Source organism: Pan paniscus, chromosome 2, assembly GCF_029289425.2.
Source record: "Pan paniscus chromosome 2, NHGRI_mPanPan1-v2.0_pri, whole genome shotgun sequence".
Taxonomy (NCBI): Eukaryota; Metazoa; Chordata; class Mammalia; order Primates; family Hominidae; genus Pan; species Pan paniscus.
In genome coordinates, this window is record NC_085926.1 from 184,578,457 (window position 1) to 184,714,655 (window position 136,199).

Here is a 136,199-nt window from a genome sequence, read left to right on the forward strand (position 1 = left end):
CCCAGTGGTGTGGCTGGAATTAGACAGTTCCCTGCTCACTCTACAGGGACTCAATTGCTCCCACCCAGAACTGTTTTCAGAGCAGCTGGTTGATGTTTGTCATGCATTCAGAAAATGCAACAGTAAATCAATTGTGATGCATATAAGAAATGAGGACAGTAAAGTTGCTCAAAGAATATTTGAACTCATGTGCATTTGAAAGAGTTTCAAGACATATTGTTATGGGAAAAGCTTACAGAACAATATTTAGAAAATTAACCCATTTATATTAATTACTTAGGTCTACCTGTATATGTGCTACATATCTAGGAAAAGTCTAGAAGGAAAAACACATTAACTGAATGAGTGAAATCTCTGAAAAGTAGAAGTTGGGGTGCAGGAAGGTTTTTTTTTCACACCCTGCTTCATTGTGTTCGTATTATTTGAACCTTTTCAATGAAATGGTATTCACCTTATCACTTAGGTGATATATATTTTTAGAAGGCAGAATCCATAAGAAAAATGCACATATTGGTGGTTTTGAATCCTCCTAGTGCTTTACAACATGTTGGATGGTAGGTATCTGCTGCTTTATTTTTTCCTTTTCACTGAAAACTGAAAACTGTTTTGTTCCTGAAACTGTTTTGTTCCCGAAACTGTTTTGTTCCCACCTGTTCTAGAGAGGAGAGAAATGAGCCAATTACTATGTGGACTTCTCTGTGAGGAACTGCTCCAGGCACCATTTTCCCAGACACCCCAATGTGAGTGTAAAAAATGTCTCAGCCAAATAATTATCTTGAGAGCACTTATTATCTGCCAGGCATTCTTATAAGTGCTTTACATATATGGTAAATTATTAGCCCTCCCACTACCCTATAAGATAGATACTTTTTTTTTTTTTTTTGAGACGGAGTCTTGCTCTGTCACCCAGGCTGGATGCAATGGCGCGATCTCAGCTCACTGCAACCTCCGCCACTCGGGTTCAAGCAATTCTCCTGCCTCAGCCTCCTGAGTAGCTGGGATTACAGGCGTGTGCCACCACCACCATGCCCAGCTAATTTTTTTTTTTCTTAGTAGAGACGAGGTTTCACCGTGTTGGCCAGGATGGTCTTGAACTCCTGACCTTTTGATCCACCCACCTTGGCCTCCCAAAGTGCTGGGATTACAGGCATGAGCCACCGTGATCAGCCGAGATACTGAGATAGATACTATTTTTATCCCGTTTGCAGATGGGAAACCTGAGGCCACAGAAGTTGTGTGAATCATGCTTCCTCCCTTCTAAGGAAAGAATTAAAAAAAAAAAAACTCAGTTTTAAGTTTAGGTATATATCATGTATATTATAAAATCATATAATTTTCATATAATTTCATATATCATATGAATCAGATTAAAGACTTAGCTAAAAATAATAACCAGCTTTTATTATTATTTTTTTTTAATTTTAAGTTCTGGGTACATGTGCAGGATATGCAGGTTACACAGGTAAATGTGTGCCACTGTGATTTGCTTTACCTATCAACCCATCACCTAAGTATTAAGTCCAGCACGCATTAGCTATTTTTCCTGATGCTCTCCCTTCCCCCACACCCCCCTAGAGGCCCCAGTGTGTGATATTCCCCTCCCTTTGTCCATGTGTTCTCATTGTTCAGCTCCCACTTATAAGTGAGAACATGTGGCATTTGGTTTCCTGTTCCTGTGTTAGTTTGCTGAGGATAATGGCTTCCAGCTCCATCCATGTCCCTGCAAAGGACACAATCTTGTTCCTTTCTATGGCTGCATAGTATTCCATGGTATATATGTACCATATTTTCTTTATCCAGTCTATCACTGATGGGCATTTGGGTTGACTCCATGTCTCTGCTATTGTGAATAGTGCTCCAATGAATATATGTGTGCATGCATCTTTATAATAGAAGGATTTATATTCCTTTGAATATATACCCAGTAATGGGATTGCTGGGTCAAATGGTATTTCTGGTTCTAAGTCTTTGAGGAATCACCACACTGTCTTCCACAATGGTTGAACTAATTTACATTCCCACCAACAGTATAAAAGTGTTCCTATTTCTCCACAGTCTTGCCAGCATCTGTTATTTCTTGACTTTTTAATAATTGCCATTCTGACTGGCATGAGATGGTATCTCATTGTGGTTTTGATTTGCATTTCTTTAACGATTAGTGATATTGAGCTTTTTTCCTATGTTTATAACCAGCTTTTATTAAGACCCTACACAGCAAGTATTTTTATTCATTCCAACTGATTGACACCCACAAAGATCCCATTTGATAAATGAGGAGGTAACTGATGCTCAACTAATGAAGGGTCTTGCCAACATTCACAACCAAGCTGAGATTAAAATCCATTTCTTTTCATGCATAGTCCTGTGGGATTTTTCACCTGATTATTTACAAATTGATACCCATGTACCTGCAGGAAATTGTTGCTAATAATAACTGGTATTTGCATGGTGACCTACAGTTTACAAAACACTGTCACATATACTACTGCCATTTTAGAACCTCAAGATAATGCCACTGACAAGGAAAAGCAAGTGTCTGCCTCCATTTCCTTGGGAAAAGGTGGCCTAGAGTTTTAAACACTTAACAAAGGGCAATTATCTAGAAAGTTTTAGGACACAGAATTTTAATTCTGATTTCACATTGAGGATTTTTCTGAGGCTTGACAACATATTGTTCGTAGCTGGAAGGAAGGAATCATATATTAGTTACTTTTCAGGCTGTGGAAATTTTCAACCTGAACCAGTTGTAGAATTCTGCTTAGTGGCCACCAGAAAAGACACCTCCTTCCCCTATCCCCATCCCCAACTAACTCTTCCTGAGTTTGGTGTGGGTAATGTAAGCCCAGTCGTGAACCATGGAAGCCGGAGAAGAGGCTGGGGGCTAAATGTTTTACAGCACACTCTTATTTAACTGAACCCTCCAATGCCGGGCGTGACGCCTGTAATCCCGGCACTTTGGGAGACAGAGGCAGGCGGATCACTTGAGGCAGGAGTTCAAGACCAGCCTGGCCAACACGGTGAAACCCTGTCTCTACCAAAAAATACAAAAATTAGCAGGGCGTGGTGGCAGGCTCCTGTAGTCCCAGGAACTTGGGAGGCTGAGGTAGGATAATCGCTTGAACCCAGGAGGCAGAGGTTGCAGTGAACTGAGATCTCACCACTGCACTCCAGCCTCAGTGACAGAGTGAGATTCTGTCTCAATAATAATAATAATAATATTAATAATAATAATAATAACAGAACCTTCCTACACCTGTGAGTACATATTATTATCCCCATTTTACAATGGCTGGCTTTCAGAAATTTTGTGTAACTTTCCCAAACTCACAACTAGGAAATGGAGAAGCCAGGATTAACATAGGTCTCTCTGATTCCCAAACTGTACTCAGAACCTCAATGCTTAGCAGTTTCTTCTAGCAGACAGCTGTCCTCTTGTCCTAGTCGATCTTTCACAGCTGGGGTTAGGGGCCTCTGGAGCACAGGAGTGCCAGCCAGTTGTAGCCCTTGTGTTTACGGTGGAGCCAACAGACACTTGCCTTGACAGTGTCCATGAAAACCCATCTTTATGCTATATGGGTGCCCTCCTGTCCAACACTTTCCTCCAAGGGACTAGCTGAAGTTGCAAAAATCCCTCTTCAATACCATTCTTCATTGTTTCGAGGCACAGGCAACTCAGGTCTCCAGGGCAGAAGGGTTGGCCTAAATGCAAGGCAGCAATGATGTGGTTTTCCTCACCACCACCCATGGGGAAGCCCAGTGCTGGTGCCTGCTCATGACAAAACCACAGCAACTTGAGTGATACCCTTCACAACCTGCACTTTCCCCAAAGTGTTAACGAGGAAAGATTGCTGGACAGCTGATGTAGATATCTGATCATATTCCTTTTATTTTTTCTAAAGCTCTTCTTCCTTTCCTGAATGTCTGGAAGTTCACACCTCTGGCTGGGCATCTTCACTTCCCCATGTGCACACATATACACCACACATACACACACACACACTAACAGGTTTATCTCTCCTTTGAAAGTTTATGGAGTCTGCAGAGTATATTTGTCCTACGATGCAGGAGCCTTGGACTTGAAAAGCCCAAAAGATCTTGTCGTAATCTGCAAAGTCTTCAACCCTCAGGTGGGTTGTCTAAGCAACTTTGTCATGAGCAGTGCCAGACTAAGTGAATTTGCACACACATAGTGTAATTGGTTCTTATGGCTTTGTAAGAGAGATTGTGTGTGAAAGAGAGAGAAAGAGAAAGACAAGAGATACAGAGCATGCCCCATACTGGGGAAAGGAGTGCAATTGCTATTATCACACGAAAAGTACAAATACTTTTCCAAGAATTGGGGAGAAACAAGATTTGGAAGAAAAGTAAAATCATGTCCAATTCAATCAACCTTGAATGAATTTGAAAATGCTCCTTGCAGTCAGGACTCCAGCGCTGAGACTTAGTCATTCCTAGCTTTTATTATTAGGCACAGAATCTAAGGAGAATAAATTAGCCTCAAATTTATTATATAAATGTATATAAATAAGATGCAAAACTATATTTTACATCTGTCCCAGAAATCTTAGTTCTATTTTTTACATGAGTACAAAGATTTGCTTCATGGAATTTTTTATATCAGAAACAAAACTGAAAATACTCCAAACATCCACATCCCAAATTAAAAAAAGAAAGAAAGAGAAACAAAGGGCAGGGTTGTCACCATGAACATGACTCTGTAGATATTTTTAAAAATTAAACTCTAAACAAGGAAGAGGGGGAAGAGGTTAAGTGTTCAGCCTTGGGGAGTAAGGGATGTCCATACCGTCAAGCCTCAGACCTCTATCAAGAATATCAATTATAAGGCCGGGCGCAGTGGCTCACGCCTGTAATCCTAGCACTTTGGGAGGCCGAGGCGGGAGGATCACGAGGTCAGGAGATCCAGACCATCCTGGCTAACACGGTGAAACCCCATCTCTACTAAAAATACAAAAAATTAGCTGGGCATGGTGGTGGACGCCTGTAGTCCCAGCTACTCCGGAGGCTGAGAGGAGAATGGTGTGAACCCAGGAGGCGGAGCTTGCAGTGAGCCGAGATCGCGCCACTGACTCCAGCCTAGGCGACAGAGCAAGACTCCCTCTCAAAAAAAAAAAAAAAAAATCAATGATAAGGCACTAGTTCCCCAGTGTTGGTCCACACATGGGTTCCAGGCCATAATATAGTTTCACCACTGTCTGTTAAAATGAGAAAAATAAGGATAATAATGTTTCTTTTTTTTTCCATAGAGATGGGGTTTTGTCGTGTTGCCCAGGCTGGTCTCAAACTCCTGAGCTCAAGTGATCTGCCCAGCTGGGCCTCCCAAAGTGCTGGGATTACAGGCATGAGCCACCATATCCGGCTGATAACAATGTTTTTTATATCTAACATTTATCCATCTGTAGGACTATCTTTTACTCTGAAGTTGTATTTCTGACCCTTTTGTGAAATGATGATGGAAGATGACAGTTGTTTATATTTTAAATATCAACTGGGTTAGATGACAATTTCAGAACCGTTTTTTAAATTCTACTTTTCAAATTCATTTGTGGAACCCAAGATCTGGGCGCCATTGGTCTAAACCCAGTTAAATGTCTAAGTTCTCATTGCGTGTTACATGATGATATTCACTTTTCTGTGTTCCATAATCAGGAATATAGAATCATCAATGGTGTAAACCCCATTTGGGCTATCCTTTTTTCCCATTTGGGCTATCCTTTTCACTCTGGTGGACATGAGCATTTGCCTACTGCTAAGCTTCCATTTAAACCCCACGGGTCCCGAGATCACCATCATCCCCACAAGCCACAAGAACTTGGATTCCCACCTCGCCCAGATGAAAAAGATCACTCGGACAGACCTCCACTTCAGCAAAATAGCTCCTTCACAATTGCCCCCTTCTTGGTCAACAGGTTATCACACCCCTTCTGGCACAAACAGGACCCAAAATCACCCTCATGACTCTAATTCTACAGTCTCTATTACTGCTTGGGCTACATCTGGGCATACCAAGAAGGTATGGTACTTAAAGGATGGACGATGATAGTGATGATGATCATGACTATTATTATTATTATAAAAGTGATGCAAATTCTCTCCTAGTGATTATTTCTAGTTACATAAATTTCCTCTTGGAAAAATAAGTTCTAAATTCAATCATGAAGCAAACAAACCTCTGGCTATAAATTGCAAAGAAGTTTGCCGGCATAAATCATGATGGTAAATTCATGTTCACAAGAAATATCACTTTATGTTCTGAACAAATTTATTTCAATTTCATGTTGCAATCCTACTGGCCTAGTGGGAAATTTAGCCCCAGTCCTTCTTGGAGTACCCTTGCCCTGCCCTGCTATTTTCCACACCATGTTGGGCCACAGTTCTAGAATCTCACACAGTGCCAAGCTGTCTTGGTAGTGACCACCAGAAGGAGGTCTGATCTTTAATCATTAGCCCAACAGTCGCCCCTGCTAAGGGATAGTCACCACCCTGTTCACATCACTCTGAGTCTGGTTTATCTGCTACTTCTGTAGCAAAGTGTAGATGCAGGAGTGTCTGTAACTAGCAATGGACATGACTGCTAAGATAAGGCATGTGACTATTCTCTCCCTGGCTTCTTGCTGCCTTTCTGGCTACAGGCCCAGAAAGCAGGGCAGAGGTGTCCTCTGCTTCAAAGACCCCAGGCCCCGCTGCTCTTCTTATATCCTCTTCCTCAGCTAAGGGCTCTCTTTCTAGTCTCAGGCAAGTTCACTTTATTTATTTTTAGGGCCAGAAGACTATTTTTCCATGCTGAAATCGTCTTTCCTTTTCCTTCTCAAATCAGAGCTCAATCATTTGAAACAAGAAAAAAGAATTCAGATTCTCTACACCTTCCAACTACAATGGTGATACTCAAAGTATTGCATAACCAATATGAAACAAGCACTGACCAATCAGTCCAGATAAAACAATGAATCAGAACAGCCACCATCCATAAACAACCAGTGTGGCCACGCAGGCAGATGTAGCTGCATGTGGCCCTGAAGAATCACATTCCTCCTGGAGGCATGGACACCAGGTCAGCTGCTTGAATGGGGAGAAGAGAAAGATGAGAACCAGGGAGGACAAAAGATACAGAGGTTAATAACTCGGAATGTATCCTCCTGCAGAAGCACTGGAATAGGGTTCAATAATTTACAAAGTACTTTCATGAACATTGCTTGAATTAATTACAATACTACCTTGAATACAGAGGAGTTGAAGCTCTCAATTCATTTCAATTAAATGCATTCTTCACAAGCACACCTGATACTGCAGGGGAATAATGGGATAAGAAACCATTCCCGGGCCGGGTGCGGTGGCTCATGCCTGTAATCCCAGCACATTGGGAGGCTGAGGCGGGCGGATCACGAGGTCAGGAGATCGAGACCATCCTGGCTAACACAGTGAAACCCCGTCTGTACTAAAAACACCAAAAATTAGCCAGGTGTGGTAGCGGGCGCCTGTAGTCCCAGCTACTTGGGAGGCTGAGGCAGCAGAATGATGTGAACCCGGGAGGCAGAACTTCAGTGAGCCGAGATCATGCCACTGCACTCCAGCCTGGGCAACAGAGCAAGACTCCATCTCAAAAAAAAAAAAAAAGAAAGAAAGAAACCATTCCCACCCTGAGATCATACGTTCTACTAGAGGCTTTAGACGATACACCATGTGTCCTTGCCTTTCTAGACTTTTTATGTCATCATGGCTAAAAAGGCTATGAATCTTTGCAAATATTCTGTAGACTTTCACAGGTGATGTTCACAGAGGGAATATGACTGCCTCCTCAAATGTCTAAAGCCCAGTCGCCTCACTCTTCTCTGGAAAATTTCTCCCACTTCCTACCATCACCCTTGCTGTCAGTGGCACCACCACTCTTTACGTCCTACAGGAGAGAAATGCTTATCGATTCCCTCTTTTTCTTCATCCATATAACAGCACAGACGTTGTCTGGTTTGTTCACTAAAGCGCCTCCCAAACACTAGGGGTTCAAGAAATGTTTACTTAATGACCTGGTACAGTAAACATTTATTATGACTCTGAAGATTTTTCTGTTTTGTAATTTCATCTTTACCAACAAGTCCCTTATACAGAAAATATCATTGTATCAAAATAGGTCAGTTGCTGGAACAAACAAACTCAGTGGCCTAATGATGGAGAATGTGATTTCTCTGTCATGTTACAGGTCAATACGGGTTATCAGCAGGTGGCCATCTGCATGGTGATTCGGGATGCCAGGCCCCTTTTGTCTGTGGCTCTGCCTTCCCCTTGGCCTCAGAATTGTCTCTTGGATCCTCTGCATCCAGCCCACATGGGGAGAGAGTGGAGGATTATGAAGGTGGTTTCTGTGGGCCGGGCCTGGAAGGCGCATGCATGATTCGTGCTCACATTTCACTGGCTAGAACTCAGTCATATGGCCACACCTAATGCAAGGGAGATGGGGAAATGAAGTCTACCTGTACTCCAAGGAGGAAAGGGACATAGGCAAGGAAAATGGGCTGTACCATCACTATTTCTTAGGGAAGAAAGAGGAGAACCAAAAAGGTCGAATTACTTACTTAGGATCTTACAGTCAGAAAATGTGGGACTGGAATTAGAACCTTGATAGGCCTCTGCCACAGACACATGCTGTCTTCTTGATGACACTGCCGGCAGATGCTGCCCGGGCCTGTTTCTTTTGTTGTTATTGTTTTGAGATGGAGTTTCCAGCTCGTCGCCCAGCCTGGAGTGCAGTGGTACGATCTCGGCTCACTGCAACCTCCCCCTTCCTGGGTTCAAGAGATTCTCCTGCCTCAGCTTCCCAAGTAGCTGTGATTACAGGCACCTGCCACCATGCCCAGCTAATTATTGTATTTTTAGCAGACATGAGGTTTCGCCACGTTGGCCAGGCTAGTCTCATACTCCTGACCCCAAGTGATTCGCCTGTCTCTGCCTCCCAAAGTGCTGGGATTACAGGTGTGAACCACCGCGCCTGGCCTGTTTGTGAGCCTTCACTGGAAACACACATTCTGGTCAGCCTCGACCACTCCTGTCCACTTCCCCCTGGACAGTGCTCCCTCATGCATTTCGCCATCCTCCCAGTGTTCAGCTACTGCATCTCTACTTTTCCTTCCTCTCTGTCTCAGAACTTCACAAAATCTTTTCCTCTCTTCATGTTTTCCACACAATTCCCCATTACAATCTACCTTCTCCCATGACTATGAACCTGAAGCTATTTCAGTCAGGCAGGGATTCTTAGATACCTTTCCCTAGCTTTGGAGATAGTTTATAAGAACTAATCACCACGCCCTGCACATATATTAATATTACCTCATTCACTTCTCAAAAACCCCGTTAAAATATTATGATTTTCTACCATTTACAGGTGAGAAACCTAAGGCTCAGAAAGGTTATGCGACCCTGTCTTGCTTGGGATCCCATAGGTCAGTGGCAGAGCTAGATTGGAATCCAGGTTGGACTTACTGCTGAGCTCATGTTCCTGCCCCACCCCTACAAGGGCCCCATTTGCTCCCACTGACCCTTCTCCAGGGACTCCAGGGAGAATCAACTGGCAAGTTAGACATCCTAACACAACAAAACTTCAAACTTTATGTTTTCAAGACTTGAAGATACACATTTGCTAAGGACAAACCCATGTCTGTAACCTACCTTTAAAACTCCTCTCTCTGAATAGTCTAAATTTATTTAAAAGTTTGCTTAGGTTTTGTGAATGCAAACCACGATATCCACCGTAGGGGCAAAAAGGTGTGATGCCTTTCCTTACAGATGCGACCCTTATAAGGGTCTTACAACAACAAAAAGGGTTAACAAGGGAAAGCATAGCATATTCATTTAATCCAAGCTTTTATAGCATGGAAGTCTTCAGGATGAAGACCCAAACACACAAGTGACACTGTTCGTTGTTAGGCTTAAGTTGACGAAGACTGTACAACAGTATAAAATGTGATTGGATTAATAGGGAAAGATCCCATAGTAATAGACGGTCAGGGGAAACCCAGCGAGGCCTTCAGTTTGAGTTCTCCATGGCCCCTCTGTGTGGCAATTCTTGCTTCTGGGTATAGGGCCCAATCCCTCTGGAACATGGATCTGAGGACCTATTATCAGACAGGGTATATCCTGGAATTTCTTTATGGCCAGCTCCTACAAAGAAAGGCCCAGGGGGGAAGGTAGAGCTATATTTTAGGTTTTATGGCTGTTTGGGGGCAGAGGTATTTCACTTTCTGGGACCTGCCTGGGGGAAGAAGAATTCTAGTTTCTATGGTGCCTTAAGGGAGAAAGGAGAGCAGGAGAAAATAGAGTGGGAGAAGGTCAAACAGATCTCGCTTCTGAGGCCCTTTTGGTTTCCTTCAGTTCAAAGGACTCAGCATATCAAGGCACCACAGTTTGGAACATCGTATTCTGGGTCCCAACAATATTCAAGCGAACACAGGAGTGGTAAACGTACTGGGGCTACGTAATGAAGGCGGATCTATTAGGATTGCATGGGAAGAGGCTTCAGCTGTGTAGTGATGCATGGGTAGGATTTGCATAGGAAGAGGGTCTGGGTAAAGGCATTCCTGGTGAATTCCTGGCACCACTACTTCTAGGTGGGTAGGGAATCAGAAAGAAGGGTGTTGGGGAACAATTGAATATAAGCAGGGGGGTTCCAGAAGTTCTGTGTGGGCTCTGGAGCTGTCATTATTTGGGAGATGAGCCTGTGGGCTCATCTTAAGGCAAAGCAAGGCTACTGTTTTCACTTCGATTCTTTGCTTACCTGGAGTGGATTTGAGTGGCTGAAGATATTATGGAAAGACATGAAGCCTCCCTTCTCTCTCCCAAAATAAACTACTCCCTCTTTGGTGAAACAACTGAAATCAGGAGGACAGACCAGGAGTACTACAGAGTACCACAGGAGTGCTACAAAGCAATGTACCCTTCTTAATGTATCAGAGAGGGAGCACTGCAAGTTGTAGAGAACAGGAGTGCTGGAACTTAGAACTCCATTCAGTGACCTTACTCCCATTCCAGACTCTGCTCCAGGTTATAGCACAGCATGCTTCAGCACGGAGCTACCTCTGAGAGCTAGCATACAGAGTGGGTGAGTGGGAGAGGCCCCAGTATGCCTGGGGAATCTCAGGCAGGCGACAGCGACATGAACTTGGAAGTTATTTTATGTATGCGGGAATGAGGGCCAGATCCAGGCAGTGGGAATTAGGGCAATGAGAATGAGGAATAGACATGAGAGATACTGCCAGTTGGTTGATGTTTGTCATGCACTTAGAAAATGCAAAGTTAGGCCGGGCATAGTGGCTCATACCTGTAATCCCAGCACTTTGGGAGGCCGAGGTGGGTGGATCGCCTGAGGTCAGGAGTTTGAGACCATCCAGGGCAACATGGTGAAACCCTGTCTCTACTAAAAATGCAAAAAATTAACCAGGTGTGGTGGCACGCACCTGTAGTCCCAACTACTTGGGAGGCTGAGGCAGAAGAATTGCTTGAGCCCCAGAGGTGAAGGTTGCAATGAGCCGAGATCATGCCACTGCACTCCAGCTTGGGCCACAGAGTGAGATTCCATCAAAACAGAAAGAAAAGAAAAAGAAAGAAAGAAAGAAAGAAAGAAAGAAAGAAAGAAAGAAAGAAAGAAAGAAAGAAAGAAAGAAAGAAAAGAAAGAAACAAAGAAAGAAAGAAAGAAAGAAAGAAAAGAAAGAAACAAAGAAAGAAAGAAAGAAAGAAAAGAAAGAAACAAAGAAAGAAACAAAGAAAGAAAGAAAAAAAGAAAGAAAATGCAAAATTAAATAGACTGCAGTGTATACAAGCCATGAAGTGAATAGAAGGCTAGAAGGAGAAGCATATAAAACGAATGATAGTGGTACCTCTGAGAAGAAGCTGGGGTGCAGGATGGGTGATTTTTCACACTCTTCTTATATTCATATCGTTTGAACCTTTTCAGTGAAATGATATTCACCTTATCACTTAGGTGGTACATTTTGTGAAAGGTAGAATGAAGAATGGTGTTGAAGCACAGGCAACTCAGGTCTCCAGGGCAGAAGGGTTGGCCTAAGGACAAGGCAGCAATGATATGGTTTTCCTCACCACCACCCATGGGGAAGCCCAGTGCTGGTGCCTGCTCACGTCTAGCAGACAGCCATCCTCCTGTCTTAGGTCACCTTTCACAGCTGGGTTTAGGGGCCTCTAGAGCACAGGAGTGCCAGCCAGTTGTAGCCCTTGTACTTAGGGTAGAGCCAGCAGACACTTACCTTGACAGGATCTGTGAAAACCCATCTTTATGCTGTATAGTTCCCTTTTTTTCAACACTTTCCTCCATGGCAGAAAACCACAACAACTTGAAATGAGACCCTTCACCACCTGTGCTTTCTTCAAAGTGTACACGAGGACAGATTGTTGAGCCACTGGTGGGGCGATCTGATCATATTACTCTGATTTTTCTAAAGCTCTTCTTCCTTTGCTGAATGACTGGAAGCTCACAACTCTGGCTGGGCATCTTCAGTTCCCCATATGCATACACACACACACACACACACACACACACACACACACACGCTTCTCTCCTCTTTGAACATCTTTGGATTCTGCAGAGCAGATTTGTCCTATGATGTCATAAACTGTGAAGTCTTCAACCCTCAGGTTGGTTTTCTAAGTAGGCTTTGTTATGAGCAGTACCAGACTAAGTGGTATTTGCACACACATAGTGTCTTTGGTTCTTATGGCTCTGGGTGTGTGTGTGTCTGTGTGTGTGAGGGAGGAGCGGGGGAAGAGATACAACACTCCTGGGGAAGGGAGTGCAATTGCTAGTATCACACAAAAAGTATGAAAACTTTTCCAAGAATTAGGGAGGAATACGATTTGGCAGGAAAGTAAAGTCATAACCAATTCAATCAACCTTGAATGAATTTAAAGGTGCTCCTTGTAGTTAGGACGCCAGTGCTGAGGCTCAGTCATTGCTAGCTTTTAATATTAGACATAGCATCTGGGTGCGGTGGCTCACACCTGTAATTCCAGCACTTTGGGAAGCCAAGGCAGGCAGATCACTAGAGGTCAGGAGTTCGAGACCAGCCTGGCCAACATGGTGAAACCTCGTCTCTACTAAAAATACAAAAATTAGCTGGGCGTAGTGGCAGATCCCTGTAATCTCAGCTACTTGGGAGGCTGAGGCAGAAGAATTGCTTTAACCTGGGAGGTGCAATGAGCTGAGATTGCACCACTGCACCCCAGCCTAGGCCACAGAGCAAGACTCTGTCTCAAAAAAAATAAAATAAAATAAAAAATTAGGCATAGAATCTAAGAATAAATTTAACCTGAAATTTATAAGTGTATATAAAATAAGATGCAAAACCATGTTTTACATCTCTCCAAGAAATCTTTGTTATATTTTACAGGTGAGCACAAAGATTTTCTTTACATAATTTTTTATCAGAAACAAAAAGATTGAAAATAGTCCAAACATCTATGTCCTGTGTCAAAAACAAAAAAGGAAAAAAGAAAGAAAAAGAAAAATTAGGTTTGTCCTCATGAACATGGCTCTATAGGCTTTTTTAAAAAATAAAGTCTGAACAAGGAGCAGAGTGAATAGGCCGAATTTTTTTTTTTTTTTTTTTTTTGGACAGAGTTTTGCTCTTGTTGCCCAGGCTGGAGTGCAATGGCGCAATCTCAGCTCACTGCAATCTCCACCTCCCGGGTTCCAGCAATTCTCCTGCCTCAGCTTCCCGAGCAACTAGGATTACAGGCATGCGCCACTACGCCCAGCTAATTTTGTATTTTTAGTGGAGATGGGGTTTCTCCATGTTGGTCAGGCTGGTCTCGAACTCCCAACCTCAGGTGATCCACCCACCTCAGCCTCCCAAAGTGCTGGGATTACAGGCTTAAGCCACCGTGCCTGGCCAATTTTTACTGGAGTAAGGATGTTGATACCATCAAGCCTCACACTTCTGTTGAGATTATCAACTGTAGTTTTCCAATGTTGGCCTACAGGTGGGGACCATTCTGTAATATAGTTTCCCCACTCTGTGTTGATGTGAGGAAAATAAGAATAATAAAGTTTTATTGCTGGCTTTGAGGGAGAAGGGTTCTATGACCCGCCTTGGGGAAGAGAAATTCTAGCTTCTGTGGCCTGCCTTGAGAGAAGAAGTGGAGCAGGAGAAAAACGGGCAGGAGAAAGCAAGAAAGAGACTTTGCTTTTGCAGCCTTTTTAATATCCTTCAGTTCAAAGTACTCGGCATGCCAAAGAGCCATATTTGGGGCTATCTTTTTCTGTGCCAAACCAACAACACCAAACCAGAAAGAAGCAAGCATAGGGAATCCAGGGCTTCACTCAACCCATCCCTTCCTATGCTTCTCCTCTATCTCCACCCTGGGAGCAATTTTCTTTTACAGAACTAATGCAACTGAGCAGAGAAAGGCTGGCCTGTCCAGAGAGCAGATAGGACGCCCATATTTTATTTTCAGTTGTGCCAATGTCCTGCATGGGACTCCTGGAACTCACTGGATGCCCCTGTGCATGAGCTTCTTAGGCATGTAATAGAATTAATAGCAGTCTGCTTCTCTGCAGGTAGGTATCCTGCAAAGAAACTTTGTATGAAATGTGTCTGCACATTGTACTCATCTTGCATTGTTTACCCATGTAGTGACCTTCAAAAATGGCTTTGCAAAAGTCACAGGGGAATAACCGAGTTAGTAGGCACTTTTTTCCCCTCCTTCATCAGATTCTGCTCTGATTTGCTACATAAAGTTGTATAATCACCTGGAAATATGCACTGTGCTGCCACGTGATTTTCAAATGCAAATGAGCAGGTTAACAACCCCAGTGTTGCAATGTTCTAGCTGTAAATATGTTTGGATAACCCAGCAGAGCCACTTAACCTTTGGGAACAAGGCAACTAGCGCCTGGCAGCAGGAATCCAACCAGTGCCCTGAGTTCTGAGGCAGAGAGGAGGACAGAAGAAACAAGAGGCTGGAGATTGTCAAATTCAGTATCCCAGTTGGCTCTTGATTCTTGGTGAAACCATCCCTCAGCTCCTAGAGGGAGATTGTTAGATCATGAAACTAATTACCATCCTTTTCCTCTGCTCCAGGCTGCTACTAAGTTTAACCCAGGAATCACAGTCCGAGGAAATTGACTGCAATGACAAGGATTTATTTAAAGCTGTGGATGCTGCTCTGAAGAAATATAACAGTCAAAACCAAAGTAACAACCAGTTTGTATTGTACCGCATAACTGAAGCCACTAAGACGGTGAGTGAATTGTGTTTAACCTTGAAGTCACTTGGGATTTGTACTATCACTAGGAGCCCAGGCCTTACACACACACACACACACACCACCACCAGCACCCACCACCACCACCACCACCCACCACCCACCACCATCACCCACCACCACCCACCATCACCCACCACCCACCACCACTCACCACCATCACCCACCACCATCACCCACCACCATCACCCACCACCCACCACCACCACCACCCACCATCACCCACCACCATCACCCACCACCACCCACCACCACCCACCACCATCCACCATCACCCACCACCACCCACCATCACCCACCACCCACCACCACTCACCACCATCACCCACCACCATCACCCACCACCCACCACCACCCACCACCACCCACCACCCACCACCATCACCCACCACCCACCACCACCACCACCCACCACCATCCACCACCACCAACCACCACCCACCACCACTACCATCCACCACCACCCACCACCCACCACCATCCACCACCACCACCCACCACCCACCACCATCACCCACCACCACCACCGCAACCACCACCACCGCAACCACCACCACCACCACCATCCACCACCACCCACCACCCACCATCACCCACCACCATCACCCACCACCCACCACCACCACCACCCACCACCATCCACCACCACCCACCACCCACCACCACCCACCACCCCTCACCACCCACCACCATCCACCACCACCAACCACCACCCACCACCACTACCACCCCTCACCACCCACCACCACCGCAACCACCACCACCACCCACCACCACCACCATCCACCACCCACCACCACCCACCACCATCACCCACCACCCACCACCACCCACCATCATCACCCACCACCACTCACCATCATCACCCACCACCCACCACCACCACCACCCACCACCACCCACCACCACCACTACCACCCTCACCACCCATCACCACCACTACCACCCCTCACCACCCACCACCACCCACCACCCACCACCATCACCCACCACCCACCACCCACCACCACCACCATCCACCACCACCACCCAACCACCACCACCCACCACCCACCACCACCGCCACCCACCACCCGCCACCATCACCCACTACCAAATATGTGATCATCAAAGGTAGAAGCTTACAACTTGTGGACAGACAGATACCACTCTCTGGCCTGGGGTGGGAGGACAGAGTATGACTCGTCCTCAGGCAGGTTGGCTTCCTGGATGATCAGAGAAGTAGAATCTAGGGTGAAATGAAACAAAAGTAGATGGAGAAATCTCAACAGGACCAAGTAGAGAGGGAGAATTTAGGAATTTAGTTAGACTGCAGCAAAAGAATTCACTGGGTCTCTGGCCCTAGGCTAAAAACTATAGAACTCCAAACCTTAAATGGGAGGGGGTACTTCATGGGGCATGTCTAAGAGGAGTGAGGAATGAGGTTAATGTGATTCTACGGAATTAGACAGAAGTCTGTATGGCTGAATGTACCGGGTTTAACAGCAACGTTTTAGTTAGTTTTTGATATTATTGCCATGATGCACTCCAGCAGGAGACAAATCCTGGCAGGATGCATGGTTCAAAGAAATACCAATCTTTCAAGAGTATGTTTAAACAAATTTCACTATAAAAGACTATATCTCTGGGAATGTCAAGCAATTGGTTACTTTAGCAGAAAAAAAAAACTAGCCATGTGACAACATGGGGATAAAGGAAAATAAACACAGTGGACATGTTATTTTTTCTGAAAGTAAAATTGAGCCATTTTCTTTCATAATCTAGTACAGTCATGTGAGAAATTCTGCTTCATGGTGATCTCAAGCAACAGTTTATTGGTGGTGTGGTACCCAGTAGATTGTGGGTATGGTTGTAAATATACTAAAAAACATTAAATTGTATGCCTTTAGTGGGTAAATTTTATGGCATGTAAATTATATCTCAATAAAGCTGTTTAAAAAAGAAAAAGTAGGAAACAAAATAAACCAAATAAAAGTACTAAAATCACCCATAATTAATTCCACCATACAGAGATAACTGTTAACATTTGTTGAAGGTTTTCTTGTTTGCTTTTTCTAATTTGTAAAAGTCATATACGTTCATTAGGGGAAAAAGACCACTTAGAAATGTTTTCTTGGGCCGGGCGCAGTGGCTCATGCCTGTAATCCCAGCACTTTGGGAGGCCGAGGCGGGGGGATCACGAAGTCAGGAGATCGAGACCATGGTGAAACCCAGTCTCTACTAAAAAATACAAAAAAGTAGCCAGGCGTGGTGGAGGGCACCTGTAGTCCCAGCTACTCTGGAGGCTGAGGCAGGAGAATGGCGTGAACCCGGGAGGCAGAGCTTGCAGTAAGCCGAGATCACGCCACTGCACTCCAGCCTGGGCGACAGAGCGAGACTCCGTCTCAAAAAAAAAAAAAAAGAAATGTTTGCTTGAAGAAGAATGTGAAAGATAATTATAATCTCACCACTGACAGACAAACATTTTAACAGCTTGCTGTGTATCTTTCCAGACTTTTAAAAGACATAGATTTATATATAAACCAGTTTTGACAAAAATGGGCTAATACTATGCATACTGCTTTGTAACCTTTAAAAGTACATTGTGAATATATTATAAACATTCTTTCACATAAATGTTTATGATAGAAATATAAATATATTTTAAGTGAATGCTTTGCTGTCAAGTCAAAGATCAATATTCCTAACTTTACCGGAACCCACTAGAATTATTTGCTGTCGGGTCAGTTGGATGAACCCTAAGTATCTTTGGCTGCTTTTCAGGTTGGCTCTGACACGTTTTATTCCTTCAAGTACGAAATCAAGGAGGGGGATTGTCCTGTTCAAAGTGGCAAAACCTGGCAGGACTGTGAGTACAAGGATGCTGCAAAAGCAGTAAGTGTATTGGCCATTCTTGGGCCTTCTGTTTTCTCCGTTGACCCTGCCAGATTTTTTTACTGATGCAGAAATGATGGCTATTGGTGAGCCTGTTTATGAGAAATGCAAATAAACATTCCAATGTGTAGAAAAGTCAGATGCTTTATATCTGTGTTCTTGTATAGACAGAAAAATCATGGAGAAGCCAGCAGTTAAACATGGAGAAAGCCTTTCCATGAGAAGGGGGCTCTAGTGTCCAGCCAGAACATGTGGCTCAGACTCCAGAGAGATAACAAATTGACATCTGGGCCAAGCCAAAGAGCTGGCGAGGGGAGGGGGTGGGTGCTTCCATTGCACAACGTTAAGTGCAAATCTTGACTCTGCCTTCCATTAGCTGTGTGATAGCGGGGGAGCTGTGACCTCTCAGAACTGGCACTTTCTGCTGTATATGGGAGATAATATTGACCTCATCAGGTTGTTGGAGGATGAAATCAGATGAATTATGCAAATAACTTTGATAACAATGGCTATCTTAACCAAATGCCTAACATATAGGCCTGGCACACCGTAGGTGGTTGTTTTGCTTTTTTTTTTTTTTTTTTTTTTTTTTTGAGCCAGAGTCTCGCTCTGTCGCTCAGGCTGGAGTGCAGTGGCGCGATCTCGGCTCACTGCAAGCTCTGCCTTCCGGGTCCACGCCATTGTCCTGCCTCAGCCTCCTGAGTAGCTGGGACTACAGGCACCCGCCACCACGCCTGGCTAATTTTTTGTGTTTTTAGTAGAGACCGGGTTTCACCGTGTTAGCCAGGATGGTCTCAATCTCCTGACCTGGTGATCTGCCCGCCTCAGCCTCCCAAAGTGCTGGGATTACAGGCGTGAGCCACCACGCCCAGCCATGGTTGTTTTGCTTTAATTAAGAAAGATTTCAGACAGTATCTGCCTCAGAAGCAAGCCTCTCTTTTCATGGATTGATTCCCTTCCTTTATGTCAGAACATAAAAGATGACTGCCAGTCATCTGCCATTACCAAAGAGTACTGAACTCCAAGTCAGGAGTCTAGGATTTTGCAGTGCTGATTCTCCCTTCACAGTCATCTCATCTGTAAGATGGGGATAAGTAGCTGCCGTGCTCTGTACTGCCTGCTTCTAGGGGCTGTGTGGACAAAGGGAGGTGTGCTTTATCCTGATGGAACAGTATCTGTCACTTAGAACCAATGGATATGACTGAAGAATGAAAAGACAAAACAAAACAAAAACACTGTTCAACAATAACAATTAAACAGCTGCCTATTATTAAGTGCCTGCTGTGTGGCGGGCCTCTAGTAGGCATTTTGTGTGTGTTTGCACACATACTGTTCACAACAACTCTAAGAGATAGATGTATCCCATCTCCTACAAGACGGGTAAACTGAGACTCCAAGAGTCAAGGGGACATGACAGAGTTAACAGCTAGCAAGTGACAAGGCTGGAACTGAATAACATTTTGATGCCAAGGTCCTTGCCCTTTCTATTAAGTTAAACTGATGTTTATGTGAACAGTATTAACTCACTGAAGTTGAGTGGTAGATAAGAGGAGTGTTTAGCAGGCTGGTTCTAGACCTCTGCATCCATTTTGGTTAGAAAGAAATAGCTCCAGGGCTCAGCCAGGTGCAGTGGCTCACACCTGTAATCGTAACACTTCGGGAGGCCGAGGTGATTGGATCATTTGAGGTCAGGAGTTTGAGACCAGCCTGACCAACGTAGTGAAACGCTGTCTCTACCAAAAATACAAAATTAGCTGGGTGTGGTGGCACGTGCATGTAATCCCAGCTACTTGGGAGGCTGAGGCAGCAGAATCACTTGAATCTGGGAGGCAGAGGTTGCAGTGAACCGACAGATCGCACTGTGGCACTCCAGCCTGGGTAACAAAAGCAACACTCTGTCTCAAAAAAAAAAAAATAGGAAACAAAAGAAAAAAGAAATACCCTCCAGGGCTCAAAACAAAGACTCAAGCTTTAAAACCTCACCATTTACACTGTCTTTCCTCCAGCATCTCATGAATATCAGTGGCTTATATAAAGTAATCATTAGGCTATTAAAAAAATTTATTCTCATGTCTCAAAACTCTTTTGGTAAAATCTTCACAAGTTTTGTTTTGTTTTGCTTTTTAAGGAAAGCCACATTTAGCAACAGTATTAGGTAGACTTTCCCATCTGAAAGATTAAGATAAATGATCTCTTTCTTTTCTTTTTAGGCCACTGGAGAATGCACGGCAACCGTGGGGAAGAGGAGCAGTACGAAATTCTCCGTGGCTACCCAGACCTGCCAGATTACTCCAGGTGGCTGGTTTATCCTCTGGCACTGCCCTGGTGGGAAATTAACCATTTCTGTGAGCCAGGAACACAATCTTGACCAGGCTCTGCTTGCTCCCAGAGGGTGGCAGTAGTAAAGCCATTTGCAGAGTTAGGGAGCATTGGGTGGAGCGGCAGAGCCCGGAGGTTGAGCCAGGCTCGTGACCATCATCCCCTTAGGACTATCCCAACTCTTCCCGTGTGCTGCATTGTACCCAGTGTGTGCAAGGGCTCAATAGAAGGACCAGAAGACATAAGACCTGCCCTCCATTGCAGGCAGCATCTCAGATTGAGGAGCGCATAGGCTTTGAGGGCAGACCTGGCCTGGAATCTTTCAGAGCTCCTTGCCTTCTTGCCTCTCCTTTTCCTTGTCTAGAAAAGGGAGGTAAGAGTACTTCCCACTTCACAGGACTGTTGTGAGGCTGAAATGAGATGATCTGCCTGGAGGTACAATCATAATAACATACTAACATATTAATCATAATAACATATTAGCAACAATCAGGATAAAAGTAATAGCTAAGATATATTGAGTCCTTATGTCCCAGCCATGACTCAAAGCACCTTACATGTATTATCTTCTTTTTCTTTTTTTTCTTTTACTGATACATAATATTTTACATATTTATGAGGTACATGTGAGTGTTTTTTACATGCACTGAACATGTAATGATTAAGTCAGGGTATTTGGGGTATCCATCACCTGGAATAGTTATCATTTCTATGAATTGGTAATATTTCAAGTCCTCTCTTCTAGCTACTTTGAAATATACAATATATTGTTGCTAACTATAGACACTCTAGTCTGCTATGTAACATTAGAACGTATTTCTTCTATCTAACTATAATTCAGTACCTATTCACCAACCTCTTCATTTCCCCCTTCTACCCCCTTACCCCGCTCAGCCTCTGGTATCTGTCATTCTCTTCTCTTCTCTAACTCCATGTGATGGTTTTAGCTTCCACATGTGAGTGAGAACAATGTGAAGTTTGTCTTTCTGTGCTTGAGTTGTTTCACTTAACGACCTCTAGTTCTGTCCATGTGGCTTTAAATGATATGATTTCAATTCTTTGTTTACGGCCAAATACTATTTCATTGTGAGTATATATCAAAATTTCTTTTTTTTTTTTTTTTTCATTTTGAGACAGAGTCTCGCACTGTCGCCCAGGCTGGGGTGCAGTGGCACGATCTAGGCTCACTGCAACCTCCCGAGTTCAAGCAATTCTCCAGCCTCAGCCTCCTGAATAGCTGGGATTATGGGCATCGCCACCACGCCCAGATAATTTTTGTGTTTTTAGTAGAGATGGGGTTTCACCATGTTGGCCAGGCTGGTCTCGAACTCCTGACCTCAGGTGATCCACCCGCCTCGGCCTCCCAAAGTGCTGGGATTACAGGTGTGAGCCACTGTGCCTGGTCCCCCACATTTTCTTTATTCATTCACCTTTTGATGGACATTTAAGTTGATTTCATGTCTTTGCTATTGTGAATACTGCTGCGACAAACCTGGGAGTGGAAGTACCCCTTTGATAGGCTGATTTACTTTCCTCTGGGTAGATGCCCAGTAGCTGGACTACTGGATATATGGTATTTGGTGTTTTCATTTTTTGAGGAATCTCCGCACTATTTTCCATAGTGGTTGCACTAATTTACATTCTTACCAACAGTGCATTAGAGTTCTCTTTTCTCCATGTCCTCCTGGCTGTGTTTGCTGCTTACATGGCAGGCAGCGAGAGCTCCGTGGTGAAGAAGTCCAGGCTCCCAGGGGGTCCCTCCAGGTGTGCCACTCACTCTGCAGCTACGTTCCCTTTTTATGGACTTTGCCTCTATTGACCAGTAGGTTAGGGCTATCTGTTATGAACATTACTTGATAATTTAATACAAACTCTTTTTAATAATAGCCATTCTAACTGGGGTAAGATGATATCTCATCTCATAATGGTTTTGATTTGCATTTCCCTAATGCTTAGTGATATTGGGCATTTTTTCACATACCTGTTGGCCATTTGTATGTCGTCTTTTGAGAAATGCCTACTGAGATCATTTGCCCACTTTTTAACGGGATTACTTGTTTTTTTTAATTGGTGAGTTGATTGAATTCCTTGTATATGCTGGATGTTAGTCCCTTGTGGGATGCATGGTTTGCAAATATTGTTTTTCTTTCTTTTTTTTTTTTCTTTTGAGACACAGTCTTGCTCTGTCGCCCAGGCTGGAGTGCAGTCGCATGATCTCGGCTCACTGCAACCTCCGTCTCCTGAGTTCAAGTGATTCTCCTGCCTCAGCCTCAGCCTCCCGAGTAGCTGGGACTACCACATTCAGCTAATTTTTGTATTTTAAATTTTGCAATTTTGTATTTTTAGGAGAGATGGGGTTTCACCATGTTGGCCAGGCTGGTCTCGAACTCCTGACCTCAGGCGATCTGCCCGCCTCAGCCTCCCAAAGTGCTGGGTTTACAGGCATGAGCCACCACGCCCAGCCTCTTCTTTGTTTAGGGCAGTGTATGCGAATGCTGATTGCGATCATTAATGCTGTGTTTTTGTCTGCTCTTTGTTAAGCCGAGGGCCCTGTGGTGACAGCCCAGTACGACTGCCTCGGCTGTGTGCATCCTATATCAACGCAGAGCCCAGACCTGGAGCCCGTTCTGAGACACGGCATTCAGTACTTTAACAACAACACTCAACATTCCTCCCTCTTCACGCTTAATGAAGTAAAACGGGCCCAAAGACAGGTTTGTTCTTTAATTCTCTAAGTAGCACAGTATTATTAAAATTTGTTAGATCTTTACATTTAAAATGTATGATTGCATGGCTGGTGGTGTTTTCATGTGACTAGCACAGGAAGCGAAGAGCTTTCTCCTTAGTCAAAGTGAGTCGATAGTGCAATACGTAAAGTGAGAAAAGATGTCGAATCAGACCCCCTTCCTTTGACGTTTGATTTTAACAAATGGGTAATCGTCATTACAGGCTCTTCCTAGAGACAATGAAAAGGAAAAGTCATACCGGCCTTAGGAATTTTTTTTTTTTTTTTTTTTTTTTTTTTTTTTTTTTTGAGACAGAGTCTCGCTCTGTCACCCAGGCTGGAGTGCGGTGGCGCGATCTCGGCTCACTGCAAGCTCCGCCTCCTGGGTTCACGCCATTCTCCTGCCTCAGCCTCCTGAGTAGCTGGGACTACAGGCGCCCGCCACCACACTGGCTAATTTTTTTTTAGTATTATTATTATTTTTAGTAGAGGCGGGGTTTCACCATGTTAGCCAGGATGGTCTCAATCTCCTGGCCTTAGGATTTTAAGAAAACTATATTATCACCTAGCCATCATGAGTTAAACACAGCTCCAAAATATTAAATTGTGTCTAAAATGGTCGGCATGGCTTTCTGGGTACCCACTAAGTTACAGTGGTATCATCAGAAAAAAAAAAAAGTATATATCCGTAATTTTTTTTTTTTCTGACAGTCTCACTCTGTTGCCTAGGCTGGAGCAGTGGCGCGATCTTGGCTCACTGCAACTCTGCCTCCCAAGTTCAAGCAATTCTCCTGCCTCAGCCTCCCAAGGAACTGGGATTACAGGCGCTCATCACCACGTCTTGCTAATTTTTGTATTTTTAGTAGAGACGAGGTTTCACCATGGTGGCCAAGCGGGTGGTCTCAAACTCCCAACCTCAAGTCATCTTCCCACCTCGGCCTCGCAAAGTGCTGGGATTACAGGCCTGAGCCACTGCGCTCAGCTACAAATCCTCTTAATGATTCAGTACACCCAGACTTTTCTTTTTTTTTTTTTTTTTTTTTTTTGAGAGAGAGTCTTGTTCTGTTGCCCAGGCTGGAGGCTGGAGTGCAGTGGTGCCATCTTGGTTCACTGCAACTTCCACCTCCCAAGTTTAAGAGATCTCCTGCCTCAGTATCCCAAGTAACTGGGATTACAGGCACCCACCACCACGCCCGGCTAATTTTTGTATTTTTGGTAGAGACAAGGTTTCCCCACGTCGGCCAGGCTGGTCTTGAATTCCTGACCTCAGGTGGTCCTCCCGTCTCGGCCTCCCAAAGTGCTGGGATTACAGGCATGAGCCACCACGCCCGCCCCTCCCAGACTTTTCTGATAGTTGACTGGGTCTCTTGTATTTCAGCCTCTTATTATGAGTGATTCCCTTTGGTTAGTAACATTCTCTGCATTTAATAAACCTTACAACTTGCTTTCATGCGAGCATGCTTTACTCAATTATGTCCGTATAGAGCTATCATGGTGGGAGGGGCCCAGAATAAAGTAGAAGAAATCTTACTACTTGGTAACCTGGGAGCCTGAGGACCCAAGAGTAAAGACCACTCCCCTCTAAAGTTTTCTTTATCCGTCTAGAAGGGCATTATTATTTTATGAAATTCAGTAAACATTTCTCTCTGCAGCCTGGCAGAGGAAATATTGTTAGAATTCACTTAAGGAAATCCATGTTCCAAAACTGGCTGAAAAATAGAAAAATATATATATTGCTTGTCATTTTCAGATGGCTAGCGGTGTGTGTGTGTGTGTGTTTGTGTGAGAGATGTGAGACTCTTGAGGTGCTCAATGTTTATTCAGCATTTTTTTGCCTAGTAATAATAATAATTTATATTTCTTGGGCACTTATTATATTGCCACACTGTTTTCTAAACTCCTCATAACATTCATATCCCACAGCGAATAATGTTTAAACTGCCCTTTAAATATTCAATCTGAAATTGTTTCAGGTGGTGGCTGGATTGAACTTTCGAATAACCTACTCAATTGTGCAAACAAATTGTTCCAAAGAGAATTTTCTGTTCTTAACTCCAGACTGCAAGTCCCTTTGGAATGGTGTAAGTAGGCAAAAATTTAATGATAAAGTTCTTAGCATTTTGTTTACATTTTGATGGTAACTATTAAGCTGGGTGGGAAGACCGTCACGAAAAGTTTAGATGACATTCAGCAATTCATATTCACATTTACTTGGGAAGACTAAAGCTCATGTCACTGATCAAGCTGCCTTACCTAACTGGCCAAAGAATCCGCACAGCTAGCAATAAGTATTTTTTTATAACTTTATTTTATTTTATTTATTTTTTGAGACAGGATCTCAATCTGTTCCCCAGGCTGGAGCACAGTGGTGTGATCTCATCTCACTGCAGCCTCCACCTCGCAGGTTCAAGCTATTCTCCTGCCTCAGCCTCCCAAGTAGCTAGGACTACAGGCGCCAACCACCACGCGTGGCTACTTTTTGTATTTATAGTAGAGACAGGGTTTTACCGTGTTGGCCAGAGTGGTCTCGAACTCCTGACCTCAGGTGATCCGCCCGCCTTGGCCTCCTAAAGTGCTGGTATTACAGGCATGAGCCACCGTGCCTGGCCAGCAATAAGTATTTACAGAGTATAACCAGGGACTACGAATAGATAAAATGCTTGAACTGTCAAGTGTATCTTTGTTATGTCTCCACACTTTCCTATTTCCTTTTCTTCCCCAGGTGCTCAATGCCCATATGGTGTTCCCTTGCTCTACCCAGGGTTATTCTTCATGTCAAACTTTTCTCTGTTTGTTTTCTCATCTTCCCTTCCCTACCTTTATCTTTAATAAACAGACCCTGAGTCTCTAGCCCTTAGTGGTCCTTCTTAGCATCGTATCTTGTTATCTGAACCAAAATTATATTAAAATGGTGTATCTCAAGGTAGTAGTAGCTAGCGAATGTTAAGATGGCTAAGACATGATATGTGCCCAGGGATGTTTGCATTTGAGCAGAAGACTGTGCTTTAGCCAAGGAAATGCTGCAAGTCCTTTGATCTAGTAATTCTGCTTCTAATTCATTTATATGGGAAATCCAGACCATAAGATGTTAATGTCAGTTGTTTTTTAATAGAAAAATATTGTAAACAAATAGTTTATGCAACATTAGAGAATGGTTAAGTAAATTACAGTATATCTATACAGTAGAATATGATACAGCTATCAAAAATTTTTAGTTTTTAGTGACAGTAAAACGGTTACAATGTTAAGTAAAAAACAAAAAAAGTGGGATACAAAACTATACATACGGATTTATTTAAATATGTAAAATAAATGTAAATACAAAAAGGTGATGGAAAACAAATTATGACAAAATATAGAATGTAGTTAACTTTCAGTTGGAATTGTGGGTGCTTTTTCTTTTTTGAGAAGAGGTCTTGCTCTGTCACCTTGGCTGGAGTGCAGTGGTGCGATCTCGGCTCACTGCAACCTCTGCCTCCCGGGTTTAAGCAATTCTCATGCCTCAGCCTCCCTGAGTAGCTGGGATTACAGGCGCCTGCTGCAACGCCAGGCTAATTTTTGTATTTTTGGTACAGATGGGGGTTTTGCCATGTTGGCCAGGCTGTTTTCGAATTCTTGATCTCAGGTGATCCACCCACCTTGGCCTTCCAAAGTGCTGGTATTACAGGTGTAAGCCACTGCATCCGGCCGCTTTTTCTGATTCTCTATATTTTTTGGAATTTTTTGATATTTCCCGAGTTTTCTAATTGAGCATGCATTTATTTCATAATTGGAGAAAAAAGTAAAAAGGACACTATCAAGAGAGTAAAAATACAACCCACAGAATGAGAGAAAATATTTGCAAATCATGTATCTGATAAGAGTTTAACATGCAGAATATATAAAGAACCTCTTTTTGTTCATAAAATAACAAGTATTAGAAAGGGCATGGAGAAATTAGAACTTTTGTACATTGCTGGTAGGACTGTAAAATGCTGCAGCCATTATAGAAAATAATTTGGCAATTTCTGAAAAACTTAACTATAGAATTACTATGTGACCCAGAAGTTGCACTCTTAGGTATATGCCCAAAAGAACTGGAAATGCATATTCAAACACATGTTTATACATGAATTTCTATAGCAGCAAAATTCATAATAGCCAGAAAGTCGAAACAACCCAAGTGTCTATCAATAGGTGAATGGATAAACAAAATGTGCTATTATATATACACAATGAAACACTGTTCACCCTTTAAAAAGAATGAAATTCTGATACATGCTACAATGTGGATGAAGCTTGAAAATATTATGTTAAGTGAAATACACCAGACACACACAAAAAATATTGTATGATTCCACTTATATAAAACACCTAGAATAGGCAAATTCAGTCAGAGACTATTGGAGTTGCTAGAAATGTAATGTAGGCTTTTCTCTTTTTTTTCTTTTTTTTTTTTTTTGAGACGGAGTTTTGCTCTTGTTGCCCAGGCTGGAGTGCAATAGCGCGATCTTGGCTCACTGCAACCTCCGCCTCCCGGGTTCAAGTGATTCTCCTGCCTCAGCTTCCCGAGTAGCTGAGATTACAGGCATGTGCCACCACGCCCGGCTAGTTTTGTATTTTTAGTAGAGATGAGGTTTCTCCATGTTGGTCAGGCTGGTCTCGAACTCCCAACCTCAGGTGATCCGCCTGCCTCGGCCTCCCAAAGTGACTTATCACACAGCACCTGGCTATGTTTGTTTATTATTCTTTTTTCCCCTCACTTCTGGAGACCTAGGCATAGGTCTTTCTATTTGTTTGTTCTATTTGTTTTTCTCCCTCTGTTTTTAAATTATGAAATCATGTCGAGTCAAAAATTAACTTAGAATGCTGTTCTAATAACATTATATGGAATTCTCATTTTTGTTATTTTGTTTTTTTTTTCCTTATCCAAGAAAGACCCTAACTTTATTGGCAAGCATGTTTGTATTTCCAAGTATATTGTTTTTGTTTGTTTAAACATATTATGAATTTTTAGAGATTATTTTTTCTTTTTGGTGCTGAGGTGAAAGAACATACCCTGTATTGTTTCTGCTTTGTAAAATTTATTGGATCTTTTTGTGACCTGGTGTAAAAACAATTAAAAATATTTGTATGATACTGGCCGGGCACGGTAGCTCATGCCTGTAATCCCAGCATTTTGGTGGGTGGATCAGTTGAGATCAGGAGTTCGAGACCAGCCTGGCCAACATGGCAAAACCTCATCTCTACTAAAAATACAAAAAAATTAGCTGGGTGTGGTGGCACACGCCTGTAATCCCAGACACTTGGGAGGCTGAGGCAGGAGAATCACTTGAATCCGGGAGGCAGAGGTTGCAGTGAGCTGAGATTGCGCCACTGCACTCCAGCCTTGGCGACAACGAGAGACTCCATCACAAAAAAAAAAAAATATATATATATATATATATACACACATATATATACACACACACACACAAATACATACAAATTTGTATGATACTTATGAAAGTATCATTTAAAATCATATGTAGCATATGAAAATACCATTTAAATAAATCTTTAATATGTTATTCAAATCTTCTATGTTCTTATTTATTTTTTATTCACTGGCCCTGTCTTAGATTTGTAATTGCATACTAAATTTTCCCACCATATTATTTCTATCCATTTCTATTCACGTGTAATTTTTTCTACTTTAGGTATTTTGATTCCATGCCTTCTGGTCTACGCTTTTGAAAAATAAAATTATGATTTTTACTACCTTTATGAATGAGTGTTTTGTTATCCTGAATTTTACTTTGTCCAATATTACTAATACTGTAGTTCCTGCTACGTTTATATTTGTCTCACGTAGCTTTGTTCTTCTTTTATTTTTAAGCTTTATACATTGTTTTTATTATAAGATGATTCTTGAAACTGTAATACATTGATTTGGTGTTTTAACAGTCTGAAAGTCTTACCTTATTTTTTTAGAAATTTACCTTTTTACTTACATGGCTGTTATTTCTGTACTAGATCTTCCTGCTTTCCATGTGCTCATGTATATGCATGTATTTGTTGATGCTATTGATACTATTACCTTAGTATCTCTTTTGCAGTAAGACTATGTTTTGCTTCTTTCTTTTTTTTCTATGCAGTGATTTGGAAAGTACACATCCTATTCTTCAATTTTACTAGTTGTTTACTTTTAAGACTCTAAAAAATGTTTTTAACTGAGCACTTATATGCTTTTTAAAAACCAGGATACCGGTGAATGTACAGATAATGCATACATCGATATTCAGCTACGAATTGCTTCCTTCTCACAGAACTGTGACATTTATCCAGGTAAGGAATAACACATGTTGGCACCGCAATAGAGGAATAGTGGTCCCAGACAACTGGCTGAGTCTTTTCCTATAAGTTGGATTTTGGTTCCTGTGATATACTCCAAAGTCTGTGTAACCTGCAGACACGGATGCACCCCTTGATGAGAACACTGTACCCCTTCCCTGCCCAGTTGTACTGCAGCTCAGACTGTTCTTGTCAGAATGGTTTATGAAGACAGAAGGGAAATGTATGACCCCTGGGCAAAGTTGGCCTTTGGGTACAATGCCATCTGGTCTCTCTTCTCTGTAAGTTGTCCTTAAGTCAGATGTTGTAAGTTGAAGAGACCTGTATTTTATTTCTAAGCACTCAGAATAAAACCCTTTCAATTAAGGTGGTTTTTTCCTGCTTGTTATAATGGGAAGAAATGGAGATAGTGTGAGTTTGTGGTCAGGTCAGTGTTTCTTATAACAAGGGTGTGCTTTTCTTATACTTGGAAAACGTTTGTATGCGTTCCACGAGTAGTCTGAAGCTGCCTGTTCATCAGAACCATAGCACTTAAACTTTTCTCATGAGAGTCACTCCTTTAAATTAAGCATTGCTTTTTACAGTTTCCATCAAAAATGCAAAAATTCAGGAAAAGTGTAGCGTTTTGTTGGAGTTACTCGCATCTTCCTATTGAAAATGTTTCCCTAAGTACACTGTGCTCTGAGGAGGGGAAAAGAAGAGAGGCAGGAAGTGAAAGTCAGACAGACAACCTTCCCCCACTCACTACTGGGCCTGGGCTCCCATGTAGCCCCTTATACATGTGGATGCTGGTTCTTGTGCAGGAGGGATGCTAGGCCAGGCTGCTACTTCAGTGTACATGCTGACTTAAAACCTGATCCTTTCAGGGAAGGATTTTGTACAACCACCTACCAAGATTTGCGTGGGCTGCCCCAGAGATATACCCACCAACAGCCCAGAGCTGGAGGAGACACTGACTCACACCATTACAAAGCTTAATGCAGAGAATAACGCAACTTTCTATTTCAAGATTGACAAGGTGAAAAAAGCAAGAGTACAGGTGTGTAAACTATACTACAAAAGCAGTAACACTATAGTCTATGTGCAAATTGCTGACTAATTTTGCCACTGATCTTGGCTCTGGATTGGGAAACCATACATTTGATAATGTGATTTGGTGCATTAGATTTGGTAAATTAAGTGCCAATCTCCCTGTATGCTTCATCCCGGACAAGTATGTTACAACATTCTCTCTGTTTTCTATATGTAAAGGACTGAGGTGAGGATCAAATAAGTTAATATATGTCAAATCACTTTTTCAAACTCTAAAATGCTATATAAATACAATAGCAGCTGGGCGCGGTGGCTCACACCTGCAATACCAGCACTTTGGGAGGCCAAGGCGGGTGGATCACAAGGTCAAGAGATCAAGACCATCCTGGCCAACATGGTGAAACCCTGTCTCTACTAAAAATACAAAAATTAGCCGGGCGTGGTGGTGCACACCTGTAGTCCCAGCTACTCCAGAGGCTGAGGCAGGAGAATCGCTTGAACCTGGGAGGCAGAGGTTGCAGTGAGCCGAGATTGCGCCACTGCACTCCAGCCTGGCAACAGAGCGAGACTCTGTCTAAATAAATAAATAAATAAATAAATACAATAGCAACCATGATATAATTAATAAAATTCAGGGCTAGGGCCAGGAAGACTTACGCTATGTCTTTCTGGACTCATCTCTCATTATAACATCACATAATGTCTTGGGCTCAGCCATATCAGTCAATCCATCATTGCCAAGGCTCCACGCTTTCTTGCCTCCATGTCTTTCACCCACTGTTCTCTCTGCCTGGGATCCCGCTCTCCTGCAAATGTACCCTCTGGGGATTCATCTCTCCTTTCATGCCCTATCAATAGAAGACTGACAGGAGTGTCTTCTGGGAGTCAGGAGACTCAGTTCCACCATACCATCTGCCGCTCACATCCCAGATCACTCTGGGTGGTCATTCAAACGTTCTAAGCCTTTGTGGCCCCGTCTGTAAAATGAGTGACTGTATTAGAAGAGCCTACATTTTGCCGGGCAGAGTGCCTCATGCCTATAATCCCAGCACTTTGGGAGGCTGAGGCAGGCAGATCACCTGAGGTCAGGAGTTCGAGACCAGCCTGACCAACATAGAGAAACCTCGTCTCTACTAAAAATACAAAACTAGCCAGGTATGGTGGTACATGCCTGTAATCCCAGCTACTCGGAAGGCTGAGGCAGGAGAATCACTTGAACCCGGGAGGCGGAGGTTGCAATGAGCCGAGACCGTGTCATTGCACTCCAGCCTGGGCAACAAGAGCAAAACTCCTTCTCAAAAAAAAGAGAAGAGCCTACATGTCTAGCAACTCCAATAGTCTCTGACTGATGTCATTATGGACAGACCCCTATTTTAGAGACTAAAAATTGGCTTCCCTAAATACAAGCTAAATAAAAATAATCAAAATAGAGCCAAATTGTTACAGCAAGCCAACATAATCCTCATAATCTGGTGAAAAAATTCTCACTAAAAAGTTCATACTTTTGGCTCAGAATTGAATTTCTAGGAATCTAAAGTAGGAGTCTTTATATACAATGATATTCACTGCAGTTTTAAGTATAACAGCAAAAATAGTAAACTGTCAAAATGATTAATATGAGAATGATTAGATCATGTCTGGCATATCCTCAGAATAGAGTGTTAAGCAGCAACTTAAAAGCATCTTTGTGCGGAGCTCTTGATATGGGGAATGTCTTGTGTTATAATATTCAGTGAAAAAAAGGAGGCATAAAATTGAATATACATGATGTTATCAGTTGTGTTATTTTAAAGTACAGAAAATAATGTGGGAAAAAAAAGTGGCTCACGCCTGTAATCCCAGCACTTTGGGAGGCCGAAGTGGGTGGATTGCTTGAGGTCAGGAGTTTGAGACCAGCCTGGGCAACATGGTGAAACCCCATCTATAATATTAGGTTGGTGCAAAAGTAGTTGTGGTTTTTGCCAAAGTAATGGCAAAATCACAATTACTTTTGCACCAACCTAATAAAAATTCCAAAATTAGCAGGGTGTGGTGGTGCACACCTGCAATCCCAGCTACTCAGGAGGCTAAGGCACAAGAATGGCTTGGACCCGGGAGGTGGAGGTTGCAGTGAGCCGAGATTGTGGCACTGCACTTCAGCCTGGGCGACAGAGTCAGACTTCACCTGGAAACAAACAAAAAAACGAATGCCTCATAGTCATAGTGGTGATTTTTAGGTGATGGAATAACACTACTTTAATCTTTCTAATTTTCTGTGTTACTTTTGTAACTGAAAAAAAGTAAACAAACTAGATTAAAGTAAATCAAAACTGATACTTTGATCTCTCTGCTACTTGAGCACTTGTTTCTATCCCAGACACGACCACCCTCTCTCTCTGATTTCATTGCCATATGACCACATTAGGTTTACTTGAAAGGGACGCCAATCTATGCTATTCATGCTTTTTTCAGCTTTAACTTCTCACTTTATATTTCTGCTTTCTTGTGAAATTCTTTTATTCTTTTTTCGTTGTTGTTTTTTAAGAGAGACGGGGGCCAGACATGGTAGCTCATGCCTGTGATCCCAGTACTTTGGGAGGCAGAGACAGGAGGATCACTTGAGCCCAGGAGCGAGACCAGCTGGAGCAACATAGCAAGACCCTGTCTCTACAAAAAAAGAATTAAAGGCCAGGCGTGGTGGCTCATGCCTGTAATCCCAGCACTTTGGGAGGCCGAGGCAGGTGGATCACCTGAGGTCAGGAGTTCGAGACCAGCCTGACCAACATGGTGAAAAACCATCTCTACTAAAAATACAAAAATCAGCTGGGTGTGGTGGTGGGTGCCTATAATCCCAGCTACTCGGGAGGCTGAGGCAGGAGAATCACTTAAACTCGGGAGGCGGAGGTTGCAGTGAGCAAAGATCATGCCATTGCACTCCAGCCTGGGTGACAAGAGTGAAACTCCATCTCAAAAAATAATAAAAAAAAAAAAAGAATTAAAAAATTAGCTGGGTATGGTGGTATGTGCTTATAGTCCCAACTACTTTGGGAAGCTGAAGTGGGAGGATTGCTTGAGACTGGGAGGTCGAGACTGCAGTGAGCTGTGATCGTGCCACTGCACTCCAGCCTAGTTGATAGAACAAGACCCTTTGGGCAACAGAGCAAACAAAAAAAGAGAGAGAGAGAGAGATGGGGGTCTCACTATGATGCCCAGGCTGGACTCAAACTCCTGGGAGCAAGCAATGTGCCCATCTCAACCTCCCAAGTAGCTGGGATTACAGGCGCACACCAATGCACCCAGCTCCCTTATTCTTTATTCTGAATGTTGTAGGAATAGGCCACCATGTATTGTATGTCAGAGGTTTGCCATCAAAAACAGAATCACTCATTCTCAAGCATGAATATCTAGTCTTCTTAGTAGTTACAGTTTTCTCTGTGGATTAATGAATCAACATTCTAGTATGCATATGTGTCTACATTAAGGATGTCAGGGCGACACAAAGAGGTAACCCATCAGATAGTTGCCAAGTCAATCTGAATATTGCAAGAATTTCAAACTTACTTTAGAGAGATGAATCTTTACTGATTTTTGCATTTAAAGAGAGCAATTTGGTTGCTTGGACATAGTCACCCAAGGCAACCTTGATGGAAGCAGCCAATTTACTGGAAATCAATTAAACATATGATGAATTTGCTAAAAGCTAGTCTCCAAAATGACCAATTTGCCAAATTGCTAAATATTTATAGTTTTAATCTTGCCTTGGGTTTGCACATTTAGTCCTGTTTGGATGCATGTTGATTCCACGTTGGGTTCATATTTCAGATATGAAACACTTCCTGAATCTTCCATTTTCACACATTAGTGATTGCAGTTTCATATAAGTTTTATTTTGCCCTGCCACCACTGCTGCTGTCCCCAAGGCTGTTGATGCTCCTGTCTGCCTCTGCTGAGATGAATAAACTTCCAAGATCTGTGTGTGCACATGCAGAAATTTTTCCTTTGACAAAGTCCTAGGAATGTCAAATAATATGTAGATATATAAGACTTGATGCAAATTGCCAGAATCACCAAATATTTGCAATGATGCCAATTTACATTCACATCACCTGGCTATAAGACACCAGTTGAGGCCAGGCATGGTAGCTCATGCCTGTAATCCCAGCACTTTGCGGGGCCGAGACGGGCGGATCACCTGAGGTCAGGAGTTTGGGACCAGCCCGGCCAACATGGTGAAACCTCATCTCTACAAAAAACACAAAAATTAGCCGGGCGTGGTGACACTTGCCTGTAATCTCAGCTACTTGGGGGCGCTGAGGCAGGAGAATCACTTGAACTTAGGAGGCGGAGGTTGCAGTGTGTGTCACTGCACTCCAGCCTGGGTGACAGAGTGAGACTCCGTCTCAAAAAATAAAAGAAAAAAGACACCAGTTGAGGATCTTAATTTGAATTCTCTTCCTACCAGCAGTGACTGAGGCTGCTTGATTCCTATGCCTGGCCAATGCCACGTATCATCAATTTTTGTTTTCATCTTTGCCTGCATGGAAGGCTAACAATGATGTCTCATTGCTTTTTTAATGTGCATGTTTTTGTTTATTAATGAAGTTAAACTTTTTTTTAGGCTTAATGACCGTTTTAACTTCTCTGAAATACCTGCTCATGGCTTTTGTCCATTTTTTAGTGTTGGGCTTTATATTCATACAGACATTGATTCTATATCATAGTTTTCCCAGCTTGCCTTTCTACTTTGCTTATTGTGATTTTTCAGAAGCAGTTTTCATTTTTCTCTAGTCAAGTTTTAATATTTTCCCCTTCCTTCAGATTTCTTTCCTCTGCTTTTCACCTAAGAAAGGCCTTCCTCATCCTGGGTTTTGGTGAATATTTATTTATTTGTTTTAGTTTAGTTTTTTTTTGTGTTTGTTTTTGTTTTGTTTTGTTTCCCGAAACAGAGTCTCACTCTGTCACCCAGGCTGGAGTGTAGTGGCGTGATCTTGGCTCACCGTAACCTCTGCCACCCAGGTTCAAGCGATTCTCCTGCCTCAGCCTCCCAAGTAGCCGAGATTAGAGATGCTTGCAACCATGTCCGGCTAATTTTTAGTATTTTTAATAGAGGGATTCATTATATGTTAGCCAGGATGGTCTCGAACCCCTGACCTCAGGTGATCTGCCCGCCTCAGGCCCCCAAAGTGCTGGAATTACAGGCAGGAGCCACTATTCCCGGCCAACACATTTAAATACTATGATTTAATACTAAATAATTTGGTTGAGAAATTGGGCCACAAAATATTTAATGGAAGATAGTGTTGAGTAGTGATTAAAACTGTTGCTAGAGATTAAAATAATTTTTTTTTCTTTTTGAGATGGAGTCTCACTCTGTCACCCAGGCTGGAGTGCAGTGGCATGACCTCAGCTCACTGCAACCTCCGCCTCCTGGGTTCAGGTAACTCCCCTGCCTCAGCCTGTCAAATAGCTGTCAAATTACAGGTGTGCATCACAAAGCCCATCTAATTTTTATATTTTTAGTAGAGGTGGGGTTTCATCACGTTGGTCAGACTGGTCTTGAACAGCTGGCCTTAAGTGATCCACCCGCCTCAGCCTCCCAAAGTGCTGGAATTGCAGGCATGAACCACCACGCCCAGCCTAAAATAATTTCTTAATATTAAAAATAGTAAGAGAACAATAAAAACCCCAAATAATTTTTCTAATTACAAAATTTAATCCACATAATTTCTATAGTAGTACTAACTCAGTATTTCACCAATTCAAGATTTGGCAGGACAATAAGGCATATTTTAAAACATTTTAAGTTTTTCTTCCTATTCCTATTAGATTATTAGATATTACAACTTGAGCCCTTGAATTACTAGTGAATTTAACAGCTGTTGGACAATAAAACTCAAATAAATACATAAATAAATAAAAATTATAGGCCAGGCATGGTGGCTCATGCCTGTAATCCCAGCACTTTGGGAGGCCGAGGCAGGTGGATCACCTGAGGTCGGGAGTTCGAGACCAGCCTGACCAACATGGAGAAACCCCATCTCTACTAAAAATATAAAATTAGCCAGGCATGGAGGTGGGCAACTGTAATCCCAGCTACTCAGGAGGCTGAGGCAGGAGAATTGCTTGAATCCGGGAGGCGGAGGTTGCGGTGAGCCGAGATCGTGCCACTGCACTCCAGCCTGGGCAACAAGAGCGAAACTCCATCTCAAAAAAAAAAATAAAGAAAATTATAGCTTGCTTATTTCTTCCCCCACTTAGAAAAGGAAATGGGACCAACCGATAGCCAAATATTTTAAATATGCATGCCAAGCTTTAATGCCAAACGTGTACTTTTTTGTATGTAACTCTCTAAGTTGGTCAATTAAAATTTCAAGATTCTCCCTTAACATTTCTTAAAGATAAATGATTTATTATGCAAATATTTTTAAGCATTTACTTTGTACTAATTAATTTTTCAGGTGGTGGCTGGCAAGAAATATTTTATTGACTTCGTGGCCAGGGAAACCACATGTTCCAAGGAAAGTAATGAAGAGTTGACCGAAAGCTGTGAGACCAAAAAACTTGGCGTGAGTAGTCATGCACCTGTCTACTTTTTCACTGGAAGCCTATTTGATGTTTTTAGAATCATTTGTTTAAATGTCTCGTGAATAACACTGTCTCTCTTTCAACTTCTGTTTTCATGGATAGCAAAGCCTAGATTGCAACGCTGAAGTTTATGTGGTACCCTGGGAGAAAAAAATTTACCCTACTGTCAACTGTCAACCACTGGGAATGGTATGATTCTAATTACAGTCAGCGTGGGGTCAGTTCTGCTCATTCTGAAAATCCATATTTGGGGGCTGAAAATGAACCATTACTGAAATGAATTGGGGAGCTATCTTTTTTAAATGGGGAGTAACTCTCACACTTCTGTGCTGATCTCTGTTTAATGGCTAGAAAGGAGAGTAACAATCCTCCTGATCACTTCTCACACATTGTCAGTGTCTCAGTGAAGCTTCTATAGACTCTCTCCTAGTGCACTGCAGTCCTGCTGTGGGGGAGCAACATTGGCTATGCCAGGTGTACCTGAGGCCAGATACAGCACTCCACTGCATTCTGCTGACATGCAAGGACCATGTGAAAAATGCATGGCTGGGCGCGGTGGCTCACACCTGTTATCCCAGCACTTTGGGAGGCTGAAGCAGGCAGATCACCTGAGGTCAGGAGTTTGAGACTAGCCTGGCCAACATGGTGAAACCCTGTCTCTACTGAAAATACAACAATTAGCTGGGTGTGGTGGCGCCTGTAATCCCAGCTACTCAGGGGGCTGAGGCAGGAGAATCCCTTGAACCCAGGAGGTGGAGGTTGCAGTGAGCCGAGATCCTGCCACTGCACTCCAGCCTGGGCAATAAAGAGCGAAACTTTGTCTCAAAAAAAAAAAAGAAAAGAAAAATTCAGACTCGCAAACCCCACTTCACAGCTACCGAATTTTAACCAGATCCCCAGGGGATTCATATGCATGAATCAAGTTTGAAAAGCATTCGTTGATGTCATCTTTCTTTTTTAAGTCTTAAAAGAACTCTGGGAGGTAGTAACACTTTCCCTATTGTCAAGGATGAGACACTAAAAATTAGAAAGACTCTGAGGTCCTGAGTGAATAATGACATTATCAAATGCTTCCTCTATCCCAGGCACTATACTGAAGGTTTCACCCACATTTTCGAGTCCTCCTTATAACTCTGTGAGGCAGGTGCTGTTATTATTTCTATTTTACAGAAGGGAAAAGTGAAGCTGATGGCACTTGGATTCAAATCTTGGTCAATTCAGAGTCTACCCTTTCCATCATGATGCTGATTACCAGTAGGGTCTGGCCGGACTCCAATGACCATGTTCTTTGCATCACCAGACACTGCTTCCAATTAACACATTCTCACAGGTAGCAAAAGTGTAGGTAGAATTAATCCACAAATCGACATATTTGAAGCAAGTTGCCTCTTTTCCCTCTTTTCTGATTTGGTCTTTTGTCGTGTGTAGGTATTTAGATGGTGTAACACAAACATTGTCCTCAGGTTGCATTTCAAGCTTGCGAATATGTCCTAATGTGCTTCAGCACAACAAAGTGATCATGGATACATGCTCCCTATATATTCAGTTCAGAAAGCCACTTAGGGCCTTTTAGGATAAAAGCAGTGATGGTGGTAATAACAGTAGTATCAATAATTAAATACTGTGCTCAGTAAAAACATAGGCTCAGAAGCTACCCTAGAGATTAGCTAGTTCAACCACCCAGATGAAGCAAAAACACTCCAGCTTATTTTACAGTTTTTTTTATTGTTGTTTGGCTGGGTTTTTTTGGGTTTTTTTTGTTTTGTTTTGTTTTGTTTTTTGTTTTTTTTGACAGAGTCACTGTCGCCTAGGCTGGAGTGCAGTGGCGCCATCTCAGCTCACCGCAACCTCCACGTCCTGGGTTCAAGCAATTCTCCTGCCTCAGCCTCCTGAGTAGCTGGGATTACAGGCATGTGCCACCATGCCCAGCTAATTTTTGTATTTTTAGTAGAGATGGGGTTTCAGCATGTTGGCCAGGCTGGTCTCAAACTCCTGACCTCAAGTGATCTGCTCGCCTTGGTCTCCCAAAGTGCTGAGATTACAGGTGTGAGCCACCATGCCTGGCTATTTTATGGTATTATTAAGAACAATAATTAATGTCCACAAATTTTAAGATCAATCAAAAGACAAAAAATTTATTCACCCTTTCTGGAATGTTAATATAGTATTTAAAATCTGGCAAACACCTCCCCCATTGTAAACTAAGATAGCATTGCCAGATCTCAGTGTTTTTTTCTATCATCAATAGCATGATTTTTGCAGTAATACATTCATCTTAATATTTTCTGTTTAGATCTCACTGATGAAAAGGCCTCCAGGTTTTTCACCTTTCCGATCATCACAAATAGGGGAAATAAAAGAAGAAACAACTGTAAGTCCACCCCACACTTCCATGGCACCTGCACAAGATGAAGAGCAGGATTCAGGAAAAGAACAAGGGCATACTCGTAGACATGACTGGGGCCATGAAAAACAAAGAAAACATAATCTTGGCCATGGCCATAAACATGAACGTGACCAAGGGCATGGGCACCAAAGAGGACATGGCCTTGGCCATGGACACCAACAACAGCATGGTCTTGGTCATGGACATAAGTTCAAACTTGATGATGATCTTGAACACCAAGGGGGCCATGTCCTTGACCATGGACATAAGCATAAGCATGGTCATGGCCACGGAAAACATACAAATAAAGGCAAAAAGAATGGAAAGCACAATGGTTGGAAAACAGAGCATTTGGCAAGCTCTTCTGAAGATAGTACTACACCTTCTGCACAGACACAAGAGAAGACAGAAGGGCCAACACCCATCCCTTCCCTAGCCAAGCCAGGTGTAACAGTTACCTTTTCTGACTTTCAGGACTCTGATCTCATTGCAACTATGATGCCTCCTATATCACCAGCTCCCAAACAGAGTGATGACGATTGGATCCCTGATATCCAGATAGACCCAAATGGCCTTTCATTTAACCCGATATCAGATTTTCCAGACACGACCTCCCCAAAATGTCCTGGACGCCCCTGGAAGTCAGTTAGTGAAATTAATCCAACCACACAAATGAAAGAATCTTATTATTTCGATCTCACTGATGCCCTTTTTTAATTTAAGTGGCTATGGGTATTTCTTTCATACTTTATTAAAGTATCAATATCCCTCTCTCCATTGTCCAGATGAAAATATCCTGATATAATGCACCAAAAACCGTGCAGCTTCGGAACAGTCTAAAGAGAAGTGGTGAGACTCCCAGTGGAGACACCATCAGTCTCCACGGACTGCATAAAATTGTGTGCCACAATTCTAACTCTTTTCTGAATCTTCTTCCCAAGTTTTCTAAACTAGCACAGTAAACAGACAAACTAAGGTGCCTTATGGCCTGCTGCAATTGGCTTCTCTGATAACAAATATGTACCTTACAACATATGTCATGAATTTGCCTACAAAGATTCTTGTCATTCTTAATAAACTGTGGCACTTGGTATTTGAATGTGTGTGAAAATAAGGGAAGTCAAGAGATTAAATGCTGAACTTATTAATGGAATAGAAATAATAAGGAGGCTGAGGCTGGAGAATTGCTTGAACCCGGGAGGCGGAGGTTGCAGTGAGCCGAGATCGTGCCACTGCGCTCCAGCCTGGGCATCAGAGCAAGATTCTGTCTCAGAAAAAAAGAAAAGAAAAGAAATAATAAGAAAAACTTCCAGATTTCAAAGTAACAAGAAAGAAGACAGGTTGGCCAAAGGGAGGAAAGGGGGGACATAAATTAATTGACTTTCTATTCCCAAAATGGGCTAGTTATATCAAATAAATACTCCCACTGCCCTTTCTGAGTGAGAGTGTTTCTCATAAGTCAAAAATTTCTGTTTACTCATTAACTACTCTTTGCAACAGGCTTTCATATAGAAGTATTCTGTTTATTTTTGCTGAGTCTAGATTGAGTAATTCTTAGTTTACAGAAGCTCCGAGCTTAATGATAAGGATGAAAAGCAGAGGGAGCAATACAGAAGCAGGCTTGCTAATAAAACTTTTTTAAATAATTGACAAGGGAATACCATGGAATGTGATGCAAAGTTTGTTCCGAAATTTTATGAGGAAATTATTCTCTAGTCTCACTTTATAGTCTTTTTGCTATGACTTTGAAGACCATTGATTTTTGAGAAGCAGAATAATAGGATTGCCTTTCATTGCCCTATAGTGCAAAGAAGGTATATGCTTTATAACCAATGTTGTACTTTTGCCTAGAAAAACAAGATATGGCTTTAAATAGCTACAATCATCTTTGGATGTATATGTCACTGCTGCTTCAAGTTATTGGATGCATTTGAACCTCTGAGTTTGTCTTTCATTTTAAATATTGTCTGTTCTTTTAAATAAACAACCACAGATGTCAGGAAAAAGTCTTACCTTGTCAACTGGTTGCTCCACTTTTTAAAAATGATTGAATGATAACATCATATTAACTGCGTTTTACTATACTTACAGAGTCACCTAAGGTCCTGCGAGTACAAGGGTCGACCCCCAAAGGCAGGGGCAGAGCCAGCATCTGAGAGGGAGGTCTCTTGACCAATGGGCAGAATCTTCACTCCAGGCACATAGCCCCAACCACCTCTGCCAGCAACCTTGAGAGGAAGGACAAGAAGAAAGATGGGATAGAATTTAAATAGAGAAGAATGCCATTTTATCACTCTGCCTCTGGGTGAAATAAAGATCAGTCTTGATGTTCTTACTCTAATTCACAGTGGTCTCCTTTCAGCCCTACCCATTCTGCAGCAAATTCCAGCTGGTCAGAGAGTCAGTGCTGTGGCTCTGCCATGGAGGCTCATAACCCAACACTGGAACATTCTCTAGCCAAGGCAGAAGTCCTTAGGCGGGACTTCCTTACCACCACAGGTGCTAAAAGAAGAGTTAGTAGGTCATGCTTCTACCAGTAATCTAAGGACTCTCTCCTTCTCTTCTTCCTCTTTCTCCAGATTTCCAAGCCTTAGCTAAGAGTAATTTGGCTTGTTTAGTATTGTTTTCTTATGGTCCAGTTAATTACCAAAAATATTTTTAAAATCATCTCTGTTAATACAATGTCTACCAACTTCTCACTATCAGAAAATACTCAACCTCCAAACAATTTGAAATTATCTTTCTGATCCAGGTAAAGAAGCAAATTGAAAATCAATAAAGTAAAAAGTGACGGAGATTTTAAATTTTCTGTAATAAAAACACTTAATGGGTTGGGCATGGTGGCTCACGCCTGTAATCCCAGCGCTTTGGGAGGCCGAGGTGGGTGGATGACCTGGGGTCAGGAGTTCGAGACCAGCCTGGCCACATGGCGAAACTCCACGTCTAATAAAAATACAAAATTAGCCGGGCGTGGTGGCACGTACCTGTAATCCCAGCTACTCCAGAGGCTGAGGCAGGAGAATCACTTGAGCCTGAGAGGTGGAGGTTGCAGTGAGCTGAGATTGCACCACTGCATTCCAGGCTGGGTGACAAAATGAAATTCAGTCTCAAAAGAAAAAAAACATTTATCGAACACCTATTACAGCCATTTGCTATGCTAGATAATTTACTTTTGGCATATAACTTAATCCTCACAACCACTCTAAGGCCCCCATGAACATCATTCTTTTACAAGGAAACTGTAGTTCACAGTGCCCTGCCCAGGGTCATATAGTTAATAAGTGACAGGGCTGGCATTCAGACTTAGACCTTTTGAACTCCATTACACCATGTCATCTGAAGGCTTTATTATTAATGTTGTCATTACAAAAGACACACCAAGTCACTGACTACAGTCACAGAGACCCAATAAATTAAAAAAAGACACGCCAAGATAATGTCTGACTCTGAGAGGATCCTTGCCTCAATCCAAAATATCCTTATTAAATACCTAATTGTGGCTGGTGCTGTTCTGTGTATTGGTCAGGATAAACTGAGTTAAGCAGCAGTCACTAACTATTTACCATATGCTTCGCATGAGGTCCTGAGAGGAAAAGAAAGAAATTTTAAAAGACATAAATCCTTTCCCTCAAAGATCTTGCAATCCCATTGGCAAGTCAAGATGAAAGCATATGGAACAAAGATTTGATCCAGGCTGCAGTCTTTTGTGCAACAGTGAGTGAATGCAACCAATGTGACTGGAAGAAGTTGACAAGGTAGAGGGATCAGCTGTGAAAGGTAGTATGAAGCCCAGCTGGGAGTCTAGGCTGAAATATGCAGTAGAGTTCCTTCTACAGTCTTTGCCATACTCAGAGGGAGTTTGAGATAGATGATTCTGAAGGTTCTGGGTAGGGTGGATCAGAATGGGAAGAGAATGGAGTCAGGGTTCTGTTCTGGGTATTTCCTGACAATCATGTTTTAGCAGAAAAATAACAACTCAGGGCTGATATATAAAGCCTATACCTCTCAGCTTACTCAACAACATGAAGTATTTCCACTTCAGGCCTTTGTTAGGTAACATAAACATGAGTTTCCCGTGACCCAGAAACTAACTTTCTTATTTTTTAAATATCTATACCAGCCGGGCGCAGTGGCTTCACGTCTGTAATCCCAGCACTTTGGGAGGCCAAGGCAGGCGGATCACTTGAGGTCAGGAGTGCGAGACCAGCCTGGCCAACATGGCGAAACCCCGTCTCTACTAAAAAATAATTTAAAAAAAAAATTAGCTTGGTGTGGCGGTGGGAGCCTGTAATCCCAGCTACTGGGGAGGCTGAGACACGAGAATCACTTGAACCCGGGAGGTGGAGATTGCAGTGAGCCGAGATCATGCCACTGCACTCCAGCCTGGGCAACAGAGTAAGACTCCGCCTCAAATAAAAAAAAAAAAAAAAAAAAAAAGACCCAACTACCAAGCCAAAGTCACATCCCAAGTGTCTGGCCCTGGCTCTGGGGCCACACAGCTACATCGCTCCGTGCTTCTCTTCAGGGCAGGCATTTCCTCTCGTCGAGTCCAACCCACATTCCTCACATTGTCTACGCCTAGTTCCTCAAACAGGAGGCCCCTATTGGCTTTTTACTCCACTCTCCACTTCCTGCTTCTAAGCCTGGTTCCAAAGGAGTTAACTCACAGAAAGACACATGCTTTTCAGCCTCACCCCAGTCTGTCCCGCGCCCATGCTCCCCTTCTGCTCATACTCTGTACATTCACCTCGCGGGAAAGCCCAGACTCCCAAGGCTCCTCTGAGAAGATTTGAGAGGATCCAGCAGCTATATTTAAAACTCACTCTTCCAGAAGCCCAGTGTCTCTCTCTCTATATTAAGATAGATGATCAAAAGCCAAAATGCCACTTCAACATCTTGCAAAAATGCTATGTTAAATTATTTAAGGTTGGCTGGGTGTAGTGGCTCACACCTGTAATCCCAGCACTTTGGGAGGCTGAGGCGGGTGGATCACCTGAGCTTGGGAGTTTGAGACCAGCCTGACTAACATGGAGAAACCTCGTCTCTGCTAAAAATATAAAATTATCCGAGTGTGGTGGCACATGCCTGTAATCCTAGCTACTCAGAGGCTGAGGCAGGAGAATTGCTTGAACCCAGGAGGCAGAGATTGCGGTGAGCCAAGATTGCACCATTGCGCTCCAGCCTGGACAACAAGAGTGATACTCCATCTCAAAAAACAACAACAAAAAATTATTTAAGTTATACTTTCATCTTTTATTTCATAAGAATTTCCATTTGAACACCATTCTGTCTTTTGCAAAACTTTGAGGTATTGCCCAGTGTATCACATTTGAGGCAGTATAGTGAGGTGGTTAAAAACCAGAGTTCTGTAGTTACAGCCTGAGTCTAAAAACTGCCAATTTGCTTAACTTCCCAGTTTAAATTCTCAAAGTCCCAGTTTCCCCATGCAAAATATTACTTTAATAATGTACTTACCTCATGGGGTGTTATGAGAATTAAAAGAGATAAATTCTTAGCCAGGCGCGGTGGCTCACGCCTGTAATCCCAGCATTTTGGCAGGCCGAGGCAGGCGGATCATCTGAGGTCAGGCGTTCGAAACCAGCCTGGCCAACATGGCAAAATCCCCACTTTACCAAAAAGTACAAAAAGTAGCTGGGTGTGTGGTGGCGGATGCCTGTAATCCCAGCTACTCGGGACGCTGAGTCAGGAGAATTGCTTCAAGCTGGGAGGCGGAGCAATTCATACAAAGTACATACAACATACAAAGTAAGAATAGGGCCGGGCATGGTGGCTCATGCCTGTAATCCCAGCACTTTGGGAGGCTGAGGCGGCTGGATCACTTGAGGTCAGGAGTTCGAGACCAGCCTAGCCAACATGGCAAAACCCCGTCTCTGCTAAAAAGCACAAAAATTAGCCAGGCATGGTGACAGGCGCCTGTAATCCCAGCTACTTGGGAGGCTGAGGCAGGAGAATCGCTTGAACCCGGGAGGCGGAGGTTGCAGTGAGCCAAGATTGTGCCACTGCACTCCAGCCTGGATGACAGAGCAAGACTCCATCTCAAAAAAAGAAAAAAAAAAGAAAAAGAAAAAGAAAAGCTGTAGTGAGAGATGGATGCAGGGATGCCGAAGGGTTCCAGCCTGTTCTCCCTCGCCCCTGCTTGGCACTCAACATTTCCTCCACTGCTGGCCGTGCTAACCTATAGCCATAGTACACCTAACAGGGCAAGAGTCTTCCAAAGATTTCTCCACTAACCCCCCTGTGCAGTCCCTTGGCAGCTATATGTACCTGTCCAGTTTTCCCTAAAAGCTCTGACTTGTCCAGGAGCGCCAATGCTTTTGGAAGGCTAATGAATAACCTTCTTCAGATCCTCCAACTCCCTTTCCCTGGACATTATTTTCCTAGCTCCTCCCACAATGGCATTAGATTTAGATAAATCTCCTATGCCATAGGATTCACAGTGGTTCTGCTTCCTTGATGAAACCTTGACTGATGCACCAGCCTTTTTTTCACCCTATCAATTTGTTACCAAAACACCAAGGGTTAGGTCTAGGCTCTGCTGCTTGCCACACAGAAAGCCAATCACTGACATGAGTGTTGCCAGTTAAGAAGGCTTTAATTGGGTGCTACAGCCAAGGAGATGGGAGATCAGTCTCAAATCCATCTCCCTGACTGGCTAAAATTAGGGGATTATATAGCAGGGAAGAAATGTAACTACATACAGGAAAACAGGAATTAGGGAGGGGTAAGGAAGAGGAGCTGTTCAACAGGAAGCAGGTAGCCACTTAGGCAACCATGGTAGGTGAGGAGTCTGATGTCTTATTGCCTAGATGCAGTGATCTGGTAAGTTTCAGTTTATTGACACTATCTAGGAAGCCTGATGGTTGGATGCCTGAGAAAGAAACTGAGCAAAGACAAATGTAACTTCCTCAAGTTTCAAGACTGGGAGGATCAGTTTCTAAGTTTATTCAAAAGAAGCCATAAATATCAGTTCTATGGGACAATTGGACCAGTTTCAGAGGTATATTAGGAGAACACATTCTATTGCTTTCAAATGCACGGCCAGGCCCGGCAATGCGACTGCATCTGAGCATCTTCTAAGAAAATGATTAAAGGCTGGCCGGGTGAGGTAGGTCACGCCTGTAATCCCAGCACTTTAGGAGGCCAAGGTGGGTGGATCACCTGAGGTCAGGAGTTCAAGACCAGCCTGGCCAACATGGTGAAACCCCGTCTGTACTAAAAATACAAAAATTAGCTGAGCATGATGACGGGTGCCTGTAATCCTAGCTACTCAGGAGGCTGAGGCAGGAGAATCGCTTGAACCCGGGAGGCCCAGGAGGCAGAGGTTGCAGTGAGCTGAGATTGCGCCATTGCACTCCGGCCTGGGCAACTGAGCAAAACTCCATCTCAAAAAAAAAAAGAAAGAAAATGATTAAAGGCTGTTCCTGTCCTCAATGTCACACTTTAGAGAGAAGCACAGACACATTAAAAAAATATATAAATCAGCATAAAAATTCCAATAGTAGAGGTGTGTTTAAGCTGCAATGAAAGCATAGAGAAGGAAGAATCAAGTCTGAAAAGCTGGAAGAAGCTAAGAGGGCAAAGACCTATCTCACACAGCATCATATTCCCAGGGCCCAGGCACAAGGCCTAACAAAAAATTAGTGCTCAATAAATATTTCTTGAGTTGAATTGTGTTAAACTGAATTTGTTCACAACACAGCGTTTAGCCCTAGGAATGCAGCATTAACAACACAAGCCAGGTGCAGTGACTCACAGCTGTAATCCCAGCACTTTGGGATGCCAAGGCAGGAGGATCACTTGAGGCCAGGAGTTCAAGACCAGCCTGCGCAACATAGCAAGATCCCATCTCTACAAAAAATAACAACAACAACAACAACAACAAAAAACCCAGATGTGGTGGCATGTGCCTATACTCCTAGCTACTCAGCAGGCTGAGAAGAGAAGACTGCTTGAGCTCTGGAGTACAAGGCTGCAATGAGCCATGATTATGCCACTGCACTCCAGCCTGGGTGACAGAGCAAGACCCTGTCTCTGAAAAGAAACAAAAATGAAAAGGAAAAACCAGACAGTTCACGCCTTTGCTCAGCTTACAATCTAGTGCAGCTCTTCACAAATTTTAGCACCCATCAGAATCTTCTAGAAAACTTATGAAAACCAGCCGGGTTCGGTGGCTCACGCCTGTAATCTCAGCACTTTGGGAGGCTGAGGCAGGTGGATTACCTGAGGTCAGGAGTTCAAGACCCGCCTGACCAACATGGTGAAACCCCATCTCTACTAAAAATACAAAAATTAGCTGGGCGTGGTGGTGCATGCCTGTAATTCCAGCTACTAGGGAGGCTGAGGTAGGAGAATTGCTTGAACCTGGGAGCCGGAGGTTGCAGTAAGCCAAGATTGCGAATTGCACTCCAGCCTGGACAACAAGAGCAAAACTCTGTCCCCCCCCCAAAAAAAAAAGAAAAAAAGAAAACTTATTAAAACCCCAATTGCTGGAGCCCATTTTCAGAGTTTCTCATTCAGCAGGTCTGTGGTGGGGCCCTAGAATTGGTATTTCTGACAGCTTCCCAGGAGATGTTGGTGCTATTGGTCTGGGTTGCATACTTTCAGAGCTACTGGTCAAGTGCAGTAGTTCTCAACCCTGGCTACACATTGGAATCACTTGCCTAACTTTAAAAAATACCTTGCTAGAAGCATCAGCCCAGACCTATTAAAGGTAATTTTAATGTGCAGGTCAGCATTGAAACCACTGATATGACAAATAGGAGTAGTTAATATTATTTGCTTGCTTGCTATGTAACAGACACCACTTGAAGATCTAATACATATTATGACATTTATGAACCCCATTTTACAGGTGAGAAAACTGAGGCTCAGAGAAGTGAGATAAACTGGCTAAGATCATATAAGGCCAGCACAGTGGGTCACACCTGTAATCCCAGTATTTTGGGAGGACAAGGTGGAGGGATCGCTTGAGCTCAGGAGTTCAAGACCAGCCTGGGCAATATAGGGAGACCCTGTCTCTACAAAAACAAAAAAAAAATTAACTAGCCAGGTGCTGGTTGGGCGCAGTGGTTCACGCCTGTAATCCCAGTACTTTGGGAGGCCAAGGCAGGTAGATCGTCTGAACTCAGGAGTTCGAGACAAGCCTGGGCAACATCTCTACTAAAAAATGGTCGAGTTTTTTTGTTTTTTTTAACCCATTTCTACTAAAAAATACAAAAAATTAGCCAGGCATGGTGGTGCGTGCCTGTGGTCCCAGCTACTTGGGAGGCTGAGGTGGGAGGATCACTTGAGCCTGGGAGGCAGAGGTTGCAGTGAGCCAAAAGCGTGTCACTGCACTAAGGTGTGGGCAACAGAGTGAGACCCTGTCTCAAAAAGAAAAAAAATTAACCAGGCGTGATGTACAGTATAGTACAGGTGTGTGCCTGTAGTCCCAGCTACTCAGGAGGCTGAAGTGAGAAGACTGCTTGAGCCCAGGAGGTTGAGGCAATAGTGAGCCTTGATTGCACTACTGTGCTCCAGTCTGGGTGACAGAGCAATACCCTATTTCAAAAAAAAAAAAAAAAAAAAAACCGCCCAGGCGCAGTGGCTCATGCCTGTAATCCCAGGACTTTGGGAGGCCGAGGCGGGCAGATCATGAGATCAGGAGATCAAGACCATCCTGGCTAACACGGTGAAACCCCGTCTCTACTAAAATATAAAAAATTAGCTGGGCAGCTGAGGCAGGAGAATCGCTTGAACCCGGGAGGCAGAGGTTGCAGTGAGCCGAGATCGCGCCACCGCACTCCAGCCTGGGCGACAGAGCAAGACTCCGTCTCAAAAAAAAAAAAAAAAAAAATCATAGGCTGGGCGCGGTGGCTCACGCCTGTAATCTCAGCACTTTGGGAGGACGAGGCGGGCGGATCACGAGGTCAGGAGATCAAGACCATCCTGGCTAACACGGTGAAACCCCGTCTCTACTAAAAATACAAAAAAATTAGCCGGGCATGATGGCGGGTGCCTTGTAGTCCCAGCTACTCAAAAGGCTGAGGCAGGAGAATCGCTTGAACCTGGGAGGCGGAGGTTGCAGTGAGCCGAGATCGTGCCACTGCACTCCAGCCTGGGTGACAGAGCAAGACTCCATCTCAACAACAACAACAACAACAAAAATTCATATAAGCAGGTGTTAGTAGGGGAGGTGGGACTGAACCCAGGTATCTCTGACAATAGAATCCATGCTTATAACCATCAGATGTCAGCACCACATGGGCCTCACAGAAACACAGCCCCTGAACTGCCCCTGATTTGAATATTGAATGATGAGTAGAAGTTCTCCAGGCGGGGAAAGGAGGAAAAGCATTTAAATACTGAGCTCCACACCTCTGGAAATGCCGAAGGAGAGGGAGGAAGTTAGAGGTATACTAGGAAAGATTTCTGAGCTGGGTAGGAGGGCAGGACGAGAGGATCACTGTGGCCCACCTTCCTCCAAGAGCCTAGAATTGTAGAATGAGGCAATCTAGAACCTGATGGCTGCTTTAATTGTAGAAACCTAACACGGGACCAGGAGGAAAAGGAGAAAAATAGGAGCACTGACATTTGCTCGGAGTTGCACTGAAAGAATAATGAGCATATGCTCATTTACAGCATTTAGTTCTTTTTCGAACATAGACTGTTTGGTCCTGAAATTTTATCCGTCTGAAAACAACTGTATGCTAGTTATCATGCTCTATAAATATTCACAGATAAGAGCTAGGAAAATGTAGGGCGGAGGCTATCCATATTTATTCATTTCAGTGTTAAAATCCATGTTTAATTTTTCTCCAAGTTTCCTGATACGTGTATTCTTTCTTTTCATATGCTAGTTTATATTATATACTTTAGTGTTTAATGTGGAAAATTTAGAAAATACAGAATAATGCAAAGAAGGAAATTAAAAACTATTGTAATCTCACTGGCCAAAGAAAACTACTGTTGAAATTTTGGGCTGGGTGTGGTGGCTCATGGCTATAATCCTAGCACTTTGGGAGGCTGAGGTGAGAGGACGGCTTGAGCTCAAGAGTTCAACACCAGCCTGGGCAACACAGTGAGACCTCACCTCTAATTTAAATAAATAAATAAATAAGGCCAGGCGTGGTGGCTCACGCCTGTAATCCCAGCACTTTGGGAGGCTGAGGCATGTGGATCAACTGAGGTCAGGAGTTCAAGACCAGCCTGGCCAAAATGGTGAAACCGTGTTTCTACTAAAAATACAAAAATTAGCCGGGTGTGGTGGTGAGCGCCTATAATCCTAGCTACTCAGGAGGCTGAGGCATGAGAATCGTTTGAACCCGGAAGGCGGAGGTTGCAGTGAGTGGAGATCATGCCATTGCACTCCAGCCTGGGCACCAAGAGTGAAACTCCATCTCAAAAAAAAAAATTTAAAAATTTAAAAACTAAATTAAAAAAAAAAAGAAATTTTGGTTATGACTTTCCAGAAATGTTTTCTCCAAGTGTATGCATGTATTCCAAAAACAGAATCAGGCTGTAAATACAATATGTAATCTCTATTTTTCACTTGATATATATTGTGATCTTTTTTAAGTCTTTAGATTTGACTCCTATAAATTATTTTATAATTATAAATATGTGAATACCTTTTAATAATGATGCACTGCCGGAAAACTGCAGTGGGTAAGAAAAGTCAGTCAGTATGGTATTTGTCATTGCTATTATTGTGCTGTCCTGTGGCTGCCGTCATGAAGTGTGGATCCATAACATAGGTGGAGACTCATCTGTGAGTCATTAGTAGCTGACTCAAGAGGAACCAACAGTGTTTACTCTCTGAATAGGTGTTTCTACATTTGAGAGGTGATTCAACTTACATTTTAAATCTTGTTCGAGTGAGTAAGGATTCTTTGTGAACTTGGAGCGCTGGTAGAGTGATTTTCCTCGTTGCTAGTAAAATAGGAAATGGAGGGACTCCACGCAGAACCCCCTTCCCAAGTTTACCTTTCCTCCTTTGCAGGGAACTGCTGCCTCCCAGAGGATAAATGCGCAGGTGAAGGTCTTAATGGGAAGCCCATGGCCGCTGGGAGAATGTGTTTCTCTTCTTAATGAATGCATTTCCCTCCTTTCTTTTTCTTGTTCTTACAGGGTTTCTGTGTAATTTCAGTTTGTCTAAGAGTTTTCTTTTCTTTCCTTTTTTTTTTTTAGATGGAGTCTCGCTCTGTCCCCCAGGCTGGAGTGCAGTGGCGCTATCTTGGCTCACTGCAAGCTCTGCCTCCCGGGTTCAAGCGATTCTCCTGCCCAGCCTCCTGAGTAGCTGAGATTACAGGCGTGCGCCACCACACCCGGCTAATTTTGTATTTTTAGTAGAGATGGGGTTTCTCCATGTTGGTCAGGCTGGTCTTGAACGCCCAACCTCAGGTGATCTGCTCACCTTGGCCTCCCAAAGCGTTGGGATTACAGGCGTGAGCCACCGCGCCTGGCCCAATTTTTCTTTTTTGTGTAGTATGTTATTGTTATTTTAGGGATTCAATTCTTCTATGTCTTAGTCTTTTTTTTTTTTTTAATTGAGATGGGGTTTTGCTATATTGCTCAGGCTGGTCTCGAACTTCTGAGCTCAAGAAATCCTCCTGCCTCAGCCTCCCAAAGTGCTGGGATTAGAGGCATGAGCCACTGTGCCCGGCATATTTTAGTCATTTTAAATGTGTTCATTTCATGTTCTCTTTTAGATAGTCTTTCCATTATCCGAAATTCACAACCATGAACCTGGCTGTTTGTTGTTGGTGCTGACTCGCAGGCATGGTAAGTCGTTTCCATGTATGTCTGGAGTATAAGTTCATCGGTAGCAGGGCTTGGTTTTTCCTGAGAGAATTCACTGTGAGAAAGAGTCTTGGCACGTCTGTTCTCTGTTGACACTTGCCGAGAGTCTTGGAACGTCACTGGGCTTGTACACATTTCTGTAAGTTCTCATATTAGAGTTTGGGGTACCACATAGGTAAAAAAAATTCAAACTCTAAACCCCTAGGAGAAACTAAACTCTGAGATGTTAACAGTGAGGGAACATGGGTGAAAGGAATATGGAGAAACTCTGTGTACTACCTGGCAATTTTTCTGCAAACTTACAGTTATTCCAAAATAAAAAGTATTTTTTAGGCCAGGCATAGTGACTCATGCCTGTAATCCCAGCACTTTGGGAGGCCAAGGAGGGTGAATCACTTGAGATCAGGAGTTTGAGACCAGCCTGGCCACCATGGTGAAACCCCGTCTCTACTAAAAATACAAAAATTAGCCAGGCATGAGGGCGCATGCCTGTAATCTCAGCTACTTGGGAGGTTGAGGCAGGACAATTGCTTGAACCTGCGAGGCAAAGTTTGCAGTGAGCCGAGATTGTGCCACTGCACTTCAGCTTGGGTGACAAAGCGAGACTCTGTCTCATATATATATGTATATATATACACATATATATACATATATATTTATGTATATATACATATATATGTATAAATATTTATACATAAATATATATGTATAAATATATATACATAAATATATATGTATAAATATATATACATAAATATATATGTATAAATATATACATAAATATATATGTATAAATATATATACATAAATATATATGTGTATATATACACAAATATATATGTATATATATATATACACACAAATATATATGTGTGTGTATATATATATATACACACACATATATATATTTTTTAATGAAGCCCCTAGATTACTAAAGCCAATTCAACCCTTAGGTAGTTTGGAAGGAAAATAAATATCCCCAAAATCAAAGTCAAGCTGGGAACTGCGTAGGGCAAACCTGCCTCCCATTCTATTCCTAAATAAGATAGCTACAAAGAGTTTAAAAAGCTACATACCTCCCTCACAATCTGCCCACCAGGAAATTCCCTGTGGACAAAGTACAGGCTGAACTCAAAGTCATCGCTCTGCTCACATGAGACAAATGAATATCTGATTGCTCCCTGTGCCCTGCTGTTTCACTAAGCCAGACTAAGACATAAGTGACGATTCCTATAAATTGTGCATTCAGTGAAAGACTACTCAGAAACTCAAAAGAAACCATTTGTCTCTTATCTACCTACGACCTGGAAACCTCCTTCCTGCTTCGAGTTGTCCCGCCTTTCCGGACTGAACCAATGTACATCTTACAATGTACATCTGACATGTCTCATGCCTCCCTAAAATGTATAAAGCCAAACTGTGCCCCAACCATCTTGGGGCACCTGTTGTCAGGACGTCCTGAGGCTGTGTCACAGGTGCATCCTTAACCTTGGCAAAATAAACTTTCTAAATTGATCGAGGCCTGTCTCAGATACCTTTTGGCTTATAGTAGTCAGAGTCAGCTTATATCCTTACTGGTCTTCACTTTCCTCCTCATTTGATATATCTGCAGATAGTCCTTTTCCCTTGCAAGCTCAGCTATGAATTTAAAATAATTTGTGTTCACCATGTTCAGTGGCTCACATCTGTAATCCCAGCAACTCAGGAGGCTGAGACAGGAGGATTGCTTGAGATGAGGAATTCAAGACCAGCCTAGGCAATATAGCAAGATCCCCATTTCTTAAAAAATTAGCCAGGCGTGGTGGCACACGCCTGTAGTCCCAGCTACTCAGGAGACTAAGGTGAGACTATAGCTTGAGCCCAGGAGTTTGAGGCTGTGGTGAGCTATGATTGCACCACTGCACTCCAACCTGGGCAACAGGCTGAGACCCTGTCTCTGAAAAAGAAAAATTGTGTCATAATTTATCTAGTATTTGTGAATGTTATCAGGTCATATGAATTCACTACACATAGCCTTAATTCCGCATTTTCTCTTTAACCCGCACTAATCAAGCTTTCATCCCTACCACTGAATTTGTTCTAGTCAACATTACCAATAGCATCCATCTTGCACATCCAGTGGTCATTTCTTAGTAGTCATATTAATCTTTCGTCGGCATTTACACCTTCAAGAAATCCCTCCTTGAAATTCCATATTCTCTTGGTTTGTCGCACTCTCTTCTTTTTCCTACCTCTCCTCAGTCTTCTCTGCGGACTCATACTCCTTTGCTGATCTTTAAATGTTGAATATGGCTGGGCGCGGTGGCTCATGCCTGTAATCCTTGCACTTTGGGAGGCCGAGATGGGTGGATCACCTGAGGTCAGGAGTTTGAGACCAGCCTGGCCAACATGGTGAAACCCCGTCTCTACTAAAAATGCAAAAATTAGCCGGGCATGGTCGTGGGCACCTGTAATCTCAACTACTCGGGAGGCTGAAGCAAGAGAATTGCTTGAACCCGGGAGGCGGAGGTTGCAGTGAGCCAAGACCTTGCCATTGCACTCCAGCCTGGGCAACAAGAGTGAAATTCCATCTCAAAAAAATTAAATAAAAATAAATGTTGAATATTTCTGGACTCAGTCCTCTATTGAGTCTCATAATTCTATGCTCATTCTCTAGGTAATGCCATCCAGTCCAGTGATTTTTAGTGCCATATATATGTCAATGACTCCCATACTGAGATCTTCCAACCTGATTTCTAATGCCCAACCCCTGTTGCAGGCTCATATATACAACTTTATATAACTCCCACTTAACATCCCTGTTTGAATGTCAGGCTTAATATGACCCAAACAAAATTCTCAGTTTGGTGTCAACAATAGTAGCAAACAGAACAGAGAAGTGAATCACTATGGCATAGCAAAAACCTCTTTATGGGATACTAGGTAGGCTTTTGAGAACACACATGGCCCTTCCCAAGTCTAACAGTATGACACAGAAGAAAACATTTCTCTACATGACCATCAAATGTCAGGTGTACCTTCATGAGGGCCCTCAATCCAGAGGTCTTTTTATTCACTATTTTTGGAGAATAAACCTCTAGCCAGAGTGGAGGAGGGAAAGCTGCCTAATTACCTGTGGCAGGGGAAGAAATTCCTGAAGTTCCACTGCGTTTTCAACAGATTTTCAACCAGCGTCCATGTTTTACTCTCACGTCCCCATGTCCAAAGGCACATGGTGCCGCCAGTTCCTTGTCTTTGGGTCTTTCCGCAGCTTAGATGAGGTTGCTTATCAGCTTTCCTCACTTCCCTTTTAGGACTAAGCTTTCTCCCGTCTGCTAATTTCGTCATCATTTTCCCATTTGCTTTCCAATTTAAGCAGCTTTGTGGGCTGTTGTCTCTTTTCCAATTTTCTTTAGTGTTTAAGTACTTTTTTTTTTTTTTGAGACAGGGTTTTTCTGTCATCCAGGCTGGAGAGCAGTGGCATGATCTTGACTGACAGCAGCCTCCACCTCTCCAGGCTCAGGTGATCTTCCCACCTGCAATACCACACCCAACTCATTTTTTGTATTTTTTTGTAGAGGCAGGGTTTCGTCATGTTGCCTAGGCTAGTTTCAAACCCCTGGGCTCAAGGCATCCGCCTGCCTCAGCCTCCCAAAGTGCCGGGATTACAGATACGAGCCACCGCGCCCAGACTTTAAGTCTTTTTTAATAACACTTTTTACTGTACTTTAGTGAGCTTTCAGGAGAGAGTAGAAGCTAAAGAGCAATCTTCCAATTTTAACCAAAAATCAAGACTGTAATCCATAGAGACGAAATCCCGTTTGAAGAGGAGGGGCAAGGAGAAGCCAAGGTAGGGCCATGGGAGCCCTGGGGAGCCTCAAAATCCACCTAGATCCACACACTATTCAGAGTTCCCTGGGAAGCCCTGAAACCTCAATTCCCACTAATTAGCCGACAGGATTGCCCTGGGGAACTCACATCTCAGTTCACGCCAGCAGAGCACTTAAACAACTATCTTGAATAAATCCTTTAATCTCCGTACAATCCAACACCTTCCAGGCCCTATAAGAACCAAGGGCACTGCAAGGAAAGCAGCCAAAGTTGGAAAATAGGTGCCCCGCAGGCATATTTAGTAATTATGCCTCAGCGTGTACATCCATTCCTCATGATTCCTCACTGTCTACAAACACAACTGAGAGATCAGATAGAGATTGCGTACCTCTGTTTTATCAGACTTAGATCTGATTAATCTAAATTCCCATATACTTATAGAAATGCATGCCCTGACTCTGCTTTTGAAACTTGGAACATCACTAGGTTCACTTTCTTTTTTTTTGAAACGGTTTCACTCTGTTGCCCAAGCTGGAGTGCAGTGCTGCAATCTCGGTTCACTGCAACCTCCAACTCCCGGATTCAAGCAATTCTTGTACCTCAGCCTCCAGAGTAGCTAGGATTACAAGCACCTGCCACCACACCTGGCTAACTTTTTTGTATTTTTAGTAGAGCCAGGGCTTCGCTATGTTGGCCAGGCTGGTCTCGAACTCCTGGCCTCCAGTGATCCACCTGCCTCGGACTCCCAAAGTGCTGAGATTATAGGCGTGAGCCACTGCGCCTGGCCTACTTAGTTCACTTTATTTTTTTTAATTTTTTTGAGATGGGGTTCCGCTCTTGTTGCCCAGGCTGGAGTACAATGGCGTGATCTTGGCTCACCGCAACCTCCGCTTCCTGGGTTTAAGCAATTCTCCTGCCTCAGCCTCCTGAGTAGCTGGGATTACAGGCATGTGCCACCATGCCCGGCTAATTTTTTGTATTTTTGGTAGAGACAGTGTTTCTCCATGTTGGTCAGGCTGGTCTTGAACTCCTTACCTCAGGTGATCCGCCCACCTCAGCCTCCCAAAGTGCTGGGATTACAGGCGTGAGCCGCCGTGCCCGGCCATACTTAGTTCACTTTCAGTAGATTTTCCTTTCAATATCTACTTCAGTGAGTCTAACAGATTCAATAGTTAATTCAAAATTCGAGAAGGCAGGAAAATCACGAAGTTCCCGTTGAAGAACTCCAAAGGATCTTTTGCCTTTTACTTATTCTGGAATGAGGGAGTTCAGCCAGGGAGCATCTCCTTTGCTTTCTGCTCCCTGGGAGTTTGCCAGCTGAGTTTATCACAGCACCACCTTGTCCCAAAACTAAGTTTTGAGCTGTGTTCATATTAGAAGCACCCTGGGCCAGGCAGCTTGAGACCAGGAGTTTGAGACCAGCCTGGACAATGTGGCAAAACCCTGTCTCTAGACAAAATACCAAATTAGCTGGGTGTGGTAGTCCCACCTGTAGTCCCAGCTACTGGGGGTTGAGGGCAGGGGTGCTGAGGCAGGAGGATGGCTTGAGCCCAGGAGGTTGAGGCTACAGTGAACCATGATCATGCCACTGCACTCCAGCCTAGGCCACAGAGTGAGACCCTGTCTTCCAAAAAAAAAAAAAAAAGACCGGGCATGGTGGCGTGTGCCTGTAATCCCAACTACTTGGGAGGCTGACGTGGGAGGATCACTTAAGCCCGAAGGGCAGAGGGAACGTCTCAGTAGAAGTTTCGGTGTTTCTTATTATATATAATGAGAGACAGAGCCTTGTCTTAGAAAACAAACAAGCAAAAAAAAAAAAAAACAAACTTTTTTTTATCTAATGTCTCACTACAACAATCAACCCAAAAGACTTCTGTCACCAGACATGTGGAGATATCCCCCCACACACCAAGCAGAGGACACCAGCTGAGTGTCTTCCAGTTTAATTCAATTCTGACGTTATCTTCCTGGATAGCCTCAGAAACCAAAGGTCAAGGGCTCAGTCCCGCAAGTCTGCCCCGCCCCTTCTCACCATTCACAAGTCTATGCCTCGGGAATTTCTGACCAACAGGCTTCAGGTTGGGGTTCCCACAAACTCCTCTTTGGGTTTGATTAATTTGCTAAAGTGGCTCACACAACTCAAGGAAACATTTACGTTTACTGGCTTATTATAAAGGATATTTTTTAAAGTATGAATAAACAGATGAAGAGAGAGAGATACATAGATACATAGTGAGAGGTCTGGAAGGGTCCCGAGCGCAGGAACTTCTGTGCCCGAGGAGTTGGTTGAATGAGTTCTTTTTTCTTTTTTGAGATGGAGTTTTGCTCTTGTTATCCAGGATGGAGTGCAATGGCACAATCTCGGCTCACTGCAACCTCCGCCTCCCAGGTTCAATCGATTCTCCTGCCTCAGACTCCTGAGTAGCTGGGATTTACAGGCGCCCGCCACCACGCCCAGCTAATTTTGTATTTTTAGTAGAGGTGGGGTTTCTCCATGTTGGTCAGGCTGGTCTCGAACCCCCACCTCAGGTGATCCACCCGCCTGGGCCTCCGAAAGTGCTGGGATTACAGGCATGAGCCACGGCGCCTGGCTGTTGAATGAGTTCTTATTCACCTTCCTGTCAGCCTCCATGTGTTCAGGTCTCCAAAACTCCCTGAACCCTGTCCTCTTGGGCCTTTTATGAAGACTTCTTGGACAGGCATGACTGAAGCATGGACAACCATGTTGAAATGTGATTGGACAAAAAGGGAATGATCTAAACCCAGCAAGTCCTGTCTGTTCAGATTCTTCTTGGCTCTTCAGTGCAGCATTCTTACCTCCAGGTAATGAGGCAGAACTTCCTCTGGAATGGAGAGTTTTATGAGTCACAATTAGATTAGAATCCTGCATCAGGCAGGTGAAAGAAGGGCAAGAGAAGGTCAAAGAGAGAGATTCTGTTTACTGTGACATGGGCTATGGGAGTTATGAGTCACGAACCATGGATGAAAACACATATATTGGCCAGGTGCTGTGGCTCATGACTATAATCCTATAGCACTTTGGGAGGCTGAAGTGGGAGGATCACTTGAGCTCAGGAGTTCTAGACCAGCCTGGGTAACATAGTGAGCCCTCATCTCTAAAAATAAATAAATAACTCACACACACACACACACACACACACACACACACACACACAAATAATATCACAAGTTCCTGGGAAAGCAAAATGGAGGGGTGTGTGTCTAACCTAATGGTCTGCAACCTGGCCTACAGAGGAAGCTGGAAGAGTTGAAGGAGAGTATTCTGGCAGATAAATTCCTATCTAGTAGAACTGACTAGAACAGCAGAACTGCATTGCACTGGGCATGCTCAGCCAGACATGCAGAAATTGTTGAATTTGTGTTGCAACTTGGAGTGCCAGTGAGTGATAAAGGCGATACAGGTTGGTCTCCTCTTCGTACTGTGGCTTCCGCTGGGCGGGATGAGATTGTAAAAGCCCTTCTGGGAAAATGTGCTCAAGTAAATGCTGTCAGTCAAAATGGCTGTACTCCCCTACATTATACAGCTTCCAAAAACAGGAATGAGATTGTTGTCAAGTTACTAGAAGGCGGGGTTGATCCACATGCTGAGGACCATTGTGAGGCTACAGCAATGCACCGGGCAGCAGCCAAGGGTAACTTGAAGATGATTCCTATCCTTCTGTACTACAGAACATCCACAAACATCCAAGACACTGAGGGTAACACTCCTCTACACTCAGCCTGTGATGAGGAGAGAGTGGAAGAAGGAGCAAGTGTCCCAAGGAGCAAGTATTTACATTGAGAATAAAGAAGAAAAGACACCACTGCAAGCGGCCAGAGGTGGCCTACGTTTAATACTCAAGTGAATGGTGGAAGGTTAAACAGCTTGGATTTATTCTTACCGTTTTTTTTTTGTTTTTTTTTTTTGAGACGGAGTCTCACTCCGTCACCCAGGCTGGAGTGCAATGGTGTGATCTTGGCTCACTGCAACCTCTGCCTCCCGGGTTCAAGCAATTCTCCTGCCTCAGCCCTCTGAGTAGCTGGGATTACAGGCATGTGCCACCATGCCCGGCTACTTTTTGTATTTTCAGTAGAGACGGGCTTTCACCATCTTGGCCAGGCTGGTCTCAAACTCCTGACCTCAAGTGATCCGGCTGCCTTGGCCTCCCAAAGTGCTGGGATTACAGGCATGAGCCACCGTGCCCGGCCCTATTCTTACTTTTTATGTTGTGTTGTTGTTCCCAGTGTCCTGGAAACTAATGTACTTGTGCACAAGACATCATCTATGAATGATAAAGTTTTCTCACCTTCAAAGTCGTATAAACATGTTGACCGTTGTTCCTGCTGAGTTACTTGTTCTAAGCTTACAGCTTTGCTTTCCAGGCATCAAATAACTCTTGAGATTGTTCTACTGCTGTCATATATTCTTGTATATTGAATTCTGGTTAATTTTGAATAACTAATTCTGTGGCTGTTGTGAGTTTTCAGCACCCTCCCATGTACCTTATATCCCTTTCTGAAACAGAACCGCTCCAATAGAAATAAGCCAGTTGTTCTACCAGATGTTTCTATGTGGATTCTGTAATGTGCCTCCATATAGTTAAAACATCCTAACTTGTTTTTCAAGCTTCCTCAGGCCTATGCCAACATTTCTGTTTTTTTGTTTATTTGTTTGTTTTTGTTTTGTTTTGTTTTTGAGATGGATTTTCACTTTTGTTGCCCAGGCTAGAGTGCAATGGCACAATCTCGGCTCATTGCAACTTCTGCCTCCTGGGTTCAAGCAATTCTCCTGTCTCAGCCTCCTGAGTAGCCGGGATAACAGACGCATGCCACCACGCCTGGCTAATTTTTGTATTTTTAGAAGAGAAGGGGTTTCATCACATTGGTCAGGCTGGTCTCGAACTCCTGACCTCAGGTGATCCGCCCGCCTCGGCCTTCCAAAGTGCTGGGATTACAGGTATGAGCCACCGCGCCCAGCCTAAAAATTGTTGTTGTTGTTGTTTGGTTTTTTTTTTTTTTTTTTTTTTTTTGAGACGGAGTCTCGCTCTGTCACCCAGGCAGGAGGGCAGTGGCGCAATCTCGGCTCACTGCAACCTCTGCCTCCCGGGTTCAAGCAATTATCTTGCTCAGCTTCTTGAGTAGCTGGAATTATAGGCACATGCCACCACGCCTGGCTAATTTTTGTATTTTTAGTAGAGAGGGTTTTTCACCACGTTGGTCAGGCTGGTCTTGAACTCCTGACCTGGTGATCTGCCAGCCTCGGCCTCCCAAAGTGCTGGAATTACAGATGTGAGCCACCATGCCCAGCCACATTTCTGTTTTGTTCAGCCATGAGATTTAATTTATTTTTGTGATAGGAGGAACATTTCTTTTTCTATTTTTTTTTTTTTTTTTAGACAGAGTTTCACTCTTGTCATCCAGGCTGGAGTGCAATGGCATGATCTCAGCTCACTGCAACCTCTGCCTCCCGGGTTCAAGTGATTCTCCTGCCTCAGCCTCCTGGGTAGCTGGGACTACAGGCGTGTGCCACCATGCCTGGCTAATTCTTTTTTGTATTTTTAGTAGAGACGGGGTTTCACCATGTTGGCCAGGCTGGTCTTGAACTCCTGACTTCAGGTGATCCACCTGCCTTGGTCTCCCAAAGTGCTGGGATTACAGGAGTGAGCCACCGTGCCCAGACGGACATTTACATATTTTAGTGGACCAAATGTTAAGTTGGAGGGTGTGCTCTAAAACAGTAAACAACAATAGCCCATGTACCCACGTATTTTTTTGATGAGCTGTTTACTCTAAAATAAAATGCATGGCTTTTTAAAAATACCTATATTGAGTCATCTTGTATTGAAAAGAATGTTAAGCTTGTTAAAATGATATGTAACAAAAATGTATTTTGATTTGTATTTCGGAAACTAAAAAAGAAGATGTTGAAAGAAAAAAAATCACAAGCCTGATAAGTTATAATGAAGTTTTTCTTCACCAATCCGTTTCCTTTAATCCTGATATCACCAGACTGTACATATTCCTCACCCCTTCTTTTTATTTATTTTATTCTGTTTTATTGTGTTTTATTTTTTGGGACAGGGTCTCACTCTGTCGCCCAGGCTGGAGTGCAGTGGAGGATAACAAAGTAATGGTGAATACTCTGAAAATTTGAAGTACTTGACGTAATAGCTTCCTTACAAAGCATATTAAATGATATTGTAATTTATCGTTTCTTTCATTGAGATCAAGGCTAAGCCCAAAATTTTAAAGGAAAATAAAAATGAAAGGGCACTACCCCTTGACTCTTTTCTCTCTTTAGGGAAGACTCAAAGACCTTCTAGGAGATAGTATCAGAAAGTACCAGCGACTTAGGCATCGCTTCAAGTGTTTCAATGGGGACAGGCAGGAAAGTGGCATAGTGGTGGTTCTAGGAGATATTTTTTCCCCCAAATCCTAGTAGTTAATCAAAAATAATCGTCACCAGCAACAACTGAAAATACTTATGGGGCTAGTCACAGACTTCAGCAGTCCCACTATTTAGAATTTTACATTGAAAACAAGATCTAGCTGGGTGAGGTGGCTCACGCCTGTAATCCCAACACTTTGGGAGGCCGAGGCAGGCAGATCACCTGAGGTCGGGAGTTTGAGACCAGCCTGGCTAACATGGCGAAACTCTGTCTCTACTAAAAATACAAAAAATTAGCCAGGCATGGTGGTGGGTGCCTGTAATCTCAGCTACTTGGGAGGCTGAGGCACGAGAATTGCTTGAACCCGGGAGGTGGAGGTTGCAGTGAGCGGAGATTGTGCCATTGCACTCTAGCCTAGGGGACAGAGCTACGCTCTGTCTCAAAAAAAAAAAAAAAAAAAAAAAATCTGCATTTGCCTCTGCCATGATTTGGCTAATGACTACAGATTCCAGTAGGCTACAATCTGTCAGTACCAGCATATCCCAAACAGTCAGAAGATTTCAGATGGAGTACTTATTTTGGTAGTTATGTGATTATTTTAATCAGCATTGGAAAAAATATAACAAATTTAACCTGTGTTTTCACTGAAGCTAAGTAAATGCGAATTGTAACCTATAGTTACAAAAATTTGTTAAGAAAAACTAGGCATCCCAGCACTTTGGGAGGCTGAACTGCGAGGATTGCTTGAGGCCAGGAGTTTGAGACCAGCCTGGGTAACACAGCAAGACCTCATCTCTTAAAAAAAAAAAGAAAAAGAAAAAGAAAAATTAGGTAAATATGTCAAAGAGTACTCAGGTATAGCAAAAATTATGAAGCCTGAATAACTGAAGAATGACTGGATTTATACCAAAAAAATAAGGTCTGTAAACTGCTGCTTTGCTTCTGAGTTGACTGCGCCTCAGGCTTAGATGCAGGGACTACATTTAAAGGGCACCCTTACCAACCCATGATATAGGCTCAGCTTTGAGTTTGGGCAAACACCATACAAAGTCTACAAATAATATCAGCAGAAGTAACAACACAAAACAATGAATGTGGGAGTAAACAGGAGGAACTATTCTGTCACTCTGAGCTTGGTTCCTTAATGTAGTAGGAGGCGGAGGTTGCAGTGAGCAGAGACGGTGACAGTGCACTCCAGCCTGGGTAACAGAGTGAGACCCTGTCTCAAAAAAAAAAAAAAAATCTTGAGATGGAGAGATTATCTTGGATTATTCAGGTGGGCCCATTGGAATCACAAAGTTCTTATAAGAGGGAGGCAGGACATTGGTAGACCGAGGCAGGCAGATCATGAGGTCAGGAGATTGAGACCAGCCCGGCTAACACGGAGAAACCCCGTCTCTACTAAAAATACAAAAAATTAGCCGGGAGTGGTGGTGGGTGCCTGTAGTCCTGGCTACTTGGGAAGCTGAGGCAGGAGAATGGCGTGAACCCAGGAGGCGGAGCTTGCAGTGAGCCGAGATCGCACCACTGCACTCCAGCCTGGGCGACAGAGCAAGATTCTGTCTCCAAAAAAAAAAAAAAAAGAGGGAGGCAGGAGGGTCAGAGTCAAAGAAGGTGTGACAATGATGAAAGCAGAGGTCAGAGTGACGTGGCTATGAGCCAAGGAATGTAGGCAGTCTCTAGATAATGAAAAAGGCCTGCCCTGGAGCCTCCAGAAGGAACACATCTCTGCCTACTGCTTGATTTTAGCTCTGTGAGACCCATTTCAGATTTTTGATTTTTTTTTTTTAACTAAATATCCAGACTTCAAGGAGACCATTTCAGATTTTTAACCTCCAGAGCTGTAAGATACTAAATTTGCGGCCAGGCGCAGTGGCTCGTGCCTGTAATCCCAGCACTTTGGGAGGCTGAGGCGGGTGGATCACCTGAGGTCAGGAGTTTGAGACTAGCCTGACCAACATGGTGAAACCCCGTCTCTACTAAAAATACAAAAATTAGCTGGCCGTGCTGGCAGGCACCTGTAATCCCAGCTACTTGGGAGGCTGAGGCAGAAGAATCGCTTGAACCAGGAAGGCAGAGGTTGCAGTGAGCTGAGATCACGCCACTGCACTCCAGCCTGGGCGACAGAGTAAAACTCCATCTCAAAAAAAAAAAGATACTAAATTTGTGTTGTTTTTAAGTCACTAACTTGGCAGTTTTAGTTACAGCAGCAACAGAAAACTAATACAAGCACCAAGGCACTGGGCTTTATATTGTGGGAGATACAAAGATTAATAAAACATAATCTACCCTCTCAAGGTGGATACAATTTAGTAGAAGAGATGAAACACATTACTAAATATGCTAGAACATATCATAAAAGCAGCAGAAAGAATGGCTATGGGAGTCCAAAGGAAAGAAACCACCCTGTTTCTAGGGTTATTCATACTGGAGGAGGAGGTTTTTGAGCTGATCTTAAAAGGATAATGCAGATTTTCTTTTTCGTTTTGGAGACATGGTCTCGCTCTGTCACCCAAGCCAAAGTGCAGTGGCGCGATCTCAGCTCACTGCAGCCTCTACCTCCTGGGCTCAAGTTATCCACCCAGATCTCGGCTCACTGCAGCCTCTGCCTCCTGGGCTCAAGTTATACACCCACCTCACCCTCCTGAGAAGTTTGGACTACAAGCGTGAGCCACTGCACACCGCACCCAGGCGGGATAAGTAAAATTTTTTTTTTTTTTTAGATGGAGTCTCTGTTGCCCAGGCTGGAGCACAGTGGTGCCATCTCGGCTCACCGCAACCCCCGCCTCCTGGGTTCAAGCAATTCTCCTGCCTCAGCCTCCAGAGTAGCTGGAACTACAGGCACGCGCCACCATGCCAAGCTAATTTTTTTTGTATTTTTAGTAGAGACGGGGTTTCACCATGTTGGCCAGGATGGTCTCGATCTCTTGACCTAGTGATCCACCCGCCTCGGCCTCCCAAATTGCTGGGATTACACGCGAGAGCCACTGTGCCCTGCCAGGATAAGTAAATTTTTAGAGATGAATAAAAAAAGATGGAGAAAGTGGCACACTTTTACAAATTAAATCACAATATAAGGCATTTTTAAATAAACCTATTATTAGTCATTTGATAAAGGAAATACTCCCATAATAAAAAGCAATCATGCCCTAACATATCTTTTGTTTTAAGGAAGACACAAGGCCGGGCGTGGTGGCTCACGCCTGTAATCCCAGCACTTTGGGAGGCTGAGGCGGGCGGATCACAAGGTCAAGAGATCAAGACCATCCTGGCCAACATGGTGAAACCCTGTCTCTATTAAAAGTACCAAAAAAATTAGCTGGGCGTAGTGGCACACACCTGTAATCCCAGCTACTCGGGAGGCTGAGGCAGGAGAATCGCTTGAACCTGGGAGGCAGAGGTTGCAGTGAGCCAGGATTGTGCCACTGCACTCCAGCCTGGCGACAAAGCAAGACTCCATCTCAAAAAATAAAAATAAAAATAAAAAATAAGGAAGACACAATTAGATTTGCTCGAACCTAAATAATGACAGCATTGTAATTATAGTTTTAAAAATTATAAATGTCACTGGGTCCAGTGGCTCATGCCTGTAATCCCAGCACTTTGGGAGGCTGAGGTGAGAGGATTACTTGAAGCCAAGAGTTCAAGACCAACCTGAGCGACAGAGCAAGGCCCTATCTCTACAAAAACAAAAATTAAAAAATCACTGGGCATGGTGGCACCTGCCTGTAGTCCCAGCTACTTGGGAAGCTATGGTGGAAGGATGGTTTGGGCCCAGGAATTTGAGGTTGCAGTGAGCTATGATTGAGCCACTGTACTTCAGCCTGGCAACAGAGGGCGACCCCATCTAAAAAAAAAAAAAATTATAGTTGTAATATATGCTCATGGTACTAAAAAAACATAAACTGAACAGTAGTGTGTCAAGCAAAAAGTAAGTTTTCTGGCCGGGTGCGGTGGCTCACGTCTGTAATCTCAGCACTTTGGGAGGCCAAGTGGGGGCGGATCACCTGAGGTCAGGAGTTCAAGACCAGCCTGGCTAACATGGTGAAACCCTGTCTCTACTAAAAATACAAAAATCAGCCAGGCATGGTGGCACACTCTTGTAATTCCAGCTACTTGGGAGGCTGAGGCAGGAGAATAGCTGGAACCTGGGAGGCAGAGATTGCAGTGAGCCAAGAGCGTGCCAATGCACTCCAACCTGAGTGACAGAGTGAGTCTGCCTCAAAAAAAACTAAGGTTTTCCTGTCTGTTTCCCATTTGCACTCCCTATTAGAGGAAATCACTGTTTCCTTCTAGAAAAGTTTGATTGAAATAATTATGTATAATACATGTTTCTCTGCATAAACCTACGCATGTACCCATCCATTTTTTTTAAATATAGAGATGGGGTCTTACTATGTTGCCCAGGCTGGTCTCAAACTCCTGAGCTGAAGCAATCCTCCCACCTCGGCCTCTCAAAGTGCTGGGATTATAGATGTGAGCCACCATGACCTGCTTATCCATCCATTTTTTAAATTATTACTATTTTTGAGACAGAGTCTAGCTCTGTCGCCCAGGCTGAACGGTAGTGGCACAATCTCGGCTCACTGCATCCTCCACCTCCCGGGTTCAAGCGATTCTCCTACCTCAGCCTCCTGAGTAGCTGGGATTACAGGTGTGTGCCACCATGTCCAGCTCATTTTTGTATTTTTAGTAGAGACAGGGTTTTGCCATGTTAGCCAGGCTGGTCTCGAATTCCTGAGCTCAGGTGATCCACCTGCCTCAGCCTCCCAAAGTGCTGGGATTACAGGCGTGAGCCACTGCACCTGGCTTACCCCTCCATTTTTTCACACAAACAGGACCTTGCAAAATATAATGATCTTTGAGAAGTTACAATATATAAACATCTTTCCATATTGGTACACAGAGATCTAGAGACTTCATTGTTATTGTTATTTTTCACTAATGTCATTTTGTTACAGGAAGGGGGTCCCGATCCAGACCCCAAGAGAGGATTCTTGGATCTCGCACAAGAAAGATTTCAGGGTGAGTTCACAGAGCAAAGTAGAAGCAAGTTCATTAAGAAAGTAAAGTAGTGAAAGTACAGCTATTCCATAGACAGAGTAGAACGTTCCCGAAAGTAAGAGGAAGAACGCATCCACCCTAAGTACAATACTTGTATATATAGAATAAAAAAAGATCATGGGAAGATGTGCTGTGCTCAAGGGTTTGTGATAAAGGATTAATTTTCTTAATTACTGTATTTTGCAAGAATCGATATTATTATCTTTAAAGCAAAATTAGGAATGCCTTTGTTCTCAAGATATTGGGATATCAGGACACTCCCAAGTCTGGGTCTGTCTAGTAAACATTATCAATTTGTTCCCTTACTAAACACCTAGAGGCTAGGAATACCTTTCTGGTACAGCAGCCCAGCAAGTTCCAGCCTCATTTTCCTAGCCCTCACTCAGGATGGAGTCTGTCTGGTTAGAACGCCTCTGGCAATTCTATTGTACCAGTATTCACTCTAGGAGGCCATATTACATTTAACAATCATTCTCTCTCTTTATTTTATTTTGTTGGAGACAGAGACTCACTCTGTCACCCAGGCTGGAGTGCAGTGGCACAATCACAGCTTACTGCAGCCTCGGACTCCTGGATTCAATCAATCCTCCCACCTCGGCTTCCCGAGAAGCTGGGACTACAGGCGTGCACTACTATACCCAGATAATTTATTTTTAAATTTTTATTTATTAACTTTTATTTATTATTTATTATTATTATTTTTTTGAAATGGAGTCTTGCTCTGTCGCCCAGGCTGGAGTGCAGTGGTGTAATCTCGGCTCCCTGCAAACTCCCCCTCCTGGGTTCAAGTGACTCTCCTGCCTCAGCCTCCCAAGTAGGTGGAATTACAGGTGCACATCACCATGCCCAGCTAATTTTTATATTTTTTAACCCCTGACAATCACTACTGTTTTCTATTTCTATAATTTTGTCCTTTCAAAAATGTTATATCTTGCAGGAGGTAACTATTTGTTTATTTGAGACAGATGTTTACATATTGTAAATGCTCAAAGATCATTATATTTTGCAAGAGACCAGGTTTCACCATGTTGGCCAGGCTGGTCTCAAACTCCTGACCTCAGGTGATCCACCTGCCTCAGCCTCCAAAAGCGTTGGGATTACAGGTGTGAGCCACTGGGCCTGGCCCATGTTGCCCTTTAATAGCCACAGTTCATCTGTCTCCTGCCCCCATTCTCTCCTTAACCCCTGACAACCACTTGTGTTTTCTGTTTCTATAATTTTGTCTTTTCAAAAATGTTATATCATGCAGGAGGTAACTATTTATTTATTTATTTGAGACAGAGTCTCACTCTATCACCCGGCTGGAGTGCAGTGTTATGATCTCAGCTCACTGCAACCTCCACCTCCTGGGTTCAAGCAATTCTCCTGCCTCAGCCTCCCGAGTAGCTGGGATTACAGTCATGCGCCACCATGCCCAGCTAATTTTTGTATTTTTAGTAGAAATGGGCTTTCCCCATGTTGGCCAGGCTGGTCTCGAACTCTTGACCTCAAGTGATCCACCTGCCTAGGCCTCCCAAAGTGCTGGGATTACAGGCGTGAGCCACCGCGCCTGGCCAAGGGGTAGCTTTTCAGCATTGACTTAAAATTCAGCATAATAATCTGGAGATTCATACAGGTTGTGATATGTAATAATAAATAGACCCTTTCTTTTTATTACCAAGTAGTATTCCACAGTATGAATATATCACAGTTTACCCATTCATCCATTGAAAGACATCTGGATTGTTTTCAGTTTCTGCCTATTATAAATAAAGCTGCTCTGAACATTCATATCAGAGTCTTTGTGTGAACATAAGTCTTCATTTCTCTCAGCTAAATGCCCAAGAGTGAAATTGCTGGATCACATGGTATGGTGGTGGTTACCTGTTTAGCTTTTTAAGAAACTGTTGCTGCAACCAGGCGTAGTGGCTCACGCCTGTAATCCCAGCACTTTGGGAGGCCAAGGCGGGCGGATCACCTGAGGTCAGGAGTTTGAGACCAGCCTGGCCAACATGGTGAAACTCGTCTCTAATAAAAATACAAAAATTAGTCAGGCATGGTGGCGGGTTCCTGTAATCCCAGCTCCTCGGGAGGCTGAGGCAGGAGAATCGCTTGAGCCTGGGAGGCAGAGGTTGCAGTGAGCCGAGACCATGAAACTGCAGTCCAGCCTGGGCAAAAGAGCGAGACTCCGTATCAAAAAAAAAAGAAAGAAAAGAAAAGAAACTACTACTGCTTTCCAGGTGGCTATACCTCACTTTACATTTCCATCAGCAGAGGATGAGAGATCCAGTTTCTCGGCATCCTTGTCAGAATTTGTTGTTGTCACTTTGTTATTTTAGCCATTCTAATAGGTGTACAGCGATATTTCATTGTGGTTTTTATTTGCATTTCTCAAATGGCTAATAGTGTTAAACATCTTTTTGTATGCTTGTTTGCCATCTGTATATCCTCCTCAGTGAAATGTTTGTTTTCTTTTTTAAATTTTGTTTAATGTTTTAAAAATATGCAACACTTCATGAATTTGCATGTCATCTTTGCGCAGGGCCCGTGCTAATCTCTGTATTGTTCCGATTTTTTAATACATGTGCTGCGGAAGTGAGCACAGAATGTTTTTCAAATCTTTTGTTCATGCTGTATTAGGACTGTTTTGTTTTTGCTTTTGTTTTTGAGACGGAGTCTTGCTCTGTTGTCCAGGCAGGAGTGCAGTGGCTTGATCTGGGCTCATTGCAACCTCCGTCTCCCGGGTTCAAGAGATTCTCCTGCCTCGGCTTCCCGAGTAGCTGGGATTACAGGAGTCTGCCGCGACGCCCGGCTAATGTTTATATTTTTATTACAGACGGGATGTCACCATGCTGGCCAGGCTGGTCTCGAACTCCCAGCCTCAGGCAATCTGCCCGCCTCGGCCTCCCAAACTGCTAGGATTACAGGCATGAGCCACCGCGCCCGGCCAAAACTGTTGTTTTTTTACTGTTGAGTTTTTTGCGAGTTTTTATCTATTCTAGATACCAGTACTTTGCCAGATACGTGGTTTGCACATATTTTCTCCTCTATAGCTTATCTTTTCATCCTTATCTTAACAGGGTCTTTCAAAAGCCAAGGTTTTCCTGTGCGCTCGGAGGAGCCATAGCTGCCAGCTGGGCTGGCGGCGGGTGCCCCCAGCCCCTGTGGGCGGCGGGGAGAGCTGGCCTGGGGGCCGGGTCCCGTGGGGGGTCGCGCAGACAGTGTGTCCGGAGCGCCCCGGGCGGGAGCGCAGGCTGCGGGGCGAGAGGGAAGAGGAGGCGGCGGATAAGGTGATGGCAAGAAGATGGAGGAAGAGCAGACGAAGGAAGAGAAAGGAGATGGAAGAGAGAATGTCACCAGAGGAGACCGAAGGAACAAATTTTGACTTTGCAGGAGAAGCTGTGGGCCAGGCAGAAAGAAAAGGACCAGCTTTTTCTGCAGCTGAAGAAAGTTTCCATGAGGAAGAAAAACGGAGGCGAAAGGAGCAGAGCGACCTGACCTTCTGACATCCGCTGTGAGCCGGCGGAGCCCGATTATTCACGTGGGGACTCGCTTCCTCCTCGGCATGCAGGCAGCGCTGGAGGGCACGATCGCCCGGGCATTGTCATAGCAGCTGACCCAGCCAAGCTGATGTTCGGACCCCACGTGCTTACGACCCGGAAGTCCGTGGGCTCAGCGGCGGCTTTTGCAGGGACCCCAGAGCAGGCAGCCTGGGCGGTGCCGCTGGGACTGCTCAGCCCCTACCTCAATATGGGCCCACATAGCTAGCCTATGGCCCTAGTCGGCAGCTCAGAGCAGTTCAGTGCTCCCTGGGGTGCATTCATGTCCCAGCCACAACCTTATGTTCTGCTGGGCCACTTTCAGCACACCCAGACAGGGTTCCTCCTCTGGTGCTGCTCTGTCTTTGAAACCGCAGATAGACCATGCTAACCAGCACGCAGGTTTCCCTGGTCCATCCTCCCTGACCCCCATGCATGCCCAGGCTCCGCATCCAGGCCCTAGACTCCTTGCCTAATCCCAGCTCCCCGCGAAGATGCAGCCAGCAGGAACGTCTAGGTTTTGCAGCTACCAACCAACCAGGCCCTCAGCGACTCGTCATCCAACACAGCCAGAACCTGTCATGCTGCAAGTGACCATCAGATAGCTTCAATTTCGTCCTGCCCACACACACACACCATGGGTGTGGGTTCCCCCCCGAGTGTCCCAGCCCAAGGCCAATATAATCTACTTGCCATTGGGAGAAGGAGAAGGAGAAGGACAAGATGGAGAAGGAGGAGGAAGGAAGAAGAGAGCAACGGGTTTTAAGGATAAGTCCAATTTATCAATTTTTCCTTTTTATTTTTTCATTTGTCTCAAGCATGTTCATAATTGGTCACCAAAGCATTTTCGTCATGGCTGCTTTACAACCTTGACCAGTATAATAATTCCAACTTTCCTATCATCTCAGAGTTGGCATCCATTGTCTTTTTCATTCAGTTTGAGATCTTCATGATTTTTTTTTTTTTTTTTTTTTTTTTGAGACGGAGTCTCCCTTTGTCACCCAGGCTGGAGTGCAATGGCACAATCTCTGCTCACTGGAACCTCCACCTCCCGTGTTCAAGCGATTCTCCCACCTCAGCCTCCCGAGTAGCTGGGATTACAGGCACCTGCCATCATGCCCGGCTAATTTTTTTGCTATTTTTGTGGAGATGGGGTTTCACCATGTTGGCTAGGCTGGTCTTGAACTCCTGACCTCAGGTGATCCTCCCACTTTGGTTTCCCAAAGGGCTGGGATTACAGGTGTGAGCCATCGCGCCCGGTCACGATTTTTGGCTTAAGTGATTTTTTTTTTTTTTTGAGACGGAGTCTTGCCCTGTCCCTCAGGCTGGAGTGCAGTGGCACAATCCGGGCTCACTGCAAGCTCCGCCTCCCAGGCTCACGCCATTCTCCTGCCTCAGCCTCCCCAGCAGCTGGGACTACAGGTGCCCGCCGCCATGCACTGGCTAATTTTTTGTATTTTTAGTAGAGACGGGGTTTCACCGTGTTAGCCAGGATGGTCTCGATCTCCTGACCTTGTGATCCGCCCGCCTCAGCCTCCCAAAGTGCTGGGATTACAGGCGTGAGCCACCGCGCCCGGCCGGCTTAAGTGATTTTCTATTGAAGTCTGGAAACTTCTGTATTGTTATGTGACTCAAGATCTTTTTTTTCTCTCTGTGTATTTTTCTTTCTTTCTTTTTTTTGTTTTTTTTGAGACGGAGTCTCGCTCTGTTGCCTAGTCTGGAGTGCAATGGCGCGACCTCAACTCACTGCAACCTCTGCCTCCTGGGTTCAAGTGATTCTCCTGCCTCAGCCTCCTCAGGAGGGATTATAGGCGCGTGACACCACACCCGGATAATTTTTGTATTTTTAGTGGAGATGGGGTTTCACCATGTTGGCCAGGCTGGTCTCAAGCTCCTGACCTCAAGTGATCCACCCGCCTCGGCCTCCCAAAGTGTTGGGATTACAGGCATGAGCCACCGTGTCTGGCCTGTTTTTTAAATCAGTAGACTAACAACTACAATTAGGTGGGAAAACAAAACATTCTAATGGATTAACTTCATTCTAACTAGATTATCTGGCTAGGAATATATTTTTATTTTGGTAAAATAGGAATAACATAAAAAGTACCATTTTAACCATTTTTAAGCGTATACTTCAGTAGCATTGTGCATATTCATGATGTGATACAACCATGACGGCTATTCATCTGCAAACCTTTTTCCCCAAATTGGAACTCTGTTCACATTAAACAGTAACTCCTCATTCTCCCCTCCCCCAGGCCCTGATAACCCTCCTACTTTCTGTTTCTATGCTCATATAAGTGGACTCATATACTACGTGTCCTTCTGTGTCTGGTTTATTTCACTTAGCATAATGTCTTCAAAGGTGCATTCGTACTGTAGCATGGATCGGAATTTCATTCCTTTTTAAGGCTGAATAATATTCCATTGATGTATAAAGCACAATTTGATTTTTTGTGTTGTTTGTTTTTTGGAGACAGGGTCTTGTTCTGTTGCCCCCGGGCTGGAGTGCAGTGGCGTGATCATGGCTTACTGCTGCCTTCACCTCCCAGGCTCAAGCAAGCCTCCTGCCTCAGCCTTCCCCGAGTAGCTGGGACCACAAGCACATGCCACCACACCTGGCTAATTACTTGATTTTTTTGTAGAGATGGGGTCTCCCTATATTGCCCAGGCTGATCTCAAACTTCTGAACTCAACTGATCTTCATGTCTCAGCCTCCCAGAGTGCTGGAATTACAGGCGTGAACCACCGCGCCCAGCCACACTTGTTTTATCTACTGATCCGTCAATGGATGCTTGGGTTGCTGTCACCTTTTGGCTATTGTGAATAATGCTGCTATGAACACTGGTGTACAAATAATCTGTTTGCATCCCTGCTATCAATTATTTTAGGTATATACTCAGAAGTGGAATTGGTGGATCATATGATAATTCTTTAATTTTTGGAGTAACTGCCATACTGTTCACAGTGGCTACACCATTTTACATTTCTACTAGCAATGTACAAGGATTTTGGTTTTCCACATCCACACCAACAATTGTTATTTTCTATTTTTTTAAAAAATTAATAGTCATTTTGGTCAGCCGTGCTGGCTCACACCTGTAATCCCAGCACTTTGGGAGGCGGAGGCAGGAGGATTGCTTAAGCCTAGGAGTTCACGACCAGCCTAAGCAACAATTGAGACTCGCCTCCCAACCCTTCCCATCCCGTTCTCTATTTAAAATAATAATAGTCATCTTAATGGGTGTGAAGTGGTATCTCATTGCGGTTTTGATTTGCATTCCTCTAGTGATTAGGGATGCTGAGCATTTTTCACATGCTCATTAGATCTTACTTCAATCTCTGGCTCTGGCTGGCTTTCTCTGATGCCGCTCTGGCCGGGGAAGGACAGCACAGCCTTCCTACTGCCAGCAGGAGGTAGAAGTCCAGATTTCTCACACACACCAGAGGGGATGATCCTTGTTACTGCTGGGTGGGGGCTGGAGTTCCTCATGTGGTCTCCACCGACACTACAATGAGGTGGCCTCATGACGACTGTGCGATCAAGTCCTGATTTCCCAGCGGGCCTTGTATACCACCACCTTAGTGGGATCTGAAGGATCACCTTTGTTCCTGCCCGGTGGGCCTGGAAGTTGAAGCTGCTCCGTGGTCTCCTCTGACAATGTGGTGGTGGTAGTGGCGGGGGTCTGGGGGTGGAGGTTGTCAGAGAACCTCATTACAGCCTCCCAAGGGTAGAATCGTGGGCTCCCCAGTTGGCTTTTGCTGGCATGGGTGTGGGTAGGACCACAGCTGCTTCTGTGGTATTTGGCTGAAATAATGGAATTACTGTCTACAACTTTTCTATCTTCCTAGAATGCCTCTGTCCTGGGTAGAGAAAGCAGCCTTTTGCTGGAGCTTTTCTAGTCTATGCCGGTTGGCTTTTCTGGGTTGCTAGCTTCTTCAGTTTTTTTTTTTTTTTTTTGAGGCGGAGTCTCGCTCTGTCGCCCAGGCTGGAGTGCAGTGGCGCGATCTCGGCTCACTGCAAGCTCCGCCTCCAGGGTTCACGCCATTCTCCTGCCTCAGACTCCCAAGTAACTGGGACTACAGGTGCCCGCCACCACGCCCGCATAATTTTTTGTATTTTTAGTAGAGACAGGGGTTTCACCGTGTTAGCCAGGATGGGCTTGATCTCCTGACCTCGTGATCCGCCCGCCTCGGCCTCCCGAAGTGCTGGGATTACAGGCGTGAGCCACCGCGTCCGGCCACTTCTTCAGTTTCAACTCAGGATGTGTGAAGGAGGAAGAAAACCCAGGGAATTCACTATCATGTGTATCTTGAGGTTCCTACCTGTCTGCCTTCTTTTCCCCACCTCTCCGAGTCTTCTTGTGTTTGCTTTATATATAATGTCCAGGGTTTTCAGTTGCACTTAGTAGGAGGAACAGGAAAAATTTTGCCTACTCCATCTCTCCAGAAGTAGAAGTAGACCTCATTGTTTGTAATGACTAATACACACGGCATACAATTTACTAACCAATCTTCTTTTGACAGCCATTGAAGTCGTTTATAGTTTTATTATTTTAATAGTTTTTTTTCCTATTAAAATAATGAAGGGCCGGGTGTGGTGGCTCAGCCTGTAATCCCGGCACTTTGCGGAGCCGAGACGGGTGGATCACTTGAAGTCAGGAGTTCAAGGCCGGCCTGGCCAACATGGCAAAACCCTGTCTCTTCTAAAATACAAAAATTAGCTGGGTGTGGTGGCATGCACCTGTAATCCCAGCTACTCGGGAGACTGAAACAGGAGAACCACTTGAATCTGGAAGGTGGAGGTTGCAGTGAGCCAAATCGCACCATTTGCACTCCACCCTGGGCAACAGAAAGAGACTCTGTCTCAAAAAACAAAAACAAACAAACAAAAAAAGAACAAAAAAAGGAAAAAGAAAAAGAAAAAATAGAGGAAAAAATTTTTACCTAAAGTATGATTTCCATTATGTTTAAAATCAAACAGACATTCTTGGGGTTGGTGATTGTTTTCTGTCATTTCCAAAAAACGATATAACTATTATTTTTAATGAACTATATAGGAATATATGTATATATATAGTTTATATATACATATATAGTTTATATATACATATATAGTTTATACATATATAGTTTATATATACGTATATATAGTTTATATATGTATATATAGTTTATATATACGTATATATAAATATATAGTTTATACGTATATATAAACTTTATCTCATTTATATGATAAAGATGAAAGATGAGGCCAGGCAACGTTATGAGAATTAAAAGAGATAAATTCCTGGCCAGGCATGGTGGCTCACACCTGTAATCCCAGCACTTTGGGAGGCAGAGGTGGGCGGATCACCTGAGGTTGGGAGTTCGAGACCAGTCTGACCAACATGGAGAAACCCCGTCTGTACTAAAAATACAAAATTAGCCGGGCGTGGTGGTGGATGCCTGTAATCCCAGCTACTCGGGAGGCTGAGGCAGGAGAATCGCTTGAACCCGGGAGGCAGAGCCTGCGGTGAGCCGAGATTGCACCACTGCACTCCAGCTTGGGCAACGAGAGCGAAACTCTGTCTCAAAAAGAAAACAAACAAACATGAAGGATGAGTTGGTTGTGTCACATGAAGAGGGTAGTATAGAGCCCCAGGTAATGGGGCATAGGAGTGGGATTCCAGATACCAGGCCCACATTTCTGGGGTGAGATTGCCAATCATGGTCTTTCTTCCATCCTTCACAGAGGTGTAGGTTTGTCCTGAAGACAAACCTAATCCTGGAGACTTCATGTAATCTCGAAGAGATGTGCAAACTGATGAAAAACAGTGATTTTTTTTTTTTGAGACAGTCTTGCTCTGTCACCCAGGCTGGAGTGTGGTGGCGCAATCTTGGCTCATTGCAACCTCCACCTCCTGAGTTCAAGCAATTCTCCTGCCTCAACCTTCCGAGTACCTGGGATTACAGGCGCCCACCACCATGCCTGGCTAATTTTTTGTATTTTTAGTAGAGACAGGGTTTCACCACGTTGGCCAGGCTGGTGTCAAACTCCCGACCTCAGGTGATCCACTGGCCTTGGCCTTCCAAAGTGCTGGGGTTACAGCTGTGGGTCACCATGCCTGGCCAAAATAGTGAATCTTTGAGGTAAAATAAAGATGTCGCCCAGGCTGGAGTGCCATGATCATGCCAGTGCACCCTCTGCCTCCCAGATTCAAGTGATTCTCCTGCTTTCCTGCCTCAGCCTCCCCTGTAGCTGGGACCACAGGTGTGCGCCACCATGCCCAGCTAATTTTTGTATTTTTGATAGAGATGGGGTTTCACCATGTTGGCCTGGCTTGTCTTAAACTACTGATCTCAAGTGATCCGCCCACCTCAGCCTCCCAGAGTGCTGGGATTATAGACATGAGCCACTGCTCCCAGCCTTAATTTTTCAAAATCAGAAGCCGGCCCCACCTCAGTTCAGATCCAGTGAATCTGGGTGAGAGGGCAGAGTCCACAAGTATCTGCATTTCAAATAGATGTTCCCATTGATTTTTATGCATACCACAGTTTCTGATCACCTGATCTGAAGTACAGCAATGTACTTGTATTTTAGTCTTCCTCTATAAAGGTAGAAAAACTTCTGTATCTTGGCTACACAAAAGAGTTTAATAACCTTGGATCAGCGGATTCAAAACTAGTTCTTAGCTAGTTTAAAAGTCCTTCCGTGGTCCTCCTCAGTTTTCTCCATTTTCTTCAACTCTGTTAATATCTTTACCTATCTTGATGCAAATTATTATCATTATTATTTTGAGACATAATCTTTCTCCATCGCCTAGGTTGGAGTGCAGTGGCGGGATCTCAGCTCACTGCAACCTCCGCCTCCCGAATTCAAGCAATTCTCCTGCCTGAGTAGCTGGGATTACAGGTGTGCGCCAACACAACCGGCTAATTTTTGTATTTTATCCCCCCCGAGACGGAGTCTTGCTCTGTCGCCCGGGCTAGAGTGCAGTGGCGTGATCTTGGCTCACTGCAACCTCCGCCTCCCAGGTTCAAGCAATTCTCCTGCCTCAGCCTCCTGAGTAGCTGGGATTACAGGAGCACACTACCACATCAGACTGATTTTTGTATTTTTAGTAGAAAGGGAGTTTCACCAGGTTGGCCAGACTGGTCACGAACTCCTGACCTCAAGTGACCCGCCCGCCTCGGCCTCCCAAAGTGTTGGGATTAGGCATGAGCCACCACGCCTAGCCTAATTTTTTAATTTTTAGTAGAGACTGGATTTCTCTGTGTTCACCAGGCTGGTCTGGAACTCCTAATCTCAATTGTTCGGCTTGCCTCAGCCTCCCAAAGTGCTGGGATCACAGGCGTGAGCCACCATGCCCAACCACAAATGTTTTTTAAGTTATAGTGTAAGAACATGGCAGTAAGTTCAACTCTCCAAATTGCGTCAGGGGTCACAGGCAAGCGGAACCTAGCCTCTAATTTCCTCAGAAACTGTGTAATAAAAAGAGGTTACAGAGATTATCCTGGGTTTGCCAAAAAAGAAAAAAAGGAAAAGAAAAAGAAAAAGAGGTGAGTAGCACCACCATCTCTATCCAGCTCTGGGCAGTTTTTGTTTGTTTGTTTGTTTGTTTGTTTTTAAGGTGGAGTCTTACTCTGTCATCCAGGCTGGAATGCAGTGGCGCGATCTCTGTTCACTGCAATCTCCACCTCCCGGGTTCAAGTGATTCTCATGCCTCAGCCTCCTGAGTAGCTGGGACTACAGGTACATGCCACCACACCCAGCTAATTTTTTATATTTTTAGTAGAGATGGGCTTTCACCATGTTAGCGAGGATGGTCTCAATCTGCTGACCTCGTGATCCACCTGGCTTAGCTTCCCAAAGTGCTGGGATTACAGGCGTGAGCCGCCGGGCCTGGCCCGGTTATTTTTAAACACTGAAATTACAGATGTAAGGACAGCATGTACTATATACTTTGTGCTTTATACTTTATTATTACTAAATAACAACATTAATAAGTAATAATTAGATCCAAAACACATACATTAACAAATGTCTATATGTCAATAGATTATCTAGACACCGCTTTAAATGTGCAGCTATCACTTAAAATCAACTGATGGGTTCAAAATAATGTAAGAATCTCAAGATGGCATACAAATGCGCCCTGAATGATGAGAGTACATGGTACTTTTTATAGGAAGATGTCACTATCAACACAAAGCATATTTTTTATTATTTATTTATTTTTAGACAGAGTCTCGCTCTGTCACCCAGGCTGGAGTGCAATCTCCGCCTCCCGTGTTCAAGCGATTCTCCTGCCTCAGCCTCCGGAGTAGCTGGGACTACAGGCGCACACCACCACACCCAGCTAATTTTTGTACTTTTAGTAGAGACAGGGTTTCGTCATGTTGGCCAGGATGGTCTTGATCTCCTGACCTCGTGATCTGCCCATCTTGGCATCCCAAAGTGCTGCGATTACAGGCATGAGCCACCGCGCCCGTCTGAAAGCATATTCTTTTAAGGTTTTGTTATTGTTTTTCCATGTAGCACTGACAGATTTGTACTAATTCTTTGCTTCTCTGGTTGCTAGATAGCTTTAGAATTGTCAGCTGAGGCTCTTGAAGAGCAAAACTAAACTACCTTAGTTGGCTTAGATAGGGAAATAATCTGACTTTTAGGATTATTTGCAGTATAAATGATTTCAAACACTAAAGGTTGACAAAGAAGCATTTATAGTTCACTGAGAAGGCTATCTTATTTCAGATTCCAGGTAAGCAGAATCACTTAAATTTAAAAGAGCACGCTCTGTGTTGATATGCAAAACTTTGTTAAAGTATACGTTTTGATCTTTAATTCATTTATTAGTTACAAATGTTATTTACTATTTAGTAAGCACACGCAAATGTGGTAATCACTGCATTTATTAGGAATACACTGTAAGGTTACAGGCAGTGTGGGTGTGGATTTTGACTGTATTTGAAGTTTTCTTACCTTGAAACTTACTTAGCACTTGTAAACCTATACCATAGAGTTTAGCCTTTATTTCCTCTTGAGACTTGAAAATCCTACACCATCTAGTGTAGTGCTAATCCTAAAGAAAACCAACGATTAAGTGTTAATTGTTGATTGGTATCACCCTATGATCAATTGTTTTCACCCTAAGGCTCAAGTGAAACCAAACGGTTGGTCACTTTTTCGATTTAGTATTTTTTCAATTTCTTAGATCTCAGGATATTTTTAGTAGATTTTGGATGAGACAACAAGGATCTCTGACGACCATCATTCTCAGAAAATATCTGGCATCACCTCAAATCTGGATTTCGAACATTACAGAGGGATGAATGAGGAGCAGTACCACTGGACTGAGGGCCTGGCCCACTTTGCCATCTTGGTATTCTTAATCTTTGTCCTAGTTCCTGGCACGATAAGAATTTTCAAATAAATAAATAATTTTTGTATTAAAAAAGTAGTATTTAGAACCGAATATCTTCTATAATATAGAAAATTGAGTCAGCTTTCCCAGTAATGATTCTTTAAGTTGGCCTTCTGAAATATGAGAAAATGTTACCCTGATAGTCTCGATGATATTTTGCACCATGGGTAGGGTTGTAATTTAAAGTTAAATGACTACATATATTGTTTTTTGTTTTTGTCGAGGGACCTGAGATGGGGCTAATTGAAAACGTCTGGAGCTTAAAGACCCGTGCAGTTTACGCAGCAAGGATATTATTGCTCTGAATTTCAATAAATCAACATTTCACTATATATCGGCAAAGTCTACAGCCTTTAAAAAATGACCAATATAGACGGAATCAAAACCGATTTAGTCCCAAAGCGGCACAGAGCTGTATCTGCCAAAGCGTTCATTTAAATTCGTGCGTTCCAAGGAAAATTACTGCTTAGTTTCTATCCATTTGCAAAAGTTTATGATTTTTTCAGGCATTCCTCACACCTGTTAGGTTAAAATCAGTAACACTCTTAAAAAGAAAGCGAGAGACCGGAAATGATATGAGAATAGAATTGGCCACTCCAGAGACATCTGCAAATGACACTCCATTTTTTCTTCTCGCGCTGCAAAATGTACCGGTAAACCGGACTTTCCGGGACTCGCTGGGTGGCCGACATTTTCCCTAGCAGGAATTTTACGTCTCCAAGATCTCAATGGATGTTAACGGTCGGGCTAAATGCCAGGCAGGTCTTCATTGTCGAATTAAACAGCGGTGGGAGCAAGCGGAATAACCGAGTTCCCCTCCCGCACCTGAGTGCCGGCAGCGAGCCGCGAGCCGGGACCTGTCACCCGCGGGAAGCCCCGGCCGCCCGACGAACAGCACCTCCGGTTTCCGCCTCCGGCTCCGGCGCGGCTCCCCCGGCCCGCCTCTGCGTCAGGGACGCGGAAACCCCGTAGGAGCAGGGCGGGCGGGGAAAGCGAGGTTTAACTAACTCCGCAGCGATATTCTTCCGCCGCGAGGTAAAGAGTCCCAACCCAACCCCGGGCCCTAGGATTTCCAGCGACCTGTAATATCGAGAAATTACCACATTTGGATTTTTCTACCAACTTGCTTAGGATTTTATCCGAGGTAACGACCCCAGGATCACAATTTTGTAGCTGACCGAAGCACGGCGAGAAAATTCCTCCGCAAGAAACGGGTTCCGGCCACGAGCCTATAAAAAACGGGTGGCTGGGCGCTGCTGTCTTTTCAGTCGGGCGCTGAGTGGTTTTTCGGATCATGTCTGGTGGCTCCGCGGATTATAACAGGTATGCAGTCTGTCGGCGGTCGCGGTCTGTAGTGAAGGTCATAGGGCGCCAGGGGAGATGATAGTGGATGGCACGGAGGCAAAAACTCTAAATTAATGGACGTTTTCTTAGGGTACAGCACTCCTGTGCCCTTCCAGAAGCTTCCATGATGGGTAGGGCCCGGATTGTGGGGAGATAGGACGATGGTGCGAAAGCAGTGGCTAAAGGGCGTTTTTCCTCCCTAAGAGATTACTAAACTTCGGCTGCTTCCTTTCCCAGTGTAGAGCACGGGAAACATGCAGTAAAAAGCCGTGGCGCAGTCCGAGTTCGGTACAGTGTAACCAGGACCCGAAGCTTTATTTTGGGTCATCCACACGAGTTGGGGGAGGGTCCTAGGCTTTACTTGGGGAACGGTTGGAGGCCGCGGTCTCCACTCGGCCACGGCGCGGAGGCGACGGGACAGGACCGGTGCCGGTGAACCGTTGGCATCGCCCTCGCCAGGCCGCTCCGCCCGCGTCAATCACCCGGCTTGCGCATTGTTGGGGGCGGAGTTCGGCGCTCCGAGCTCTCGCGAGACGCTCCGCAGTTGAAACGGGATCGCCATGCGCTCGGGTCCGGGGGGCTGCCTTTCCGGGCATCCGCAGGCCCCAACCTTTAGGGAAGGCGCACAGTGTGATATTCGCCCTGCGGCTGCTGCTTTAGCTTGTGCAGGGGAGGGTAACGTGCTGAGACGGGTTGCAAAGGGCTGTCCGCTTAAGGTGCAGTTGAGGTGGCTTGGAAGGGGTGTCTGACTGCAGTATTCTTGTCAGCAGAGAACATGGCGGCCCAGAGGGAATGGACCCCGATGGTGTCATCGAGGTAAGAAACGGTTGTGGATCTTGAAGCTTTGGAAAGGTGAGTGTGTTCATCTCATTTATGCGTGCATTATTTTTTCTAACTTACAGAGCAACTGGAATGAGATTGTTGATAACTTTGATGATATGAATTTAAAGGAGTCTCTCCTTCGTGGCATCTATGCTTACGGTTTTGAGAAGCCTTCCGCTATTCAGCAGAGAGCTATTATTCCCTGTATTAAAGGTAAAAGAAACTGGCATTTTTAGGAAATTGTTCTACATAGACATGAACCGTAAAAGGGAAAGTAACCTCTGGGGGACTAGCACCTGTTTGTATTCCTTAAAGTGAAATGATGGCAATCATCTTTCGGGACTGACCTGAAATGAAGAGAATACTCATTGCTGATCACTTGATTATTTGGGCATAATTAATGTTCCAAATGGAATACATGGTGTGAAGTAGAAGTGACAATTTGATGTGGGATCGGTAAATGTGTATCCTACTTTTTTTAGGGTATGATGTGATTGCTCAAGCTCAGTCAGGTACTGGCAAGACAGCCACATTTGCTATTTCCATCCTGCAACAGTTGGAGATTGAGTTCAAGGAGACCCAAGCACTAGTATTGGCCCCCACCAGAGAACTGGCTCAACAGGTATTGATAGTGTAGTTCAAAAAAACTGCTTGCGTGTTGCATAGGTTTCAGGTTTCACAACTGTGAAGAATTTAAAACTTAGTATAAATTGGTCCTACCAGATCCCTCCTTTTAATTGTCCATGCATGCAGGGAGTTTTTGTTGAAAGTTTTAAAAGAACTGGGTATGCAGGTATGGTTTTTAGGGTTGTATACTAATAGATTGAGAATCCGAAGCGCTCTCTTGGATGTACTAGATCTGTCCCCATTTTTTAAGTTTGAATGCAGTTGTGCAACATGAAAACTGCAGTGACATGTTACCATTTGACTGTCTCCGTAGTTTGTGATGCATCTGTTGCATGCTATGTTTTCAAAGCTCACTGCTATATTGGCTTTGAAGTAAACCTTCCTAATAAAGCTGTAGGCTTTATTGAGGTCAGGATTATATAAGGCACAATACCCTCTGGGGGAAAAAATCATTTGCCCTAGCTGTAATTACAGAACATAAATTTCACTAGGTACTCCCTACCTACAGTGAAGGAATAATGTAGGAAACGTTATTCTTGAATTGTCTAGCTGATGGGTGGAGCAGCAGCATCCCAAGTTTGACAAGGCATAAGAAAGACATTAAGGGAATTTTACCTTGCAGCAGTTAGGTCGTCTGCATTTTAAGCTTGGAAGTAGTTTTGTGCTGTGCATGCATAAAAGCTGTTGGCAGACCAGATTGTATTTGCCATTATGCTTTAAAAATTAGTCATTGATCCTGGTGTTCTGCAGGATAATAATTAAGGCTTGGTTTTTAGATCCAAAAGGTAATTCTGGCACTTGGAGACTATATGGGAGCCACTTGTCATGCCTGCATTGGTGGAACAAATGTTCGAAATGAAATGCAAAAACTGCAGGCTGAAGCACCACATATTGTTGTTGGTACACCCGGGAGAGTGTTTGATATGTTAAACAGAAGATACCTTTGTAAGTATTGTCTTTAAGAGAGTATTTTTTTTTTTTAACACTGTTAACATAGTTGAAAAGTCAAATCGTATCACTGAGTAGATCTAGAAATGACAGTATGACTTTGTTTCTAACAGCTCCAAAATGGATCAAAATGTTTGTTTTGGATGAAGCAGATGAAATGTTGAGCCGTGGTTTTAAGGATCAAATCTATGAGATTTTCCAAAAACTAAACACAAGTATTCAGGTAAGCATTACTTCACCCCCCTCTTAAAGGTAGAGATGGGGTTTATTTAATGCAGGTACTGTTACAATACAACTGACGTGTTTTATTGTCGTTCCCCCTGCTTAAAGCACTTGATGCATAACTCTCTCTGTCTAACTCCATTCCGTAGTAAGACAGAGACGCTTGGCTTCAAACATTTTCCTTTGGGTATTAATGTGTAAGTTGTGCTACAACATAATTTTCTCTTTTTAAGGTTGTGTTGCTTTCTGCCACAATGCCAACTGATGTGTTGGAAGTGACCAAAAAATTCATGAGAGATCCAATTCGAATTCTGGTGAAAAAGGAAGAATTGACCCTTGAAGGAATCAAACAGTTTTATATTAATGTTGAGAGAGAGGTAACTGTCTGATTGTTAGACATTATTTTACCTTCTTGTATAAGCACTGTGCTAAAATTGCAGACACTAGGACCATGTCTTGGTTTTTGCAATAATGCTAGCAGAGTACACACAAGAAGAAAAGTAACAGCACTAGATTGTAAAGACTGGGGTGGACCTCTTTCTTAATGTCCAATGTCCTTTGTCTTAAGATTTGGTGCAATATCTCATTAGACCTAACAGAATGAAGTTAATTTTTATAATTTCTACGTTTTGAGACTGGGTTATGAGACTGGCTAAGACTGGCCAATTTTGGTATTTTGGGTAGAGACAGTTTCACTTTCTTGAAACCCTGGTCTGGTTGGAACTCTGGGCTCAAGTGCTGGGATCCCAAAGGGCTGGGATTACAGGCATTAGCACTGTGGCTGGCCCAGAATGAATTTTTAACTGAAGAGTTGGAAAAACTAAATGACTGTTAACTTTATCTTCTAAACATTACAGGAATGGAAGTTGGATACACTTTGTGACTTGTACGAGACACTGACCATTACACAGGCTGTTATTTTTCTCAATACGAGGCGCAAGGTGGACTGGCTGACTGAGAAAATGCATGCCAGAGACTTCACAGTTTCTGCTCTGGTAAGAGGTGTTCTAAAATGTCTGGATTTCCACTAAAGCAGGATTCAGACTACAATATAGCTGCTAAGTGCTGTGTTGTCGTTCCCCCTGCTTAAAATAAAGTTGTTTCTTAACTATACCTGTCTGCTATTCTCCTGTAGCAGCCAGGGACGCTTGGTCTCATACATGTTGATTAAAATTAAATACTGACCTGACTGGTGATTCTTGAATTAAAGTTTATTAATTTGCAGCATGGTGACATGGACCAGAAGGAGAGAGATGTTATCATGAGGGAATTCCGGTCAGGGTCAAGTCGTGTTCTGATCACTACTGACTTGTTGGTAAGTCTCTTAATGCTTTTTAAAAATCTACCAAAAGTTAGCTTTTTGGGGGGCAGGTTTTTAAGTAACCTTTGCCAACTTGGGCTATTTGGAAGAGTAAAAGACCACACTCCACAGTGGGCTATACCACTTAGTATAGTTCGCTACTATTTTGTGGCCTACATGACAGGTGTCAAGTTTTTTTGAATCAGAATTTTTAAAACATGCCATTGTGTTTCAGGCTCGCGGGATTGATGTGCAACAAGTGTCTTTGGTTATAAATTATGATCTACCTACCAATCGTGAAAACTATATTCACAGGTGAGAAGCCAGCATCTTGGCTGTATTGAAAAAAATTCATACATTTTTCTACTGTGATTTGTATGAAAGGTAACATCAAATCAAGGAATAGATTCAGTAAAGTCAGTAGTGTTCAGTAAGATGATGTAATTAAATTTGTACTAGGGAAGGTTGATGAGAACAAAGTGGGAAAACTTGTAAACATTGCCCAGATTGTGGACGTAGGTTTTTTTTCCACAATTGTTGGTCTTACCTTATGCTTGAGCTTTTAGTGATGTTCTTGTGTCCATGTGTTTTTCTTCGTGATTTTTTTCTATAGTTGGGATTTTCTTGGTGTCGCCTGGTAGCAATTTGAGTGAACCCTGGTTTAGTTATAGTGGCTTTATCCCTAAATAAATTGAATTGTACTTTGTTATATGATGTAAAAAAAGACTTTTTAAAAAATACAGGAGTCGATAGCAGCAGTTGATGACGAGATGGCACTCAGAAACGGCGTTGACGTAATTTAGGACGTGGAATCATAAGCGAAACAGCACACTGTTTGAATAAAGAGCGAGTCGGTATTTATATTTGTTTTTCTTTTGTCATGATTATTTGATTATTTTTAAGTTGCTCCAGCTAAGGCATTTTTTTGTATTAGTATTTCTATCAGGGAACCTTTCTTATTAGGTGGTTTGTATTGTCTGGTTTCTAACATGCAGGTAGCTGTTTGGCAGTTAAACACGTTTAGAGTAATTTGAGTTACAACGTGTGAAACTGAGCAAAAAAGCAGTGATAAGTTTGGGTTACCATACCAAATATTTGTTTTCCCACTGGAAAAAAGTAAGTTTTAGCAAATAGTTAACCTTTGCAGCATTTGTTTACAGTTTACAGTTCCAGAAGTGCGTCGAAATGGATTACATAACTGCTCTTTTATTCCTGGTGTTCACATCTGTCCCAGGCTGACACCTGCTCTTGGCTGGCCCACTTTGGTATGGGCTTTAATTTCACTACCCCAAACACGATACTGTCATCTGCTTTATAATAATGCTCAAGATGCCTGATAAAAATCTCATTTTGCAGCCAGACAAGCCTTGAATCCTTTTGGCACTAACTGCAAAGGAAGATTTTTTTCTCTAGATATGCATTAGCAGCTAGTGCTCCAGTTAGAAGCACGAACTATAACCTTGATAAGTAAACAGCAGCTGGTGGTTAACAAGTGGATCGTCATGTTCAGTAGTTTATACATTATGTGAGAAGTAACATTCTGATTGTTTCTTTTTCTTACACAGAATTGGCAGAGGGGGTCGATTTGGGAGGAAAGGTGTGGCTATAAACTTTGTTACTGAAGAAGACAAGAGGATTCTTCGTGACATTGAGACTTTCTACAATACTACAGTGGAGGAGATGCCCATGAATGTGGCTGACCTTATTTAATTCCTGGGATGAGAGTTTTGGATGCAGTGCTCGCTGTTGCTGAATAGGCGATCACAACGTGCATTGTGCTTCTTTCTTTGGGAATATTTGAATCTTGTCTCAATGCTCATAACGGATCAGAAATACAGATTTTGATAGCAAAGCGACGTTAGTCGTGAGCTCTTGTGAGGAAAGTCATTGGCTTTATCCTCTTTAGAGTTAGACTGTTGGGGTGGGTATAAAAGATGGGGTCTGTAAAATCTTTCTTTCTTAGAAATTTATTTCCTAGTTCTGTAGAAATGGTTGTATTAGATGTTCTCTATCATTTAATAATATACTTGTGGACTAAAAGATATAAGTGCTGTATAAAATCAGCCAATTATGTTAAACTAGCATATCTGCCTTTATTGTGTTTGTCATTAGCCTGAGTAGAAAGGCCTTTAAAATTTTTTTAGAAAGCATTTGAATGCATTTTGTTTGGTATTGTATTTATTCAATAAAGTATTTAATTAGTGCTAAGTGTGAACTGGACCCTGTTGCTAAGCCCCAGCAAGCAATCATCCTAGGTAGGGTTTAATCCCCAGTAAAATTGCCATATTGCACATGTCTTAATGAAATTTGAATGTTAAATAAATTGTATATTCACTTTAAAGGTGCTTTTGGTCATTTTATTTTTATTACAACTCCATTATTTACAAAACTCCCCATCCAGATATATTCACGTTAACAATTCTGAGATAACTGTTGCATCACAGTTGCACAAAGGCTGATGAGTTGCAAATGTTCATCAGCACCATCTGCTAGGCATTTGTCAACTTCCTACGAGAAAAATTTAAGAAATTAGCATCCTTCAGGTAGTTAAATGTCCCATTGACATGTGCAAAGTACCTACTTACGGCAAGTTTTTCTGTGATAATCGACTTCTGTTTATCAGATAAGTTATTTTCTACAACCACATCATGGAGTTGATTGACGAGCTGAGTTGCTGCATGACCCTCATCTATTAAATCCTATAATAAAAAAAACTTTTGGTATGATGACTTAATATTCCTTTCCCCAAAGTTAGTAAGCTGACTTTACCTTGACCACAGCTTCTAGTTTGTCAAAAGAGCCACTCTGACAGGCAGCAAATACTCCATCAATTTTCTCAGCTGGTATTACCTAGGTAATTGAATGTTCGGTATTAAAGATGTTTCTAGGTGAGACTAGATGTACACTCTGCCAACTGGCCCCCGTGCCCCCAGTCCTTTCTGTTCCACACCTAAGTTCCATACTTTTCTGGGAAGGCTTTGGGAGAACACAAAGGGCCAGAGTAACTCCAGTCACCACTAAGCAACCAAGGTGCTAACAACTGTGCTTTTAAAGCCCTTTAATGGCTTCTTTGTGAACTTCCAAGTTTGGGCACACATGGATTATAGCTTGTTCTGGTCAGTGGATGAAGATTAAGTTTTCCCTTAGTGGCTATAACGATTCCTCAGAACAGTGGCCAAGATCAACCAAAAAGACTGATTTCTTTAAAGGGGAAGTGCCCTTTCTCTCAATCTCTCCATGTAAAGATGCCACTAATGAGATTGGTTTAAAAAGTCCACAATATCCAGAAAATTAAAGAGGATTAGTGGTACCAGTCTTGTCATATGGAAGGCCTACCGTGAAGGTGAAAAACGTCATAGAAACAAAGAGGATTAGTGGTGCCAGTCTTGTCATACGGAAGGCCTACCGTGCAGGTGAAAAATGTCACAGAAACAAAAGTTTTTAAGTAGTAGTGATTCTGAAGTGAGTTTTTACATGGGAGTATCCAAAGACAAGTGGGGTACTCCATTCTCTTTAATAAATGATTACTGTAAGTTGGATATGCCTTTTGTTTATATACAACTGGCAAAATAGTTTTCATGTATAAGAACATCTGCTAAAATTGATTTAACTGCCAAAGGCATCTCCTATAAAATCTAAAAACTGAAGGCTGGGCGCGGTGGCCCCCACCTATAATCCCAGCACTTTGGAAGGCTAAGCGGGGGGGCGGATCACCTGAGGTCAGGAGTTCCATACCAGCCTGGTCAACCAACATCGTGAAACCCCGTCTCTACTAAAAATATACAAATTAGCTGGGCATGGTGGCAGGTGCCTGTAATCCCAGCTAATTGGGAGGGTGAGGCGGGAGGTGGAGGTTGCAGTGAGTCGGTATTGCGTCATTGCACTCCAGCCTGGGCGACACAGCAAGACTCTGTCTCAAAAAAAAAAAAACAAAAAAACTAACAACTGAAAGTGTCCTTTTCTTTCCTGAAATGTCTGTTACATGCCTGACAAACTGAAAAGTCAGTGCTATCTCCTCACCTCAAACACTCTGATACTCCCAGGTTATTCCCTTATACTTCCTAGTGCAGTACTTGGCACTTGCTAAACACTCAGTATTTGTTGGATGAAAATTTCCTAAAAGCCACAAAAAAGCCAACTAAAAAGAAATTCAGAATATCCAGTACTCTTACCCCAGCAATGTCTGTAATCACTTTCTCTGTGATCTCCTTTCCACCTGTTAATCGAGTAGCGCTTTGAAGAAATGTAATGGCTTTTCTTAAGTCTCCTTCTGACACTTTAACAAGATAAGCTATTCCCTGAAGAGAAAAGAGTTGTTTTTAACCTATGATGGCCAATTAAGGATTTATAACTTTAATTTTAAAATGTTTAATAAAAGTGAAAAACCCTATGTTTTAGTCTAGAGTTAATGAGAAAAAACATTTCTGTTTTGGGAGAAAATAGGATCAGTCTAGGGGCCAGGTACAATGGAAGGATAGAGATCTCTTGCTTCTGAAATAAATTTGCAGAGATGAAAAAATGTTCCATATTTATCCCATTTTCTTGCTCACATAAAGCAAATTCAAATTATGGTTAAATTCTGTTATAATGAATAAGGGCCTTATGTTTCTATCAATTTTAGGGAAGTACTGAAGTATTAGCTAGAAGACTAAAATCTTGTCATCATGCAGAGATTTATGTTGCAGAATTTGCATTATATGTATGAAATCCACCTCAGTTTCGGGTCTCTGATATATTAAAAGATAATTAAGTCAAAAAGTAATAGAAAAGCTAAACCTTGTAATTCCTACACATTTCAATTGTTGCCCCTTTAGCTTAAGTTTGTCTGAAGAACTGGCATCAGGATTGAGGCAACACACATTTAAATCTTTCAGGGCCTCTTTATATGCATTCATCAAAGGAATTAGTAACTCTAATAATTGTAATAATTAGTAATTACCTCATCACTAATTTTGACATTTTCCTTCTTGGCAATGTCTAGTAATCGCTGCTGCTGAATTTTATCTGACAGAGGCTTGAAGCGGAATTTTGAACATCTAGAGGTCAGGGGTTCAATTATTCTGTGGAAGATGAGAAAAACCAAGTTGGTGTCTAAAGAAAGAATTTCCCCAAAAGAACTCATTTTTATCAAGAACAAATCAAGATTTGATGGAGGAAAAATTAATGTAGCCTTGAAAATTCTAAATTTCCTTTCCCTAATTGGGTTATGAAAATAAGGCTGCCTAGCATCTGTCTTCAGGGCAATATACATACCGACTGACATAGTTACAGATAAGACAGAATCGGGTGGTTTTCGACTCCTTCTCCATGGTACGTCTTAAAGCTGCCTGAGCAGCTGAGGTCATAGAATCTGCTTCATCCAGAATCACAATCTTAAAAGGCGGACACGGCTTCCCACTGATTCAGAGAAACACATAAGAGTTGAACATTAATATGTATATTGGTTTTAACAGCTTTGTTGAAATATACACATACCATACAATTCACCCATTTAAAATGTACAATTCAGTGTTTTTCTGTATGTTCACAAAGTTGTGCAACCATTACCACAATCTAATTTTAGAACATTTTTATCACTCCTAAAAGAAACTTTGTACCTATTAGGAGTCACTCTTCTTCCCCCAGTCATTCCCAGCTCTAGGCAATCATTAGTCTACTTTCATCTCTATAGATTTGCCTATTCTGGACATGATATGAATGGAACATATAATATGCAGTCTTTTGTGGCTGACTTCTTCCACTTAACATATTTTAAAGGTTCATCCATATTGTAGCACGTGTTTGCGTCATTCCTATGTATTGTCAAATACTATGGCAAATAGATACACCACATTTATTCATCCATTAATCGGTTGGACATTTGGGCTGTTTCCATGTTTTGGCTATTAAGAATAATGCTGCTGTGAACATTTGTGTACATGTTTTTGAGCAGACATGTCTTCCAAGAGGCTGTACCATTTTACATTCCAACCAGCAATGTATGAGGTTTACCATTTCTCCACATCCTTGTCAATGCTAGTTATTTTCTGTATTTTTTATCATAGCCATCCTAGTGGGAGTTACGTGGTATTTCAATGTGGCTTTTTCATTTCCCAAATGGATAATGATGTTGATGAGCATCTTTTAATGTGCTTATTACACATGCACAAAATGTCTATGCAGATCCTTTGCCTTTTTTTTTTTTTGAGATAGAGTCTTGCTCTGTCGCCCAGGCTGGAGTGCAGTGGTGCGATCTTGGCTCACTGCAAGCTCTGCCTCCTGGGTTCACGCCATACTCCTGCCTCAGCCTCCCGAGTAGCTGGGACTACAGGCGCCCGCCACCACACCCAGCTAATTTTTTGTATTTTTAGTAGAGATGGGGTTTCACCATGTTCGCCAGGATGGTCTCGATCTCCTGACCTTGTGATCCACCTGCCTCGGCCTCCCAAAGTGCTGGGATTACAGGTGTGAACCACTGCGCCCGGCCTTTGCCCATTTTTTAATTGGGTTATTTGTTTTTATTACTGAGTTTTTAAAGTTCTTCATATGTTCTAGATATAAGTACCTTTTTAGGTATATGATTTGTAAATATTTTCTCCCACGTTGTGGGTTATTACCTTCTGTACATTGATTTTTGGTAATCTGCCATTAAAGTTTTTCTCCCACCAAAAGTGGCATTAACATAATTGTATGAAAATTATACCAAGAAAACAGATTTCAAGTATTAATGGTAGAAGGGATCTCAGAGTCTTTTAGTCCACCTCCCAGTCTTCATTTCACATAAAAACACATTAGGTGCTATAGCGGTTGTGACTGACTGCACCATCAATTTAAGGTGCATATCAAAAATTAGTCATTCACTTTCACAAATTTTGAAATGTGCTCATGTAAAATTTACATATATGTCTAGGTACCACCAATGTAATCCTGGACCTTTGCCACCTAAGGAGCATAAGTAGTTGATTAAATCCCTGTTTACCTCAGGCAGGATAGTCTTCTAACATGAAAAGGAAGTTGACAATTTGGCAGAAATACACTTGATCTTAGCCAAAAGGCTGAGGAGCGACGGCAGAAATACATATTTAAAATAATACATGCTATGGAGGAGGGAGGGCAAATTTACTTACTCTGAACGACTTCCTGACACAGTTAATTGAGCAAAATTTTTCACTTTCTCTCGAACTACTTGTATTCCACGTTCATCAGATGCATTTAACTCAAGAACTCTTAATCGGAAAAGTTCAGGCCTATCTCAAAATGAAACAAATATGAAACACAGAGCACAAGTAGGCTTAAATCACATTTTAACATTTGCACACTTTGCAGACGTTTAAAATCCACCTAGTAAACAATATGGATAGAAGGCACACAATCACTTTTGCATTCTCGCTTCGGCAGAGTGCTGCAGTTAACATTTTGGCTTTTTTCCATGCATTTAAAAAAATGTAGACATTACATAACATATACAATTTCTTTTCTTTTTATTTTTTTGGAGACAAGGTCTTGCCCTGTCACCTAGGCTGGAGAACAGTGGCATGATGATGGCTCACTGCAGCCTTGAACTCCTGGGCTCAAATGATCCTCCCACCTTAGCTTCCCAACTAGCTGGGACTACAGGCACATGCCATCACACCTGGCTAATTTTGTTTACTTTTTGTAGAGGCAGGGACTCATTATGTGGCCAGGCTGGTCTCAGGTGATCCTTCCACCTTGGCCTCCCAAAATGTTGGGATTACAGGTGTGAGGCACCACACCTGGCCCCATATATAAAATTTTAAATCGATTTTCCACTTTGCATTTATAATAAGTATCTCGGCATATTATCAAAACCACTGTAAATAACATTTTAATAGTCATATGATATTCCATCCTATGACTGTACCATCATTTACTTCACATTCTTCTATTGTTAGACATCTAGATAGTTTTAAATACTGTAATTTTAAATAATGTTACAATATAGCACATTTTAAATTATTTCCGGCCAGATGTGGTGGCTCATGCCTGTAATCCCAGCACTTTGGGAGGCCGAGGCAGGTGGATCACGAGGTCAGGAGTTCGAGACCAGCCTGACCAACGTGGTAAAACCCTGTCTCTACTAAAAATACAAAAATTAGCTGGGCGTGGTGACAGGCACCTGTAGTGCCAGCTACTCAGGAGGCTGAGGCAGGAGAATTGCTTGAACCCGGGATGTGGAGGTTGCAGTGAGCCGAGATCGCACCACTGCACTCCAGCCTGGGCAACAGAGCGAGACACTGTCTCAAAAATAAATAAATAAACAAATAAATAAATAAATTCCATAGGGTAGTTTGCTATAAGGAAACCTACTGGATTAAGGAAAATTAATGGATTAAAACATGAGCAGGTTTTTAAAGTGAGTTTTAATAAAAATTACTAAAAGTAATATATGCTTACTGTAGAGAAATTTGAGAAATCAAAAGAAAAAAGTGGGCACACTGTCAAAGTACTGTTTTTGAAACTTCCCTCTAGTCTTTTACACACACAGACACACACACACACACACATTTAAATAAAAAACAAGAGTTGTGATTTAGTTTCATCTCTATTTTTCCTAATCAGCATGGTATCCTAAGCATGTTTATGGACATAAACATTTACATGCATCTATTTTCTATTTTAAAGCCACAATATTAAATATGAAATTCATTGTTAAAGTAAGTTCTTTAAAGACAAACATTATTTCATAAAGGATATAGAAAAAGTTGTATAATCTGGACTGACCTACTCTAAGTAATAATAAACAACTGTTAAGGCTGATTCAGATTGGTTCTATCTGATTGAGTTGTGGAATAATCAAAAAAGTTCTTCTATAATTTTACTGAGAATAAAAAATTGCTGTCAAATAAAATATTAGGCACATAGCAGCTTCTCCCTTTGTCTTTTACATTTTGACATAACTAATAATCCTTACACATTTGGTGATTTCAGTGGCATCTTTTTTTTTTTGAGACGGAGTCTCGCTCTGTCACCCAGGCTGGAGTGCAGTGGCGTGATCTTGGTTCACTGCAACCTCCGCCTCCCGGGTTCAAGTGATTCTCCTGCCTCAGCCTGCCGAGTAGCTGGGACTACAGGTGCATGCCACCATGCCTGGCAAATTTTTGTATTTTTAGTAGAGATGGGGTTTCACCGTGTTGGCCAGGCTGGTTTCGAACTCCTCACCCCAGGTGATCCACCTGCCTCGGCCTCCCAAAGTGCTGGGATTACAGATGTGAGCCACCGCACCCAGCCTATTTTCATATGTAGGATTTCAGATATTTCTATCAGTTGTATGTCTGATATTAATTCTGGATAAACTCAAAACAGCCTTTGTTATGTTGGTGCATGTTTCATGTATATCAGACCCAGCCCACTACACATCTTTTAACTCTAGGTAAAGGGCTCCTCTAGAATGGCTGGTTAAGCCAAGATGGTCAATCTAGGAAGAGGAACATAAGAAGGTGACTCACAGGAAGATTTTCTGGTGTACCTGGAATCACACTACATCAACCACCACTTGTGCTCAGGAGACCTGAGGCAAGGAGCTGGACTGGCCACTCCAGAGTCAGAGCCTAGAAAGTCCAGAGCAGGACTCAAGAATGGATGGTGCAAATAGTACCATCAGAAACAGCAGATTCTATCATGTAGCCACACAGATGTGAACACAATCATTAAGAGGGTGATAAAACTATCAGCACAACTGGACATCAAGTTGGGCCCTCTGGACTCCAAAGTTATAACGGAAAATTTAAAGAAAGTGATGGAAAAAATCATAGGCTCCCCACACTTGAACAAGATTCACAATGAAGGTCACAAAAGACGCAGGCAAGCTGATTTCTTCAGGGGAGTGAGGGAGGAACAAAATGGCTCATGGGATTTTTAAAAATCAGAAATAGAAAACTATCCTACAGAAAACGAAACGCAAATTTTTAGAGGAAAAAAAGCAATATCAGAGAATTTTGGTGTCAAATCTTTAAAAAAAGAAAAACAGACTGATTTCAACGTACCCAAAGAGTTCTCTAGCTGCTGCCAAAATAGTGGATGTTTTTCCAGTTCCAGGTGGTCCGTAAAACAAGAGATTAGGAAGCTGTAGAAATTAAATTTTATTTTTAATAAATGGTATTCTGGCACAAATAGATGAAAAGGAAGATCGAAAAAAATGTCTGTGGAATAGTGCAATGACTTCTCTAATAGGGCACGTAATTTCTAAGTGTAAAGTTTTCTTAATATAACTGATATCATAGTACTGACAGATTTAAATCCTGCTTTTTCATATACTACCACTTTTTTCCCCAAGTGTCTTTTTAATCTCTTAAGCTGAACCAATATTTATGCTTGCTCTATAGCTAATCCACTTAGGTGAAATTTTCAAAGCTAGAATGAGAAACCTTTTATTTCTAAAGGGAATCTCAGTTTCCTATCCCACCTCTATGCTCAAGATTAGGTAAGATTTTATATTACACAAAATGTCAGCTGCTTCAAAGGGGAAGGAGACCAAAAGAGTAATGGGATTTGGCCAAAACTGAGGAAAAAGGACTAAAAAAGACATAATTAGGGCTTTGGATGAGCAGAAGTACCAAGAACAGAAATATTAACAAAAAATTCAAAACTAGATATATATTAAGTACTAGGCACTGTTCCACATCATGATTATGCACTCTGTAAGGATGCTTGCATGTATCAGGGAGAATTCGTTAGAAAAGGAAAGGATAAGATTAAATCACTAGCTACCTTCTTTTATACCTTGTATCTAGCTAGTTTGGCTCCTATCAAGCAGTCGACTGATCCGTGGTGAAAATTAATAAGTCAACTAAATTCTAATGAGCTCTGTTATGATACTGTGCAATCTTCAGTATGTCCTGTCACATAAGGAAATCAGTGTACACAGGAAACTAGGCATTAGAGTTTGTTTCCACTCTTGCCTAACCCTCCCTCTTCCTGTCCATTCATTCTTCACCTAAATCAGATACCACTCTGCTTGCTACTTAAAACTATTCCACTTAGAAAAACAAAAACAAACCAAAAAACCCTCAGCTTTTTACCACGGCCTAAAGGACTTCCATGATCTGCCTACCACCTCCTTCACCTTCCAGGCTCTAGCTTACAATGGCCTCTAACAGCTTGGCACTTTCTGGCCCAAACATATGTTGCTCCCATGACCTGGAGTCTGATCCTCTTCCTTCTGCCTGGCCAACTCCTAATGCATTACAAATCAGAAACCATTCAGTCTAAAGTAGGTCTCCTCTCCTATTCTCTCATTAGTGTTTGTTGCATTTTGCATTGGTTTATTGTTATTTAACTGTGGGGCTTAATTGTAAAATGCCTGTCTACTTCATTAAAAGACCAAGAACCTTATTTGTTCTATTCACATCTGTATTCTAGCATCTACTACAGTAGTCAATGTTGGCCAAATGAATGAATAAACCAATACATAGACAAATATGTTAATTAGAAGACTATTACTGTTACATTCATAACATATAGCTTACAGAACAAACTAGAGATTCATAACTTAAAAACCTCCCAGGCTTCTTAGTAATTAAGGTCTACAACTATTATTTTGATCTGTGCATCCCTTAACAATGTAACGATTCATCCAGGTTAACTATCAAATACAATAATTTAAATTCTTTGAAACAGGGTAAAATTATTAAACCTTAATTATACACTAGTCTAATATATGTAGTACATACAAGAACTGTATGTGGAATACCAGTTCTTAAAATCAATTTCTGAAAAAATTATCTTCTTATAATTCTTTACAACCTTTCAAAATAAATTGAATGAATTGTTTTCCTTTACTCTTTTGAATTAAAAAAACTATTTCACCTCTTTACAAAACTTAGCCTGAAAAGATGCACAAAATATTAAACTGAAGTTCTTACTTCAGCCTCATAAATTACGTGGCATAAAGTCAAGAACTAGATCTTAGGCTGGGCATGATGGCTCATGCCTGTAATCCCAGCATTTTAGGTGGCCAAAGCGGGCAGGTCACTTGACATGGCTAAACACCATCTCTACTAAAAATACAAAAATGAGCTGTGTGTGGTGGTGCATGCCTGTAGTCCCAGCTACTTGGGAGGGTGAGGTGGGAGGATCACTTGAGCCTGGGAGGCGGAGGTTGCAGTGAGCTGGTATCACGCCACTGCACTCCAGCCTGCGTGACAGAGCAAGACTCTGTCTCAATTACAAAAAAAACAAAAAAACAAAAGAACTGGATCTTAATCTCACTACATTTGCTGAAGATACTAGTAATTAAATTAGATATTGTCCTGCAATCTGTGTAATTACTATGCAACTGCAATTAAAATGGTATATACTGTTACCAAGATATGCAAGCAGAATATACCAAAAAATAAAATGCTATACTATTATAAAATTAAAAGGTATAAGAGTATTTGAGTTATTTATTTTTTATTACTTATTTATTTATTTATTTTTGAGACCAGAGTCTCACTCTGTCACCCAGGCTGGAGTACAGTGGCACAATCTTGGCTCACTGCAACCCCTCCGCCTCCCAGGTTCAAATGATTCTCCCACTTTAGCCTCCTGAGTAGCTGGGACTACAGGTGTGTGCCACCACGCCTGGCTACTTTTTCTAATTTTTGGTAGAGATGGGGTTTCACCACGTTGGCCAGGCTGGTCTTGAACTCCTGACCTCAAGTGATCTTCCCATCTCAGCCTCCCGAAACGCTAGGATTACAGGCGTGAGCCACTGTGGCCGGCCAAAAAGGTATAAGAGTATACGAGTCAAATCAAAACACATACTGGTAAAGAAAAAGATTCTAAATAGTTTTATAAATTTAACTTCTTTCAAAATGTGTACTGTAGTAATATAATTTCAGCAAGGGAATGATGGCAGCAAAACCCAAAAGAACTTCTAATTAAAAGCAGCCAGATTGAGAGGAAGGAAGCAAATCTTGAAACTAAAGCAAAAACCACATCCCACTTCACCACTTTACTGAGCTGTTAAAGCACTTTGGGCATTCATCATAACACAACTTTAAGTTGCTAATTCTTCACGTGGGTTTATCTTATCTCAGAATAATTTACAATGCAAGTTATTCATGGATATTTTATCCCCCATATCACAGCAGAAGAGAGAGCTATAAGCAGAATTCAAAGCTCGATTTTTTTTTTGTATTACAGGTCAATCCAAATCCTAAAGTTAGTAAGCAATTATACTTTAGAGGAATCTCTGGCTCTTCTTTATAGCACATATTACTACCTATAATTATTTATTGGTTTACTTGTTTATTCTATCTTTCCTTACCAATAAAAACCCATGAAAAAAGGGGCATAGTTTGTCTTGTTCTATGTTTTATGTCTTGTTCTATGTCTATGTTTCATAGTTTGTCTTAATTACTATGACTTTTACTTGAATACTAGGTAACACTGCTATGTAAGATTAAATAGGAGATGCTCAATAAATATTTGAACTAATTATCATTGTACAAATAGTTATCAAGGACCTACTGTACACAGAGCAAGATATTTAATGAGGGCTAGAAGTTATAAAGGAAGAAAGAGGGTGAATAAATTAAGTCTTAAATATCCCAATGACATTAAACACCATTTGCAACTCACATCTGCTCCTTCTAAAGATTTTTTCAGCACTGCAACCACTTCTTCCTGGAAAGCAACTTCATCCACACATTTTGGGCGACTTGCGGGGTGGGGAGGAGGAAAGAGGTTATGTAGTATATTATAGTAGCCACAGAAAACTCTCAAGTGTTCCTTCTACTAAAATACCAATGACCATTCTTAAACATCAGCAATGAAATGAGAAACTTTCTCATAATCGGAAATAGGTGGAAACCCCACTTGTTTTTACCGTAACCAAACACATTCTGAAAGAGTGAAATAATGTTTTACTTCCTTTCTGCATTGCTCGAATCTGTTATACCCACAAAAATTAAAGAAAAAGGATTTTATTTTATACGCTACAAACACTAATTAGAAATTAAAGTCGGGGATTAAGACCATCCTGGCTAACACAGTGAAACCCCGTCTCTACTAAAAACACAAAAAATTAGCCAGGCGTGGTGGTGAGCGCCTGTAGTCCCAGCTACTTGGGAGGCTGAGGCAGGAGAACGGCACGAACCTGGGAGGCAGAGCTTGCAGTGAGCTGAGATCGCATCACTGCACTCCAGCCTGGGTGACAGAGGGAGACTCTGTCTCAAAAAAAAAAAAAAGAAATTAAAGTGGGGCTGGGTGCGATGGCTCACACTAATCCCAACACTTAGGGAGGCTGAAGCAGGTGAATCACCTGAGGTCAGGAGTTCAAGACCAGCCTGACCAACATGGAGAAACCCTGTCTCTACTAAAAATATAAAATTAGCCGGGCATGGTGGTGCATGCCTGTAATGCCAGCTACTTGGGAGGCTGAGGAAGGAGAAGCGCTTGAACCCTGGAGGCAGAGGTTGTGGTGAGCCGAGATCGTATCATTGCACTCCAACCTGGGTCACAAGAGCGAAACTTCATCTCAAAAAAAAAAAAAAAAAAAAAAAAAAATTAAAGTGAACACCTGCTTAGAAAGCATTATTATTGGTCGGATGCGGTAGCTCATGCCTGTAATCCCAGCACTTTGGGAGGCAGATCACCTGAGATCAGGAGTTCGAGACCAGCCTGGTCAACATGGTGAAACCCCGTCTGTATTAAAAATACAAAAAAAATTAGGTGGGCGTGGCGGCACATGCCTGTAGTCTCATTTGAACCCAGGAGGCAGAAGTTGCAGTGAGCCAAGATCGCACCACTGCACTTCAGCCTGGGCAACAGAGCAAGACTCTGTCTCAAAAGAAAAAAAAAAAAGCATTGTTCCACTTTGACAAAATAAGATCATGAATCTTAAGATGAAAAGGGAAAACCATTTAGTAACCTTAGTATAGGTAACTATTTTGGTTAATGTAGTTACATATATACTTAGTATGTGTTAACTGGTTAATGCCAATTTTTTCCATCATCTAACTGCATAAAAAAATGAAGACCTATTCAATTCATTGAGGGCTAACAAAAACAACAAGCTTAACCAATATGAAGTATCATATATAATTTTTATCTTACAACAGTGATTTTTAAGAGAAGCTAGAACAAAGTTACACTTCCAACTCTAAGCTTAGGCTTTGCGCTTAGTTAACTAATCAAAAGTTCTTTGATCCATACTTTTCGATAAATCAGGTTAACACTAGGTAGGAATTATGATTTTTTTTTTAATGTCTTCTCTTGGGAATCCAGTATATGTTATAAAGCAGGGACTCATATTCAAATACCTGCAGAGATTAAGCAGATAACAAGAGTGAGGAAGGCAGAGTGTGATGCAAGATATAGTAGGGACCATGGCAAATTGAGGAACACACGACCTTTCCAAAAGGAGAAGCAGTACACAAGTCCATATAACTCCTGTCATGTGAGAACCTGCCCCCAGTGTTGCCTGATCTCCTGAGAAGCTGAAAATCCAGACCCTCCTCCACATAATTAAAAAAATCTAGATTTTCATGAGGTTTATTGGTGCCAAACAAAACATATAAGGGGCTGGGCGCAGTGACTCACGCCTGTAATCCCAGCACTTTGGGAGGCCAAGGCAGGCAGATCACCTGAGATCAGGAGTTGAAGACCAGCCTGGTCAACACGATGAAACCTTGTCTCTATTAAAAATACAAAAATTAGCTGAATGTGGTGGCGCATGTCTGTAATCCCAGCTACTCGGGAGGCTGAGGCAGGAGAATCACTTGAACCTGGCAGGCAGAGGTTGCAGTGAGCTGACATTGCGCCACTGCACTCCAGCCTGGGTGACAAAGTGAGAATCTGTCCCAAAAAAACAAACAAACAAAAAGGCAAGCAAAAAACAAAAACACAAAAAACATATGAGGGCCTTACTCGGCCTATAAGTAATCTGTAAACATTGGTAATTACCGAGGCTACATTCAACCAATAGTTACAATTACTTGTGGTAATATCACTTAGATGACTGACAATTTTATTTATTTATCTGAGACAGAGTCTCGTTCTGTCACCCAGGCTGGAATGCAGTGGTGTGATCTCAGCTCACTGCAATTTCTGCCTCCCAGGTTCAAGTGATTCTCGTGCCTCAGCCTCCCAAGTAGCTGGGATTACAGGTGCCCGCCAACACGCCTGGCTAATTTTTTTTTTTTTTTTTTTTTTTTTTCAGTAAAGAGGGAGTTTCGACATGTTGGCCAGGCTGGTCTGGAACTCCTGGCCTCAAGTGATCCTCCCACCTTGGCCTCCCAAATTGCTGGGATTACATACAGGATTATAGGCATGAGCCACCATACCAGGTGGTGACTGACAATTTAAATGCTAATTCAAGTGTTGTTTGGACAAAAATGTATGAGCTAACCAAAACTGAATTTCCAGGGCTGGGCGCGGTGGCTCATGCATGTAATCCCAGCACTTTGGGAAGCCAAGGCAGGTGGATCACTTGAGGTCAGGAGTTTGAGATCGGCCTGACCAACATGGTGAAACCCCGTCTCTACTAAAAATACAAAAAATTAGCCAGGTGTGGTGGTGGGCACCTGTAATCCCTACTATTTGGGAGGCTGAGGCAGGATAATCACCTGAACCCAGGAGGTGGAGGTTGCAGAGTCGAGACCATGCCACTGCACGCCAGCCTGGGCAACAGAGTGAGACTCTGTCTCAAAAATAGTAATAATAATAATAATAATTTCCACCTATTGTAATGAGAAGAAGGGGGAACAGATTACATATTTGGATTTAAGTAGAACTCCTGACCTAGTATTTATGGCCAGTTTACAGAAACTTTTGTTTTCTTCACTTCTATATCCCAGCCCCTAAAATGGAAGCCTCTGCTTGTAGAGATCTCAGTTTATCTACAAAATAAGGGAGTTAAACTAGATTATTCTCAGGTAACTTTAGTTCCAGGGTTCTATGACTTATATAAGTGGGTGATTTTTTTTCAAAGACAACTTCTAAACAGAACAAAGCATTCCTCCATAAGTTAAAAAAAAAAAAAAAGTGATCAGTACTGGTTAGAGAGATAATTTATGAATTATTTTAACAAAGACACAAGTGTTCTTACTATTTTTCCACCCAGGGAACGGGTTTGGCTTTCTTGTTCTCTCCGCTACTTCCCGCAGTGGCAGCTACTCCTCGATCCTTGGTCAGCGGGGGTTTAGTACTGATGGATGTACCTTTAAGAAATGCTTGCATGGTACTTCACCCTGGTCAGGTGCAAGACAGAAAAAAAAAAGCTTTTATTGAAACTTTTATTGCGAATCAGCACCATAGGAAAGCAGGGGTGGTGGTGGGGAACCATTATGAGAAAGTACAGCCCGAAAATACACTTAGCCTTGTGCAAAGATGTTACATAATAAAGGACATGACCCCATGACCTAGGACACTCTGAATGCACTGTACTGAGGGCTACAAGAACAGAAAAGTGGTCAAAGTCCTTAACGAACTTAGAATCTATTTCTAGTGCAGGAGTTATAGAACAAAGATCATATGTCACAAAAATGTTTAATGAGTTCCAAATGCATTGATAAATATGATGTTGCTAATGACCAAACCACATGGGCCTCCATGGTTTCTTTCACAGTCATGGGCCTAGCTCTAGCTCAGACCCTGAAATGGACTCTTCGGCAATTAAAGGTGCTCTGCTTGCACCACAAATGAGAACCTTCACTCCTTTCCTTGGGTCAGAACTCAAAGACCTTTTTTTGTTGTTGTTGTTTTTGAGACAGGGTCTCACTCTTTTGCCTAGGATGGAGTGCAGTGGCGCAATCATGGTTCACTGCAGCCTTGACATCCCAGGCTCCTGTCATCTTCCCACTTCAGCCTCCCCAGTAGCTAGGACTACAGGTGCGTGCCACCACCCCCGGCTAATTTTTTTAATTTTTGGTAGAGACAGGGTTTCACCATGTTGCCCAGGCTGGTCTGGAACTCCTGGGCTCAAGTAATCCTCCTGCCCTGGCCTCCCAAAGTGCTGGGATTACAGGTGTGAGCCATCGCGCCTGGCCAGGGACCTATTTTAATGGCAGAGTCAATGCTTACCTACCTTCAGAGACTTTCTGTGGGGAAGGGAAGGTGGGGGACTCTGTTGTTAAAATAGAAACAGCTGTTTTTCTCATAACACACTTGAAGAAATCAAAACAATGCATAAAAGCATGAGAGATTTAAAAAAGTAATACAAAATCCCACCCAGAAGGTAACTATTTCTAACATGCAGGTAAACATTCTTCCAGGCTGTTTTCAGGGATAAAAAGCATCATTAGCTCGCCTGAAAAGTCCCCGGTTAATTCTATTTTTTTCACTGCTACATGCCCTGGTGCCTAGAACAGTGCCTGGTACATGGTAGATGCTCCGTAATATTTGGTGAATGAATTACCATCTATGATACCCGGTTTCGTTTTCTGTTAAAGGAGCTAAGGCCTATTCCACAGGACAACTGAGTTAAATAAAAGAATGTATGCAAATACATAGTTCCTTGCTTGGCATATGGGGATATGCTCAATAAAATAAATTTTTAATATCTGTTAGCAGCCAAGGTTTTTATAACGTTACTGGATTAGTCCATCCCTGCCTCGGGCTGTTAAACATTAATACAGCCCAAAGCCGGGGTCTGCAAGATGCTGTCCGGAACCACCATTTCACCAAAGGGCGCGGCCAGGGCATGAAAGGGCCACTAGGCTGGGGCCCCGAAGGAGGTGGAAGACCTCACAAGGGCATCAAGGGCAGGAGTGGGGAAGGCGAAGCGGGCTTGCAGTTCCTCCAGCAGGTTACCAGTTAGCCTGTCTTCTCGTGCAGGTCACCGCCGCCGGCTCGTTCCTCAGGTTTCCTCGATACAAAAAGGACGAGATGGTCTCGAAGTCTTAGCTCCGTCACCTAATCTGAGAATAACGGGCCCAGGAGACTTACGATCACTGATGTCCCCACAGTCGCCTCAGTTCCCGCCACGGAACGGCGGGCGAAAAGCAGGGCGGGAATACGCCGGTAGGAATACGCGGGCACGTAACGCGTCACTTCCGGTCCTGGGGCGCGCTGCTTGCGGAGGGAGTTTGCGCGTATACGGTTTTATTTAAGCAGGTGATGAGCCAGCCGGACTTTCAGGCAGAACTGGACTGGAACAGGCATGGTCTAGGAGGTGTCCCTGTCCCGGTGCATTGCTCCCACTTCAGACGTGAGCGCGACCCTCCCGGAAGGAGTAGAGGTCGCGCGGGCACGGCGCTGGGGCCGCTTACCTGGCAGGCTCAGCAATGAGGGCGGGGCGGCGGCGCGCGGGCCTCTGGAACCCTGCCGGTCCACCGAAGGTCCCGAGCCCGCTATCTTCGTAGGTGCGGGCCTCCGGAGGTGCAGGTCCCTGTCCTCCTTGTCCTGCTTCGTCGCAGAGCAGAACGCGTGTGCTTTAAGGGCAGAGACATCTGAAGATGCCTTGCCTTGCCCTCTTGAGGACACGTGGCTTTTACTTCTAATAGTGTCTGCGTGTTGTGGAGAGAGAAGACCATGCAGCTGTGGACATCTATTATAATTCCTGATCCCCACTTAGAAATCTGGAAGTGAAGGCGTTCAATAAAAGTTAAAGGACTGATAATCATGTTTAGCCCCACCAAGGTTCATGCACAGTGGGTTCTAGGCTGGTGTCTGAGCCCACTGCTTTTATCTCTTCCAAGTACTTGGTTTAGCTCTGAAATGCTCCTTAATCCTATTGAAACCTGACCCTTTTCAAAGGCCACCTTCTCTACTGGTCTTTACTAATTACTAACCCATAGGGTTGTTCCGGGTCTTTTCAAATGACTGTTTTGTTTGGCACTAACTCAGCATGATATCCATTGTTAACTGTACGTTTTTTTCATTTATCTTGCAACAAATGCTTACGGAATGTCCACGCACTGTGCTAGATGCCTGCAGATACAGCAGGGAAAACGCTCGAAGATGCCCTCAAGTAGCTTTACAGACTAGGAGAGTGACAGACAATGTGATGTGTGGTTATGCAGAGGAAGTAGGGGGCTGTGAGAACTTACATCCCAGGCCTAACCTAATCAAGGGTTTAACCAAAGTAAGGATGCTTTATGCTACTTTGTAATTTCCACAGGGTCTGATACAATCTCTGGACAGTATAAAAAACACACAGGTTATCTATCTGGTCACCGGTTTACATTACCATAACTTATCAAACTGTATACTTAATGCTTGTATATTTTATTGTATGTAAATTATACCACAATACAGTTGATAAAACAAGATCTATGAAAATAGATGGTATCCATTTGCTACCTGAAGGAACAGCACAACCACAGAGAGGGGGATGTTATGATCTCATTTAACAGACAAGTTGGGCTGGGCATGGTGGCTCATGCCTGTAATCACAGCACTTTGGGAGGCTGAGGTGGGCGGATCACCTGAGGTCAGGAGTTCAAGACCAGCCTGGCCAACATGGTTAAACTCCATCTCTACAAAAATACAAAAATTAGCCAGGTATGATGGCGAGTGCCTGTAATCCCAGCTACATGGGAGGCTGAGGCAGGAGAATCGCTTGAACATGGTAGGTGGAGGTTGCAGTGAGCTGAGATCGTGCCATTGCATTCCAGCCTGGTGACAGAGCGAGACTCCATCTCAAAAACAAACAAAAAAAAACAGACAAGCTGATGGATAAGTGGTCTTTGTCCATTTTGGCTGCTATAGCAAAATACCATAGATTGGGTGGCTTATAAACATCATAAATTTATTTCTCACAGTTTTAGTGGCTGGGAAGTCCAAGATCAAGGCACCGTAAGATTCAGTGGCTGGTGAGGGTTCACTTCCTCACTGACAGCTGTCTTACTGCTGTAACCTCACTTGGTGGAAAGGGCTAACTAGTTTTCTCCGGCCATCTCCTTTATAAAGGCATTTCTCCCATTCATGAGGGTTCCACTCTATTGACCCAGTCACCTCCCAAAGGCCCCACCTCCTGATACCATCACCTTGGGAGTTATAATTTCAATAACTATAATTTGGGGGTGTGGGGACAAACATTCAGACTACAACAAAGGTTAATAGCAAGTAAGTGGCAAAGCCATAATCCACATCTTGGACTGACTCCAGACTCAAAGCTTGTGATCAGTCACTGGGCAGGTTCAGGGCTGGCATAGAGGTGCCTTAATGTTAAATAGAAAAGAGAGACCTGAGTGGTATCTTGTTTTGGCAATTGGTTTTTAAAAAGTGCCACCTTTCTGCAGGTACATTCAGCCCTTGGTGGGATGAAAGACTTGGTGATAAGAGATTGGGCTGGATTTCTATCTCCACTTGCCCCTCAGCTGAATACTCCGTTATTGTACACAACTATAGGCAGCATCCTAATCCAGGTAGTTGAAGAATTTGTGTGCACACCAAGCATTGTCTCTCTCACCAGAATAAGAAATGTCCTTATATAAATACTTATCTTTTTTTGTGTCATACATATGTGGGTGTTCACATGATTAAACCAGTTTAACAAGTCTATAACAGCTTTTATTATTTATTGTAATGGGCATTCATTCAGTTACTACTATGATACTATTATGTGGCGATTTGTAAAGTTTTTTTGTTTTATTTTTGTTTTTTTCTTTTTTGAGACGGAGTCTCACTCTGTCACCCGGGCTGGAGTGCAATGGCTCGATCTTGGCTCACTGCAACCTCCGCTTCCCAGGTTCAAGTGATTCTCCTGCCTCAGCCTCCCAAGTAGCTGGGACTACAGGTGTGCACCACTGCACCCAGCTAATTTTTGTATTTTTTTTTTTTTTAGAGATGGGGTTTCACCATGTTTGCCAGGCTGGTCTCGAACTCCTGACCTCGTGATCGCCCACCTCGGCATCCACCCACCTCGGCCTCCCAAAGTGCTGGGATTACAGGTGTGAGCCACCGTGCCTGGACCCTGTGAAGTTTTTTAATCTTAAAAGAGGGCTTTCAAAAGTTGAGTACAGCTTTATTTAGTGCGTTGCCCTTTGAAACAGATGATACAAAACTGTACCTGCATGGTGTGTGTGTGTGTGTGTGTGTGTGTGTGTATATAGAGAGAGAGAGAGAGAAAGAGAGAGAGAAAGAGAGAGAGAGAGAGCACGAGATCTCCCTATGTTTAGTCTTGAACTCCTTGGCTCAAGGGATCCTCCCACCTCAGCCTCCCAAAGTGCTGGGAATACAGGTGTTAGCCACTGCCTCTGGCCCTGGATTATGTTTTTTTTTAAATTTGTTGAGACAGAGTCTCACCCTGTTGCTTAGGCTGGAGTGCGGTGGCACTAACTCAGGTCACTGCAACCTCCACCTTTTGGATTCAAGTGATTCTCGTGCCTCAGCCACTTGATTACAGACACATGCTGCCAAACGTGGCTAGCTTTTGTATTTTTAGTGGAGACAGGGTTTTACCACGTTGTTCAGGCTGGTCTCAAACTCCTGACCTCAAGTGATTCTCCCACCTCAGCCTCCTAAAGTGCTGGGATTACAGGCGTGAGCCACTGTGCCTGGCCTGGATGATATTTTATAAGGTCACTAGGAAAGGAAAAGACTTGGGTAGCAAATGAAAAAAGAGAGCTGTCAGGAGTGGAAAAGATCAGATAGTGGATGATAGTGTCATTTTGAAATCAGAAAATGCAGGCTGAGTGCAGTAGTTCATGCCTATAACCCTAGCACTTTGATAGGCCAAGGTGAGAGGATCACTTGAGCCCAGGAGTTTGAGGCCAGTCTGGGCAACACAGCTGAGACCCCCATCTCTAGAAAAATAACAAATAAATAAAATAGAAAAAAAAAATCAGAAAATGCAGGTGTAGTGGATGCTCTGGTATGCTAACTTTCAGGACTGAGATACTCACTCCCCCAGCTGCTGGGAGGGTTGCCGGCCAACTCTTGAATGAGTCCCTGTCCAGCAACTGTCTTCAGCCAACAAAACCACTTTATCAAAAATTGCATTCCTTTTGTGGAGGCAGCCCACCTCCAAAGGCTAGTTTAGGAGGATGCTATAGTTTGGATGTGGTTTGTTCCTGCCCAAACTCATGTTGAAGTTTAATTGCCAGTGTGGAGGTGGGGCCTAGTGTGAGGTGTTTGGCTCACTGGGGTGGATCCCTCATGAATAGACTGGTGTCATTCTCAAGATAGTGAGTGAGTTCTTGTTCCTGGGAGATTGTATTCGTTCTTATGGAAATGGATTAGCTCCTGAGAGAGCAAGTTGTTATGAAGTGGATCAGCCTCCTTGGTCCCCTCACTCAGCACATGCCTGCTCACCTTTCTGCTTCTCCTCCATGTCATAAAGCAGCATGAGGCCCTCACCAGAAGCTGAACAGCCTGGCGCCATGCTCTTGGACTTTGCAGCTACCAGAATTGTGAGCTAAAGAAATCTCTTTTCTTAATAAATTACCCGGCCTGACAGTCTGTTATAGCGACAAAATGGACAACGACAGAGGGGTATAAAGGTTTAGCCCTTTGTCTTAAGGTGGCACAGTTCTTATGCGTTATTCAAGCTCCAGATCTTCGTTGCACCTGCATCACAATACAACTTCTGCCCAGTCCTGCCTCCCTCATCCCTCTCGTGCGTTGATTCTTAGAGTACCACACCATTAAAAGCCTGCAGGCAAATCGCAAAATCTGTTTCCTAAGGAATCCAACCCAGAAGTGGTCCTTGAAAAAGGCTCTGAGACGGGATTTTGAAGCTGTATCCCCTCCCAACCTGTTGGTAACGGAAACCCCATCACTGGTGGTGGTGGAGCTCCCATGGCCCCCGGCATCCTATGGCAATTGTTAAAATGTTCATCAGTGGCAAACTGGAATGGGGTGCCAGGAGAAGGAAATGCATAGCAGATGTAATATCTCAGGGGTTGTAAGAAAGAGTATTTATAAGAACTTTGGAATTGGGTGGACATGGCTGGGGGAGATGTTACTAATTCCTTAAAGATAATGAAGGGTCGAGTGTCACCAATTGCCAGTGAGACCAAGGATGAAAGCCAGAGGGTCTGGCCAGGAGCAGTGGCTTACGCTTGTAATCCCAGCACTTTGGGAGGCTGAGGTGGGCAGATCACCTGAGGTCAGGAGTTTGAGACCACCCTGGCCAACATGGCGAAACCCTGTCTCCACTAAAAATACAAAAATTAGCCGGGTGTGGTGGCGTGCGCCTATAATCCCAGCTACTCAGGAGGCTGAGGCACGAGAATCACCAGAACCTGGGAGGCGGAGGATGTAGTGAGCCGAGATCATGCCATTGCACTCCAGCCTGGGCGACAAGAGAAAAACTCCATCTCAAAAAAAAAAAAAAAAAAAAGCCAGAAGTTCTATTTGGCAGCATATAAAATTATTCACATATCCTGCAGCCAGAGGGGAAAACAATCTGTGAGCCAGACCCCAAAAATCAATTATATTAGTGGCAGGGTTTGAGAGAAGGTTAAATTCTCAACTCCAGTAAATCTACCACACCAAGTTCAGGACCCTGTTGGGAAAAAAAAAAAAAAAAACTGAGACGCTGAGACTTGAAATGGGGCCATCTGGGTCAATGCATTTGAAAATCTTAAATTTCCAGATTCCTCTGAATGCTATTGATCTACAGAAGTAGCCCATTCCTCTCTGTTAAGTGCTGATGCTCTTCTCTTAAGGATATATGTACAAGCTTCTGCCTTGTAAGACAGCACATATCTCCCCTCATCCCCCATCATTTCACCCTCTTCTCCACTCCACCAGCACCGAAGGGGAGGTGATTACCCACAAGTGTGAACACCTGGAGGTAGGGACCATGGGAGCCACTCTAGAGTCTGCCTGGCGCAGAATACGTGGAGGATTCCTATGACCAGCTGACAGAGGAGAAAAAGGCTAAGCCTGGTTCGTGGATGGGTCTGTTGGTACGTAGGTATCAGACAAAAATAGGCAGCTGCTGCACTACAGCTTCACTTAAGGGTAGACCTCAGGGACAGCAGTGAAGGAGTGTCCTCCTAATGACAGAGCAGCACACAGGGCATCTGTTCATCCACTTTGTGAAGGCAGAGAAGGGGCCTGAGGCAAGGTCATACAGAAGACTCATGGGCAGCGTGAGTAACTTGGCCAGTTGGTCAGGGACTTGAAAGGAGGAAGATTGGAAGATCAGGGATGAAGGTGTCTGGGGAAGAGATGCGTGGCAAGTGTACTAAGGCAGCGGGAATGGAATGTGAACATCTTTGTAACATATGTTAACACCCAGCAGACAGCATTTCCTATGGGGTAGGCACTCATCAAGCAATGAAACAGAATGGCTTTTCCAGTTATTCTCAGCCACCTTCTTCCCTCAGCTGCCCTAGTGTTGGCATAATAAGTTCATGAACACGGTAGTCATGGTGGCAAAGATGGACACTATACATGAATCCAACAGCATGAATTGTTATAGCTACTGCACTACTGATAGTCTAACCTGACAGAAGGTTAGACTGTATATGTTAGAACTTTCACTGCTAGCCGAGCACGGTGACTCACACCTGTAATCCCAGAACTTTGAGAGGCTGAGGTGGGTGGATCACTTGAGGTCAGGAGTTTGAGACCAGCCTGGCCAACATGGTGAAACCCTGTCTCTACTAAAAATACAAAAATATGGACAGGCACAGTGGCTCACGCCTGTAATCCCAGCACTTTGGAAGGCCGAGGCGGGTGGATCACCTGAGGTTGGGTGTTCGAGACCAGCCTGACCAACATGGAGAAACCCTGTCCCTACTAAAAATACAAAATTAGCCAGGCGTGGTGGCATACACCTGTAATCCCAGCTACTCGGGAGGCTGAGGCAGGAGAATCGCTTGAACCTGGGAGGCAAAGGTTGTGGTGAGCTGAGATCGTGTTATTGCCCTCCGGCCTGGGCAACAAGAGAGAAACTCCATCTCAAAAAAAAAAAAAAAAAAAAAAATTAGCTGGGCGTGGTAGCACACGCCTGTAATCCCAGCCACTGGGGAAGCTGAGGCAAGAGAATTACATGAACCCCAGAGATAGACGTCACAGTGAGCCTAGATCGTGCCACTGAACTCTAGCCTGGGCAACAGAGCATCTCAAAAAAAAAAAAAAAAAAAAAAAAGAACTTTCACTGCTGAAATTCCTAACATATACAGAAGCCAGTGATGACCACTCCTCTCCCCCTGTGGCATCACCCCTCAACGAGATCAACCAACCTTTTCCACAGAGAGAAATAAAATTTTAGTTGTTTCCTCCAAAAACAAAATTCTGCTCTCTGGATTGTTTTAAAAAATCCTTACTTCCTAGTGTTTCTCAAAGAATGGTTTAGGGCCACGGCAACAGAATCACTTATGGGGCTTGTCACAAGTGCAGATTTCCAGTCCCCGCCTAGAAATAATGAATCAGAATCTGTAGGTTTGGTGTCTGGGAATCTGTATTTATGCAATGTGGAGGTTTTGGGTTAGTGGTTACTATGGTTTAAATGTTTTTGTCCCCTCCAAAACTCATGTTGAAACTTAATTCCCAATGCAACAGTGTTGGGAGGTAGGGCTTAGTGGGAGGTGTTTAGATCATGAGGGCTGTGCCCTCCTGAATGGAGTAATGCTGCAATAAAATGGGCTTTGGGGAGTGGTTTTGCTCTTGCACATTTCCCCTTCCCCCTTCCATCCTGTGATGACTAAGCAAGAAGGCCCTTGAAAGATGCTGGTTCCTTGATCCTGAACTTTCCAGCTTCCAGAACTGTGAACCAATACATTTATGTTCATTATAAACTACCCGGTCTCAAGTATTCTCTTATAGCAGCACAAAATGGACTAAGAGAGTGGCCTTTCACAACACGATTCAATATTCTAACTAAATTTCTCCCAGAAAACAATTCGGTTGTTATGAGATGGAAAATGAAAATATAAATTAGGTACATGCAAATGGAAAAATCACCTTACCATATCAGTAGGTGTGTTGAAAAATCACCTTACCAGGAGATAGAGACCATCTTGGCTAACATGGTGAAACCCTGTCTCTACTAAAAATACAAAAATTAGCCAGGCGTGATGGCAGGTGCCTGTAGTCCCAGATACTCGGGAGGCTGAGGCAGGAGAATGGCGTGAACCCAGGAGGCAGAGCTTGCAGTGAGCCGAGATTGCGCCACTGCACTCCAGCCTGGGCGACAGAGTGAGACTCCGTCTCAAAAAAAAAAAAAAAAAAATCACCTTACCATATCAGTAGGTGATATGTTTGCATTGCTATAAAGAAATAGCTGAGACGGAGTAATTTATAAAGAAAAGAGGTGAATTGGCTCACGGTTCTGCAGGCTATACAGGAAGCATGGCACCAAGATTCGTTTCACTTCTGGAGAAGCCTCAGGGAGATTTTACTCACGGCAGAAGGCAAAGGGAGAGCTGGCATCTCACGTGGCGAAAGCAGCAGCAAGGGGGTTGGGTTGTGGGAGAGGTGCCACACAATTAGATTTTGTGAGAACTCACTCACTATTGTGAGGACAGCACCAAGCCATGAGGAATCCGCCCCCATGACCCAGACACTTCCCACCTGGCCCAACCTCCAACACTGGCGATTACATTTCAACATAAGATTTGGGCAGGGACGAATGTCCAAACTATTATCAGTTGGACAAATCCACTATTCACTTACCAATAGAGAACCTCATTTACAGGGTCCCATGTGAGCCTGGCATTGTGTTCTAGGTTGTGGGTAGAAATCAAAAGCATGAAGTTTAGATGAAGAGGAAAAAAAATCGATATATGGCAGTCCCCCCTTTTCTGTGGGGGATGTGTTCCAAGACCCACAGTGGATGCTGAAACCACGGCTAGCACTGAACACTGCATATACTATGTTGTTTCCTGTACGTACATACCTCTGATAAAGTTTAATTTAGAAATTAGGCACAGTAACAGATTAACAACAATAATAATAAAACAGAACAATCATAACAACATCCTGTAATAAAAGTTCAGTGAATGTGGCCTCTCTCTCAAAATATCTTACTGTACTGTACTGTCCAGTTAATATTTTTTGTTTGTTTGTTTGCTTGTTTTGAGATGGAGTTTCGCTCTGTTGCCCAGGCTGGAGTGCAATGGTGTGATCTTGGTTCACTGCAACGTCCTCCTCACAAGTTCATGCAATTCTCCTGCCTCAGCCTCCCTAGAAGCTGGAATTACAGGCACGCACTACCACACCAGGCTAACTTTTGTATTTTTAGTAGAGATGGGGTTTCACCATGTTGGCCAGCTGGTCTTGAACTCCTGACCTCAGGTGATCCACCCGCTTCGGCCTCCCAGAGTGCTGGAATTACAGGCATGAGCCAATGCGCCCAGCCGCATTTAACACTTTTGAACTGCGGTTCACTGAGGGTAATTAAAACTGCAGAAAGTGAACTGCGGGTAAGAGGGGGCTACTGTATGTAAATCATTGTAACTAAAAGGCCCAGAGGTATTGTCACAGTCCCTTCCTTTTACAGAAATGCAGGCGGGGGGTCAATTTCATACAGCTTGTTGACAGCAGAGCAGAGTCTCCTGTGCCTGGTGCACTAGCAGGGTCTGATGATATGTCATGGTGAGTGATGCAAACAGCGAGGGCTCTAAGAATTCAGCAGGGATCCACAGTGGATGGTGAGGGAGCAGGAGCCAGTGCCTAAAAGGGGATGAGACTCTAGGAGCAGAATGCAGTCTCAGGGGTATCCAGGCAATGGTGGGAGGGTGGTGTCCAAGATTCCAAGATCAGGAATACTGGGAAATATCAGTACCTCACATCTGTTTAGCACTTTACAAAGCTCTAACATATAAATATTATCACCTCAGTTCATTCTTACACCACCCTACAATACCTATCAACCTTTGGGAATTGTTAAGCATAATAACCCTATACATTGGGCAAAGCATACAGGGACCTCAGGGCCATGGGTGAGAGGAAGGACACTGGGAGCCAATGAGGGATATAGAGAGAGGGCCTTTTAGAGATAACCACGCAGAAGAGGACATTGTACCAGATGTATGGAGTCAGCTAGGGCTTGGGCAGGGAAGAGAAGAGCGTCACTGATGGGTGAGACACAGCAGCACAAGAAGCCGAGGAGGGAGGCAGGCACTGAGGTTTGGGACAAGCTCCTCAGCTGTGGCATGACTACCTGTGATCGGGAGGTGTAGGGAGACTGCGGGGAAAGATCAGGCCCCACTCAGAAGAGTGCAGGGGCAGGCAGCGGGGTGGGTGGGAAACAAGGCAAAGCCTCAGTCCTGGCAGAAATCAAGGCCACTGTCCCATCCTAGCAACGGGGCAACACGTGGCAATCACATTGGGAGTAAAAGGTGAGCCCAGGAACCTTGAAAATCACAGAGCTGCTTCGAAGTGAGCACATTCAGTGACGATCTGGAGCCTAGCCTGGGAGAGTCAGGGATAGGGTGGAAGGAAATAAGACTGGGGGCAGGTAGGCCTCAAATATTGGGCTGAAGGGTTTGGCTTTTGTGCTGTTGTAGGCAATGCGGAGCCCCTGGAGGCTGAGCTCACAGATGGCTTTCTTTGTAGACCTAAGACAACACGCGAACGAAGAATATGATCACTGTCCCGGGAATGTGTGAGTTTTCCTCCACAAACTTACACAGTTTGGGCTCATTTCTCTTCTTTTTGCAACACATAGAAGATTGGAGAATTTGGTGGGCATACTGATACTGCTTAACTCAATATGAACAGAGCTGGCTGTTAAAACTTGGTTGGACCCTAATCAAAGCATGCAGGGAACTCAGCAGGATGGGCTGGAGAAGTGGGAGAGGATGCCAGGACCAAGTGAGCCAGGGACTGAAGCAACTTTTTCTGAATGTATGAAAGAGAAAAGAAGAGCAAATATATACATGTAAATACGTGGTAACAGCATTTTATGTGTGGTGGCCTAGTTCCTTTAATACTTGCTTACTCAAATAGGTGTATACATAAAATAAGTTAAAATCGTTTTCCATTTGAGTGCTGATTTTTTTTTTCCTTTCAGCCTGAAATAAGTCTCTGTGTGAAACATGCAAAAATTGCTGGCTTGGGTAGACACTACACACACACACACACACGCACACACACATTTTAGAGACAGGGTCTTACTCTGTTGCCCAGGCTGGAGTGCAGTGATACAATCATAGCGCCTTGCAGCCTTGAACTGCTGAGCTCAAGCAATCCTCCTGCCTCAGCAAAACATTTTGAGAGTTCATGCAGATTACTGATTTTCTAAGCTTACTACATGGTATTTTTAATTTTTTTTTAATTTAAGTTTTTTTTCTTTTTGAGAAAGGGCTCACTCTGTCACCCAGGCTGGAGTGCAGTGGCACGATCTTGGCTCACTGCAGCCTCTGCTTCTCAGGTTCAAGTGACTCTCCTGCCTCAGCCACCCAAGCAGCTGGGATTACACCATGCCCAGCTAAATTTTGTATTTTTAGTAAAGACAGGGTTTTGCCATATTGCCTAGGCTGGTCTAAAACTCCTGAGCTCAAGTGATCTGCCTGCCTCAGCCTCCCAAAGTGCTGGGATTACAGGTGCGAGCCACCATGCCCAGCTGGTATTTTTTATTTTTATAAGAAAGATACTTGGCTGGGCACGGTAGCTCATACCTATAATCCCAGCACTTTGGGAGGCCAAGGCAGGCAGATCACCAGGTCAGGAGATCGAGACCATCCTGGCCAACATGATGAAACCCCATCTCTACTAAAATACAAGAACTTAGCCAGGCATGGTGGTGCGTGCCTGTAGTCCCAGCTACTCGGGAGGCCGAGGCAGGGGAATCGCTTGAACCCGGGAAGCGGAGGTTTCAGTGAGCCGAGATAGTACCACTGCACTCCAGCCTGGTGACACAGCAATACTCCATCTCAAAAACAAGACAAAACAAAAAAAGAAAGATACTAATTCTCTCTCAGTGATTATTAGCAACTCTGATTCCTTTTGGCCCTACATTGGTTTGGAAAAGAAATACACGCTTCAGAGATACACCAGTCTAAATGTACAAGTTTAAACTCTGGTTCACAGAGCAAAACTTTGCAAAAGGTCCCGATGTAGCCCAGTAACCTAGATTAATCTTGAGACTCCTCCTTCCATGAGACCTAGTTTGCTAGTGGGGCAGATTAGGCAGAAATTAGCCATGCAGTTCACCACTCACGAGGCAGCAGCAGTAGCATGGTGGTGAAGTGCTTGACACCCTGCAGATCCAGGTTCAAGAAAGACCAGCTTTGTCCCTTTGGATAAGTTACCTTATTTCAGTGCCTTAAATACTATTTATTTATTTATTTAGAGACAGGGTCTTTCTCTGTCACCCAAGGTGGAGTGCAGTGGCATGATTTCCGCTCACTGCAACGTCTGCCTCCCAGGCTCAGGTGGTCCTCTCACCTCAACCTCCTGAGTAGCTGGGGCCATGGGTGTGTGCCACTATGCCTGGCTAATTTTTTGTAGAGATGGGGTTTTGCCATGTTGCCTAGGCTGGTTTTGAACTCCTGGCCTCAAGCTATCTGCCTGCCTTGGCCTCCCAAAGGGTTGAGATTACAGGTGTGAACCACTGCGCCTGGCCAAATATTTAATCTTTTGTTTTAAAAAATGGAGGTGACACCTTCTAGTCTCCGTATGAAGAGTAAATGAGATGGGAGAAACACAGCACCTGGCTCAGAGTAAAGTTTCATTAATGTTAGGACAATGGTACTGGCCAAATTTTCTCTAAAGGATAAAGCCCGAACTCAGCCCCTCAGACAGTGAATAAGAAGTTTCTTTTTTTCTTTCTTTTTTTCTTTTCTTCTCAAGACAGAGTCTCGCTCTGTCGCCCAGGCTGGAGTGCAGTGGTGAGATCTCGGCTCACTGCAAGCTCTGCCTCCCGGGTTCACACCATTCTCCTGCCTCAGCCTCCCAAGTAGCTGGGACTACAGGTGCCCACCACCATGCCCGGCTAATTTTTGGTGTTTTTTTAGTAGAGACGGGGTTTCCCCGTGTTAGCCAGGATGGTCTCGATCTCCTGACCCCCGATCTGCCCGCCTCAGCTTCCTAAAGTGCTGGGATTACAGGCGTGAGCCACCACGCCTGGCCAAGAAGTTTCTTTTGTGTATTTTTACTTTTTTTTATTTTTTGAGATGGAGTCTCGCTCTGTCACCCAGGCTAGAGTGCAGTGGCCCAATCTCGGCTCACTGCAACCTCCGCCTCATGGGTTCACGCCATTCTCCTGCCTCAGCCTCCCGAGTAGCTGGGACTACAGGCGCCCACCATCACGCCTGGCTAATTTTTTGTATTTTTAGTAGAGACGGGGTTTCACCGTGTTAGCCAGGATGGCCTCGATCTCCTGACCTCGTGATCCGCCCACATTGGCCTCCCAAAGTGCTGGGATTACAGGCGTGAGCCACGGCGCCCGGCCCAAGAAGTTTCTTCAAGGCAGCTCCAGCTTTTTCAGTCAAAATGAAATGGTCCTGAAATTTGCATATGCAATGTTTACCTTTCTTTTTCATTAAACGAGAGAGGGAACCAAAACAAAAATACAGTTTGACCATTTAAAATGTTGGAAGAGCTGCCAACTTGGTAGCACTATCTAGAGTGGCTCCATTCTGCCATCTAGTGGAAGGGAAAAGACAAATTTAGACCAAAATACTTCCATCTTTAATTTACAAAAAAGTGTGTTCTTTTGTTTTTTGTTTTTTAAAGTTGGGGTCTTGCTCTGTTACCTAGGCTGGAGTGCAAGCAGTGTGATCATAGCTCAACAGCCTGGAGCTCCTGGGCTGAAGCCATCCTCCCACTTCAACCTTCCTGGTCACTGGGATTACAGGCATGAGCCGCAGCACCAGGCTGTGTTTTCTGATTAGCATAATTTAAATTATCTACTAAATTTGCTCGTTAATAGATTCACTTTGCAAAGAAAAACCACACAGTATTCTAAACACTAAGCAGTAAAACTAAATTTCCCAAAACATTTATAAACTATGAATTTCAAAGATCTGCAGAGGAAAGAGGGAACGTTCTTGAGCTCTTATTATCATAAATTTTCCTGCCCCTCCCTTTCCCGTTTATATTATCCATTTCTACACATACTCTTTATGTTTATTTTGGCACATAGACTGGGAGTAGCCCAGAGTCTCTGAGGATTATGTCTTTCCCAAAATACTGAGCAAAATCAGTGGGCGAGTAAGATCATTCCATTCATTTTTCAAAAATGTACACTCACTTAAAATGTTGATGTATCCGGGCGTGGTGGCTCAAGCCTGTAATCCCAGCACTTTCAGAGGCTGAGGCAGGCGGATCACAAGGTCAAGAGATTGAGACTATCCTGGTCAACATGGTGAAACCCCGTCTCCACTAAAAATACAAAAATTAGCTGGGCATGGTGGTGCGTGCCTGTAGTCCCAGCTACTTGGGAGGCTGAGGCAAGAGAATCACTTGAACCCGGGAGGCAGAGGTTGCTGTGAGCTGAGATCATGCCACTGCACTCCAGCTTGCTGACACAGTGAGACTTCGTCTCAAAAACAAACAAACAAACAAAAAATTTGATGTAACCAAGGTATTTGTTAAGGCCCGTGTGCTTGAATTTGTTTTTTGCTGTTGTATGTATGCATGTTTGCTTTGTTTTGATTTCTATGGACATTATCTAGGTATTTATGATGATTTCCATTGCCTACGATGAAGACATCTGCAGCCAAAACTCCCTGAAAAGTTAGTAACAGTAGCATACCTGAAGTGACTGGTGCTATTCTGAGGCTGTTACTCTTTTTTTGAAACAGGGTCTTGCTCTGTCGCCCAGGCTGAGTGCGATGACATGATTTCAGCTCACTGCAGCCTTGACCTCCCAGACTCAAGCAATCCTCCTGCCTTGGCCTCCCAATGTGCTGGGATTACAGCACAGGCCACCACACCCGGCTAATTTTTAAAGTTTTTTTTAGAGACGGGGTCTCCCTGTGTTGCCCAGGCTGGTCTTAAACTCCTGGGCTCAAGAGATCCTCTTGCCTTGACCTCCCAAAGTGTTGGGATTACAGGTGTGAGCCAACACATCTGGCTGGTTATTACTCGTATTACTAGCAAATGTTATTTATTGAGCTTCTATGGTGTACTAGACACTGTTCTTTTTTTTTTTTTTTTTTTTTTTGAGATGGAGTCTCGCTCTATCCCCCAGGCTGGAGTGCAATGGCACAATCTCGACACACTGCAACCTCTACCTTCCAGGTCCAAGCGATTCTCCTGTCTCAGCCTCCCAAGTAGGTAGGTTTATAGGTGCCTGCCACCATGCCCAGCTAATTTTTGTATTTTTTTTTAGTGCAGACAGGGTTTCACCATGTTGGCCAGGCTGGTCTCGAACTCCTAACCTCAGGTGATCCACCCACCTCGGCCTCCCAAAGTGCTGGGATTACAAGCGTGAGACACCCTGCCTTGGCCAGACACTGTTCTTGATGTACATTTTGCTAATCCTTCCACTAAATCTCCAAAGTAGGTATCATTGTCTTCACTTTAGAAATAAAAAATTGATGCTTATGACCACCTACCAGCAAATCTTGATGCGCCAGGGCCTGGGGGGGATAATCATTGACTGGCTGGCTGACTATTATGAGTCACAGTTTCCATTCCTGCAAAATGAGAATTTTTTTGACTTAGGGGTGGGGTGTTCTCTAAGCTTTTTGCCTGATTCTAATTCTTCTGCTAGAAGCTGTGGGTTTACAGAGGTGAAAAAGATAGCCCTTCCACCAAACATATATTCTATTATATATATCTTATCTATATATATTATATATATTCTATTATATATATCTTATCTATACATATTATATATTCTATTATATATATCTTATCTCTATATATTATATATATTCTATTATATTTATCTTATCTCTATATATTATATATATTCTATTATATATCCCTTCCACTAAAAATATATTCTTTTATATTAATAGAATATAAACCCAGGGTCCAATGGAAAAGACTTAAGGGCAGACACAGAGTGGGATGTGGTTTGTGTTAGGAGAGGCCTGAAGGGACATCAGGGCAGGCATTTGTGTGACCTCCCACAAAACACCCTCCTCCACTCTGACCTCACTTTCTCTGCTCTTCCTTCCCTTTGTCCTTATTATTTCCTTTCTGCTCCTCTTTCTTTTCTGTCTCCCTCTGCCCTGCCCTAGAACGGTGCCTTTCTAATTGTGGGTTATAACGCATTATTAGTAGGTCATAAAATCAATTCAGTGGATGTGGACCAGCATTTTAAAAAGTGAATTAATAGAATATAAACTCCTTAAAAGGCGTCACTCATACTCAGGATAATACTGTTGTGTAAAATTTGTTTTGTAAAATTTGTTGTGTAAAATATATGTCAGCATGTGTACACTGTGTCAAGATGTAACACTTACATCCTATTTTAAGACCCTGCTGTAGACTAAACCAGGACCCCCATGGTGCTCCAGGCGTCCCCACCCTCACCTGCGGCACCAGGAGCTCCTGCTGTCACTGGCCCAGCTGGGTCCTGTGTCTTTCTCTGCGTTGTCAGGGCCTGCGCTGGCAGTCCACCTACAGGGAGGTGGAATCCGGGGCTTGACGTCACTGGGAGGATCCTTCATCTTTCCAGGCTCAAGCAAATCCTCGCCTGGAGGCGGGGAATGGGCTAGATGACCCCTGAAACAGTCCAGTCCAGCATCTGAGAGCTCCTCTGGGTCCAGCCCTGTGCCGCCTTTCCACGCTTCCCTGCAGGGCCCTGGGGAGAGCAGAGAAAGCAGCTGCCAGCTCCAGGCAGTCATTTTACCCCAGGTGCCACTTACCCTGCGTAGGGGCTGGAACCAGCTAATCATTTTACCCCAGGTGCCACTTACCCTGCAGAGTGGCTGGAGCTTCTCAGGTTTTTCAGTTCCTGTGTCACCTCCCAGCCCTGCCCACCACATGCTGTGGGCCTCTATGGCTGAAAAACGCCCCTGAGCCAGGCCAACCCCCAGCCTCCCAGTGGGTGGCTCTGTGGTCCCTGGCAGCCCCGGCATCATCCGGAGCACAGAGGCCATGGACACTCAGGGGATGGTCAAGGTCGTGGCTCCCTCCGTTCTTCCGTTCCTCCCTCACAGAGCTTTCAGCAAGATAGATGGTCATTCTTCTGTCCTCACTGCTCCTGGCATAAGGGGACCCCAGGGCTGAATGACTTCCCTAAAGAGGAATCTCTCGGGGTTTCCTGCAGCCGCTCCCAAGTCCCGTCTGGAAGATGAAGGTGGGGGACACATCCTTGACGCAGTTTCTCCTCTGCCCTCCACCCCTCACCCATCCCACCTCCTGGACTAGGAACTCAACCAGGACTTGCTTCAACCTGAGAAGATGGTGTCCAGCCCCCTTGGAGCCTGCCAGCATCCGGCGGGATTTCATAGGGGCCTCCAGGGAGGCGCTGCCCAGCTGCCCCCAGCGTTGCTCACACAGCCCCCATTGATCTGCTCTGGGGAGGCCACGGCCCCAGAACGCGACTTGTGGGGGGCCTGGGGCAGCAGGCCGGGAGACGTCACTTGTCCGCTGCCTGCTCACCCAGATAACTGCAGCTCCCTCCACTGCCGCCTACCGCCCTCCCGCCATGCCTCTGCCCAGAAGGCCCTCCCTCTCCAGTCCTGTCCGCCCCTCAAGGCCTGCCCAAATCTCCCTGAATTCTCGCCTGAGCAGACAGTCTCCTGCACGATTCCCGCCGCGTGGATTACTCAGCTGAGCCTCAGTCTGGGGCTGCCCTGTGCTGGGAGCTTTATGCAGATGCTCGGCTCCCTACCCTGGCTTGTGGGCCGTGTGGCGCAGAAACTGCATCTCACTCAGAGCGAGGGTAAAGAGCAGCAGTGCTGGAGAAGCCAGCTGCCCTGCCACAGGCCAAGAGGACTTGGCCAAGTGACCATTGCTGTCTGTTTCCCCAACTGTAAAGGGGGCTGAGACCCTTACAGGGTTGTGAGGCTTAAACTTTGACAAACGCCTACCATCCCACCAGGCACAGGGCAGTTGCTGAGTATTTGGCGGTGGCTGCTGTTCCCCACAGTGTCCAACACCTCCCGGGGAAGTAACAGGTGCACCACGGGCAAGACTGATGGGTTTATCAGTTCACTGCGGAGAGAGGCAGGATGGATGCACTTGCTTGTTCCTCTGATTTTCCCTTATGGGGAGCAGTGACACTTGGCAGAGGCTGCCAGGGAGATGGGAAATGGACATTAATTACGGGAAAGAAAAGGAGGCAAGGAGGGGAGGAGGGTGGGAAATAGACAGGGGAGGAAGAAGGGAAGCAGGCATGGTTAGAAGACAGGCAAGCAAAAAAGACGACTGTTTTCTTGGACGAACAGGGAGGTAGGGCCATGAACAGCATGTGGACGCTTCTTCTCAGTGAATTAAGGCATTTCAGCGCTGGAAAGAGCCTGAAAAAATCACAGACCCCCTTCACAGCCCAGCGGAGTGCAGGCCGTGGGAGAGCAGGAGTTAGAGATGGGGAGGACCCCGCCTGCAACAGGCACTGCCTGCTACACCCTGCCAGGGGCAGAGGGGCTGTCCTCCCACCCCAGAGAGGCCCCATCCTTTCCTTTCTTTCCCCAAGGCTGCTCCAGCAGGGAGTTTAGCTCCACGGACACCTTTGAAGGCTATGAAGGTGCAGAAGACATGGAAGAGGAGAGCAGCGCTCTGAACGTAATTTCTTTGTTTATTTCATCTTCTTCCTCCTTCCCATTCATCAGCTCCTCCTGCCTCCTGTCCCTCGCCTCCATCCCTCTCCCCCTCTTCAGGATTCTCACCCATAAGGACCTGGTTAAGCCAGGGAACCGAGGTCACTAGTCCTCAAAGTGGCCCTGACCCTGCTAGCCCGGCATGTCCCCACGTGGCTGTCTCCTTGGCGGTGCGCTGGTGTCCGGTCATAACTGGGGCTCCCGCTGAGAGCCCCGTGGCCCAGGTGGGAGGGCTGGGGTGGGCCTCAGCCTGCCAGCGGGAGTCACCACCTTGCCCGGCCTGGCCACAGCCTCCAGCAATAACTCTGAGGGTGCACCCGTCCCCCCCCGCCCCCCCTTCCAGCTCGCGGGGCCTTTTCCAGTTGGATGACAGTCACGAAACCTGTTCCTCCAAATCCGCTATCCTGGAGAGGAGAGAAAGCACCCAGGGAGAAAAAGAAGAACGCGATGAGGAGGAAACGTGAGTGTGAGCGAGGAAAACTAAGCGCCTCTGTGGGCCACGGCGTCTCTGACTTTCTTCTGGGAATTGCAGGGCGACCGGCAGCACCAAGAAGGAGCGTGCTGGGGCGTCCACGGCCGGCTGACTCCTGCGGGGGCGACGGCTGGTTTCCAGGCGAGGGCGCGGCGCCCGAGGACCTCCACCCCGGAGAGCCGCCCTCCCTGCGGTCGCCCCGGCTCCCCGGCTCCAGAGCGCCCGCATTCCGGGGAGAGGCGATGTGGGGGCCCGGGCCCTTCCCCAGCTACGCAGAAAGCAGCCGGGGCCGCGGCGGCGGCAGAAAGGGGACGCCCAGGGCCGCCTCCCGGGAGCCCGAAGGGTGCCCCGCGTGCTCGTCTGGCTCCCGCCTGCGGAGCCCACTGTTCCGCGGCGAAGGACCTCGCGGGACGGGGACCCCTAGTGCGCCTGCGCGAGCGCGGCGGGCGGAGGCAGACGCTCGCGGAGGCCACGCCTCCTAAGGCTCGGCCGAGCCTAGGAGGAGCCGGAGCTGGCTCGGGTCTGCTCCCACCCGCCAGCGCCGGCTGCCCAGCCTGGCAGTGGACCGGGTGCGCAAGCCACTTAGCACCTGACAGGTTAATTCAGAGGGGGTGGTTCCAAGGTAACTGCTGAGAGATTTACGTTTGGATTTGTTAGTTTAAAAATTAGTTTTCCAGTTCTTTGTTTTGAGACGGAGTCTCGCTCTGTCGCCCGGGCTGGAGTGCAATGGCGCAATCTCGGCTCACTGCAGCCTCCGCCTCACAGGTTCATGCAATTCTCCTGCCTCAGGCTCCCGAGAAGCTGGGATTACAGGCATGTGCCACCACGCCCGGCTGATTTTTGTATTTTTAGTATAGATGGGGGTTTCACCATCTTGGTCAGGCTGGTATCGAACTCCTGACCTCAGGTGATCCGCCCGCCTCGGCCTCCCAAAGTGCTGGGATTACAGGTGTGAGCCACTGCGGCCTGCCGATTTTCAGAAATTTTCGTCAGAGGTTTGCACCTGTTTAGTTTTTTAGTTATCTTCAGACTTGTCATGTTTTCTTTTTATAAGTTGCAAATTAACTTTTCTGTTTTTAATTTTTACTTACGTAGTTTTAAGGTGTATTTACTTTCAGAATTTCTTAAGTTTAACATTGCTGTCAGTCAGGGTCCAATCACTGAAATAGACCCCACACCAATTATTTTAACAGAAAATTTAATATAAGGAATTGTCACACAACTATTGGAGAACTAAAAAGGCAAAAAAAAAAAAAAAAAAGGATGATATTGAGATATCATGGAGATTTCAACTGCAAGAAGCAGCTACTACCTCAAGAGCTAAGGGAACAAAAAGAAGTTGGAATGATCAAAACTCAGAAGTCTGAAGATGGCCCCAGGGCTGGGGTTGTTCTCTGAGGAGGAGACACTGCCCAGAGCCTGGGGTCTGGGAGCTGGATGCAGAACTCGGGAGGGGACATGGCCAGCTCGTGCTGGTGTCTCTGAATGGGCATCATCAGGCTGGTTATGGGAGTGCTGGGAAAATGACAAGCTGGAACCAACTGCTGCTGCTAGAACGCTGACAGGAACCCAGGAGCACAGGAAGGAGCCCATCGTGACCCTGCACCACAGAGCAGGGGCGGGGGTGGGGGTGGGGGGCAGAGGGGATGTAAAAGCTGAGGACCATGGCTTAACTACCCAGCACACTTGCTTTGGAGTTACGTAGAGCTCCGTTAGGATTCAGTCAGTTTTGGAATGGTTAGGGGTGATTTCATTTTTTTCACTACATGTGGGATCTGGCAGAATCTTCAGTCTCCTGGTCTTGTTTCTGGAATGGAGTGGGTCACGAACACCTCACAGGAGTCTCTCCCAGGAGACTTGAGAGGATCACTTTAGAATTTAAGAAAACAAAAATAACATGTCTCACTTTGTTCACAAGAAGCCCTTTGACAAAGTGGCCAAAAACGGGCAGAGCCTAAGGAACAGACTCTTAGGGAGGGGTCCTTGGAACAGTATCCTGCAGAGCGTTCCTCTTTCAAATTCTTTAGAATTTTACGCTGTTTTGTGGGGCCACCCTCTCCCACTCCCTTTCCTAACAACACAGTGCCTTTCTTGCTTTGAAGTTGTAAACTGTTTTTTTAATTGTTTGCACAATAAAATAAAGTTCCTCCCAATAAGGGACAGACTCTTAGGGAGGGGTCCTTGGGACAGTATCCTGCAGAGCGTTTCTCTTTCAAATTCTTTAGAACTTTACGCTGTTTTGTGGGGCCACCCTCTCCCACTGCCCTTCCTAACAACACAGTGCCTTTCTTGCTTTGAAGTTGTAAACTGTTTTTTTAATTGTTTGCACAATAAAATAAAGTTCCTCCCAATAAGGGACAGACTCTTAGGGAGGGGTCCTTGGAACAGTGTCCTGCAGAGTGTTCCTCTTTCAAATTCTTTAGAACTTTATGCTGTTTTGTGGGGCCACCCTCTCCCACTGCCCTTCCTAACAACACAGTGCCTTTCATGTTTTGAAGTTGTAGACTGTTTGCATGATAAAATAAATTTCCTCCCAAATCAATAATCTGTAATCTTAGGTTCTTCTACCTGTATTATCCTTCAGCCCACATTTTTCCATTTGACCATCAGAAAGTTTACATATGTATGTACGTATGTATGTATGTATACACTCCCTTTATTCAATACCTATTTCCTGAGCACTCTCCTGCCCTGAGGATGGGTCTGGCACCAGGTAGAGACCAGGGAGGTATGAAGATGAGTGAAGCATTCAGTCCAGTGGGGGAGACAGATGTGGAAACAGAATCACAACACGATGTGGCAAATTCTCTGGGAGCACAGAACACCATCACTGACTCTTCCTGATACAGTCAGGAAGGGGTGACACTGGAACTGGGTCTTACAGGCAAGTGTCTTCTCCTGGTGGAGAAGGAGAAGTGCACCCTGGCGGAGGGAATAGCATGAGCTCAGGTACAGGGGCACGGAGGAGCTGTGCATGGCAGGTAGGACGAGTTGATGGGGGCTGCAGGGTTGCAGGGTTCAGAAAGGCACTAAGCTTAAGGGCTGACCCTGGTGCTTGACACATCCTGCCTCATTTGTTCCTGCAGCAAGTCTGCAAGATAGTAGGGAGCAACCTCAGGAGTCCCATGTTTCTCCTAACACAGTTGACATTTTTTGATATCTTAAGCGCCTTCCCAACTTTCTCCTTCTCCCACCCTTATTTTCATTTGTCTATTGAAGATGAGTCCCTCCTTCCTTCGCCTTTTCACTCCTGCTTCTTAAACATATGTAGAGATGGAGGAGGGTTGAGACCAGCAAGCTGTGAAACACAGGAGACTTCAGCTGAAAAAGGAGGTGGAGAAGAGCAGAGCAGAGGAGACCAGCTTGTGGGAATGGCTGCATAAGTTCTGCAGACCAGCACGGTGAGGAGTGGGCTCCGGGCATCACCAACCGTGACTGCCTCCAACTGTATTCAGCAACCATTGTAAGGTCATGAGGATGCCTTTCCCAAAGGGGGAAACTGCTGTAGATCCAACCCAGGTTTGTGAATGTAACAGACTGGAATTTTTAAAAGCACACAGAGCCCTTTGCTGCACTAACAGCAATGGACATGTCTACCAGGTCAAAAAAAAAAAATGGTCCTACACAATCTGCGGTGGTGTATTTTCACACTTTTAATAATACACACCTATGCATTCCGTCTTGGGGTGTGTGTGTGTGTGTATGTGACTAACTTAACACACTGAACGCATTACAATGCATTAAAAAGTTCTTCAGCAGACTTCTCTGCTTTAGCCTCTGCTATGGTCTAAATGTTTAAGTCCCTGCCAAATTCACTTGTTGAAATCCTAACCCCCAGGGTGATGATGGTGTTAGAAGGTGGGGACATAGGGAGGCGATCGGGTCATGAGGGCAGAGCCTTCATGAATGGGATTATTATCCTTATAAAGGAGGAGAGACTTCCTTGCCCCTTCCACTGTGTAAGGACACAGTGAGGAAGCACCACCTATGGACCGGAAAGAAGGCCTTCGCTACTGGTGTCTTGATCTTGGACTTCCCAGCCTCCAGAACTGTAAGCAATAAGTTTCTGTTGTTGTTGTTGTTTTTCTGAGACTGAGTCTCGCTCTATTGCCCAGGCTGGAGTGCAGTGGTGCGATCTCGGCTCACTACAACCTCTGACTCCTGGGTTCAAGTGATTCTCATGCCTCAGTTTCCCAATTAGCTGGGATTACAGGTGCACGCCGCCATGCCAGGCTAATTTTTGTATTTTTAGTAGAGAGGGTGTTTCACCATGTTGGCCAGGCTGGTCTTGAACTCCTGACCTCAAGTAGTCCACCCGTCTCGGCCTCCCAAAGTGCTGGAATTACAGGCATGAGCCAGGGCATCCGGCCAGTTTCTGTTGTTTATAAGCCACCCAGTTCATGGTATTTTCTTATAGCAGCTCAAATGGGCTACAACAGCATCTCTGATTATCCTATAACAATATATCTGTTTTTCTATGAAAATCCATTTATGTGCGAGAATATGTAAGAACCTCAGATGTTTCATGCCATTGCTGAACAGAGGAGTCTTCTGGGTTCTGGCCACTTGCCTTGGGAAGCACATCACCTGGTTCCTCTCAAACGCATTTGACCACTGAATAGCCAGCCACTCACTACGGAAACACAGCCCGAAGCATTCTCAATCTTTTGGACCTCAGCCCTTTTCTGGATCTATGAAAATGTCCATACTGGATGGTGCTGGCAGATTGCGAAGTGCCCAAACCTCCCACGCTTCACAGGAGGAACCCTCTGCAAATCTTACATGGCAGGTGGGTGACCAGAGGAGCCATTCCAATACCAGTCATTGCTGGATGTTTCTGGGGTGCTGTCCCAGGTGCTATGGAGCATACCTTCTCTGTCTAGTCTGTCTTTCCATTCCAGTCCAGTGGATATTGTGTCTTCTTCTTCAGGTCCTTGTTCACTGTAGCTGCTCAGGAAATAGTTGTGAAATGGATTGTTGTTGTGGTACATTCTTAAAGTCCCTTGAAAGTAAGAAAATAAACAAATGACTCTTCTGTGGGTAAAACTTTGGTCATCTTTTCACTTGTTTAGATGAGAAAGAATACAGAACAACGAGATTATAATCTCCTAAAACTTTTGGAAAAATTCTTCATGTCCTCTATAGTGTTATAATTTTGCTATTGTCCCCCAAAGGGACTCAGGTAACATGCTTTGGATGGAATGGTGGGATTAAAGGCATCTTTGATTCTGCAAATTTGGTGGTGTTGTGAATACAAACTAAACACTAGCTGTGCAGTATGCAATATTTAAAGGAAGTAGAAATCATCCAAATCAGCATTTCCAGAGTGTTTTTCAGGACAAGCAAGAGAATACAAGAGATCAGCAGTTTTCTCCCTCAAGTTGTTCTATAGGAAAAAAAAACTATCCAGGCTCAGAGAAATTCTATAGGAAGGAAATCTGCATACTTTTACTAACCCCATCATTTCCCAAACTCTTTGAATTCAGTAGGAAGACCGCTTGCTCCACACAGTTATTCAAGATTCCCAAGATTCTTCTATCTGGGTTTTCCATCATGCCCTAGAACAATGTCTTTATCTGCATGGTCAAAACTGACTTACAGTCATATCTGTGTTCACAGATAGGGGAAGGGGACTGAGGATTACATGTGCAATATTTTAAGACTCAACCTGCAAGTGGCACACATCACTTTCTCTCACATTCCATTAGTGAAAACTTAGTCATGTGGTAACTCCTCCCTTCAAGGAGGGGTAGGAATTGTGGTCCGCAATGGGGAGGCCATTTCTACATTATTTCTGACAGCTACAAGTCTGTTAACTTGTATCACAGTTGTCCCACCAGCCTGCAACAGAGCAGGGGCTAGAAGCCAGGTCTTCCAACTCCTAGTCCAGAGTTCCCATTACCACACTAGTATTTCTGTACAGCAAGTCCTCACTTAATGTTATCAGCAAGTTCTTGGAAACTGCAATTTTAAGTGAAATCATGTATAATGAAATCAATTTTGAAATTTCTCATCAATGTTGTAACTAAGTAACGTTATTTGAGGACCTGCTTACATAATTTTGCTTGAAGTCCAAGTTTCCAAGAACCTATTGATGACATTAAGTGAGGACTGACTGACTGTGTTCAGCCAACATATATGGAGTCCTCCTGTGTGCCAGGCTCTATGTCAATATGAGAGTGGAAAGTCCTACAAAACAGAATCCCCTAATTATATATTTACTCTAGTATCAAGCTTTATTAATGGATAAACGTTCAGATAGCTTTGTAAAGCTATCCCAAATTATCTGATAGCTTTGCATGATGTTCCTTTCATTTGCCAAGAACATACATATTCTTGGTGAGGGATTAACACATATAATGAACAGAGTAGAGAATCCTGAAAGAGATCCCAATGCATTTGAAAAATGGGTATATGAAAAAGTCATTTAAAAAATAGAACCAAAAAGATAAATATGCATTAAAAAGGAGGGTGTTGAGTCCACTAAGACTGAATATATATATATATATATAGCTAGATTTCCCTTTAATTCCCTCTTGAAGAAGGAATTGCTTATGCAAGACTCCAAAGCTGAGAACCAGATTGTCTTTCAGTTGTCATGCAGCCTGGAAAGCCCCCACCTTGTGTACCAATAGATTGTGAAGCAATCAAAGACTACTACATACACTTTAAAGCCAACCAGAAAGACTCCTTCCCTTCCAAGTATCTTTTACCCGATTGGAACTAGAATATGTCACCCTGAAAGAACACTCACCAAAGATTGGCGTAAGTCTTCCTCCTTTTAGTCTGTAAAACTTACTCTTCTAGGCTGACGCAGTGGCTCACGCCTATAATCCCAGCACTTTGGGAAGCTAAGGCGGGTGGATCACCTGAGGTCAGGAGTTCGAGAGCAGCCTGGCAAACATGGTAAAACCCCATCTTTACTAAAAATACAAAAATTAGCTGGGAGTAGTGGCAGGTGCCTGTAGTCCCAGCTGCTCAGGAGGCTGAGGCAGGAGAATCGCTTCAACCTCGGAAGCGGAGCTTGCAGTGAGCTGAGATCGTGCCACTGCACTCCAGCCTGGGCAAGAGTGAGACTCCATCTCAAAACAAACAAACAAACAATAAGACAAAAAAACTTACTCTTCTTTCAAACCCCTTCCAACCTCTACTATAATGAAAATGATGGCAGCTGACTCCCTTATAACAGTAAGTTTTGAATAAACAGCCTTTGATTAATTCTATTTTGTTTGCCAAAGAAAATAATTAAAGTTTGGTCAAATAAAATAATTAAAAGAAAAAGAAATCATGGACACTCTAGAAGAAAACATTTATTTGAGCTTTACTGCTGAAAAAGAAAACATATTTTAAAAAGTAACCTTGACTGCACAGCAAAAGAAACTATCAACAAAGTAAGCAGACAACCTACAGAATGGAAGAAAATATGCACAAACTATGTATCTGACAAAGGTCTAATATTCAGAATCTATAAGGAACTTAAATCAACAAGCAAAAAACAAATAACCCCATTTATGGCCTTTGCTTACCTTTTGGGCAGTCCTCAAAAGAAGACATCCAAGTGGCAAACACTCATATGAAAAAATGCTTATCATCACTAATCATCAGAGAAAAGCAAGTCAAAACCACAATGAAGTATCATCACACACCAGTCAAAATGGCTATTATTAAAAATAGCAGATGTTGGCAGTGCTGCAGAGAAAAGGGATTGCTTACGCACTGTTGGTGAGAATGTAAATTCATCTAGCTACTGTGGAAAGCAGGAGATTTCTCAAAGAACTAAAAATATATATATCATTCAAACCAACAATTCCATTACTGGATATATATCCAAAGGAAAATAAATTGTTCTATCAAAAAGACACATGCACCTGTATGTTCATTGCAGTATTATTCGCAATAGCAAATACATGGAATCAACCAAGGTGTTAATCAACAGAGGAGTGGATAAAGAAAATGTGGTACATATACACCATGGAATACTATACAGTCAGAAGAAAGAATGAAATCATGGCCTTTGCAGCAACATGGATGCAGCTAGAGAACATTATCCTAAGTAAACTAATGCAGAAACAGAAAAGCAAATGCCACATGTTCTCACTTATAAGTGGGAGCGAAGTGAGTACACATGGACATGAAATGGAAACAATAGACACTGGAGACTACAAGAGAAGGGAGGGGGACAGGGATTGAAAAACTACCTATTGGGTACTATGCTCAGTACTTGAGTGATGGGTTCAATCGTATCCAAATTTCAGCATCATGCAATATACCCTTGTAACAAACCTGCACATGTACCACCCCCGAATCTAAAATAAAAGTTGAAAAAAAACAAAAACAAAAAAACCCCTTGAAATGGGAGGAGTCTTTTCAGACCAAACATGAGATCCAGAAGACAAAAAGTAAACTGTTAATAAGTTAGGCTGCATAGCAAGCCAAAATTTTTATATGAAACATTTTTTAAAGTGAAAGGATAGATAAATTTTCAAAACATATAACAAAGAATTAATTTCTTTGGTATACAATGAGCTTTTAAAAATTAATAAGAATAACTCAATGAGAGGTTGAAATGGGTACAAATATAGAGTTAGGTAGAAGCATAAGACGTAGTGTTTGATAGATCAGTAGGGTGACTATAGTTCAAGATAAACTATTGTACCTGTCAAAATAGATAGAAGAGAACAATTCAAATGTTCCTAGCATTAAAAAAGATAAATATTGCAGGCGATGAATGCCCTAATTACTTTTTTTTTTTCCAGACAGAGTCTCGTTCTGTCACCCAGGCTGAAGTGCAATGGCACAATCTTGGCTCACTGCAACCTCCGCCTCCTGGGTTCCAGTGATTCTCCTGTCTCAGCCTCCCAGGTAGCTGGGATTACAGGGGCCCACAGCCATGCCTGGCTAATTTTTGTATTTTTAGCAGAGATGGGGTTTCACCATGTTGGTCAGACTGGTCTTGAACTCCTGATCTCAGGTGATACACCCACCTCGGCCTCCCAAAGTGCTGGGATGACAAGCATTAGTCACTGTACCCGACCTCCTTAGATCTTTACACATTATATGAATGTGTCAAATTATTACATGTATCCCAAAAATATGTACATTATGTGTTAATAAAAAGATTTTCAAAATTAATAAGAATAATTCAATAAGAAAAGTGGACAAGGGAAGAAACACACAATTCCAGGAAAAAATACAAATAATCAATAAATATATGATGCATTTAATCACATATAGTAGAAGAAATACAAATAAAAATAAGGCACTTTTAACACAATCTATTAGAATACCAGATATTTAAATTTGACAGAATTGAGTATTGGTGAGGATATAGAGAAATGGGCACTCTCATCCTACATTGGGAGAAATATAAATCAATACTGGATTCTTGAGATTCAGTTTACAATAAGTACAATTTAAGATGTGCATATCTCTTTACCCTGCAATTCCACTTCTAGAAATTTATCCTAAATATTTACTTACAAATGAGCAAAGACATATATGTACAGGGATGTTCAGATTTTTATGTCGGGTTTTTGTATGGACATAGTTTTCTTTTTTTGAGATGGAGTTTCACTCTGTCGCCCAGGCTGGAGTGCAGTGGCGTGATCTCGACTCACTGCAACCTCCGCCTCCCAGGTTCAAGCAATTCTCCTGCCTCAGCCTCCCAAGTAGCTGGGATTACAGGCATGCACCACCACACCCGGGTAGTTTTTATATTTTTAGTAGAGACAGAGTTTCACCATGTTGGCCAGGCTGGTCTCGAACTCCTGGCCTCAGGTGATTTGCCCGCCATGGCCTCCCAAAGTGATGGGATTACAGGCATGTGCCACCGAGCCTGGCTATATGGACATAGTTTTTAGTTCTTTGGGATAAATGCCCAGAAGTGTTACTGCTATTTAATCTTTAAAGAAACTGCCAAACTATTTTTCAGAGTGGCCGCATTATTTTCCATTCCCACCAGCAAAGTATGAGTAATCTATTTTTATGCATTCTTTCCCAAATTTAGTATTTTCACTTTTTTTTTTTTTTTTTTTTGAGGCAGGGTCTTGCTCAGTTGCCCAGGCTGGAGTGTAGTGGCACTATCTCGGCTCACTGCAACCCCTGCCTCCCAGGCTTAAGTGATCCTCACATCTCAGCATCCTGAGTAGCTGGGGCTACAGGTGAGTGCTACCACCCATGGGTAATTTTTTTTGTATTCTTAGTAGAGGTGGAGTTCTGCCATGTTGCCCAGGCTGGTCTCAAACTCCTGGCCTCAAGCGATCCACCTGCCTCTGCCTCCCAAAGTGCTGGGGTTACAGGCGTGCACCACTGTGCCCAGCCATTCTCACTATTTTTAATTCAAAAAAAGTTTGTGTTCTCTATTCTCCACATCTTTTTGTTCTTTTTAATCATCCAAAGTCCATAGTTTGTATTAGGATTAACTTAGTGTTGTACATTCTCTCTCTCTCTCTCTTTTTTTTTAATGAGATGGAGTTTCTCTCTTTTTTGCCCAGGCCAAGCACAATGGCACAATCTCGGCTCACTACAGTCTTTGCCTCCTGGGTTCAAGTGATTCTCCTGCCTCAGCCTCCCAAGTAGCTGGGATTACAAGTGCGTGCCACCACACCTGGCCAATTTTGTATTTTTAGTAGAGATGGGGTTTCACCATGTTGGCCAGGCTGGTCTCCAACTCCTGACCTCAGCTGATCTGCCTGCCTCAGCCTCCCAAAGTGCTGTAATTATAGGCATAAGCCACTGTGCCTGGCCTAGTGTTGTACATTCTGTGGGTTTTGACAACTGTATGCATCTACATGTATCTACCATTATAGTATTCCTATTTTTAATTTTAGCCATTCTAGTAGGCATGTAGTGATATCTCATGGTGATTTTAATTTGTGTTTCCGTAATGGTTAATAATGCTGAACATCTTTGCATGTGCTTGTTTGTCATTTGTGTTTCCTACTTGGTTAAATAATTGTTCATGTCCTTTGTCCATTTTCTAATTGAATTTTTTTTACCATTTAGTTTTGAGATTTCTTTATACAATCTAGATCCAAATCTCTTGTCTCAAATATGGTTTGCAAATACTTTCCTCTAATTGATATATTGCCTTTTCCTCCTCTTAACAGGATGTTTCACAGAGCAAAAGTTTTAGTTTTGTTGAAATCTCACTTTTCATTTTTTTCTTTAGTGGATCGTGCTTTTGTTGTCATATGTAAGAACTCTTCACTGGCCCTAGATCCTTGTGTTGGTTTCCTAAGATTGCCATAGCAAATCACCATGAACTTAGTGACAAAAAGACAGAAATTTATTTTCACCTCCTACTGTGGGCAGACTAAACGTTAATTATTTTCATGTATGCTCATTCCTATGACATCTTTCTGATATAATAATTATAGTTATTCTTAAGCTTCACCCTTTTTTCTATTAGCTTTGTTACCTTGGGTGTCACTTTTTCTTTTTTGACATTGTGACCTATGCCAGATCATGTCTGTTAGTACTTAGCCCTCCATTCACCTCTCCATAATCCCTTTTGTATTCCTGGAGCTTGATGCCTGAAACGACACATCCTACATTCCTTTGCCAGATGGGTACCAGTTAGCTTGTGCACATGGGAGACAACCGTGAAAAGACTGAAGTGGGGAAGAAGGGAGGAGCTGTTGTGTTTCAGTGAGCGCCCTTGGCAGTGGCGGTGACAGTGGCTCCTGTTCAGTGGCAATGGTGGAGCAGCTAGCAAGACATGCAGTAAGCGCAGGCTCATAGGCTACAGTCCAGGAGCAGTCACCGATTCCTGGTCTTTAGGCAATATCATCTCCCTTTGCTTCTCCAGCCTTTCTAAAATTATTGTACCTTGACTAGTACAATTTTTTAGTATCGGGGGTAGTCCAAGGACACAGGCTTTAAAAAGTATGAATTCAGGGTTGCCTACCTGCATTGACTGTGCTTGAATCATGATGGCCTTCTGGTCGGTGGCAGGAGGTGACAGTCCAAATCATGCAGTAGCAAACCAGATACTTAAATTATCATCTGAGATACTTCAGAAGTACAGCCATAGCCATACCTTCAGAAGAGATAAAGAAATGTTCTCCTGGCCAGATGCGGTGGCTCACGCCTGTCATTCCAGCACTTTGGGAGGCCGAGGGGGTGGATCACCTGAGGTCGGGAGTTCGAGAGCAGCCTGACCAACATGGGGAAACCCTGTCTCTACTAAAAATAAAAAATTAGCGGGGCGTGGTGGCACATGCCCATAATCCCAGCTACTCGGGAGGCTGAGGCAGGATAATCGCTTGAACCTGAGAGGCAGAGGTTGCGGTGAGCTGAGATCATGCCATAGTACTCCAGCCTGGGAAACAAGAGTGAAACTCCATCTCAAAAAAAAAAAAAAAAAAGAAAAAAAGAAAAAGAAATGTTCTCCTTTCTTGCCATTTCTAGGCGTTTGGGGATGGCATACATTGCTGCAGGGCGTGCTCACTCTACCATCTTGCTCCAATCTTTATTTTTCGAAATA

At 43.7% G+C, this 136,199-nt stretch overlaps 3 protein-coding genes, 6 non-coding genes and 2 pseudogenes across 20 annotated transcripts; 9 read left to right on the top strand and 2 right to left on the bottom strand.

Moving 5' to 3' along the window:
- The first annotated feature begins 14,879 nt into the window (after positions 1–14,879).
- KNG1 (kininogen 1) lies at positions 14,880–41,721 on the top strand. Its single transcript, XM_003806631.5, has 11 exons — positions 14,880–15,256; positions 18,044–18,154; positions 20,365–20,449; positions 23,015–23,187; positions 25,172–25,279; positions 29,420–29,504; positions 30,377–30,549; positions 36,980–37,087; positions 37,209–37,295; positions 39,400–39,477; positions 41,584–41,721. The coding sequence occupies exons 1-11, from the start codon at positions 15,062–15,064 to the stop codon at positions 41,662–41,664; spliced, it is 1,284 nt and encodes a 427-aa protein (XP_003806679.2). The 5' UTR covers positions 14,880–15,061; the 3' UTR covers positions 41,665–41,721.
- Positions 41,722–59,309: 17,588 nt separating this feature from the next.
- Positions 59,310–64,566, top strand: LOC100996128 (26S proteasome non-ATPase regulatory subunit 10-like; annotated as a pseudogene).
- A 5,466-nt stretch (positions 64,567–70,032) lies between these two features.
- LOC112439381 (U6 spliceosomal RNA) lies at positions 70,033–70,138 on the bottom strand. The gene has a single exon (XR_003027677.1). It is a non-coding gene; the product is annotated as a U6 spliceosomal RNA (small nuclear RNA).
- Positions 70,139–70,651: 513 nt separating this feature from the next.
- LOC129397486 (G protein pathway suppressor 2-like) lies at positions 70,652–76,132 on the top strand (annotated as a pseudogene).
- Positions 76,133–79,025: 2,893 nt separating this feature from the next.
- Positions 79,026–88,088, top strand: EIF4A2 (eukaryotic translation initiation factor 4A2). 10 transcript variants are annotated; one of them, XM_055110773.2, is made up of 12 exons: positions 81,122–81,519; positions 81,616–81,807; positions 82,599–82,644; positions 82,731–82,863; positions 83,133–83,272; positions 84,054–84,222; positions 84,339–84,448; positions 84,681–84,824; positions 85,305–85,442; positions 85,673–85,762; positions 85,983–86,062; positions 87,313–88,088. In XM_055110773.2, exons 2-12 carry the CDS (start codon positions 81,779–81,781, stop codon positions 87,455–87,457), a joined length of 1,224 nt encoding a protein of 407 aa, XP_054966748.1. In that variant the 5' UTR covers positions 81,122–81,519; positions 81,616–81,778; the 3' UTR covers positions 87,458–88,088. The 10 variants fall into 10 exon arrangements, with proteins under 10 accessions (XP_008954015.1, XP_003806678.1, XP_054966748.1 ...); XM_055110772.2 differs by having other exon boundaries at positions 81,132–81,519; positions 82,596–82,644; XM_055110778.2 differs by having other exon boundaries at positions 81,161–81,519; positions 86,491–88,088.
- LOC112439515 (small nucleolar RNA SNORD2) lies at positions 82,963–83,031 on the top strand. The gene has a single exon (XR_003027785.1). It is a non-coding gene; the product is annotated as a small nucleolar RNA SNORD2 (small nucleolar RNA).
- Positions 84,498–84,624, top strand: LOC112439442 (small nucleolar RNA SNORA63). The gene has a single exon (XR_003027720.1). It is a non-coding gene; the product is annotated as a small nucleolar RNA SNORA63 (small nucleolar RNA).
- Positions 84,854–85,031, top strand: LOC112439512 (small nucleolar RNA SNORA81). Its single transcript, XR_003027782.1, has one exon. It is a non-coding gene; the product is annotated as a small nucleolar RNA SNORA81 (small nucleolar RNA).
- Positions 85,478–85,609, top strand: LOC112439440 (small nucleolar RNA SNORA63). Its single transcript, XR_003027718.1, has one exon. It is a non-coding gene; the product is annotated as a small nucleolar RNA SNORA63 (small nucleolar RNA).
- LOC112439456 (small nucleolar RNA SNORA4) lies at positions 85,790–85,927 on the top strand. Its single transcript, XR_003027733.1, has one exon. It is a non-coding gene; the product is annotated as a small nucleolar RNA SNORA4 (small nucleolar RNA).
- A 2-nt stretch (positions 88,089–88,090) lies between the features above and the next one.
- RFC4 (replication factor C subunit 4) lies at positions 88,091–105,296 on the bottom strand. 3 transcript variants are annotated; one of them, XM_034957870.3, is made up of 11 exons: positions 104,941–105,296; positions 102,780–102,921; positions 99,311–99,389; positions 95,731–95,810; positions 92,854–92,973; positions 91,001–91,144; positions 90,687–90,807; positions 89,920–90,045; positions 88,517–88,597; positions 88,333–88,446; positions 88,091–88,255 (listed from the first exon to the last, which is right to left on the bottom strand). In XM_034957870.3, the coding sequence occupies exons 2-11, from the start codon at positions 102,908–102,910 to the stop codon at positions 88,160–88,162; spliced, it is 1,092 nt and encodes a 363-aa protein (XP_034813761.1). In that variant the 5' UTR covers positions 102,911–102,921; positions 104,941–105,296; the 3' UTR covers positions 88,091–88,159. The 3 variants fall into 3 exon arrangements, with proteins under 3 accessions (XP_034813761.1, XP_003806681.1, XP_003806680.1); XM_003806633.3 differs by lacking the exon at positions 104,941–105,296 and adding an exon at positions 104,618–104,928; XM_003806632.5 differs by lacking the exon at positions 104,941–105,296 and adding an exon at positions 104,483–104,682.
- Positions 105,297–136,199: the final 30,903 nt, after the last annotated feature.

Excerpts from the sequence above, each read along its gene's own strand:
- EIF4A2 (XM_008955767.5), top strand. The coding sequence starts at position 81,779 with ATGTCTGGTGGCTCCGCGGATTATAACAG. Across the intron at positions 81,808-82,595 it reads GGCTCCGCGGATTATAACAG|CAGAGAACATGGCGGCCCAG; the intron begins GTATGCAGTCTG and ends TATTCTTGTCAG. Across the intron at positions 84,223-84,338 it reads GTTAAACAGAAGATACCTTT|CTCCAAAATGGATCAAAATG; the intron begins GTAAGTATTGTC and ends TGTTTCTAACAG.
- RFC4 (XM_034957870.3), bottom strand. The coding sequence starts at position 102,910 with ATGCAAGCATTTCTTAAAGGTACATCCATCAGTACTAAACCCCCGCTG. Across the intron at positions 88,598-89,919 it reads TGATTACAGACATTGCTGGG|GTAATACCAGCTGAGAAAAT; the intron begins GTAAGAGTACTG and ends TCAATTACCTAG. Across the intron at positions 88,256-88,332 it reads TTATCACAGAAAAACTTGCC|GAAGTTGACAAATGCCTAGC; the intron begins GTAAGTAGGTAC and ends TTTTTCTCGTAG.
- KNG1 (XM_003806631.5), top strand. The coding sequence starts at position 15,062 with ATGAAACTAATTACCATCCTTTTCCTCTGCTCCAGGCTGCTACTAAGT. Across the intron at positions 30,550-36,979 it reads TGAAAAAAGCAAGAGTACAG|GTGGTGGCTGGCAAGAAATA; the intron begins GTGTGTAAACTA and ends TTAATTTTTCAG. Across the intron at positions 37,088-37,208 it reads GTGAGACCAAAAAACTTGGC|CAAAGCCTAGATTGCAACGC; the intron begins GTGAGTAGTCAT and ends TTTCATGGATAG.